The sequence below is a fragment of the Cibotium barometz genome, chromosome 12, assembly GCF_041138505.1.
Source record: "Cibotium barometz isolate CiBa-2024 chromosome 12, ASM4113850v1, whole genome shotgun sequence".
NCBI classification, from domain to species: Eukaryota; Viridiplantae; Streptophyta; class Polypodiopsida; order Cyatheales; family Cibotiaceae; genus Cibotium; species Cibotium barometz.
Genome location: NC_141057.1, coordinates 18,352,466 through 18,496,644, shown reverse-complemented (window position 1 = coordinate 18,496,644; position 144,179 = coordinate 18,352,466). Strand labels below are relative to the sequence as shown.

Below are 144,179 nucleotides of genomic sequence, written 5' to 3'. Positions count from 1 at the left end.
GAGAGATCCCACATGGCTACTCATATCTTCTGGATGATGAGGGGGCCATCATCCAAAATGTGGACGAGAAGAAGGTTTTGGCCCGTATGCATGATTTGACATCCTCGGCCTTTTGCCAGTGTCATGCTCTCCTGGAGGACAAGATAAGGGGAGAAAGGATTATGTGATCTCCACGCTTCACAAGGAGTTTCCTGTACCCTCTGTGGATGACTGTTTCTCATCCTACATGAACAAAAGAATGAGGGATTTCATGAGCCATCGTTGATACGAGGCTCATGATGCTTATAGGGAGGAAAAAGGGAAGCTGGATTAGCTAGACAAAGAAAAGTGGAAGATTATCACGAAGGAGTTTAGACACGAGCCCGAAAAATGGAAGCAACAACTTGATGCGGCAAAAGCGCGCTTAGAGGCGGGCTTCTCTTCTCACCTTGGGAGTGGCAGTTGGGCAAGATTTAACGAGGATTTCGTAAGTATTTTCAACTTGTATGCTAAGTTTTTTTTTATATGGCATAATAAGATGTATTAATATCTTTCTTTGTGTATCTTGTAGTTTGAGTATATTGGGCGTGAGGCCACTCCTCATCGCTCATGAGAGAGGGTATGGTAGGAGGAAAGGCATAAAGTTCCTCGTCACCAAGCTCCTCAATCGTGATGAGGAGGTAATTAGTCTCTTTATCTATGTCTTTCTCTTTATGATGTCGTTGATGTAGTCTCTTGTTCTTCCCATCAAGTCTTAGCATGATTTTGTTTTGTGCAGGGAATATTCTCGGGCCTTGGAAGCCGCTGAAATCACTTCTAATGAAGACAATCATGGAAGAAGATGTGGTGGAGCAAGGGCAAAATATGGGAGATCAGTAAGAGAATTATGCTAGTGCGAGGAAGATTAGTGTTAGCCGAGTCATGCGTTTAGTGTCGGGTCATCTGCTTTATGACTATTTTGTATGCCCAAGTGTATGCCCAAGGGCTTAAACCCTTTCTTTTTTATATCCCAAACTCAATGTAAGTATTGATGATTAATACAATGCTTTTGTGTTTGTCTCCAATAATTGTATTTGTCTCCAATAATTGTATTTTTAATATGTTCGAAATATTTACATGTCCTTAGATGGCTACAGCCATTCTAGGATAATCTGGGCAGTGAGGGAGGATGGTCCCCCCTGGGGCCATCCTCCCTCTCACTGCCCAAAAAAACTCCAGTTAACGGAGTTGGTATTTAGCTCGATATTAGAGTCGATAACAAACTTGGTATAAAATCCAATATTAGAGTTGGAAAAAAGACTCGGTATTAAAGTCGGTATCAGAGTCCGTGGTGTTAGAGTTGGTAATAGACTCGGTATAAAAGTAGATATTCAAGTCGGTGTTTAAGTCAATAAAAAACTCAGTATTAAAGTCGATATTAGAGTCAAAAATGCAGTTTGAATATCGATGCCATTATCGATATTCAATGCCATTATCGATTGTACAATCGATGCCATTATCGATTGTACATCACCGTGGCCGATACTGAGGCTATTACCGACTTCGATGCTATGAATCCTAAAAATTGCTAAGTGTGATATCCTCGATGCTACAGTCAATATCTAGCCGATATGTTGTAGTGTTACTTGAATCTCATGTGGGAAGAATTAGGGTTTTTCATCAAATCTTAAAACATTTCTCATTAATCCTCTTAATCATGCTTGGCTAGATGCATATATGTGATCAATTTATGCATGACCAAAGGATTTCACGAACAATTTTCTCTTCTTGCAATTTTGAGGTTTCTTGAGAAATTAGGGTTTCTTGCATACTTTCATGGGATCTAGGGCATTTTATTCATCAATAAGACTTTCTCTATCCTCTTATGTCATTCTTACATCAAAATCAATAGGGGATTAGGGTTTATTGGAGAAAAAGGGTTTTAGGAAAGTGCCCTAAAATTAGGGTTTGCTTTGGGTTTACATCAAAATCAATAGGGGATTAGGGTTTGCTTTGGATTTCTCTTCAAGATGCATGCATGGACATATGCCCATAGGTCTCATTGATCATGTTATGCATTAATTGCATCAAATAAATTGCATATACCCAAGTGTGGATCATTGAAATAAAATTGTCCTTTTCTTTTGGGGTTTCCTTATGTATTTTGCATTGAATTGTTTGCACATGAAGCAATGGGGATTGAGGACATCAAGGAGCACAATTATATTCTCAAATAACCTCTTACAACATTAACCTTGTATATTGGATAGCCATGGCATGCAACTATAAGTGCCAATTGTAAGTCAATTCATACACATTTTCAAGTTCATGATATACAACTTACACACACTTGTATTCACATTTCAATTCCTAGTAATCAAGTGATATGTGAGGGTACCTCGGCATTTGGAGGAGAGGCTAGGGGGAGTATGTCTTGAATCCACCTTGCCCATGAGTACCTTGGAAAATCGGTCATGTGGAGGATTAGGTACCACTGGTGAAGACATGGCCCTAACTTGTGCCTAGTTTTGACCTCAGGTAGTACGAGGGTGGGAAGAGTCATTTTTCCACATGATACCCTGTTTCTATAAAAATTAGGTTTTTTTTACTGAACCAATTTTGACATCATAGCTGGATAGTATGCTTTTCCCTCATTTCTGGAAAGCTAAAGACTTCAAGAATCCGACTCTGTTTGCTTGGTCAAAGTGGAAAATTACTCAATGGTTGACTTTTCAAAGAAGTCAAAATAGAGAGTACTTGTGCATTGACCTTGGTCAAAGTGATCATACACAAGGGTTCTACATGTCATTGCCACTCTATAGAGGTAAAGAGGTTGTGATTTGGAGTTTGGGAACATATCCAACTTGAATTTGGTCATTTTTCAATGGCATCCAAGTCAGAAGATCAAGGTTACTTTCTCGGGGTTACTTTCAAGAAAGTGGTTAAGCATGAGGGTGGTGTTCCAAAAGCAAGGCAAGATGCAAGCCAATATGCTCAAGAGCATATGCAAAGTAATGTTGACATGCATCAAGGGTCACACATACCACAAGGTTACATTGAGAATCTATGGATTGTGCAATTGATGGAGAAGATGTATCTTGATCAAGAAAACACTATGAGCAAAATGCTAAAGCTTATGGATAGCTTAGGCCAAAAATCTCAAGATGATGCAAGTGGGGAAAAATTCTTTAACTGCTTGGATCAAAGATTTGTAGCCATGAATCAACAATTCCAAAGAGTTAGTGACACCTTTCATGATGGGTTTGTTGAGATTAAGGAAAGGTTCACTAGCTTAAGGAAAGAATTGGGCAAGGAAAAAAAGTCTCTGATGATCCAATGGTTTCTCGAGAATTGGGACCCCAACCTCTTGGATCTACCGTGGGCACTTTGAATGTAAATGCTACACATCTGCCTCAAGTTAGTCCTCACCAACTTGAATCAAGTCATGAGATTCCTAAGATACACCAAGGTGTAACAAGCACATTTGGAATGCCGATGCAACAAGGTGGTTATGGAATGCCACAAGGAGGTTATGGAATACAACATGGTGGTTATGGGATGCCTATGCATGGTCCTATGAATGGGATTTCTTCAATGCAAGGGAGAACTATGGACAAAAGTAAAGGCATTGTTTTGGACATATTCAACCACACATGAGTGGACAACACTTTGATGAGATGGATCATTATCCACACATGAGTGGAAATCACTTTGATGAGATGGATCACCATACACACATGAGTGGACAACACTTTGATGAGATGGGTCATCATTCTTCAAACATGGGTAGTCATCACTTTGATGAAATGGGTCATCATTTTAATGGGATGGAACCTAATCATGGTAGACCTCATCACTTTGGAAATCATGTTAGACCAAGGGAGCATAGACCGCATGCTCATCATCAAGGTGGTGATGAAGATGAGTTTAAGGGAGTGAAGGACAACTTGAATTTTACTAAGTTCAAGGGTGAAGGCTCAACGAATAAGGTGTTTGAAGAATGGATTGACAAGATAGAGATTTACTTTGAACTTAGTCCTCGTAGTGATAGGGCCAAGGTTCTGTTTGCTATCTTACACATCTAGAAGGTTATGCCCATGCATGGTGGTGCACTTGAATGCTTATGGCTATTTGATCACTACTTGGAATGATTTCAACACTACTTGAGATAAGGAGAACCTTTGTTTCAGCCTTCAATAGATCAAGGATGGTGGAGAAATGGGATGGTCTCACTCAAACGGGCAATGTTAAGTACTATGTGCACAAGTTTATGAAGTTTTCACTCCATGTGGAAGTCTTGAGTGAGGAGTAAAAATTGAGGAAATTTATCAAAACAGCTGCAAAACAACATCAAGGTTAATGTGGATGCTCAAAGACCCGACATCATCAAGGATGCCATGCTTCTTGCAAGATCTATGAGGCAAAATATACACATGCTAGTGGATCAAGGCATGGATTTAAGGCTGATATTGGCACTTTAACTTTGGGAAAATTTTCAAGTGGAGTTCACACGGGTCCTCCTAGATTCCCAACCATCTATGGAAGAGGAAATTTCAAATTTGGTAATTCTTTTTCTCAACCTTTACATGGTAGTGGGAAGCAAGTTGATGCAAAAGCATCTAACAAGAGAAAGGTTTTGGGAGAAGATTGTATTAATAACTTAAAGGAAAAGGGTTTATGCTTCAAGTGTGGTGACAAAAGGAACAAGGATCATTGGAAGGTTTGTAAGGCCAAGAAGACAACCCTAAGCATGATTCTCACCAAACCTTACCATGAAGACATTAAGGAGGATGTTGATGAGTATGAGAAGTACTTTGAAGATGCCAACAATGAAGTTAAGGATATAGAGAAGGATGGTGAATTTCCCTTTGATCCAGTGGGATTAAAGGAGGGAGATGTTGACTATGATGATGGGTTACCAATGCCTATGTGTGCTTATCACATGAAAAAGATAATATGGCTACTCTATGCAATATCTCAAGTGATGCCTATGCTGGTTGCAAAGGAGTCAATACATTAAGGTTGAAGGCATGCATTAATGGAAGGGTGGCACATGTTTTAATTGATAGTGGAAGAAAACATAGCTTTATCAACGCCAAATGCATGTACAGTCTCCAAATATAGCCCGTAGCTTTGTCTTTGTGGCATAAGGTTCAAGTGTCTAATGGAGGAAACATGGATTGCACAATGGCATGCAAGGACGTGAGGTTGATTCTCACAAATGATTATACTTACAAGGTTGATTTACTTGCATTGGATATGGGTCCCATTGACATTATTTTGAGATGCGATTGGTTGGCAACTCTTGGGTTGTTTCACATGAATTCACAGCAAGGGTATATGAGTTTTATGCATGGAAACCATGAGGTTACATTGATTGGAACTCATGTGCCAAGTATAAAGATGATCAATGCCACACAACTCAAGAGGAAGCTAAAGAAGATGGGATACATATATGTTTTATAGCTTTGCAGAAAAGAGGAAGGCAATGAACAAAAGGGTGAAGTTATGCATAAAGGTATGAAGGAATTTTTCGAGTATGAGGATGTGTTTCAAATGCCAAAGTTCTTGTCGCACCAAAAACGGAGGTGAATAATGGGATATAGCTTGAACCACATACCAAGCCCATCAATAAGCCAACTTATAGATTGTCAAAAGTGGAGAAGGACGAAGTGGCAAAGAAGGTGTAAGAGCTTATGGAAATGGGATGGGTTACTCCTACCCAATCACCTTTTGCATCACCCATACTCTTGGTCAAGAATAAGGATGACACTTTTCGCATTATAGAGACTTGAATAAATCTACAATCAGGAATAGACTCCCCATTCCACAAATTGATGACTTGCTTGATGAGTTGAAAGGTGCATGTTTCTTCTCCAAGATTGATTTGAGATCGGGTTATCATCAATTGAGAATCAAGGAAGGTTATGAGTACAAAACAACATTTCAGACCGAGAGAAGTCCCTACCAATATTTGGTTATGCCATTTGGGTTGTGCAATGCATCGAAAACATTTCACGATTTAATGAAAAAGGTGCTTAGACCTTTCCTCTACAAATGGGTTCTTGTATTCTTTGATGATATCTTCATATATGGCAAAGGGGAGAAGGATAACTTGATGCATGTAAAGGCTATTTTTGGATGCTTTAAGAGCCAACAAGTTATATGCGAAGAAGAGACAATGTATATTTATGGCACAAAAGGCTGAGTATCTTAGACACATAGTGAGCAAAGAAGGCATTATGGTGGACCCTCAGAAGGTTGAGTGTGTTAAGAATTGGCCCACACCAACAAATACCACTCAATTAAGGGGATTTTTTAGCTTGTAATCATTTTATACGAGGTTTATTACGAGGTATGCTCATATTGATGCACCTCTCACCAACAAGCTTCAGAAAGAGGCTTTCTTTTGGGATGCTATAGCTTCCAAGAGCTCAAGGAGATGCTCACATCAGCCCCTATGCTTGTATGCTTGGACTTCTCAAAGCCATTTGTGGTTCAACCCGATGTATGCTTGGACTTCTTGAAGCCATTTGTGGTTCAACCTGATGTATGTAGAAGAGGAATTGGAGCTGTTTGGTTCTAAGAACATGGAGTGATCGCTTTTGAGAGTCAAAATCTTGATGAGAAGGAAATGGTTATGCATGTCTATGATCAAGAGATGTTGGCAATACTTAAAGCAATAAAGAAGTGGCATCATTACTTGTATGGGAGTCATTCCTTTGTAAAGAGTGATCATAGAGTTCTTCAATACTTCGTGTCTCAACCTAAACTCTCCTCCCAAGCAATGAAGGTGGATGGCTACATTGCAAAATTATGACTTTGAGATCTCGTACATGAAGGGGAATGACAATGTTATGGAGGATGCATTGTCAGGCATATGGGCACATAGATGCATGGCGATATCGAAGGTACATAAAGATTGTATTTTGGATATCCAAGAAGAGTACCTATTGGATGAGGAAGTGGCACCATTGTGGTAGAAATTACAACAAGGATCCCATAATGATTTGCTACATTTTGAACTTCATAATAGACTCGTCTACTACAAAGGCAAAGTCTATCTTATGCCTACATCAAGCTACAAGAAGAGGGTGTTAGAAGAGATGCATTCTTCTCCATTTTTGGGGCACATGGAGCTGTTTAAGACCTTTGAGAAGGTGCAGAAGAGTTTTTATTGGAAGGGAATGTGGAAAGATGTGTATACTTTTGTAATAAGTTGTTTGTATTGTCAACAAAATAAGGATCCCACCATAAGCCGGATGGTTTGCTTCAGCCTTTGCCTATTTCCAATGGAATATGGACACACATATCCATGGATTTCATCACAAGGATTCCTTATACAAGGAGGAGATGGGATAGTATATACATGGTGGCAGACCGCTTTGACAAAAGTGGCGCATTTTATTCCTTCCAAGGTCAAATTTTCAGCATCTATGGTTGCAAAACAGTTTGTGGATCATGTGTTCAAGTTGCATGGAGTGCCACAACAAATTATTAGTGACCAAGATGTGAAGTTTATAAGTTCATTTTGGAGGACATTATTTGAGATCATGGGGACTGTTTTGACACCTAGCACCACCTATCACCCCGAAACTGTGATGGACAAACTGAGAGGATGAACAAGTGAGTGGAAACCTACTTAAGGCACTATTTCCATTATTTGCAAGGTGGTTAGGATGAGTGGTTTCCGCTTGCCGATTTTGCTCATAATAGCATGCATTATAAGAGCATTGACATGTCACATTTTGAGGCACTTTATGGATACAAAGTGAAAATGCCAATGATGGTTCAAAAGCAATAAGTGGTGAATCCTATTGCAAAATAGGAGATGGAAAAGTTGGATGCACTCTTGCAACAATGCAAAGCTAACATGAAGCAAGCTCAAGAAAGGATGAGGCATTATGCTAATGCTCATCGAAGGCCATTGGAGTTCATGGAAGGTGATCAGGTATTCTTGAGGATTCCCAAGACAAGACATGGTTCTCTCAAGGGTATGACAAATACCAAGTTAGCTCATTGCTACTATGGACCATACAAGGTGGTGAGGTGTGTTGCTTATCAATTGACACTTCCATCAACCACAAAGATTCATGATGTGTTTCATGTATCACATCTCAAAGCTTACCTTGGGCCGGAGGTGTCTATGCAAGATTATGCCAGAAACTATTTTGGGTACAAGAGAAAGAGTTCTTCAGAACTGTACATTGGTGTGGTACTTGATCAAATGGCAAGGGCTACCTGTAAAACCTGGAGTTTTTACATAGTTTCCTTTAATACTTTGCACCTTAGTATTTTACCTGAGATTTCAAGCGACAACATTTTGGAGCTTATATATAGATGTAACCATCTTGAATCGTGCATTATACGTAGTTAGAAACTAAAATCTTAGCGTCTCTGCAATTGTGTTCTGTAGATTTGTTTGATTTTTCAAGAGTCTATTTCCTGATATATTGTAATGCTATAATGTTAGATTCTATGTTCTGTGATGGAGATAGATAGTATGTTTTCTTATCTTTGGGATTTGAAATGATGATGATGATGATGTGTGGGGAGTGTTTAAAGCCTATTCTCTGTAATTTCATATTTTTGTATGTAGTATTTGTTTGGGGCTTTGTTTAGCCTCAACACTTTTGGTGATCCTGCTGTTTCGCATGCCTAGGAGCTTTCTCGATGGGAGGGAGACAGGGCTATTGCAATTATGTGCAAGGCTGAAAAGATGGATGAATGGCTCTAGGAATTTAGTAATTGGGTTACCAAGGAGGACGAATATATAGCCTATACAGAAGTATTTCTAAGGGAGTAGTTTCCTCATTTGCCTGTGGATGTGATTGGGCGTATATGGGCAATCGTTTGGAAAACACATAGGAAAAACTTTCTTCTCTTTGGAATAGTGAATGGTCCAAGTGAGGCCCTAAGGTTTGTAGAGAACTGTTATTACCATTAGTTTCATCATAAGTGTTGGTATTGCGAGTGCAAATGTAGATGAGTGAGGAGAAACAACATTTCAGAAGACCTATTCATGGGTATGGCACGTGGTTCAGAATTAGGTTGGGTGAAAGATTATCATCTCTGGCAAAGGATCCAAATGAAGGAATCAATCTACCTAATTCACCTGTAATGGAGGACTTGCATGAAGATGTCATTTCCCCTGAATGTTCAAGAGAGGAGGAAATAGCATCACCAAATGTGCTGAAACTACTAGGAGAGTGGCAAGGCTTCTTGGCACAAGAGAACTTAGTGCTCAATTTCTAAGGGCAAAGATATATTTGGATTTCAATGCATTACCACAATTACCTCCCAAAAGAAGAAGACCACCACCAATGATGCAAGTAAATCCTCCACCGCCTGGTGTCTCAACAAACCCCAAGGTTGGCCCAACAAAATTCAATGGCTCAAAGAAAGCTAATGTTGATAGCCATGTTGATAGTTTGAAACCAGATGGCAGGCTAGTGGTTTTTGGGATGTACCCAGATAAGTGAAGAAGGAACACTTTGCTCCTACATTGGAAGGTCGTGCAGTGGGATGGTTTACTCAATATGGATTATCGCATTTCCCAAACTATAATGCTCTCAAAGAATCTTTCCTTGTGAGGTTGAGGAAGGAGAAAACCCCTCAGGATATCCTCAAGAAGCTTAGAGGACTGAAATAGGGTAAGATAGGGGTGGAAGATTATGCCCAAAAATTCAGAAATTCGTACAACAGGTTATTGGCAAATAAGAGGCCAACTTTTGAACATCTGGGAGACTATTTTTGCAAGCAACTAAGAACAAGACTTCAGAGTTCTATGGTGGTAGGAAGAGACATTCAGAATGCAAATGACTTTAATGACCTGGTGAATACAACACTTAGGGTAGAAAGGAGATTAGGATTGTCTTCAAAAAAGAAGAAGCAGTCAAAAGACTCTGATGAAGAAGATGATGAAGATTCAGATGAAGAAAATAGTAATTCAGAAGATGAGGAAGATAACTCTGATAGCTCAAATGATGAGGATTGGAGTGAGAAGAAAAAGAAAACAAAGAAGAACAAGAGGAATCAAGAAATCAAGAAGAAAGACAATAAGAAAATCAAAACAGTTAAGGAGGATGATTTGGAGAAGAAGATTCTTGGTTGGCAAGATTAAAGTCGTGGGAATGGCACCAGTGGGTAAGGCATCCAGGACATATTGTGAGATCTGCCAAAGGCTAGGTCATATTTCAGTCAATTGTTGGTATAATCCATAGTACAGGGGGAGAGTTCCACCCCACATTGTTCAGATGAATCAGCAAGCAACTTCTCAAGCCAATCACGTTAGAGTTAACTAGAATAGGAGAGCTGCTGGTCCTCTAAGGAGAAATCAAAACCCAAATCAGTATCAACCCATGAATCAGAATCAAAACCCTCAATGGGATAATCAAAATCCTCAGTGGGGAGGTCAACAGAGGAATTTCAATAAAACAACAACAATCAGAATAGAAATATGAAGAACTGTAATTATTGTGGCTTGCCAGGTCATAGGTAGGGTCCAAGCTGGGAGCTTTGGTGTAAGCACAGAAATGAAAGGGAAATTCCAATTGTGAGATACAATGAAAGGAAAGAAGGGAATCAAAATCAATAGAATCAGGCCCCTGCTCAATTGAATGCAGTAATGTTGGAAAAGATTAATGAAGAACCATAAGGACAAGCAAAGCATGAGGAAAGTGACCTGAAAATACATTGGAAGTGTGATTGTACACAATGCATGAAAATTGAAGATGTGCAGGATGTTCAGGATGTGTATTCGATCGCAATTACTAGGTCAAAAAATCAGGGTAGCAAGAACTCCCCTGAAGTTTCAGCTAAGCAGGAGGATCCCATTGAATGGGAAGCTCTGAAGAGAATTAGAACAGGAGTTATAAAGGAGTTGAACAAAGTTCATGGAAGACAAGAGGAGAAACCTGTTACACAGTGTTATCCTCTCAGGATGTGGCTGCATTGCCAATATATCAGAAAAGTGGATTGGAAATGAAGCAAGACTCTACCCCAGATGAAGAAGGCTTATTTGAGGCTTTAATGAAAGCTCAATTACATTTAACTCTAGAAAAAGTTTTAAGCTTGGTGCTAGCATTTAAAGAAAAGCTTATGGCAAAGTGGAAGGTTGAAAATGTGTTAACAGTTCAGAAAGATGATACAAGGGTTCCACCAAAAACATCCCAGGTGGAGGATGTTGATTATAGAGTCCCTGTGCTGGATGTTAAATTTGGAAACTATAACATTAAGCCTTATTGGATGCAGGTTTAGGTGTCAATATCCTTCCAAAATCAATTTGTAAGAAATTAGGAATTTCTAAATTTGATGATGCACCCTTTCAGGTGAAGATGGCAAATCAAAGGAGGGTACAACCTCTCGGAATTGTCAAAGGGCAGAATTTACAAGTTATTGGACTGAGTTTTGTAGTAACTTTTGTTCTCCTGAAACTTGAGGAATTAGAAAATCATTATCCCATGATTCTGGGAAGACCCTGGTTGAGAGCTGCCCCAAAGTGAAACAGGATTGGGGAGCTGATCAGATTAAGGAGAGGCAAGAAGAAGGTAAAATTGGACATGGTTTCCAAGAAGACCATACTTAGGGCTTTCAAGACATTGCTTGTGGAAACAGTCAATATGATACCAAAACTACATGAGGATGAGGAAGAAGAATTTTTGAAGAGCAATCCATCAGTGGTTCCTGTTTTGGAGGTGGATGTTGAGCAGATTGTGCAGCAGTATGTATTTCAGAAGGAGTACCATCCAAGACAAACTCCAATTATGTCAGATCAGGAATTGGATCAAATAATGCATGAAGAAATTGCATCAAATCAGGATGAGGAATAAGTAGAAAATACAAAGGAAGGAATTGAAGCTGTGATACAAGCTGAAAAAGCTTTTAAAAAGCATATGTCAAAGGCATCAAGGGTCAAAGAGGATGATTTGTAGGATTTAAATTTGGGAACACATGAGGATCTAAGAAATGTAAAAATCAGTATACATCTGAAAGGATAGTTTAAGGAAGATCCTCAAAGCCTTTTATTGCAATTAAGGGATATTTTTGCATGGCATTATACAAATATGAAGGGAGTGGATCCAAAATTTTGCACGCACAAGATCAACTTGAAAAAGGATGTTGTACTTATAGTTCAACAAAGATACAAGATGAACCCAAATTTTACCAAACAAGTAAAGGAGAAGATTGGTAAACTTTTGAGAGTAGGCTTTATATATCTTATACATGCAGTTACTTGGTTGTCACCAATTGTGGTGGTTCCTAAAAAGAATGGAAAGATCAGGGTGTGTGTGGATTATAGAAAGCTAAATGCAGCAACCATCACAGATCCTTTTCCACTACCATTTTCTGACACTTTGCTTGATTCAATTGTAGGACATGAGATATACAATATTATTGATGGCTTTAGTGGCCTACAATCAGATTTGATGGCACTTTACTTGACACTTTGCTTGATTCAGTTGTAGGACATGAGATATACAATATTATTGATGGCTTTAGTGGCCTACAATTAGATTTTGATGGCACCTGCAGACATGGATAAGACAGCTTTTGTGATATAGTGGGGAGTCTTTGACCCCAGTAATGTGAAGACATTTGGCCTAAAAAATGCTCCTCTTACATTTTAGAAATAGGTACAGCAAGTGTTTGCACCATTTCTTACAACTTTCATGAGAGTTTTCTGGACGATTTCAGTGTGTTTGGAAAAGTGGTGGATCATATCAACCATTTCTTACAACTTTCATGAGAGTTTTCTGGATGATTTCAGTGTGTTTGGAAAAGTGGTGGATCATATCAACCATCTCAGGATGTTCTTTGAGAAGTGCAGAATGTCACGATTAACATTGAATCCATCCAAGTGTGCATTTGCAGGGTAAGTAGAGGAATTTTGCTGGGATATGTTATTTCAAAGGATGGGATGGAGATTGATTCAAGGAAAGTTCAAGCAATACAAGATGATGTACCACCAAAGAATGTGAAGAAATTGGAAAAATTCACTGGACAAGTCAAGTGGCATAACATGTTTTTGAGATACCTCTCCCATGTTCATCAACCTTTAACAAAGTTAACAAAGAAGAAGGTGGATTTCGTATGGGGAGAAGAACAAGAAAAATCGTTCAGACTACTAAAACAGATATTGGTAGTGGCACCAATGGTGCAGCCTCTTGATTGAAATCTATAATTTCATATTTTTGTTGATGTATCTCACATTGTAGTGGGAGAAGTATTGATGTAGGAGAAAATCAAAGGTTGGTTTAGACCAATACACTATGCAAGTAGAGTGTTGGCCACTGGAGAGCAAAATTATGCAGTAGCATAAAGGGAGGAATTGGGAATGATATATGCGTTAAAGAAGTTTAGAGAGAATCTTCTTGGCAACCCACCCCTACATTGGAAGGATTTGAAGCGTTGTTGGATGCATTTTGGAAGTCCAATGAGGGTCATGAATAGTGAATTAACTTGCTGGAAACTACTGTAAATTCATTGCGGACTGCCCTATACCCTTGGGAATCGGATACATAATGATTGGAAGCTACTTAAGATTCTTATGCCATTATGGGGAAGACATTATGGCTTGTTTTGAGGGCTTATTGAGAAGTTTACAGCCATATACATGTGCTTTTCATATCCCATACATGTTGTGAGCATGAGCTTGAAGTTGACATGAGTCCATTGACTCCACCCATGAGAATTGTAATTGTACATATCAATGGTTTCTAGGATGAAACCTTTTGGGTGGGGATGGTTTGTAACAAAGTGGAATGGTCTCATATGAATAATGGGCCCAAGGCCAATTGACCATGCCCATGGACAACACTTATGATAGTGTGAAAGGGGGGTCATGTATATGTGCCACATACACCATATTTTGGCACCTTTTGATAATCAAGAATACACAAGTTTTTACTCTCTCTTATCTCTCTTAAACTAGGCTAATCCAAGGCATCTAGGATAATCTAGTTGCCACTTTCTTTCACACAATAATGACAACTCTCATATCCACGGTGTCGTGCCACAGCACGTCTATGGCGTGAAACCATGCATGTGACGCCATCAAATACAAGTCCAGATGCATGGGTTAAGTGCCATGATGAGTCATTATATGATGCCTGAGTATATATGTTCATATTGTAGATAAGGTTCAATAAGATGAGCTGAGGCTGAGCCAGGTCTCGAAGCCTTTGACAGTGTGGTGTGAATTGTGGAGGATTTTTTTTTATGCTTATGGAGAATTTCGGAGCTAGCAGATATCTTGTACCTTGATAGGACTGGATTTTGCTTGTGATATTAGCACCGAGACAGAGGATTTTATGGTACATAATGGTTGCGGTCTTGATCGTATGCTTTAGATGGCAAAGTTGTATATGCAGTAAGGATACCGAATGAAGCCTTTTGATGTGGTGTGGGAAACCTTAGCAAGGATAAAGGTTGATTTTTTTTAATATGGTTATTACTTGAAATGTAAATGTGTGGGATGATAGGCGCAGTGGAAAAATTAAAAATGGAAAAAGCTTGATTATAGCTGCAAAAGGTGGTATGGGCCGACGTCCTCGCGGGGAAAGAGAGGAAGTGGCAGGCGGCGCTTATCTAAGGGGCTCTGCAGAAAAAAAACCAGGGAAGAGGGACGTTGCAGGAAACCAGAGAAAAGTGGGGGCGACTTGTGGCGAGGGGTAGCTGCAGGCTCTCGGGTATGACTGGAGCAGCGACGGGCTGCTGAGCTTGGAGGACGCTGACAGCCTGAGGCGCAGCTGTAGACAAAAAGCCAAAGGACAGGCGGGTTTGCGCAGCTGTGGCAGCGAAGAGGAAGGGCAGCCTGGCAAGGGACGGCCTCTCTGCTGAAGTGAAGGCTGACAAGCTGTGTGCCTGGGGGCTCTGGGAAACAGCCGCAGCAGACGATGGGAAAGGGGGGAAAGATGTGGCGCGTGTCTGACAAGCAAAAAAGGGATGAAGGCGCAAGGCTGCTGGTGAAAAGCTGACGGCGACTTGGAGAGGTCACCAGTAGGCTGGTGACTGGAGTAGCTGGTCGAGGTGGCTGGCGAGGGTGATCGAGGCAGTGTAACAGGCGCTGAAGGGAGCCGTTGGGCACGTGAACGGGGTGTGATGCACTGAAGGCCGCTGGAGATGGAGACAGCGGTCCGCTTGCAGCTAAATCTGACTGTTCTGGTCTTGAATGACAATGCTTATGGGATGATCAAATGGAAGCAAAACCATGCAGGCTTTGACAAATTTGGACTTGACTTGTCCAACCCAGACTTGTGGAGTATGCTAGAAGCTATGGAGCTAAAGGGTATCGTGTAACAAAAGCTGACGATTATCTTAAACTCCTACATGAATGCCTCTTTCTATCTCCACCAGGAGTCAAGCTTATTGAGGAGAGCTATGCCGGATGATGGTGTTGTTTGCCTAGACAATGGAATGTACAAGATTTGGTTTGCTCGTTGCTATAAGGCATATGTACCAAACACGCTGCTGCTTGATAATGCATTAGCAACCATGGGAACAGGCTTGATTTATCATCAATAGAGGCAAGAAAATCAGAAATTATACCTTTTGCTTCTGCACTTCGTACATGTGCATGATCCCCTTCTGCGTGAGAGGTGTGACCTCAAGTAGCATAGGCTATTGCATCTTCTGCCAGTGAAGAGCAAAGTAAAGAGGTAGCTGCTGCTGGCGAGCATCGTAAGCAAGGTCGCCTGGTGATATTGGTAGTGGCTGAGCGGCACATGTGGTAGAGGTTGATGGTAAATCTGCGGTTTTGGAAGAACAATTTAGCATGGTTTGGGTCTATGGTCTGTTGTTGCAGACAATCAATGATGTTTATGATGGTGCTTGGCTGACTCAAAGATCTATGTCTTTCAGAGATCAAAGGGCCACAATGTTTTGGTTTTTCTTGGATTTTGGAACCATATGATGATTGGTTTGGTTATGTATACGAGGTGTCTATGTTGGCTTTGATTTTATAGTTTGTTTGATGTTGAGCCTCTGATGCTCTATGATGGCCATGTGTATCTTTCATGTGAATACCATGAGGTGATGTCCCTTGAAGAGCTAACTGTTTTGTTTCCTTGCGGGATTTTGGATGTAACTCTCACAGCCAGACACCCAGTGTGTTCCCAGCTAGACCGCACACGTCACGACAGCTTTGGTGAACCCGACGTGAAACCGCTGGGGTGAGAGTACGTAGAGATGGCTAGCAAAATGGAGCATTTATATGCAGAGATGAAAGAGCTTGAAGAGCGGTTCAGAAAGATTGAAGAAGAAAAGCAAATGCAGGAAGCAGTGGAAATTGCAGTGCAATTGGTATATGACAGGGTCAATATATTTGATGGTTACGATCCAGAAAGCTATCTAAGGTGTTACGAGACAGAGATGAAGAATCAAGGGGTTCCAGAAAACATGATGATTGCATCTTTTGCATACCTTGTAAGTCCTGATTTAAAAGATGAAGTGCTGGAACTAGCAGAGTATCACTCCAAACGATGGAGTGATTTTGCGGATGCACTTGTTTATGCGAGTTCCAGGTATAATGTGAGCTGTGATAGTATTCCAGCAACAATCCGAGCCAATTTAGAAGCTGTTGTTGATGCATGTCTTATGGAGGACAATCAATTGCTATTCAAGGCTGATACAGAGATTGTGGAGGCTGTTTATGCTAAATTGGGACTACAAAAAGCCATTAGTGAGCAACAAGGCCTTCACAGTGCAAAAAGGGATGCTTTGCTACAGCCTCATAAAGATGTAATGGGTGAACTCTGCAAGTATAATCTGTCTTCCTTGTTTGAGGGTGCAGACATACAGGGTCCCATGATCATACCACATGATGTATGTATGCCTATGCTTGAGGAGACACTTGATTCAGAGAGCTTCAGGACAGGTGTTTCGAAGGGTATTCCTCAGGTGTCGTATCATATGTGTGAAGAACAGCAGGAACCAATGCTTCTTGTTGAAAGCATGATTGCAGAGTTTGAAGGTCTAAGACAAGAAGAAGATGCTATCATTACTGCATTCTTATCTGGCTATGATGCTTATAAGCAGGATGATGTACATGAATATGCAGACGGGCCACAAGTATGTGAGATTGATTTAGAGGGGGTGAGTGATATGGGTGATTCCAACAGTGATGTTGCTTCTGAAGCTGGTTGCCAAGGTTCTTTGGATTTGGGTTATTCTGGAATGCTAACAGGGTGTTCCAACAATAAACAGGGTGATGCTATGTCATCAGTGTCAGGGTTACCTTGCAACCACATTTGTGAGCAACAATCTCGAGCTTGGAAGCCTGTTTATGATGATGATTTGGAGAGGGAAATTGAATCTGTCTTTTTGGATCATGCAGGGTTCAATGATATACAGATTCAAGGGTACTTGGGTGAGGGACCCATAGTTCTAAGCCCATCTGCAGACATGTATCAAGAAATACTGGGAGATAACATGCAAGATATGCAAAGTGTGGTCACAGAGCCTCAAGAGGCTGCATATGAGCAACCAAATGGATATAGCTATGGGGGTATGAATGTTCATGATAATCAACATGTGGGATTGCAAGATGATAATGGCTTCAATGCGATTGATCCTGGATTGGATGCAATCTTAGATGATGCATTGGATGATTTCATGGTATATAATAGATCCCCATTAGCTTTGAGCTCTTCTATGCTTGATGCTAGTCAACTGTTGGTTGCAAGTGAGGATGTGCAGGTGTTATGTGAGCTAAATGATTGTGATGAGATTGATTCAGATCTGGAGGCTATTCTTGATGATGCCTTGTTGGACTTTGTATGTGTTGATGCTTTTCCGTCTTTGGATGAGAAGAATGAATGTTTATCAGTGGGTGAGCTGGATCCAAGCACGGTAGATTTGGATGGGATGTTACCAAGTGTGTGTTCCATGCTATTAATGCAGTTGTTACTTGGTGTGGCCATACAATATGTGGTGCAAAGGCTTCAAACATGGCCTGAGGAAATTTTTGAAGCAAATCATTTTGAAGAGCATCCCACTTTGAATGATGAGGGTAATTATGCATATGCAGAGAATCTAAGTGAGGATAGGGCTTCATATGAGCAAAGGATATGGCACATATGCCAAAAGCGATTGGTATTTGATCCAGGTGGGAAAGCAGAATCATTCAGATGTGATTGCTAAGATACAGGACCTGTGTGGCACATACCAGAGGATGTGCAGGTTTAGAGGGGGTGGATGTCGTGCCACAGCACGTCTATGGCGTGAAACCATGCATGTGACGCCATCAAATACAAGTCCAGATGCATGGGTTAAGTGCCATGATGAGTCATTATATGATGCCTGAGTATATATGTTCATATTGTAGATAAGGTTCAATAAGATGAGCTGAGGCTGAGCCAGGTCTCGAAGCCTTTGACAGTGTGGTGTGAATTGTGGAGGATTTTTTTTTATGCTTATGGAGAATTTCGGAGCTAGCAGATATCTTGTACCTTGATAGGACTGGATTTCGCTTGTGATATTAGCACCGAGACAAAGGATTTTATGGTACATAATGGTTGCGGTCTTGATCGTATGCTTTAGATGGCAAAGTTGTATATGCAGTAAGGATACCGAATGAAGCCTTTTGATGTGGTGTGGGAAACCTTAGCAAGGATAAAGGTTGATTTTTTTTAATATGGTTATTACTTGAAATGTAAATGTGTGGGATGATAGGCGCAGTGGAAAAATTAAAAATGGAAAAAGCTTGATTATAGCTGCAAAAGGTGGTATGGGCCGACGTCCTCGCGGGGAAAGAGAGGAAGTGGCAGGCGGCGCTTATCTAAGGGGCTCTGCAGAAAAAAAACCAGGGAAGAGGGATGTTGCAGGAAACCAGAGAAAAGTGGGGGCGACTTGTGGCGAGGGGTAGCTGCAGGCTCTCGGGTATGACTGGAGCAGCGACGGGCTGCTGAGCTTGGAGGACGCTGACAGCCTGAGGCGCAGCTGTAGACAAAAAGCCAAAGGACAGGCGGGTTTGTGCAGCTGTGGCAGCGAAGAGGAAGGGCAGCCTGGCAAGGGACGGCCTCTCTGCTGAAGTGAAGGCTGACAAGCTGTGTGCCTGGGGGCTCTGGGAAACAGCCGCAGCAGACGATGGGAAAGGGGGGAAAGATGTGGCGCGTGTCTGACAAGCAAAAAAGGGATGAAGGCGCAAGGCTGCTGGTGAAAAGCTGACGGCGACTTGGAGAGGACACCAGTAGGCTGGTGACTGGAGTAGCTGGTCGAGGTGGCTGGCGAGGGTGATCGAGGCAGTGTAACAGGCGCTGAAGGGAGCCGTTGGGCACGTGAACGGGGTGTGATGCACTGAAGGCCGCTGGAGATGGAGACAGCGGTCCGCTTGCAGCTAAATCTGACTGTTCTGGTCTTGAATGACAATGCTTATGGGATGATCAAATGGAAGCAAAACCATGCAGGCTTTGACAAATTTGGACTTGACTTGTCCAACCCAGACTTGTGGAGTATGCTAGAAGCTATGGAGCTAAAGGGTATCGTGTAACAAAAGCTGACGATTATCTTAAACTCCTACATGAATGCCTCTTTCTATCTCCACCAGGAGTCAAGCTTATTGAGGAGAGCTATGCCGGATGATGGTGTTGTTTGCCTAGACAATGGAATGTACAAGATTTGGTTTGCTCGTTGCTATAAGGCATATGTACCAAACACGCTGCTGCTTGATAATGCATTAGCAACCATGGGAACAGGCTTGATTTATCATCAATAGAGGCAAGAAAATCAGAAATTATACCTTTTGCTTCTGCACTTCGTACATGTGCATGATCCCCTTCTGCGTGAGAGGTGTGACCTCAAGTAGCATAGGCTATTGCATCTTCTGCCAGTGAAGAGCAAAGTAAAGAGGTAGCTGCTGCTGGCGAGCATCGTAAGCAAGGTCGCCTGGTGATATTGGTAGTGGCTGAGCGGCACATGTGGTAGAGGTTGATGGTAAATCTGCGGTTTTGGAAGAACAATTTAGCATGGTTTGGGTCTATGGTCTGTTGTTGCAGACAATCAATGATGTTTATGATGGTGCTTGGCTGACTCAAAGATCTATGTCTTTCAGAGATCAAAGGGCCACAATGTTTTGGTTTTTCTTGGATTTTGGAACCATATGATGATTGGTTTGGTTATGTATACGAGGTGTCTATGTTGGCTTTGATTTTATAGTTTGTTTGATGTTGAGCCTCTGATGCTCTATGATGGCCATGTGTATCTTTCATGTGAATACCATGAGGTGATGTCCCTTGAAGAGCTAACTGTTTTGTTTCCTTGCGGGATTTTGGATGTAACTCTCACAGCCAGACACCCAGTGTGTTCCCAGCTAGACCGCACACGTCACGACAGCTTTGGTGAACCCGACGTGAAACCGCTGGGGTGAGAGTACGTAGAGATGGCTAGCAAAATGGAGCATTTATATGCAGAGATGAAAGAGCTTGAAGAGCGGTTCAGAAAGATTGAAGAAGAAAAGCAAATGCAGGAAGCAGTGGAAATTGCAGTGCAATTGGTATATGACAGGGTCAATATATTTGATGGTTACGATCCAGAAAGCTATCTAAGGTGTTACGAGACAGAGATGAAGAATCAAGGGGTTCCAGAAAACATGATGATTGCATCTTTTGCATACCTTGTAAGTCCTGATTTAAAAGATGAAGTGCTGGAACTAGCAGAGTATCACTCCAAACGATGGAGTGATTTTGCGGATGCACTTGTTTATGCGAGTTCCAGGTATAATGTGAGCTGTGATAGTATTCCAGCAACAATCCGAGCCAATTTAGAAGCTGTTGTTGATGCATGTCTTATGGAGGACAATCAATTGCTATTCAAGGCTGATACAGAGATTGTGGAGGCTGTTTATGCTAAATTGGGACTACAAAAAGCCATTAGTGAGCAACAAGGCCTTCACAGTGCAAAAAGGGATGCTTTGCTACAGCCTCATAAAGATGTAATGGGTGAACTCTGCAAGTATAATCTGTCTTCCTTGTTTGAGGGTGCAGACATACAGGGTCCCATGATCATACCACATGATGTATGTATGCCTATGCTTGAGGAGACACTTGATTCAGAGAGCTTCAGGACAGGTGTTTCGAAGGGTATTCCTCAGGTGTCGTATCATATGTGTGAAGAACAGCAGGAACCAATGCTTCTTGTTGAAAGCATGATTGCAGAGTTTGAAGGTCTAAGACAAGAAGAAGATGCTATCATTACTGCATTCTTATCTGGCTATGATGCTTATAAGCAGGATGATGTACATGAATATGCAGACGGGCCACAAGTATGTGAGATTGATTTAGAGGGGGTGAGTGATATGGGTGATTCCAACAGTGATGTTGCTTCTGAAGCTGGTTGCCAAGGTTCTTTGGATTTGGGTTATTCTGGAATGCTAACAGGGTGTTCCAACAATAAACAGGGTGATGCTATGTCATCAGTGTCAGGGTTACCTTGCAACCACATTTGTGAGCAACAATCTCGAGCTTGGAAGCCTGTTTATGATGATGATTTGGAGAGGGAAATTGAATCTGTCTTTTTGGATCATGCAGGGTTCAATGATATACAGATTCAAGGGTACTTGGGTGAGGGACCCATAGTTCTAAGCCCATCTGCAGACATGTATCAAGAAATACTGGGAGATAACATGCAAGATATGCAAAGTGTGGTCACAGAGCCTCAAGAGGCTGCATATGAGCAACCAAATGGATATAGCTATGGGGGTATGAATGTTCATGATAATCAACATGTGGGATTGCAAGATGATAATGGCTTCAATGCGATTGATCCTGGATTGGATGCAATCTTAGATGATGCATTGGATGATTTCATGGTATATAATAGATCCCCATTAGCTTTGAGCTCTTCTATGCTTGATGCTAGTCAACTGTTGGTTGCAAGTGAGGATGTGCAGGTGTTATGTGAGCTAAATGATTGTGATGAGATTGATTCAGATCTGGAGGCTATTCTTGATGATGCCTTGTTGGACTTTGTATGTGTTGATGCTTTTCCGTCTTTGGATGAGAAGAATGAATGTTTATCAGTGGGTGAGCTGGATCCAAGCACGGTAGATTTGGATGGGATGTTACCAAGTGTGTGTTCCATGCTATTAATGCAGTTGTTACTTGGTGTGGCCATACAATATGTGGTGCAAAGGCTTCAAACATGGCCTGAGGAAATTTTTGAAGCAAATCATTTTGAAGAGCATCCCACTTTGAATGATGAGGGTAATTATGCATATGCAGAGAATCTAAGTGAGGATAGGGCTTCATATGAGCAAAGGATATGGCACATATGCCAAAAGCGATTGGTATTTGATCCAGGTGGGAAAGCAGAATCATTCAGATGTGATTGCTAAGATACAGGACCTGTGTGGCACATACCAGAGGATGTGCAGGTTTAGAGGGGGTGGATGTCGTGCCACAGCACGTCTATGGCGTGAAACCATGCATGTGACGCCATCAAATACAAGTCCAGATGCATGGGTTAAGTGCCATGATGAGTCATTATATGATGCCTGAGTATATATGTTCATATTGTAGATAAGGTTCAATAAGATGAGCTGAGGCTGAGCCAGGTCTCGAAGCCTTTGACAGTGTGGTGTGAATTGTGGAGGATTTTTTTTTATGCTTATGGAGAATTTCGGAGCTAGCAGATATCTTGTACCTTGATAGGACTGGATTTCGCTTGTGATATTAGCACCGAGACAAAGGATTTTATGGTACATAATGGTTGCGGTCTTGATCGTATGCTTTAGATGGCAAAGTTGTATATGCAGTAAGGATACCGAATGAAGCCTTTTGATGTGGTGTGGGAAACCTTAGCAAGGATAAAGGTTGATTTTTTTTAATATGGTTATTACTTGAAATGTAAATGTGTGGGATGATAGGCGCAGTGGAAAAATTAAAAATGGAAAAAGCTTGATTATAGCTGCAAAAGGTGGTATGGGCCGACGTCCTCGCGGGGAAAGAGAGGAAGTGGCAGGCGGCGCTTATCTAAGGGGCTCTGCAGAAAAAAAACCAGGGAAGAGGGATGTTGCAGGAAACCAGAGAAAAGTGGGGGCGACTTGTGGCGAGGGGTAGCTGCAGGCTCTCGGGTATGACTGGAGCAGCGACGGGCTGCTGAGCTTGGAGGACGCTGACAGCCTGAGGCGCAGCTGTAGACAAAAAGCCAAAGGACAGGCGGGTTTGTGCAGCTGTGGCAGCGAAGAGGAAGGGCAGCCTGGCAAGGGACGGCCTCTCTGCTGAAGTGAAGGCTGACAAGCTGTGTGCCTGGGGGCTCTGGGAAACAGCCGCAGCAGACGATGGGAAAGGGGGGAAAGATGTGGCGCGTGTCTGACAAGCAAAAAAGGGATGAAGGCGCAAGGCTGCTGGTGAAAAGCTGACGGCGACTTGGAGAGGACACCAGTAGGCTGGTGACTGGAGTAGCTGGTCGAGGTGGCTGGCGAGGGTGATCGAGGCAGTGTAACAGGCGCTGAAGGGAGCCGTTGGGCACGTGAACGGGGTGTGATGCACTGAAGGCCGCTGGAGATGGAGACAGCGGTCCGCTTGCAGCTAAATCTGACTGTTCTGGTCTTGAATGACAATGCTTATGGGATGATCAAATGGAAGCAAAACCATGCAGGCTTTGACAAATTTGGACTTGACTTGTCCAACCCAGACTTGTGGAGTATGCTAGAAGCTATGGAGCTAAAGGGTATCGTGTAACAAAAGCTGACGATTATCTTAAACTCCTACATGAATGCCTCTTTCTATCTCCACCAGGAGTCAAGCTTATTGAGGAGAGCTATGCCGGATGATGGTGTTGTTTGCCTAGACAATGGAATGTACAAGATTTGGTTTGCTCGTTGCTATAAGGCATATGTACCAAACACGCTGCTGCTTGATAATGCATTAGCAACCATGGGAACAGGCTTGATTTATCATCAATAGAGGCAAGAAAATCAGAAATTATACCTTTTGCTTCTGCACTTCGTACATGTGCATGATCCCCTTCTGCGTGAGAGGTGTGACCTCAAGTAGCATAGGCTATTGCATCTTCTGCCAGTGAAGAGCAAAGTAAAGAGGTAGCTGCTGCTGGCGAGCATCGTAAGCAAGGTCGCCTGGTGATATTGGTAGTGGCTGAGCGGCACATGTGGTAGAGGTTGATGGTAAATCTGCGGTTTTGGAAGAACAATTTAGCATGGTTTGGGTCTATGGTCTGTTGTTGCAGACAATCAATGATGTTTATGATGGTGCTTGGCTGACTCAAAGATCTATGTCTTTCAGAGATCAAAGGGCCACAATGTTTTGGTTTTTCTTGGATTTTGGAACCATATGATGATTGGTTTGGTTATGTATACGAGGTGTCTATGTTGGCTTTGATTTTATAGTTTGTTTGATGTTGAGCCTCTGATGCTCTATGATGGCCATGTGTATCTTTCATGTGAATACCATGAGGTGATGTCCCTTGAAGAGCTAACTGTTTTGTTTCCTTGCGGGATTTTGGATGTAACTCTCACAGCCAGACACCCAGTGTGTTCCCAGCTAGACCGCACACGTCACGACAACGGGCTCTTCCATATCACGAAGTAGCTTCTAAAACCAAGCTACCTCACAAGCTGCCACATCAACACCCCGATACTCTACCTTTGTACTCGATAAGGCAACTATTGGCTTCTTCTTACTACTCTAACTCACATCAGCACTGCAAAATGATAACATAAAACCACTGGTAGATCTCCTGCCAGCAACACTACCAACCTAATCAGCATCTGTGTACCCATGTAGTAGTTGTATCTCTATACTAGCCTCATAGAAAAGTCCATAATCAACTATGCACTTTATGTACCTGAGAATCTATCTAGCCGCGTCCATGTGTGGCTTCCTAGGGGCCTGCATAAAGTGACTCACAAGTCAAACACCATAACTCAAGTCTGGCCTAGTAATGGTGATGTAGATCAAGCTACCCACTATGCGGCTATATGTAGTGGGGTCCTCCAAAAACTCACCTATATCTTTGAAAAGCTTTGTGTTCTACTCCAATGGCATTAAAATAGGCTTACAGACTATCATACCATACTTGGACAACATATCCAAGCCATATTGCCTCTGCAATAACAAAATACGATGAGGCTCACCACCTCTATGCCCAAGAAATACCGTAGCTCACGCAAATCCTTCATCTCAAACTTTTGCTTGAAAAGCCTCTTGACATCATGTATGTCAACATAGCTATCACCATTGATAATCAAGTCATCCACATAGATGACTAACAGCATGATCCCTCTATCTGTCTTTTTTACATAAGGTGAAAAATCTGCATTGGGTATCTAAAATCCAATGGTAACAAGATACTCCCCAATCTTGTTTGACCATGCTCTGGGTGCATGCTTTAACCTATACAAGGCTTTGCATACCTGCACACAAAATCTAGGTGTGAATCACTCTCATAACCTAGTGACTACATCATGTAAACTTCTTCTTACAAATCAGCATGCAAGAAGGCATTCTTTACATCCATTTTATGTAAAAACCAACCCTTTGTTGCAGCCATCGTAATGACAGCTCTCATGGTTGACATTCTTACAACCGGACTGAATCTCTTCATAGTTAATGCCATGAATCTACACATAGCATTTTGCCCACAATTCTTGCCTTATACATGCTCATCACTGAACCGTCAGTGTTATGCTTGACTTTATACACCCACTTACATCCAATTGCCTTCTTTTCCTTAGGCAAAGGCACTAACTCCCATGTTGCATTTGTATCCAATATTGCCATCTCCTCATTCATGGAATCTTCCCATTTCTTATTTCCAAGTGCCTACTCAAATTTCTTATTTCCAAGTGCCTACTCAAAACAAGTGGGCTCTAATTCTTGTATTGCTTTAACCATGTAAGCATAATGATGGGCTGCATATCCATTATGTCTCAACCTGTCAACAGGGTACCTAACCCTGGTAGACCTATGTACACCTAGATCACTGCCAAGTGTCCTTAAAACAACCCTTATTCTCCTTACTCCAAGAGTAACTGCAAATGGAATGCCAAGCTCCTCATCAAGGCCTTACTCAAAGCCGCTAGAGTCACCATCCACATATGAGTGACCTACTCATAGATTAGGCACAAAAGGTTGATCTACCTTTGCCTTCCCTCTATGTGATACATGTGTACCTACATCTATGTTTGTTAAACCTACCTGACTATGGGCTAAAATTGGATCCACTTCTAGAGGTCTCTCCAGGTCCACCAAGCACCTGTGATTGCTACTCTACATGTCATGCAACATTAGCACTTCTAACATCTACATCTTATGTTACCTTCACTGTTGGTGCATACCAGCTACTCGTCTCATCAAAGACATCTTTGCTTACTTGCACCTTACGAATGATAGAGTTATAACATCTATAACCTTTTGTCTCTATAGCATAACTAATGAAGATACATTTCTTTGCCTTTGGATCCAGCTTTGTTCTTGCTTCATTAGGAACATGCACATATGCAATACACCCAAACACTTTTAAGTGAGACACACCCGGTCTTATGTCTGTAAACGTCTTTTTAGGTGTCATATCATGAACAGCTGGAGTGAGTATCCTGTTCATAATGTACACAACAGTTGCTACTACTTTGCCCAAAAATAATGTGGCATATTCTCTTCAGCCACCATTAAGGCATATTCTCTTCAGCCACCACCATTAAGGCATAATGTGGCATATTCTCTTCAGCCACCATTAAGGCATGTGCCACTTCTATAATGTGCTTGTTTTTTCTTTCTACAACACCATTCTGCTGCTGCAGAGTGTACTTGCATGTAAACTACTTCTTAATTCCCTGCTTCCTCTCAGAAAATCGGTAAACTCATTGAAAACATATTCTTCCCCACCATATGATCTCAGACATTTTATTTGCATGCCTTTTTCCTTCTCGACCAAGGCTTTAAATCTTTGAAAGTGAGCAAACACCTCACTTTTCTCTTTTATGAAGTAAACCAATACTTTCCTATTGTGGTCACCAATGAATGTGGCATAACACCTACAACCTACAATTGTTGCAGTCTTGGTCGGTCCCTATACATCTAATGGCATTGCACTGATATACTTTTCATGTGGGAAAGCATGTTTGGCCTACTTACCAAGCTGTCATGCTTCACATACTTTGTGCATACCATTAACCTTAAACTTTATCAAACCTACAACAACATTTTGGACTTGCATAGACTTCAATCGCTTTACATTGACATGACTAATGCGCTTGTGCCCTATGTTAATATCTGGAATGACATTTGTTCCATTCGCAAACATAGATGCCTTTACTTCATGCATGTTCACATCCAAAGTAAACAACCTGCCATTTCTATTACCCTTTGCATCCAAGAGACACTAATTTTTAAAGTCTTCCACAAATCATTCTTGAGGATTAAACCTCACTTGTAGACCTTGCTTAACCATCTATCCAACAGAAACTAGGTTCTTTGTAATATTTGAAACATGAAGTACACCTACTAAGTACTTCATTTTGGCATTTTACATAGACAACAACACTTTACCAACATGCGCAATCGGATACACAATATCATCACTCGTTGATGGACCCAAGGGATTCAACAATGCCCTTGATCTTTAAAGCATACTCATTTATAGACATGCTTTTATTTTCCATAATATATAGCTCTTGTGTTAGCTGCAATTTTACTACCTTTGTGTTGGTTTGGAACAACTGCACCAAGATCTACCACACAACTGGTAAAGTGTTGGCATCCTTGTATATGTCCTATCATCATGTCTGTGATGCTAATTGAAAGCCAATACATGACTTTCCGTGCACCCTACTTTCAATCCTTGAATGTCTTTATGTATGCTGGAGTGGCATTTTCTTTAGACAACTCAGAAGACTCCTCATTGTCTCCTTCAACATAGTCCCAAAATCCTTTATCCCCATAAGGAAATTGGTCATTCTAAACTTCCAGGCATGAAATTTGTTCTTGTCCAGCTTCTCACTGATAATCTGATTGATTTCATCAGAGATATTTTTCTACAACAATAAGAAAACTACAATAGACAATTTCTTTATGCAACCTGTATAACAGAGCAATATCTTCTGTGACTACTACTACAGCGGTACCTTAGCATAACCTATAGGTCACTAGATCTTACCAAAGTTACATGTACATACACTCAATGTCAAAACAATACATGTGCAAACACTGTATGCACTCCCAAAATGCATTACTACACTGCAATAATCAGATTTTGACCAAAGATAGTTCTCAACTAGAACTTTTCGAAATTATTGAAAATAACTTGTAGTGACAGAACGAAGTGCGAAATGTGCATGAAATGTAAATATAGCCATAAATGTTTTTATTACAAAGTATTGCGTACCACATAGGCACCTCCAAGCCTACAAAGACAGCTCCTCAATCAGAGATGTGCATGAAATGTAAATATAGCCATAAATATTTTTGTTTCTGTAGGAGGCTAATGCAACAAGAGTGCATAAATCCAGAGCTGCTTTCATTGGAAAGAGATAAGAAGACAAAGATGGCTATGTCGCTTCTAGCATAGAACTCTTTCAAACAAATCGAGAATTCACAGCATTCTGTAGGTACTGCCGGAAGATAAAACTTGGGAAGTTATTGAATCAGACCTTCAATTGCTTCCCTCTGCACAAGACAAATTACCCACAATCTCAGAAACCACACGGCTTCTTCATAGCACATCAAGCATCTAGGCGGAGACAGGATAGACTAGAAAAAGAGAAACATACTAACTTAGGTAATTCTCAACTCAAAAACGTGGTTCTGAATTCTACAGTCCTAGGTTCAAGAAGTTGATATCCCTTTAAGTCTCATACTCTACCAGTTCTTTAGTTGTATATGGGCTTTTACCTGGTGAGTTCTTGTGTGAGCTTGTGGTACTAGGCGAACTGGATGGTTGTCGAGCCCAGTTTTGATGAAAGCAAGGGATGGGAGCGTAGAGGGATGACATGAATGTGGGGGAAACAAGGGAAGATAACATTGTAAATGGGAAATCAAATTGATGCAACATATTATGGTAACCCAAAAATTTTGAAAAGAAAAATGCCTCAACCAAAAACTAGGTCCATAAATGAATGTGAGTTGTGACGCTTCAAATGATGCTATGTGTCGATAAATTTGCATCAAAACTGAGTGACACTATGCCTCATTATTAACTTTTGATTTTTTAAAAGAAAATCAAAGCGCACTTCGTCTTTGTAGTGACCCTAGGCTTTAAGACTCTTTTAGTGTCATGGAGGCTCATAGGTGACAATGAAACTCATGATTAATTATAATGAAGAATAGTATAAGTGCTAAACCTAGAGCATTAAGTTAATCACACATGATAGCAAGCAGTTTAACATAACTGCAAATAATCACATCATCATAGAGAGAAAGCAATCATGTTTAATTCATGAGAGAAGGCCTCATAAATAGGTTGAGTATAAAGCATCAAATTTTTCATGTATAATGTTAGCTAGCTCCTCAATCAACTCCTACATTCCCTGTAGTGGTTCCCTTCGATTCTCTCATCAAGAGTCAACATAGGTGGTTCTAGGTAAATATGAGGCTCTTTTAAATTGAATAAAGCCAGGATGGTAAGTGTTTCAAATAACTTTAGACCATTGGTATGGATCTTGGGTGTATTTCCCACAAAATGAATGAGTTAATAATGGTTCAAGATAATCCAAGGTAAGACATCATACTAAGCATGATTTCGTGTAATTTAAAGAAGCACTAAAAACGATCATGCAATTAAGACTCGATGTTGTTAGTAGATCTTAGATATCTCAACACAAAGTATGGCCGTGCTTTCTTGAGACAATGTTGATGCGTTCCTTAAGATGGTCAACTTCTATGTAATGAGTCATGAGGACCAAGGAATATTCTACCATTGTGACTAGGCTATTAGAAATAAGTGTGTTTTAGTGAGGCATTTCATCAAGATTTTCCTTTTGATTTTGAAAACTTTAGAATTTTTTCATGAATGCCAACCACATCATCAATCCCTCATAAGTGAGTTTATGATATCATAGGCTGATTCGTTTGAAGTCTTGTAATTGTAGAATGTATACTACTTTGTAATGAGAAAGAGGATACTCTTTTTGCATTCACAAGTAGCTTTAATTAGGACACATGCATCAATTAGAGTCCTTTGATGGACAACATGGTTTCCTTTTGATGGACACTCTTGCCCTTCAAGTAAGGAGGTGATATGTAATGTTTTTACTTTATAACATTTCAAAAATTGATGATCTTTTTACGTGACACATAAAGGCATGTAAGCATCTTGTAGATCTCACAACTAGGCAATGGGTACCCTTGCCCTTCAAAACCAATGAAATATGGCAAGCTTTTTTTTGTATTCTAGTGTAATTTTTGATAGGCACTTCAAAAAAAATTGCAAATATTTTGAGACAAAAATGCTGAAAAACGGGCATGACACGCTCATCGAAAAGCAACTATGCTCAATGCAAAAGGGAAAAGGGAGGTGAACCTATTGATGAGCCTTACAAACAATTAAGGACGATAAGTCTGTCTTGGTTTTTTTTTCTTGGAGCGAATGAAGTAATCCCCCCATGGACCTTCCTCATATGGGACGCTGTAATCTCACCTTTCTTTAATATATTTTCCTGTTTTTACTAAAAAGTAATCCCTTTTTTTTCTAATTGTGCACTACGGATGTTGAATTGTTGATAATGGAGGCACGCGGTGTGGTCCTCTAGCGTGTAAAAGATATTGAAAAAGGGGGTACGAGAGTATGAATGGTGGTACTGTGGGTGGAAAGTGGAAAGTGAAGGGGGTGGAAAAAGCATTTAAAAAAAAAGGAAAAAAAAAAGCTTCAGGTTTGTTTGGATGCAGTACTGCGCCCACATGGCGTAGGACGATTATACAAAGAATTTCAATTGAGAAATGGGATGGTGGATGCAATTTCCAAGTTAATTTGTTAAAAAAAAAAAAGTTAACGAGGTCCTTGAGGAGTATATTTGGCTTGCCTTGTAATTAGTCGTCTGATCGTTGTTCGACCTGGCTCGTTGTGAGGTTTCTTCAGGTGGAGGTAGACTGGCCGGCTGAACCTGTGAGCCTTCCTTTGGATATAATTTCTCCCATCACAACTTACAAAGAATGGCCGGCGCAATTGTTCACGCTGCAGCTGAAGATGCCCAAGCGGAGCAAGCTGCACAAGAGAGCGGTCACGCGGAGACCACACCCCACGACCACGACCACGACCACGATGGTTGCCTGGACCTGCTGCAGCAGCCCTCGCTCCGTAAGATTGATGTCCCTGCCCCTCCCGCTGGTGTCCCTCGTGGCAAGATCCAGATCAGACGAATCCAGAACACCACCAGCCGCCAGGTCACCTTCTGCAAGCGTCGGAATGGGCTCCTCAAGAAAGCCTACGAGCTTTCTGTTCTTTGCGATGCGGAAATCGGCCTCATCATCTTCTCCACCACCGGCAAACTCTTCGAGTTCGCAAGCTACAGGTACGATTCCTACAAATTGAAGCAAACTTCTCATATATTCAACAAGGCGTCTCACTGCCCTGGTGGGACGGGCTTGTAGAACAAAAACCTTCAAATTTCTTTTTTTTTCTTTATAAATAATTCCCCAATTTCCAGATCAAGGTTTTCCACTTTTTAAGAGTTTTCTTTTTGCGTTCAATATATATGTGTTTTTATATATTATATATCTAAATTTATGCCTATACATATACTTATGTACGCACATACATGCATATGTACATACATGCGTATTTATGTATACGGTAAGGATACCAAATCCACCAACCCTCAAAGGAGGAAGATCAAGAGGGATTTTCATTTGAAAGAGGGTGGCAAGGAAAACAAACTAATCATTAGCTAGCTTGGGTTTTCATTTGAAGAGGGTGACCAAGGAAAACTCATTCTTCTTGTAAGGATGATCACAATTTGAAACCTTACCTTCACAAAATCATTAAAAAAGAGGCCAATTTTATCACCTTCTTCGTTGTAGTCATTGTTGTTACCCATGTAAGGATCTTCCATTGGAGTATCTCCCTATTTATCTAGAGGCCTAGCTCTATAGGCCCAACTCTAGAGTTGGTTCTAAAGACCTCTTTATTATTATCCATGTAGATAGGTATCTTCCTATTTATCTAAAGGCATGACGATAAATGTTGAAAAAATCGTTAATAGTATAGTTAGAAACGTCTTGGCAAAACATGTTATTATAAGTTGTGTACTACATTGATGGTGCAAGACCAAAGAGTATGCAAAGGAGCAAAGAAGAGATGCATTGCCACAAGGAGGTGTGCTACACATCCTTGTTCAGCAAGTTAAATTATAGAATAATGGCCATGGAAAGCTCATGAATGCTTCACCTTTATGAGACCATTATTTATACCAATGGCTCTTAAATTTTAGAATAGAAGGACATGTCTACTTGGCAAGGACACCAAAGTAGCCAAAGGGTTGTCAAATAAATAGGAGCATTAAATGTCAATATCAAGTTATAAGTCTTGTGACTTGAAGTTATAGAGTATTGTAATAGCTTCTAGCCAAAGCTAACTAGTCTCTATGCGTTGATCCAATTAACCCAGTCGACTACTAAAGACTTGGTAAGATAATATGAAACTTCAAGAGATTATAACTTTAAGGCTATCCAAACCATAAAATGAGAAAGAATGTACATAAAGGGTATTTATATATGTTGGAGAAACCTCGAAATCCACATATATGTTTTCTTTTTAACATTCATGATATATGGAGTTTTTTAAGGTAAAAATTTCCTTTTCTTCCTCGTTCTAGCTTCCTTGAGTCTTAATAGCATCCACGGATAAACAAAACACATATCTTTAAAATAATCTTCATTGTGTTTATCTAAAAAACTCTTGATCAATTTGGTTTTCATTGTTTGAATACTAATTTTGCATTAATTTTGTCTTGGGGAATAAAAAAGAAATGGTGTTTGTAAGGTTATGTTTTATCTGTGGAAGTGGAAAATAGTGTTTACTCAAGTCACTTTCATTATTGTTTGTCCTCATTTATGGCCATTTCCATTGATATAAGGATTACTTCCATTGCTATGTCCTCATCAAATGCATTATGGGTCTCCATAACCTTTGTAGCTCTATGGTGTCTTTCTATATCATTATTTACTTCTTTGTATTAAGAAATCAAATCATGATAAACTAAACATTTTTGAATCTCAATTCATAGAAATGAATAATACTTCTCTTGAAAGCTTCTCTATAGATCGTCTACAACATCACATGTCTTCTTTCTTATCGAGTTTTTATACCAGAAGTTAATAATTTATTGTGATTAAAGAAATAACCTCTTTTGTAAAAGAAGGTATTAATTTATTGTGATTAATTCTCTATAGATCGCCTACGACATCACATCTTCTTCTTTATCCAGTTTTTGTAGAAGAAGTTATTAATTTATTGTGATTAACGAAATAAAAAAAATATCAAAGAGATTTATTACCACATTAACCTAGTTTCTAAGGATGCACAATTTTTTGGGATTCATTGTGATAAGTGGGCTTCATTGGTGGATACTAGGATGGTCCATTCTTGCATAATTTAGCTATCATGTATATGTCATGCTAACGCCAAGTTATTTTGTATGGGGTTAACATCTCAATGCTAGCTACTTCTTCTTTTACTGATTCACTCTTTTCTCATTCTTTATACAAGCGTTTCTCACCATAGGAGAACTATAAAACTAGTACTCATTGCTCACTTCAAGATATTCAAGGATGGATTGACCTAAGTTATAGTCGAGTGTGTGCAATGTGTCATTGGCTCATGTGAACGCATGTGCTAGTGCCATGTGTCATTGTCTTCTTCTATAGATAATGAATCTATTCCTTTTATTATTTCTTTTGCTATGTAAGTGGTTCCTTATGTTTAGATTTTTTCCTTTCACTTAAGCTATATACAATGAGTGCCTCCATTCGGTCTCACACATAGCTTCTCTCAACTTTCGATGCTTAGTGCTTTCTAATGTTTAGGTTTGTTCCTTGCACTCAAGGTATACACAATGGGAGGGTTTTCTCTCCCATTGGCTCTAATAAAATTTATCTCTTCTTTTTGAATTACTCCTACTCACTCAAAGTTCTTCTATCTTAGTATATAATCTCCACTCATTTCCATGGCTTCATTTCTTTCTTTTTTTTGGGACCAAATATATATATATATCACAAGATAATTATATCAAAATAAATCCCTGATGCCATCTATTTATTCCTAGTTTCCACATCTCTATTCTTGATTGTTTAGCAACTTGCATAGCAAATTCCATGTCTCATCTTTATTTACAAAAGAAGATTTCTCCCAAGATATTTTATAATCCAGCAAAACACAAGCCTGCATTAAAGCCTTTGTGGTGCATCCTCTTGGAGTCTTCTTTTCCAACACATCTCCTTTGCCTGACCAAATCTTTATAGTGGGTCTAGTCTCTATTGGATTTTCTATAAAAGCCACAATAGTGTATTTCATATGCTTCTCTTTCAAGTACCATTGTCTAGTCTTGGGACCAAACATTAGCTGTTTAGGCTTCACATCCAATGATACCTACAATCATAATACCTCCAGGCTAGTTTTCCTAGTATGCCAAAGGGTTTTCCAGGCAGATCAGCAGTCACTTCATGCCACTCTGAACTCTCTAAATCAACAGTTCAAGACCATCAATTTTTATGTTGTTTACACAGATTACATATCTACACATACATATATATACATTTATACATTAGACCTGTAACATCCAGTATTTTTTGAAACACCACACAATTCTTAGAAGTCTATATTTCCCACAGGCAGGAGGCCCTGATGATGGTAAAAAGAACTTCTATTCCCTCATCAACAATAAACCATTTACCTAGTAGCCAATCCCCCCATTGTGTTTGAATTTCCAATCCATGTGGTACCCATTTCATTAATTTTTTCCATGCACCTTTGATGGTTGGGTAACTCCAAAAAGCATGCTTACCATCATCTAAAGCAGATTTACATCTAGGACAACAACCACTAGTTATGTTCTTCTGTGTTAGCTTTGCTTCAATAGGTAGAGCCCATGTGTAAACTCTCCATAAAAACACGTAGAATTTAACACGAATTTGACTCTCCCATAGTTGTTTCCACCTCCTTTTCTAGCAGTCTGAGCTCCAACTTACTTTCCATATTCTATTGCAATATTCGACATTCCAATCCTCTCTCGTTAGCATTGCATACAGGACCCTAGTTGAGACATTCACCAATTTAATCCCATTAATCCAAGCCCAATCTTTGATCCAATAGAACTCATCAAAAGAAATAGAGACCCAACCCTCTTGAATCAGAGTCAACACTTGTTCCATTAAGTCTCTTTCTCTTGTAGTCATATTCTTGTTGCAATTGTTCTAACTCTTTTCAGCACACTTCAGTCACATCTCAACAATCAACTAGTTTTGTCAATCCCCTGTTATTCAACCTCTTAGTAGAGAGAGTATCTAGAAGACCCAATGGTGGGTGAAACCTGTGAGACCACCATAAGTTCAAAGTGAGTAATGAGTTTCTTGATGCCCTATATTTTCCATCCCAATTCATTAGCCTCAAAATCTCTTTCCAGTTACTACACATCCTCTTACACAGGGAAGAAGTTGTAACCTTTAAAGGGGCATAAGAGAACAGTTTATCTTTCCAGCTCATATCTAGCCAGCTACCTTTATGTAAGACCAAGGAAGCGTCTACCAGTTCTCTTGTCATGATAGTTCATGTTTCAACCTGAATAAGACATTTTGAAAGAAGTTTAGTCATCCTTGCCATGGTCAGAGTAGGTAAGATCACAATGCCCATCCCCCCTTCACTACTTGGCATGTCTAATTTATCCCAAGCCAACCAAGCTAAAGCTTTAAAATTACCATTGTCATTTCTCCACAAAAGGTCCCTTATAGGGCTCAGGATCCTTTTCACCGACTTTTGCTAAATTCTAACACTGGGCATAAAAACATTACATACGCATTCAACACTGTATTGCAAATGACTGCTTTGTCATGGAAGGCATTCTGACTCCTTCCCACTTTTTCATCTTTATTAAGAATCTATCCAAAGCTCAATTAACTAGTTGTTTATTTGTGACTTTAACCCTAATTGAAACCCCCAGGTGTCTTACAATCTATTCTCTTTTAACAACCTCACAATCCCATCTTTGCAAGTCAAAAGCATTATCTTCAACCAGGCCAATGATCCTAGATTGTTGTAAATTACATCTGGAGCTAGATGCCTCTATAAAATCTTGAATAATGCTTAAAGCCTATCTCAAGTTCTCATTGTCAGCTTTCAAAAATAGTAAAGAGTCATTAGCAAAACATCCGATTATTAACTACTCACTGTATCTTGGTTTTAAGCCAGTAATAATACCTCATGAGCATGCATTTTCTAGGGCCACATTTAACGGGTCTGAAGCAATAGCAAACAGAAGATGGACCAAGGGACAAACCTGCCTAACAAATCTATTAATGGGAAAACCTCCAACCACTCTTCCATTCAATAGAACCTTAGAGAAGCTTTCCCTAGTGAGAGTATATATATATGAGGCCATTCTGGGTCAAAATTTTGGGTCCAAATCGTAACTTCTCCATCACTCTAGCCACAAAAGAACAATGAGTTCTATCATAGGTTTTTTTCCAAATCTAGCTGAAACATAACACATTTTTGTTGAGTCTTCTAAGCAATATCTTTTCCTTTTCATAGTAGAAAAAATATTATCATAAATTAACCTTCCCTTAATAAACCCACATTGCTCTTAGACATTACCTTTTGTATCATCTAGGTGATTTTGATAACAATGACCTTAGCTAATATTTTATATATCACTGTTAGCAAAGCGATTGGTCTCCAATGCCCAAACTTGTTGCAAAGAAACTTGTTTAGGTATCAGTTTCACCAGGCCTTCCTTGAAGTCTTTATCCAAATCTTCAGTCTTAAAAGCCCTGTTGCATGCTTCCCACACAATCTCCTTTAGGGAAGGCTAGAATGATATAAAAAAACTCAATTGTCAGCCCATCTCAGCCAGGGGCCTTATCTCTTCCCAATTTCAAAAGTGTCATCCAACACTTATCAATATCCAATTCTCTCAAGCTAAATAGCTTTATCAGGCTCCACTTGTTCTCAAGCCAATTAGATTTATTAAGCTCCACACTATCATTAATCAACTCAATCAGCTTGTTCTTAGCTTGAACTCTCCTAGTAGATTGGTCTTCATCAAGACTTAGGATAGAGCCAAGAAACTTATCTTATACATGTCTCTCTAGCACACGCGACTTGACTTAGACTCTTGTATGTGTCTCTCTAGTACACGCGACTTGACTTAGGCTCTTATGCATCTCTCTAGCACATGTGACTTGGACTGAAAGCAAGTGTGAGATAACGGGACTCATAGCTCTCTAGTGTTGAGAACTAGGTGAATTCACATGTCATAGGAATAATTTTGTATTGTTTATAAAACTTTGCAGTTGTCGATGACTCAGGATAGGATTATGGTGATGATATGTAGGTGCTAGGGTTCTTCAAAACTGTATCTAAATCATATCTTCAAATGTTACATGATAGTGCTCACAGGTATTATAACTGATAATAGTCAAAGGTGATACGATCCATGTGGATGTCTTCATTGAGATAAAAAATGAAGGGGTTTTTTCATGCGATTGGTAGATCAACATGATAGTGAGGCTAAGAAAGTACTTTGTTGCAATAAATCCGAGTTTGGTATATCTTTCTATAAGAGTAAAGAGGACTATGTGTTGGTTGGAAGCGAGGGAAGTTGTAAATTATTAAGAGACTAAGGTTATGTAAAAGGGGAAGAGAAGGGTGTGTGTGTGAAGGGACTTATTGTCCACTAGCTCATCTATTTAAAGGTGGAGCTAGAAGGCTTTTTAGTATGGAGCAAGAAGCCTAGTTGTATGTGAGCAATTTAATAAGCAAGATATTTTCTTGTATTTTGTGTCTCTCTCCTCCACATAGTTGATCTAGCATGAGCACCACGAATTTTAACATGGTATCTAGAGCTTGGCAAGAGTAGGTCACTTTTGTGGTGTAGAATAGGTCAATTTTCTTATCTTTTTCCTTGTGGAGCTAAACCTCCTGGTAGTGGAGGCCCTCCAGCAACTTGTGGAGGCAAGAACTCGTGGAATGTTCAACTAAGAACTTGTAGAGGAGTCCCGGGTGCACACATTCGTACAGCCAATTAGCCAAATTATCTTCTCTTCGTCGGCATTCCAACTGGTTCAACTCGACGCTGTAGCTGATGCCGTCCAACAATACGCCGTGTATATGCGATTGTAGGGCTGCATTGGCTTAGGGATTTTGAAGCCCATAGCCTTAGGAGTCTACAACTTAAATTTAAGCCCTAATGGTCGCTCGACGCAGTTGCTACAGGAGAAAAACCAGGACTCTCCTCTTGAAATCCATTGAAGCTCACCATTAAAGCTTCAAAATCAAGTTTTTTCTTGCTCTAATTTTCACTTCTTTGCTCTAATCACCTAAGTGCTCTTGTGAGGGGTTGTTGCTGATCCAAATTTTTTTTTTGAAGCGGTGGCCATACACCATAAGGTATTCATGAGCCTCATTCTCATCAAGTTCCATCATCAACATCATCTTCAAGTGCACAAAGCTTTTCAAAGTGTGCTTATAAGCACTAATAGTGTTGCTTAACACTAATAGTGGTCATAACCACTAAAGGAGGAGATCTTTAACACTAAGGAGACTCTTCTTCATCAACATTGGAGGTCGAGCACACACCATAAGTGCCACATTATAAGTCTTCATTGTTAACCCGCTTCTATGCTTACCTTGGCAACACTATTAGTGCTTATAAGCACACTTTGAAAAGTTGAGCAAAATCAGTGGTTTAAAGTTGGGCACATGTGCACTACGTGCTCATCTTTAATGTTTTTAATCAACAAAATCAACAAAATCAGTTTTTTTTAGTGGTTTAAAGTTGGGTACATGTACACTACGTGCTCATCTTTAATGTTTTTGTGTATCACCCTTGAGGCTCTTGTTTGTAAGAGGCATAGGCTTGTCATAAGCCATATGCTCTCATTTTTCAAGCCCAAGGCATGTTATTCCGCTACATATTCAACATTTTCATCTTCTAAGATGAGTTGTAAGGTTGAGCATAGCATAACTAAGTGCTCTACCTTGTTGTTTGTCATGTTTTTAAGCATCTCTTGGCATTGTCTTTGTAAGAGGCATAGGCAACATTATGAGCCATGCCCTCACCTTCTTGAGCCAAGAATGATGTACCTTATTGATTTGATTATTTACCGCAACCACTTACTCACTTTCATTAAGCTTGTACCTTCAAACCCTAATGGGTATCATGTAACCAACATGCACAAAAGCTTTTGTTGTAATTAAGGAGTAGACATTGCCCTTGACCAATCTATAAGGCAAGTGGTAAGACCCTTCCTTTTCCTTTCCCATATAAAGCTACCTCATAACCATTACTCTAAGGAATTTCCTCATTGCCCATGGAGGAGGTATGGTATGCAGAAAAGCATCAAGCATGCTGAAGGAACATCTATGTGCAAACCACGTAAGCAAGGGTGAGAGCCTTGTTTTGATCATTGTGTGAGAATAATCAAGGTGGAAAGCATGTGGAAGCAATGGCGTGTATGTCTAAAGCATGCCAACTACAAGAGGTCAAGAAAGCACAAAGAGTGGGGTGCACCATCATTAAGGTGTACATCTTCATTGTCGACATCAACTAAAGACTTAGATGGCTTCATTGTATTAGCCTCTAAGGATCTAGGAACATAGTTGTAAGTCCTAGATAACCACACCACCATTCTTGTAAGCCTAATGTTATAAAGGCAATCTTTTTCGTATGTCCAATACCACCTATTCCAAACACTTTCATAGTTGGTATTGAGGGGGGTATTAAGAGACTAAGGTTATGTAAAAGGGGAAGAGAAGGGTGTGTGTGTGAAGGGACTTAAGGTCCACTAGCTCATCCATTTAAAGGTGGAGCTAGAAGGCATTGTCAAAAAAGATACATTTTTCACTATTCTCTTTCTCCTTTGGTACATATGGATGGATAATTGATATGCTTCACTGAAGAGACCTTTGGATCTTGAGCTTTATATGAGTTGTAGGAGATGCTGACCAGTGAAGTTTTAAAATTCCAAGTAAAGTATATAGTGGTGAATTTCCTGAATCAAGATAATGGTATGTTATTTGTGTCTCTAAGAGTCTTAGTGTCCACATCCATACTGAATTGTTTTGCAATTATCTTTCAGAGAAGTCTACTAATTCCTTTAATGCATTTGGTACTGTAAGTTCATGAATTTCTTCATCATTTGAGAGTACATCTAACTTCATAACCACGCACGAAAATTCAACACTATAGGATGTAGGTTGTGGGTTTTCAGTAAATTTTGTGGATTTTTCAAGAATATATTTGTTAACATCACCTTGCTAACATGGGAAAATTTTGTGGATTTTTCAAGAATATATTTGTTAACATAACCTTGCTAACATGGGGGAACAATACATACATAGCCATGGAGTACACTTGTACACATGAGCATGAGCATGGAGTAGGAGGCATGGATTGAGAACAACATGAAAGATACAAGCATAACAACATAACATCATAGTGTATTCCTTATCCATGTATCACCTATTGTGTGTATAAGAATCATGTTCGTATAATAGTCATAGTCATGTCATGTTATATCATATCATATCATATCCAATTTTCATACAAGAGGGGCTTTATATAGCCATTTAACCATGTGACTCTTGGGATATCTATGTAACTGTTGGGCTACCCATGTGACTATTGGGCTCCCATAACCTCCACAAGATCTTAACATATCTCTAGCTCTCTTGTAAACCACTTCTAGATATGACAATTTGTAATAACCAAATCCCACAACTCATTAGCCTAAGCTAATTTTACTAATGCCATGAGGTATTCACACCCAAGATAATGCCAATAATGTGAGGGGGTGTACACACCCGTCAATACCTCTCTTCTCCTTTGTTTAGTTGGGAGTGTACTATCTCTTCTAAATGCCAAGTACATCATGAAAATTTGTGAATAAGTGGCTTGCATAAGGTACAATGCAAGTCATTTCAAGCTATATAATATATCATGTAGAATCACAAAAATTGATGGTAGACCAAGGAGATTGTTGGAAGATGATTTTTACCAATCTGATGAAGAGTTCACAAGTATATAGTGATGAACAATCTCGTCCATGAACACTCAAGTGTGCTAACATTTGTGTTGATGTAGCCACCTTATTTTGCTCCATGTATCCAAGAAGTTAGCTTTATCTTTGGAAGTCCACAAAGTGAGTCCTCCCTTAGGTCTTGAATTTACAACATCCAACAAGTAATTGCATTGTATAAATACATCATTTTCTTATGCTTTTAATATTTCCATTTTAGTTCATTTTGTTCCTTTTCCTTAGAGGGGATCTTAGTGAAATTTTTACTTGTACCTCATGTCTTCTCACTTATGCTTTTAATATTTCCATTTTAGTTCATTTTGTTCCTTTTCCTTAGAGGGGATCTTGGTGAACCTTTTACTTGTACCTCATGTCTTCTCACTAGGTCTTACAAACGTCTCGTCAGGTATCTCACTGAGCTTTTCCCTTCGACTTTCATGCCTCTTTATCTGAGACTTATAAGTGACTCAGTAGGGATCTTTAGCTGCGCTTTCTCTGGTTCTCATGTCTTCTCACTAGGTCTTACAGGCGACTCGATAGTATCCTCAGGATAAGACTCTTTCCCTAGCCCTCATGTCTTGTTTTTTGAGTATTAATATCGGTTGAGACCTCACTAGGCTTTCTTCGGTCCTCAGTGGGTCTTATAAGCGACTTGGTAGTATCCCAGCTAAGCGTCTCCTTCATCCTCGAGACCTCGCTAGGCTTTCTTCGTTCTTCAGTGGGTCTTACAAGCGACTTGGTAGTATCCCAGCTAAGCGTCTCCTTGATCCTCGGTTGGCAGCTTGTCGGGCTTCCTCTGGATCTCATGTCTTCTCACTCACTAGGTCTTACAGACATCTCGGTAGTATCCTAGCTAAGTGTGTCCTCAACATGATCGAGAACTCGTTGGGATTCCTCTAGACTTCATGCCTTCTCACTACTGGGACTTATAGGCATCTCAGTAGTATCCCAGCTAAGCGTCTCGCTGACTCTCTCATGCTTCATTCTTTCAATATTATTATCATTTTTTCATTGATACCATATTTTAAGACAATACTTTAAAAATTTACCAAGTATTTACCATTCAAGCTCATTAGATCATCCACCTCGAGTTTCCCATGATGGTGAAGGATACTTTTCACGTACTCCATGTAGTTGGCATAGATGAGGTGGACTATCGAAGCCAACATGTCATATGTGTGCTTCTTTTTATTTTCATTTTGTGTTTGATTTGATCTAAGCCCTTGCACCTAGTGTACCACACTAGCACAAGACCAAGTGTGCTCCCAATAAGTAGAGCTTGGTGCAATGCCAAGGTTCTTGTTGTTCACACACAAGGTTGCTTGATCTTAACTTTGGTGTTAATTTAAAAGAAAACCTCTTGATTATGTGTATTTTCCGTGCATGGAAAGGCATTATTCCAAGGTGTCTAAGAAATCATGATAGTTGTATCATCCTCATTGGCATGAGGGTCATCATGGAGTAGCCCATGTGCATCATCGGCCATGGCTACATCTACATTAAAGAGCACATCATCATTATCCTCAACACGAGGAATAGCATGAAGTAGCCCATGTGCATCATTGGCCATGGCTACATAAAAAATAATTACGTTCTCAATAAGACGAGGGGGATAGTTTTTTTAAGAATTATTACACCATGGAAATAAATCAAATGCTCATGTAATGAGGACAAACTATGTCAAAGAGTAGTGATCTGCAAATTCTATTGGAGTTTATTCAAATACTTTTTGGATTATGCAATTCAATTTTTTTTATTTTTCTTAAATTTACGTTGATAATTAGCAAGCCATAGCTCTGAGTGTAGTAAACCCATCAGGCTTCTTCACATCATTGAACATGGGAGACTTTAACTCTCTTCTCAAAGGGCTTAAAGAGACTACTCAGCTAGATCAATGTACTCGATAGTGAGGAGATGGGCATAAATGTAGGGCACATCGTCATAGTGTATGACAGTCACACAAGAGGATGATAGCATATCGCAAAGGTGTGTAAGTGTGCGTGCTGCTAGTTACAACATTATGTCAGGGTAAAACTCGTGGTTTAAGTGACCAACGCGAGGACTGGTATGAATGAATTGACAGAGAAGATACTGAGGGGTTCTTCGGTTCCAATGGAGATAAATTCGCAAAGCTGTGTGAGAGCGCGTCAATTTGTCGCTCCTCTTCACAATCTGTTGCTCTCCATCCGGACAAGATTTTCTTAATCTTGCTGCTTTGATGAGGGCTAGATGATGGGAGAAGATCATCCAAGCTTGCTCCAAGCTTTCTAAGGAGCCCATGGAGGGCACTGCTGGCAGAGGACAGGTTACACTACAGGCTACCATTGTTCTGACTACATCATTATGGTCATCACACTACTGAGAGGTGCGAGTCTCTCTCGATCACCACCACCACCATGTTGCTCTTTATTCTTGCCCTTGTCTCCTAATAGAGTGGGAGATAGTGGGGGGCGATGGACTGTAGTCGGTTGTAGGTGAGGTGGGAAATGGAGAGGGCACCTGATGTAGCAAGGTGTCCAATGGAAGGCTTGCTCCGTGTAGACATAAGGGGAGAAATCCCTCCCATGTAGGAGCCACAGTGCCTAGTCTTTCAACAACGATCACATTCATTGACTCTCCAAAACCCTAGAAGTAGTAGCAGACCTCTCTTCTGTGATTCCTCTCTCTCTCTCTCTCTAGAGGACCTACGTGGACAAAGTCGTTCTAAAGAAATGGAGTTTTGTTTCATCGTTAGCATCATTATCATTACAATCATTATCATTAGCATGCATGCAGCCTATTATCATAGAGGACCTACGTGGACAAAGTCGTTCTAAAGAAATGGAGTTTTGTTTCATCATTATAATCATTATCATTAGCATGCAGCTTTACAATCATTATCATTAGCATGCAGCTGATCATCATAGACATCCTCTCTCTCCATACAAAAAACAATATTAAACCATAAAATTAAGAAGAGTCCTCACTCTCTTATCAATCTTATACTTTTTCGTGTTCTCTCTTACACACTCTATGATCAAAATAATATCGATATCTTTTTCTTTCTCATGATTCTAGTACTCAATATGATCTAGAAATCTAGAAAGAATCATGCATGCTACAATCATCTTCGGTCATTAGATTCTTGTATTTGCGAGAGGAAATATAAGAAATTAGCTCATAATTTAAGGTAAGATAGTGTGGTTCATTAAAAAGTAGAGAAGTTAACTTATATACAAATGGATAAGATTAGTAATGGATGTTTTGCACTTTCTCTATTTGTCGAAAATGCACTTATATCTTTAATTATCTCTCTACTCTTTATAAAATAGAGACATTGAAGCATATATAAATGGATATGATCAGTGATGGATGTTTCACACTTATTATATATCCAAAACACACTCATATCTTAATCTAGCACTCTCCTCTTTATTCTTTATAAAGTAAAAGTCAATATTAGATAATTTGGAAAAAATCTCATATTTTGGGAATCAATTACTCCATATAGTTTTGGCTATATCTTAAACATACCAACTCCAAATTTATCGGAGATCATAGATTTAGATTCTACTCTTCAAGATCTTTCTAATGATATGTCACATGGGGGGGTTTTGACAAACTGTTAGACAAGTTCACCATGATTCCATTTTTCAAACGAGAATGGGAATTTTTCCAAATTATCTAATATAGTGTTGTAATTATCTCGAGGGACATTATCGCGTGTATCCTAGTGTCATTACACGGGCTTATAATATTGCAATTTACTTTATAATCAATGGATAATGCCAAATAATCTTCTCATCATAAAGCCTAGTTCCAACTATTTATCATAGGGATTTTTTTTGTTAAAGTAAATGCTTGATCCATATTATTGTGAAATGTGAACACATATTAGTAACTTGACCCTTAATGTGATAGACTCCATAAGATTACCCACATTTGACTTCAAAATTAGTCCAAATGTTCACCATATCCTAGGAAAATACCTTTACCACTTGGGATATGATGTCATTGGTTCAACTTCTAACCTATTTTAGTAAATTATTAACTCTATTTAGTTCTGGGATGTAATATTTGTATCTTTTTTAAATCGTCTAGTTAATCATACAGTCATATGTATTATAGTGGGTCTTATAAATTGATTTAATCAATCTTACCTAGAAAGGTTTGATCTCAATTCAAGCCTTTCACTCTAAGAAAATTCTTATAATGCATTATGTCACATGTTTCCTTCACAAGTAATTGTATATGATTGATTTCAATGGAAGAATGAGTATACTTTGACTACATTCAAATAAACATATTTAACCAATATTACCTATAAAAGTTAAATTTCAATTTAAGTCTTACACTCTAATCAAATTCCTATAATGCATGATGTCATAAATGAGTTGTGTATGATTTACTTCAATGAAATAATGATTATACTTTGACTATATTCAAAGGATTATATTTGACTACATTCAAATGAGAATACCCTGATGTAGCAAGGGTAAATTACATTAGTATATCATAATAAGTAACAATTGATATCCTTTTCTTCACACATACTCTCCACTAGGGATATCATTTACTTTGAAGCATCCACTTAAAAATTTTCAAATTACATGTATTTTTCTCATTTTTGTATGATAAATTTTAATTCAATCTTTAGATCCCCAATTATATGTATTTTAAGGATAAATTTCAATTCAATCATTAGATCCGAAATTCATTATCATGCATTTATCATGTGTATCACCTTACATTAGTAATCATTTTTTCAAATAAACTAATACACTTGTGTGCATGGCCACATCACACACTTTGAATAGTTAACCAAATGACTTGGTTGTATTTCAAATTTGAATTTGTATGCTATATGGCAATAATGTTGTAGACCTTTACTTAAATTATATGGAAATAATATTATAGACATTTACTTGAATTATTTTGAGGTTAAAAAAATAGTCAACTAACTTAAGATGGAATTTATTTCAAAATAAAACTATTTACACTCAAGTAATAATATATTTTAAAAATTCTCTCTTGTAAATCAAAACATATCAATATAATCAAGATAATCAAAACATCTTGATAGTGAAATATTGTTTTGCATGTACATAGCAATTGGATAAAAACATTCGGCGGTGGGATATAATTGGTTAAGATTTTCTAGGAAGCCAGTCCACTCTAGAATATTTCATTATTGTTTGTAGCTACGATTTTGGATTTTTCTCGCTTGCAATTCTCAAAAATTGGGATAAAACACTATAAATAGGACCTTGGGCTCATGGATAGGACCTTTTGTCATTTTACTAATCTTGGACATTCTGTTGTATCTTTGGCTCCTACTATGGAGATGGCCATCTATGGTCAAGGCTCATGCTAGCTTTCAATCCATGCTCTTGGTGAGAGGTTAATACACTTATGCCATTGAGATCTTTCTCTTTGCTACATACACATATGGATTCTCTCTTTTCATCTTTGGTTATGATGCTTGGAAATGCTAATTTCATGTGTAATGGATGCTAGAATTCATCTTTCATGTGTTTAATTTCATCTTTAAATCTAGATCCATTCCATTTGGTATCACAGCCTTGATTTTGATCCACTTTCAAGGTTTTTGGTGCATGAGATTGGTATTTCTTGATGGATTTGTGAAATTTTTGGGTTTCTTGATGTTTTTGGGCTTAATTTTGATTAATTTTTGATTAATCTTGTGGGAATAGTGGAGTTGAGGCTTGCTTTCTTGGATTTTTAAGTGATTTTGGGAAGATTTATTCAATTTGGATCAAATTTTAGAACGGGTAGATCAAAATTACGAAAAATTTGAATTAATCACTTTGTTAATGATGATTATGAAATTGTGCTTCTTCCTCAATCTTTCCATCACCATTGATCCTAAATCTTGCACCGTTTGATTCAATTTCTTGGGGCTTTGATAGAGCTTGATGAGAGGATGAGAATGAATGCCACATTATGGAAAAAATATTTGAAATTTTCACACATTTTCTTTCTCTCTTTCTCATCTTCTTAGCAAACCCTCGATCCCATACATTAAGCCTTGCTTCTCACCATAGCCATAATTTCTTGGCATCTTGATCCCTCTTCATCAACATTTCTTCTTCGCATCTCTTCCTCACCGCTCTTTCTTGTCCATCTTCAGTCATCGTGTGCAGAAATCTGACGAGATGGAGACTCAGTAGTTCCCAAGTGGTCGTTCATGTCCATCATGCGCAGAACTCTAACGAGACGCTGTGAATGTTAGAGCTTCTAGTCTAATCTTGCTGTGAAGGTGAAAACGGCCACTCTACACAGCGATGATGGTTGAGAGCGCACTTCCAGCCCAATCGTGTTGTGAATGTGTGAGCTTCTAGTCCAATCTTGCTATGAAGGCGAAAATGGACACTCTACACAGTGATGACAGCTGAGAGCGTAACAAAGAAGAAAAGGATAAAATCGTGTCAGCATGTAGGCATGCTGACACGGTCATTCTTGTTGATGATGAGAAGAACTACACAGGGATGAGATGGATAAAATCGTGTCAACATGTAGGCATGTAGGCGGTCATTCTTGTTGATGATGAGAAGAACTACACAGGGATGAGATGGATATGAAGTGAACTTGGACATTCTTGATGATAATCTTGGCTATGGAAATCTTTCAAAATAGAGAATAAATTCTTCAAAAATAGAGGCATTCAAGCAATTTTCTTCATCAAGATCAATCAATGGTGGCTCTAAACACTCTTTGGTAAGTGGATATTCAACATTTGGTGAGTGGATATTCAACATTTTTCATGAATCAAAGCTTCCATTGTAATCAAGGACAAGTTTGGGAATCCCATTTTTAATCCATTTGTGGAAAGCCCTAAATTATAGAAGTTAGGTTTCCTACATGCTTAATTAGCTCATTCGTATCGTCTACATGCCAAAAATGGGAGTACATAGCAAACTATTTGCTCTCACTTGTCATTAAGCCACATGTGGGATGCCTTTTTGGAGAGTTTGATGATCAAGGCAAGCATTCATGTCCTTATGATGAATCTATGGCTTACCATTCTCCATTGGGATGCCATTGATCATTAAGAGAAGGAAATCTTTATCAAATGAATGGTATTATGCATGCACATGAATGCAATGGATATGATTCTATGCATTGGAAGAGTTATGGAATCCATGAATGAGATATTGGTACCAATTTTGCATTGATATGACACATATTCTTATATCTTTGAGCATTGCAAAGGGTATTGGATGCCATTGAGCCACTTATAGCCATCTCAATGCTACGAGGAGTCACATGGAGTATGGGCGTGCACATGAGATTAAGGATTGAGCTATTGATCTTGCTTACCCTCACATGCTATTGTTGTGGTGATTGGAGTTGAGTGGTTTTGTTGGATGGAGGGAAGATTCTTGGGATCTGATTGAAAAGCATGAGCCCATGCTCTTTGGTTTTAATGAATGAGTTGTAAAAAGGACATGAGTCATGCCATGTGATTGTAAGTAATCTTCCTTGCTTTTACATTCAAGCAAAGCACACTACCACATCACAATTGTTCTCACAACTTTCCATTTCTAGCATCTAGTATGTTGTGAGGTACCTCGGGCATGGGAGAAGAAGCTCGAGGGGAGCATGGCTTGAATCCACCGTGCCGTGATTACCATGGGAAAGCGGTACAGTGGAGGATTAGGTACTTGGAGGTAAAGACATGGCCCCAACTTGTGCCTAGAATCGGACTAGGTAGTACGAGGGTGGGAAGAGCTTGGCTAGGAGATTAGCAAGCTTCGACGTGCTTCATCAAAGACATTGGTACATGTATTGCAGTGATCCACTTGGGTTATGCATGGATTTGATGCCTATTAGATGAGTCAAACATTGGGGCAAGATGTTATGCAGTTTATGCAAGATGCCAATGAGTATTGATGCTGGAAATTTCATGCTTATGAGATTAAGATTTGGCTCCTAATACAAAGGAGCTTATGTCAATTTTTTTTCAAAATCCTATGCATGGTTGGAGTTATGAGCATTGGTGAGCACATCCTATGAGCTTTTGGATGCCAATGGAGTATTGGTTTCTTGAACAAGTGAATTGGGGCAAGCGGGAAGCGATTGGTCACTAAGAAGGACACTTGGACAAGATTTTGCAGAATTTTCAAAACCCTAATTCAATCAAAATCCTTTAGGACTGAATTAAAGGTGATTACACAAGCTCTTAGTACTTCCTTAGACCTACCCAAGAAGCCCTTAACCTTTGAAATCCGATATTCTTTTAGGATAAAAATTAGGGTTTTACTAGGACTGATAAACCCTAATTCAGTCACATGGGGTTGATGGTCTCAATGATCTATGCTAGTAGAACTCATCAAGGGCTTCGATTTTGAGCAAGAAAGTTTTAAATTCCGATTTCTCTAGCTCAAGATATGGCCAAAATACGATTTCAGCCTATAACCATGAGAACCCTAAAACAGAGAGATATAGCCTATCTCATTTATCTATATCAAGTGCATAGACATATAGTATCCTTTAGCCCAGTTCCATAAAGCCAAAAATCATCAAAATTTGATACCGTTTGCTTCTCCAAAGTGTTAAGGAAAAATTACAGCTTGGAACCATGGATTCGGATTGCAGTATTGAAGACGCCTATTCATGTGATGATGAGGAATATGATAACGATGCTTCATGTAGTGTTGAAAAATACATAAGTGATCAAGATCCATCACATGAAGAAGGTCATGTATTATTGAAATTGGATCCATATGAAGCGGCGTTTCCAAGGGATTACTATGATGATGTGGGAAACTATGGTTGTAACTTTGATGGTGGTTATGTTTCATCCAATGTGGATATGGTTATGTCTCACCTAATGATAGATATTATGATGGCTATGTCTCATCCAATGGCAGTTATCTTTTACTAAATGAGGGATATGTTTCATCCAATGATAATCAAGATACATGTAATGATAGGCAAAGTGACACCTATGGTGATTTTTGCAAGCGATTGTGATTCTTTTATGGGTGAAGAGCATGCTTTTCAAGATGAATTTTGCCATGTATGGTATGAAGACAAATATGGAAATGTTGTTACTCATGAGCAATATAGGAAGATGAATGCTTGTCAAGGTGAAGGCATCTATTATGGACAACATGTACATCCTTATGCTTATGAGTATGCACATTATGATGTCTATGAGGATCCTTCACAAAGTGGTTATGATGTCTATGAGGAGTCTTCACAAAGTGGTTATGCTTTTGAAGAGGAAACCAATGGCCAAGAAGATGAAGAAGAAGAGGATGCTTTTGAAGAGGAGACTAATGGCCAAGAAGAGGAAGAATATGCTTTTGAAGAAGAGCCTTCTCTCTATCATTTGGACCTACAAGAGGCCAATCCTTTATTCTCTCCATCTACTTCTTCTCCTCTTTCATACCCTTTACTCCTCAACCGGGCACTCTTCAACTTCATCAACTTTTTCATTCCCTCTCATGCTTCTACAACCAATCTTGTTTGGACACAAGGCAATTGTAATGCAAGGATAAGCATGCTCAAGGAGTGGCAAAAGATGCATGAAGATATGCAAGGGCTTCATCAAGAGTTCCAAGGAACATTTGATGGTATAAGAAGATTACCATTAAGGGATGTTGCTTCTTTTGATCTTTCTTCTTCATTTATGAAGGATGGGAAATCTTCTTGTTTGCAATGCCAAATGGAAATAATAGAACTTCCATGTAGGAAAGTGCGGCTTAACTTGGGAGAAGAAGGGGATGGAATACCTTCCTTGGTGTACATGAATTGAATTGCAAAATGGAAAAGAGAGGGTTTCCATTTACTCCCGCATTTGGGCTTTGCATGGACATGGACATTGAAGATCTTTTGAAGGTTGCTGTAAAGTCCCTAGTCAAAGAAGAGTGTGCTGTAATTTTTGGACAAATTGGTACATGTGGTTTTATTAGTTATTATCTTGGTAATTTTGCTATGATATCATGGTTAGATAGTTTCCATCATGTACCAAGAAAAATTCCATGCATCATGGAAACAGCCTTTTGTGATGTTATATGGACCGATATGGCTGACTGCATGCTTATTATGCAAGCTGAAAATTTACAGCTCTTGTGTTGGGAAGATAATGGAGTTCTTTCCTGCTCTATGAGCAAGTTTGATACTTGGCCAAATGGATTAATGAATTGGGATGCTTGTGGACAGCTTGTATGCAAGAATGAAAAGTCTTTTTCACTTTATGGATGGTGTTCTCTTGCATATTTTTAGAATAAGGATGGTGTTCTCTTGCATATTTTTAGAATAAGGATGCATCTATGTCATGCGGTGTTGATTCATTCGTGGATCTTAAGCATGAAGGAAGGATGATGCTTCCTATGATTTTAAAAGATACATGTACTCCTAAGTTGGAAGAGGAAAGTGATTATGACAGGGATTATTTTGATGCCTACACCACTTGGAAAGATGATGGATTGGAAATCAATTGCATAAAGGGAGCTATGTCATATGAAAGCTTCTCTTTTGTTGATGTTATGGACTTATGCTCATATTGGTTAGGCATGGGAATAAACTTCTACATAGAGCAATGGGAAGTAGCATCTATGTACTCTCATTCATCGTTGCATGATCCTGAAGTTTTCTATTTCGGAGATTTGGATTTGGAGCCACATGGGGATTTCCAAACATCATTACTTATGAAGGATGCATTTTTCATGGATATTTGTGATGCTCATGTGGAAGTATTTTGTTTTGATGGGCAGTATTTTGATCATACATGTCCTTTGATGGATTATCCACTTGGTGATATGCTTTTTGGGGAGATAATTTCCTACTATGTTTTTGTGGATCATCATGTTGACATGCCTTATGATCCGGAAGGACTCCTATGGGTAGATGATGCAGTTTTGAAGCTCACATGGACACTTATGGATTGTACGGCTATGTGTGGGCATGATGTTTTGCATTTGGGGGACCATGGTCTTATTCTTCCATGTGATGTTGTTATGGTTATCCACATGAGGCATACTTGGGATCCAGGTGGCATTTATGATATTTTACCATGTCTCATTCCATATGGTCCGAGTACTCTATTGGTTTTCATGATAATGAACATATGGATCACATTACCATTTGATCCAGGATGTTACATCATTCTTGGATCACTCTTGTCATGGCGCTTACCTACCTCTCCTATGATCGTATTGTTGTATTTAGGTTTCGAGGACAAAACCTTTGTGGGAAGGGATGATTTGTCATGAACCTATAGCATACATGTAAATGCGCCCATGGGTAAAACACTATAAATAGGGCTTTGGGCTCATGGATAGGACCTTTTGTCATTTTACTAATCTTGGACATTCCATTGTACCTTTGGCTCCTACTATATGGAGATGGCCATTTATGGTCAAGGCTCATGGCTAGCTTTCAAGCCATCCTCTTGGTGAGAGGTTAACACACTTAGGCCATTGTGTATCTTTCTCTTTGCTACATACACATATGGATTCTCTCTTGTTCATCTTTGGCTATGATGCTTGGAAATGCTAATTTCATGTGTAATGGATGCTAGAATTCATCTTTCATGTGTTTGATTTCATCTTTAACTCTAGATCCATTCTAGAAGTATATCCTTGTCATACTACTATGTATATGGTAAGAGGTCTTATGCAATATATCTTTATGTAAATGTATAGAGATCTCATGCATTAGATAGAGAACTCTATGCATTTGGTAAAAGGCCTTATGCGAAGGTATATAGCTTCTATGTACTTGATAAGAGTTCTTTATGCATTTTTGTTAGAGCTCTACCTTATGCATGGACATAAAACAGAGATCTAATACCTTATGCAAAAGGATCTAGAGAGATAATTATATTTCATCGTCATTATAAACACAGTTGACAACACGAATACAGGTTCAAGATATGGTCGTGTTATAGTCATGTTTATAACCTCCTTTATAAAACTAGATGCATTTAATAACATTTATAACTATATTTGAGGCACGTTTATAATATTATAATTATAAAAAATATGAGAGATTAATATCACCCATTTTGTTGTAATTTACTTAATTACATTGAAGTACAATACATTACTTGGAGTGTACTTTAATTACATTAAAGTATACATTATTAGGAGGAGGAATACATTAAGAAGATAAAGAATTTTTAGCATTTGGAAGTATAGAAATACATTGCATTTAATATTAAAAATATCAAATGGAGATTTATGATAAATATGAAATATATAAAAAGAGGAATCGTATCCTTGACTATCTTTATAAAAAAAACTATTATAGAGTGCTCTATTCATCATTATCATCATCATTATCCTTCATCCTATCATTATCCTTCATCCTATACAAATAGAAAAACAAAATCACATACAGAATGACAATTGTAACAAAGAGATTTTAGGTTTACACGTGCTGGGAGATGTGCTTAGGCACATGGGGCTTAGGGGCATTTACACATGGTGTTAGGATATGAGGATCTTGGACTATAAAAGGTAATAGTCTTAGGACTATTATAATCCTTTTATATCTTTTATGGCCTTTGACCATTATGATCTTGGATATCTTTAGTTATCTTTAGATTTCTCCCTAGTAATCCAAGCTAATCAAGGTTCATCTAAGTTAAGCTAAACTAATGTAAGGCTAGTCTATACTGATCCAAGCTAATTTAGGTATACCTTTCTTTTAGTGGTATTAAAGCTCTTGTTTTAGATCTTGATATTTTGATTAGAGAGTGATTTTAGTATTTAATTCATTTTTAGATTAGTATTTTTACATAGTTTTGAGATTATTCTATTTGCGGATAGTCACCAGAAATGTTTCGCGGTTTTTGACGTTTTGGGACAAAACACTTTGTCTTTCAATTAAGAAACACGGAGGTTTCATAGTTTTTTCTATACAAATACAATAAAATGATTTAGAACTCGTAGTTTGTAGAATTATTTGTAGCTCTACCTAGTGCTAGCTAGACACTTAAAATATGATAAAAGCTTTAGACAATTATGGTCATAAGCAATTGTGAGAAAGTGGGGATTTATGAGAAATTGGGCAATTGATAATTTAGGGAATTGGAAATATTAAAAAATTTGTGAGAAATTGGGGGAGAGGAGGAGGAGGAGGAGAAGAAGAAGAAGTAGAAGAGGTGATTACAGATCGCGTGCGAGAGAGAGAGAGAGAGAGAGAGAGAGAGAGAGAGAGAGAGAGAGAGAGAGAGAAATTGGGAGAGAGGAAGAGGAGGAGGAGAAGAATAAGAAGAAGTAGAAGAGGTGATTGCAGATCGCGTGCAAGAGAGAGAGAGAGAGAGAGAGAGGAGGGATGTTTGGGTTGCAGGTCGCGCGCAGAGAGAGAGAGAGAGTGTGTGTGAAAGTCAAACATAAAAAAAAACACTTAGAAATTTAAAAAAATAAAGATAATTTATTTTTCTTAGAAACAAAAAAAAAATCTCTGTTTCTAAAACTCCAGAAATGTGTTTCTATGTGACTATGGCTTATACTACGAAGCTGTAATCTTAATAGTTGTGTTAACAGAGGCTGTAAAAGAAAAACTTGTCAAGAGTATAATGAGAGAAATGAACACAATCGACGAAAATAACTCTTTTGAACTAAAAATAAATTTCTTTATGCATCTTTCCATGCATAAATCCCTCTCAATATTTGTCAGAGGTGTCTGAATAGATTGTAAGATGTCCATTTGTGGGGAGACGTAATTTTGTTAGAGGCATTTTTCCTTGATCTTCTTGACCGCTTCTGTCTATATGCTAGTCCATTTGGACTTGTGAGTCAACAACTTTTGGAGAGGTTGTCGATCTTTGGAGAGGTTGAGGGGTAGATCCAAGAGACGTAGTTGAGACATCCAAGGAACCTTTGTGTAACTTTGACGTTCAAAAACTTTTCGAAAAAACTGCAGATCTTCTGTATAACATGTTCTTGGAGCATTATCTGTTCCAAATAGATTGTTACTCCTTTAAAAAAGATATCTTCTGAAGGAACATGTGAAGCTTTGATTCAGAAATCACAAATCCAGATTTTTAAAGTTCATTGAAGAGTTGTTCCAGTAGATGCTGAAGATGCTCTTTGAGATATTTTGAGAAAATTAAAATGTCATCGATGTAAGGAGCTACAAACTTCTCGAATTGCCTCAAGACCAAGTCGATGTATCTTTGGATTTTTGAGAGTGTATTCTTTAATCCGAACGACATCACTTTCCATTGAAATTTTTCTTGTGGAACTACAAACTTTGTTTTGTGTTTTTCTCTCGGCAATCCTGATTTGATGAAAATTAGATTTCATTTCCAGCCATCGAGAGAACCATTTAGTAGCAGAGATTGACCTTATCAGATCATCCTTGTTAAGGATATGATAGCTTTTATATGTCAGATGCTCGTTCAGCTTCTTGTAGTCTATCACCATTTTCTTTTTTCTTCTTTTGATTTCATTATGACTGTTGACAAAGAAAGCAAGAGAGGACCAGTCCGAATCTGCTTCTTTGATTAATCCTCTAGATAGCATTTCTTGGATAAGGCTCTTGTATTCTTTAAGATCATCAGGATTCATTCTGGGGTGAGAGGCTTTGGTCGGAGTGGCTTCTTTTTTAAGTGGTAACTTGACTTAAATTTTTTGTCTCTCCCATCTAGCAAGGGGGTCCTCTGAGCAAAGGGTTAGATACTTTTTATGCATAGCATTGATTTCTACAGCATACCTTTGCCTTTCAATGTTGAAGCACGCTTCTGTAGAATCCTTTTTGTTCGGTAGCTCGACTACCTTCTTGATAGGATTGCTTGTAAGGGCAGCGGCTCTTTTTATCTTCAGATCTTCATAATGTCTCTTTTTAATCTTGATTTTGCAGATGTTCCTTTTGGGAAACACTCCATACATTCCGAAGATGTGCAAAAAGTTGGTGCTGATTAGGATATCACTGTCATGATTCTGATGGACATATAATCTGATGGGAACTGCTAGATTGTTGATCACGATGTCCGTGTGACAAATGTCTATGTGATTATCCTTTTAGTGCCATTTTCATAAGTGACATCTATTCTGCATTTGTTCATCCTTTTAGGTCGAATGCGTCCTGGCTTAATTAAGCTTATTGTGGTGCGAGTTTTGATGAACATGTCGAGGGGGAGGAAAGGACATTGACTGTTAGTGATCTCTGTTCTGATCCTTCTTCCCATAATTATTTGATCGAGAGAGCTACTGACCATCTTGATATTGCTCTCGAAGGAATTGACCAGTGCTTCTGTGCATTGTATTTGTAGTAACTCCATTTTGGCCAGTGCTCACTATTCTTTTCTAGTAGAAAGTCGAGATCTTCTTGTTATCTGGCAAGTGTCTTTATGTACTTTTTAAGTTCTTCTTTCAGCTACATAGTATTCTAGACAAATGATTAATTATCCATTATGGCCTGGTTATAGTAGTAGGTCACTTGTGTCAGTTCTTCTAATTGTTCCTCTAATTTTGTTTTAAGTTTTGTGACTTCTTCCGTGTTGCTTTGGAATTTTCCTTTCGCCTTTACTATTGGCAATCTTGGTGGAGATTCATCTCTGCTCCAAGAAAATCCCTTGGTTATCCTTGCTACTTGCTATAGGGTGAGATGATTCTTCTTCTTTTTTGAACGTTCCTTTTCCTCTGAGTCCTCTGATTGTGGCAATAGTTCTTTAAGATGTTTGTACTGTTGTTTTGAAGATCCGTTGTTGTAGAGGACTTCTTCTTCTTCATTGTACTCGGGTGTTTCCCAATGGTGGTTATTATTATTTTCACCATGGTTGCGCTGAGGGTGTCCACCAATGCTTCCCTGCCGCTAGTACTCCTTTTGCTTCCAATGTCTATCAGTGCTTCCGTGTTAATGCTCGATTTGCTTTCATTTTTGCTTTTCAAAACCGAGAAACTAAGTTTTAGTTTTGAAAGCATTGATTCTGACAGACTTTACTAGTTCTTCTCCGAAGTCACAGGAGGATTCTTCTTCTGTAGATGACAATTGTTGAAATGTCAAGCTCGTATACAGCTGGAGGATAGCACATGGGTGCTGACAGAGTGACAGTATGGTAGATGGATATTGTGTGGTGTGTTTATGACCGCGTCCAGCTGGTCATGTGTGGTGTGGACATTACATTAGGTTTACTTTGTAGTGTGGACATAACACTATGTTGTGTTCTCCTTTGTGTGTGTGAGAGAGATGATGACTATGGCTTCTCTCCTTCTTTATGATTGATGGATATGGATTAGGGTTTGCTTCTCTTGTGTGTGCTCTCTCCTGCTTCTGTTTTCTATCATGGTATCAGAGCCTAGAGCTCATTAGTTGTGTTGTGAGAGTGAGTGAGAGAAGAGGGAAGAAGAAAAAAAAGCTGTGAAGGAAGCCATTGAAGCTTGGAGCAAAGGAGAAGCTGTGGAGCACACATCGGCATCAGATCTGAGAGCTAAGGACCATTGGTAAGTGTAGCAAGACCCCCTCTGTGGATTGCAGGTATCAAGAGCAAGTGTAAGAGAAGATTAAAGGTGCAAAAGAAAGCAAAAAATTTCTGTTTTGAAGCTTTCATGGAAAGCTTGTGAATGAATGTACTTTGGCACATGTATTTTGGGAAATGCAAGCAAAGAAGTGAAGGTCTCATGTATTTGGAAGGGCACATGTACTGGCAACTCAGGAGCAAATCATTCATGCAAAAAAAATTGATGCATTACAAGTGATGTGTGAAGGAAAAATTCTGGTTTTGTGAACTCCTGCAAAACAGAGAACATATGCCTGGTGGAGGATCGAATGTGGAAGATTGAAGCAAAATTGAGTCAAACCCTTCATACCCATGATATATAAGGTCATTGCTAAGAGACCTATCAACTCATTGGTGATTTCCCCTCTCTCCTAGAGCTCCAGGAGCAGGCGGCGTGTTTTCTTGCAGATTTTGGACAGTTTTCATCATCTACACTCATATTTGATAATTACAAGGTCTTTACAAGAGGTTGAAGTCACTTGGAGCTTAGCAAATACTTGTTTGGAGCTGACATTAACATTTGGGAAGCTTACTTGAAGAATTTGGAGCTCATTCAACTCAATAACCAGTCATTAGCAAAATTACAGAACTGTGTTGCAGAAACAGAGCTTCACTAATGCAAGCATTAATCTCTGCCTGTTGAGAATTGGACTAATTCCTTTGGTACAAGCAAGGACCAAGGTGTTGCTAAACTTTTGAATCAAAAAGTTTTGAATTTGGATAAGATTCGAAGGAGATAGAGCACTTTTAGTGAGAGGTGGTACCTGACAGATGCAGAAAAAAGCAAACCAGGGAGCTACAAAAATTGGTGGTTCTCATTCACCTTGACGAATTTGATTTGACTGGTTACTGGCGAGAAAAAAACCAGAAATTTTTTTGTGAAGGAGTATCATTTGGTTTCAACTTTGATCGAGTATACATTGTTGATGCATCATTGTGGGATGTTAATGCACACAATTTGCAAGCATTTGATGTGATTTGGAGAGATTTGAAGCTTTACAGGTCCGGCATACAACTTGTCAAAGGGGTACATCTACTATATTTTTGCAACAATGGGAGATGGTCCGATACAGATTGTTGGAGAGAAGCTTGACAGAACTAACTTTCAAGTGTGGAAGTTTCGAATGAAGAGTTTTTTGAAAGGCAAAGGTTTATGGAGTCTCGTCTTGGCGGAGGAAGACCCGGAGCCATACCTACCTCCTCAACCAAATAATGCTCAGTTTACTGGCTCACAAGCAATGGGTAGAGCGGTCTTCGAAAGTGTTGCATTATTTTTCCATATGTGTAACAGATGCCTTGCTTATTCACATCCAAGATGCAGATACACCGAAAGAAGCATGGGGTATACTGTGCCGAATGTATGAGACAGACACTGGTGCAAGGAAGATACAACTAAAGCAACAGATTCACAGTGTAACACGAAGGAATAGGAGTATACATGAGTATGTTCAGGAAATCAAGGGTTATGCAGATTCCTTGTCATCAATCCATGTCCCAATGGATGATGATGATTTGGTTGCTCTCACATTGCGTGGTTTAGGCAAAGAATACAAATCTTTTGATACTTCCATCTCAGTAAGGTTGGGAGGAATGCCAGACTTTAATGAGCTTGTGTCATTGCTCATTGTGGAAGAATTCAAGCTTGGCCTTGGTGGTATGAGTGTTACAGGTAGTGCATCCTCCTCAAGCAATGATGAGCATGCAAGGAATCAGGCTTTTTACTCATCTAGAGGCTTTCGAGGCAAGGGGAAATTTACCCCTCGAGGACGTGGAGGACGTGGTTGGAATGACAGGTCTACTCAACCACAATCAAATCAAAATTTTCAGAATTCACAGTCATCATTTGGATCACGTGGAGGTCGTGGATTTCAATCCCATAGGGGGAGATTTGGAACAGGTGCTCGTGGTAGAGGACGATGGCAAGGTCCTCAACAAAATTTGAATGGGATTGAATGTCACTATTGTGGCAAACTTGGACATATGGCAAAAGATTGTTACAAAAAGCAGAATGATGTGGGGAATGGAAGACCACAACATGGAAATTATGCATCTACTAGCAACAATGATGGGAGTTCAAATCATCTTTTTGCAATGAAGCACATTATGGGGACAATGGATTCTCAGGATGCTGGAGATGAGTCATGGTATATGGATTCAGGTGCCTCAAACCACATGACATGTCATGGTGAGTGGTTTGAGAAGATGCAACCATTGGGTACAAATGGTTATGTGGTCACACGAGATGATACTCAGCATCTTATAACACATGTTGGCAGTGTGCCTTTGAAGACACATGATGGTATCGTGATGATAGTCATTTATGTTGATGATTTGATTATCACAGGTGATTGTGGGAAAGGCATTTATGAGGTTAAGGCCTCTTTATGCAAAGAGTTTGATATGAAAGACCTTGGTGATTTAAGGTTCTTTCTTGGCATTGAGGTGATTAGAACAAGTAAGGGTATATGGTTGGTGCAAAGGCAATATGCACTTGACATGCTGGCAAAGTGTGGTATGACAGCATGCAAACCAATGTTGACACCATTAGAGCAAAACATGAAGCTTAGGGCTGATTTGGGTGATGAGCTTGATGATATCACCATGTACAGAAAAATGGTTGGTAGCCTTATCTACATGACCATTACGAGGCCAGATCTCAGCTATGCAGTTGGTTTGGTAAGTCAATTTATGCAGAGTCCTCGTAAACCTCACTTGGATGCTGTGAGACGTATTTTGAGATACGTCAAAACTACCGTGCATTATGGTCTTTTCTATGAAGCAGGAAAAGACATGCATGTCTATGGATATACAGATGCAGATTGGGCCGGTAGTGCATATGACAGGAGGTCTACCAGTGGCTATGTTTTCAGCCTTGGTAGTGGAGCTATGAGTTGGAGCAGTAAAAAGCAACCTACAGTTGCTTTATCTACCACAGAGGCAGAGTATCGTGGAGCAGCCATAGCTGCATGTGAGGCTATGTGGTTGAAGAAGTTGCTAGATGATGTCAGGTTACAGAGTGATATGAGAGTTGTCATTCATTGTGACAACATGAGTAGTATTCAGCTTGCTAGCAACCCAGTTTATCATGCCAGGACCAAACATATTGAGGTCCACTATCACTTCATCAGAGAGAAAGTGCTAGATGGGCATGTTGATTTGACATATGTGCAGATAGATGAGCAGGTTGCAGATATCTTTACCAAAGCACTTGGTAAGGATAAGTTCGAGTATTTCCGTACTAGATTGGGAGTCCTAGAGATGGACATGTCGAGCTTGAGGGGGAGTGTTGAAATGTCAAGCTCGTATACAGCTGGAGGATAGCACATGGGTGCTGACAGAGTGACAGTATGGTAGATAGATATCGTGTGGTGTGTTTATGACCGCGTCCAGCTGGTCATGTGTGCTGTGGACATTACATTAGGTTTACTTTGTAGTGCGGACATAACACTATGTTGTGTTCTCCTTTGTGTGTGTGAGAAAGATGATGACTATGGCTTCTCTCCTTCTTTATGATTGATGGATATGGATTAGGGTTTGCTTCTCTTGTGTGTGCTCTCTCTTGCTTCTGTTTTTTATCAACAATGGAGGACTTGGTTCTTCTTTTGAGCCTGAGAAGTCCATGAGGATGTCCACGGAGACATCTCCAGCAAGTTTTGAATATATTTGAATCAATTCATACTCTGTATTTTCTACGAGGAGAGCCTTTACTTTCCTTTTACTTGTCTTAGGATAATCTTTGGCATAGTGGCCTTTCTTGCCAACAGAGAAAGCATGTATCCCCTGTATTTACTGATTTCTTTTTGAAGACTGTTCTGAATGGTTTTCTTTTGAAAAACCTTTTGTGTTCTCTGGAGGCTTTGTGTTTTGCCTTATCTTACAAGAGTAACTTTTGGTTCCAAGGTTGTATCCATAGTTTCTAGATTTATTCCAGGTATCACAAAGCTTAACTGGAAGGTTTTCTCTTTCATTATAACTCTCCATTATTTTTTATTCCCTTTTATCTCTGCACATTTGTGCAAAGTGAGGTGCACTTCTTCAAATGTCATGTTCTGAAGCTGCTCAAGACCTCTCTTACCTGCTTCATCTTCTGTGGTTCGAAGATCTTTAACAAACTTTTCTGATAACTCCTTTGGATAAGAGCTTATGTAAAAGGCTTGGTCAAGGGTTCATTCAATAGCTTCCCTTGGTAGATCAAGTGTTAAATATTATCCCAATATTCATTGATTCTTGTTACATCACAACACTTCATTCTCTAGAACTGATTTTTATAATGTTCCTTCTCATCAATTGCTTCTCCAAAAAATTGCTTAAGTAGAAGATTTTCAAGAGGCTATCCCTTTTCCCATCTCTATGTTTTGTGTTTCTATAGGAAGATGGTACCACCATGTTCTAACATTTCTTTCAAAAAAGGTGAGTAGGGTGAGCATCACTTGATTTGGATCTTTCTGATCGATGGAGGTTTTTCTGAAGAAGTATGTAGTCATTCTGTCAACAAGTACTGATCTGGCTTGTTGCTTTGTAAGGCCATCTAGGTTTATTGATTGCAGTTCTCCTTTGTTTAGTAGCTTCGCTCTGCTAATGGCTCTCCTTTCTCAAAGGGAACTATTTTCATATTGACCTTTTCATTGTTGGTCTTGATGAGTTCCACTTTTGCAAGCCGTCTGTTGTAATTAAAGACCCAATGTGAAGAATTTTCCTTTTTCCATATCTTCATTATCTATTACCCATGCAACTGGGAGCTCTTCTTGTGATATTATTTATGTCTTCTTCAGGGAGATTTTTCCATTTGTTCCTTCATGAAAGATGCATTCTCTACATCCAATATTAGCTTTTGATAAATTGATTGAAGAAGGGGCTTCTTACAACATGAATGTTGTAGGTTTTGTGTTTTCTTCCACACATTTTGGGGCTTCGTCATTATCTGAATTTGCAGACGATTCTTCAACTTTTTAAGAGCTCTGGCCTTCCAATTCTCTCGTCTCATTAATGCTTGTTGCTTTCCTTGATTATCAGAGCTGTCTGGTATCAGAGCTCCGACATTCCGATCCCATCATCATTAATCCTTATTACTTTTCTTGATTATCATAGCTTTTTAATTTCTCTCTAAACGTCCTTATTATAGTCTCTGGTATTGATCACCATTCGCCCATCTGTATTGCAGTAATAGAGTATGTATCTCTCGTAGTCTAAGGTGCTACTTTTCTTGAAGCCTATTCCATTGTCATTAAGTCGCTAAGCAGAGCCAGGGGGAACTGCGTCAAACATTAAGGCATTCAGACCTTGAGGCATTGCAAGAAGTTTGCAAGCAACGATTGAGCACAACAAACTTCTCTCTTACCTTGATCAATGGTAATGTTATCTCTCTCACAAGGTCTATCTCTAAGAGGTGTAGAATTGTTTCAAGCAATATGGTAACCTCTTTTTCACTTTCTATCTTAGACGATGCTACATATCCTAAGTGGAGCATTCCCGAGATTTGCCCAGAAGCCTTGTATAATCTAGATAGAAAGTTCAAACTCAAGTCTTCTACCTAATTCTCCATTTATGAGACTACTGGTGACATACGATTTTGTTCTATCAAAACTCATTACTTCTGTCCATTAGACAGAGAAGATGATCTCAAGAATGCCTTAGAACTAGGATACAACTATGTACATCTAGGCATCATCTGTATAGGCACCTCTCCATTATATAGAAAGGGTATGCCCGTTAGGCTTCTAGTTTCTCTTATGGACACAAGAGTTAAAGATATGCAGAAGCCTATAATTGTTGCTTGGTACACTCTCCTCTCTAAAGGACCCTCATTCTCTAGAGTTTGTCTAGAATATCTTCTATCCCTCATAGATCCTTACTATCTTAAAGCCCTTGCAATCATGGTAACCCTTGACACAGAAGACTTCATGAATTTCACATAAACTGTGTCTTCACAGTGAAGAATGTGAAATAGATATGTGAATACTAGAATGCCTGCTAAAGCATATAGCAAAGAAGAAGAAGAAGAAGATTGGATACATGACCATCCGTCAAGATGCAGATCAAAGCATGAGAGTATTCATGAAGCTAGACAAAAGATCTAGGAGTACTATGCCCATGGTCACAAGGTAAATAGATCTGAAGATTCCAAAGGAATGGACCTTCGACACAGAGAAGCTAGCCAAAGAACTCCCTCATCCAGTGAGGTTACAGATCAGAGAAGAAGTCCCTGAAGCTTCAACCAGCAAGTCTCTTTGTGTATCTACAAATGTCAAACCTAGGTCAAAAGAAGAAAAGTTGAGGCATCTTGAAGATTTTTTCCAAAAACTAGGGACAATGAGGCTTGATCTTTGTGATCACTCCCAAAACATCACCAATGGAGATACAGAGCTTTTCACAGCTTGTGGATGCGTGGTGGTTAGAGCAAAAGATAGAGTATCTATGATGAGTACACCTTCTGGTAGACAACAAGGTGACACTGAAAATCTATTCCCTAGTCTAGATGTCACCATAGTCACTGATTGACCAAGAAAGCATGAAGCAAGGATACGTACGGGTATGTGCACTATATGGAGACCAATAAGCCAATCAAGGAGTAAACACAGGTCTCTATTTCAAATTGGCACTCCAAGGCTCTTTCTGCAACAATAAATGAAAGGGCAATACAGAACATGCAAGCTATCATGCAACCAAATGAAAGACTGAGCCAAATCGAGTCAAGAATGCTTTTCAACCACATCAAAGTGAAGAATTGCAAAAAACTTGGCAAGGTTGAATAGGATCCTTAAAGAGAAATATACTCAGCAAACATACGAGCCATCTTTGCCATACTATCTTACAGGGGAAGATGACATTTGGCAACGAAAGGCCAGCATCAAAGCTGCAGAAGAAAAATGGGAGATTGTTATGGATATGTTCCAAAAGATGAAGCTTTCTAGGAGGATCAACAAACCCCAAAAGATCGATCAGGCCATAATATCAAGTTTGAACCCAAAGCTTGACTTTGAAATAGTTGAAGTGCCTATAGATTCAGATGATGAAGAAGCCCTGGAATGTGTGGAAGCAGACACAAAACCTGCAACATTCATGTTGCGAGAAGCCTCTTCTTTCATCAATTTCTCAGAAGTTGATATTGGATGAAGAGAATGCATCTCTCATGAAGGCACAAATGGTAGAAAGCTCCCTACAGAAGACCTAAATAATATCATAAGAAGAGTTCTCTACATCCAGAATGAGCAACCTTTTTTCCGAGTTGCATGGGTAATAGATGATGAAGATATGGGAGAAGAAAAAGCCTTCACATTCAGTTGGGAAGAGAAAATCGACGACCCTGAAAGGGTCTTTGACTACAACCAGACGGCTTGCAAAAGCAAAACTCATCAGGAAGAAACAATGGAAAGGTCAATATGGAAGTAGTTTCCTTTGAGAAAGGAGAGCCATCAGCAGCGAAGCTACTAAACAAAGCAAAACTGCAATCAATAAAGCTAGATGGCCTTACAAAAAGTAGCAAGCCAGAGCATTTCTTGACAAAATGATTGCATACTTCTTTAGAAAAACCTCCATTGATCATAAAGATCCAAATGAGGTGATGCTCACTCTACTCACCTTCTTTGAAGAAAATTTGAGAGCATGGTGGTACCAGCTTGCTATAGAAATACAAACCATAGAGATGGGAAAGGGATAGCTTCTCTTGAAAAGCTTCTACTTGCACAATTTTTTGGAGAAGCAGTTGATGAGAAGGAACATTATAAAAAACAATTTTGGAGAATAAAGTATTGTGATCTAACAAGAATTAATAAATATTGGGATAATATTCAACACTTGCTCTACCAAGGGCAGTTATGGAATGATCCCTCGTCCAAGCACTTTTACATAAGATCTTATCCAAAGGAGTTATGAGAAAAGGTTGTTAAAGATCTTTAACCCACAGAAGATGAAGCAGGTAATAGAGGTCTTGTCACATAGGCTGTAACGCCTGCGAACGGCAAACTACTGGATGGCCATGTCCGGGGTTGAGTGGGAGAGGATGCCCATGTGGAGTCATGGGCAGCCAGGCTAGTGTGGACGGCAGGCCACACACTATATAGCCTGGGGGATGAGGGGCAATCCTCATTCTTCCTCTATGGCTGGGTGGTGAGCCAGAGGCCGTCCCCTCCTGTGGTAACGCCTAGCGGCGTTATAGGTATCTAACACTGGTATTAGAGCGTCGGTTCGATTGGGTCATTAGGGTCCGCACGTGACCGGGGGACTGGAGCCCACTCAATGGTTTTCAACCATTCATCTCCTCATCCTTATCTCCACGATGGAGTGTGTGGAGGGAGGCGGCCATTTTTGAAGGGAAGAATTCTCTCTCTCTCTCTCTCTCTCTCTCTCTCCCCGTCACACACAGCAAGCAAAACGCAGGTAAGCAATTTTTGTTTTGTTTTTTTTCTCTGCGTTGAAATTGTCTGCGAAAGAATTCGTTGAAGCTTGTGTGTGGGGGGGGCGGACACCAGCCCCACTGTCTGCGAAGCAAATTTCGTTGGGTAAAGAACGGAAGTCGCCTAGTGCAACGTTCTCTACTATGTGTTGTGTAGAGAGTAGGGCGAAGAGCACAAATGTGTGCCATTGTGTGCGCCACCCGTCTGTGACGAAACTGCCGTTGTGTAGAGGGGGGCGAAGACCTGCTGGCAGAGCACAAACTCGCTTTATCACTCCTCTTTGCCTGTGAGACCCAGCCTGCATGGCTAGCCAGGCCATACCCGGCCTGCGTGGCCAACCAGGCCAGTCATGGTATTTCTAGTTGTGTATTTCTAGTTTATTGCATGGTTACATTGCAAGTAAATAAAAATGTCTGCCCGTCCCAGTGTGTCCCCACCCACTAGTCCGGTAGGTTTTTCAGGACTTCTCTCCTCGGTCGTCGCGGGCCTTACCCCAACCGAGTTGGCTGGCCGTAGACGCCAGGCCGTCTCCCATTCGGAGGGGCGCTCTTCGGGCACGTCTCCCATTTGGAGGGGCGCTCTCCGGGCACGTCTCGTGACCCACAGGCACCTTCCACGTCTCGTGACCCTGCCCTTAACCTTGGCATGCCCGTAGAGGCCGCCGACCTGGCTGACCCCACTCCGGCCGATGAGCTGGATTATATGGACACTCACGTCGCCGAGGGGGACGATGACCTCTTGGCAGACCCCAACTTTGACTAGTACCTTACTGACCCTGCCGACATCCTCACGGAGACGGAGCGCTCTAGTGGGATGTTTAGATATGTTAACACGCAATTGACGACCTTACAGAGGGTCTAGGATGACGTTGTCACGTTGCTGTAGGGCATCTCCACATGCCTAGACGTGTTGTCCGCTATTTCGACATCTTCTCCTCTTCCTCGTGATAGACGCCCACCTGCGACACGCGTCAGCGCAGCCTCACCCGTGGTCCCGGGAGGACAGGCCGCAGTGCCTGTGAGGTCGCCCATAGAGGCAGCCTTGGTGTTACTTAAAGATTTTAAGTTGCCTAGTTTTGGCGGCGAGGAACGAGAGCGTAACAAGGATTCTGTTAATATGTTCTTAGCAAAATGGTCGGACATTCATGAGCTGCGTAAGCAGCCTAGTCATGTGCAGCCCGTAGTAGAGGCTAGTTTCTTATTGTTTGGCAAGGCATACAAGTGGTGGATGAGTCTTACCACTTGGGCAGCTTTCGAAACAATGTTTCGAAAGGAGTTTTTGCTAGGCAAGGAAAAAGAGAGAAGTTGGGATGCATGGGACAAGTTCTCGATAGAACACAAGATCCTCACCCAGTACATCTCTGACTACAGAGAGCTCATACTCAAGTTGAAGGGAATCGATGCATTCCAAACATTGAGGGGCTTCAAACGAGGCCTAACAAATGATTATCTTGAGTATGTAGAGCCCTTGCAGCCTAAGGACCTCTCTCAAGCCATCAAGTATGCACAAATCTATGATGACATCAAGCGTCGTGGTGCGCGAGATGGGGCAGGGAGATCATTGGATTAAAAGAAAAAAAAAAGGAGTCGGGGTTTAAAAGAAAGGGTTTTCGTAGTGAAAAAACAGGGGAGAGGACGGAGGGGAGTCAGGGGGTCGTTGGTCAAAAAACCAAGACCCTAAAAAAAAAAATGAAGTTCTGAAACCCACAAAAAGGAGCAGTACTTGCAAGCACAAAAGGAAAATCGTTGCTTCAACTGCAATGAAGTGGGGCACAACAAGGCTGATTGCCCAAAGTTAAAAGCAAGCACTAGGCAAGGTGCCTCAGAGCGATGGTAAATCCTCTAGGTAGTTGCACACGGTGCAGACGCTACCTCTCAGTGCCGGAGAGTTCAGAGAGGTTACGGTGAGTCATTGTGACGAGCGTCACGCTTGTTCAGTGACACCAGCTACTATGTGGCAGCATAGTGTTGGTCCGCATGACATGGTGCGCATGTATGGTACCATAGGTGGCCGTAGAGTCACTATCTTTATAGACGATGGGGCTAGCCATAACTTTTTGAACTATTCATTGGTTAAGAAGTTGAAATTAAAAGAGACCGCAAGTGATCATGAGTATACCGTTGGTTTGGCCAATGGTTATGATAAAAAGGTATGGAATACCGTGGTCTTGGGAGTCCCTTTGATCATGCAGGATTATGAGGCCGTGCTTGACTTCCAGGTCATGCATTTGGCTAGAGCAGATGTTTACTTAGGCAGGGAGTGGCTGTATAGCCTCGGTCCTAGCCTAGTTCGGAGTTATTTACACAACACATTACAGTTTGAGTTTGGGGGTAATATCATCACCCTACAGGGAGACCGTAGTGTCCCCTTTTCACCACTTATATCATCGCTCAAGTTATGCCACGCGGTCCGCAGCGGCCAGGTAGCAGAAGTATACGCTTGTTACCCTCTTGTAATTTCTATTTTTGTAGCTGAAACTGAAAGTAATGTTTGCATAGACAAACATGGAAAACAAAGCCTTGGAAGAGACCCACTGTTTTCTGAAAACCCTGTTTGGCATGCATGTGATGATGAAACAACAAAGTCCAAGGTAAAAGAGACTCTAAAAACAAAGTACGTAGATGCTTTGAAAAGTTTATTGCAGGAATTTCAAGATGTCTTTCCTACAAAGCTTCCAGATGATTTAGAACCATCAAGGGAAGTAGACCATGGCATCGAAGATATGCCTCAGTCCAATCCAATAAGCAAGCCTGCTTATAGGTTGAGCCACTCCGAGGCACAGGAGGTGGAAAAGTAGTTGACCGAATACTTAGAGAAAGGGTTTACTCGCCCTAGTTCGAGCTCTTGGGCATCACCGATTCTTCTCGTAAAGAAGAAAGATGGTTCTATGCGCATGTGCATAGATTATCGGGCTCTTAATCAAGTCACAATTAAGAATAAGTACCCTATGCCACGTATGGACAAGTTGTTTGATCAACTCTATGGGTCGAAATATTTCTCTAAGATAGACCTGAGATCTGGGTATCATTAGGTTAGAATTAAGGTCGAGGATGTTGTGAAGATAGCATTCAGGACACGATTCGGTCCCTTTGAGTTTTTGGTTATGCCGTTTGGGCTAACCAATGCTCCAACAACTTTTATGACGCTGATGGACAGTGTTTTACGTCCATACTTAGGAAAATTCGTAGTAGTTTTCCTAGATGATATTCTTGTGTACAGCAAAACGCATAAAGAACACTTGGCACATTTGCGATTAGTGTTCCAGTTATTGCGACAACACAAGCTATTTGCGAAGGAGAGCAAATGTGATTTTTTTGAAAGAGAAATTCACTATTTGGACCACATTATATCCGCCCATGGTACACGGATGGAACTTGAGAAAGTGGAAACTATTCTCAAGTGGCTAGCCCGAAAAATCTCGAAGAACTGCAGATTTTTCTTGGCATGTCGGGGTTTTACCGACAGTATGTAAAGGACTACGCGAAGATCGCAGTCCCGTTAAACGGATCAATTGCGCACAAAAACAAAGAATATATGTTGAAAGGGAGACCAACAAAAGAAGCTTCGAAAAACTTAAGGTAGCCATAATAGCTGCACCTGTTTTGACTATAGTTGACCCTACTGAGCCGTTTGTCTTGGAGACAGACGTTAGTGGTGAGGCCATTGGAGCCGTGCTTTTGCAAAGGGGACGCCCTATTGCATTTGAGAGCAAAAATTAGATAGGGCTCAGTGTAACTACTCGGCTTACGAGTGGGAGTTACTGGCCATCGTACATGCACTTAAAAAGTGGAGACACTATTTATATAGTGCCACTTTTGAAGTACGTACGGATCACGAAAGTCTAACATGGCTTTCGAGTCAAAACAAGTTGAAAGGTCGGAAAGCTCGATGGGCGGAGCTCCTACAGGAGTTTGACCTTCAGATTCGCTACCAAAGGGGTAAATATAATGTTGTGGCAGATGCGCTTAGCTGCATGCCACAAATTAATGAGTTAAGCTTTACGATTTTCAAGAATGAGTTCTTGGAATCACTCCGTGGCTTGTGTGAGCATGATCCTGTCTTTACAGAGGTTTGGCGCGCTGTACGCGTACGCACTTTGTCACAGCCACGCCCACCTTACTCGCCGGCACATAATGCTAGTTTGGAGAGACTGGTCGTAGGTGCGGCGGGTAGCGAGGCGAGAGTTAGTCCGGAGAGGCTAGCCGAGTCTTTGGGGTATAGTTTTCAGCCGGAGAGCTCAGACGTAGGCCCTTAATCACCTTTGTTTTTCGACACGGTTTCAAAGGATGATGCTAAACTTCGTCAGGGGGAGAAGTATGCTAACTACTCCATTGACGACGGGTACTTACTCTACAAGGGTAGGGTGTGTGTACCAACTATTGGTGACTTTCGAGCATGCATTCTTAGAGAAAGTCACGATAGTCCAAGTGCTGGTCATCCCGGGATACAAAAGACCTATGCACTAGTCAATAACGACAATTTTATTGGCCTAGTTTGTTCAAGGACGTCCACACTTATGTGCGGCAATGCAATAAGTGTCAGGTCAATAAGCATGAAAGGCTAAAGGTTGGGGGCTTGCTCCATCCTTTATCCTCAAGAAAAATGGGAAAGCATTTCCATGGATTTCATCATCGATTTACCCACGACAAGTGGAGGGAATGACTCGGTCTAGGTGGTGGTGGATAGGTTAACCAAGATGGCAAAATTTATTGCCACCAAGAAAACGGTAAAAATGCCAAAGTTGGCAAAACTCTTTATTGAACATCTCTACAAGCTATATGGCTTGCCCGCAGATATAGTGTCAGATAGAGATAGAAAGTTCAATAGCCACTTTTGTAGGGAAGTCTTCAAAAAGCTGGATACTACTCTGAGTATGAGTACGGCGGACCATCCGGAGTCTGATGGTCAAACAGAAAGGGTTAACCAAATACTCGAGGATATGTTGCATTCTTATGTAAGTAAGAAGCAATCAAATTGGGAAGAATATTTGCCCATATTGGAGTTTGCTTATAACAACTCCAAGCATTCAGTGATTTACACCATTCATATTAATGTATGGATTCCAATCGATATCTCCAATGGCTGTAGGCCTAGAAAAGGAGCAGATTCAATCTGTCAAGGATTTCCTTGAAGATATGAATAATATGCTCAAAGCTGCACGTGGGAGCATTCGTAGCGCTCAGGATCGCGCTAAAACTTATGCGGATAAAGGACGTAGAAAGGTGACCTTTGCAGAAGGTGACTTTGTATTCCTCAAGGTTCCTGTGCAGTCAAAAACCATGAAAATGGGAAAGTGTGATAAACTTTCTCCAAGATATTGTGATCCTTTTAAAATCCTTAAGAAGATTGGGGACGTAGCATATAAACTTGAGTTACCGAAGAGTTCTCAAGTCCATCCTGTTTTCCATGTCAGTAAACTGAAGAAATCAGTTCACGGGTTAGAGAACGCAGTTTCTCCAGAGATTTTGGTGGACTTGATAGAGTCACCAAAGATACCACATGAACCTGAAAAGATTCTACAATATCATGACAGACAAACCCGACATAAAGTGTACCAGGAGGTACTTGTTAAATGGACAGATAGGGATGAGGAGGTAGCTACCTGGGAACGCTGTAGTGCAATTTCCAAAAGGTTTCCCTAGTTTGTTTTCGAGGACGAAAACTCTTCTTAAGGGGGGGTAAATGTCACGTAGGCTGTAACGCCTGACCGACGGCAGACCGGATGGCCATGTCCGAGGTTCAGTGGGAGAGGACGCCCATGCAGAGTCATGGGTAGCTAGGCTAGTGTGGACGGCAGGCCACACACTATATAGCCCGGGGGATGAGGGGAAATCCTCATTCTTTCTCTATGGTTGGGTGGTCAGCGAGAGGCCGTCCCCTCCTGTGGTAACGCCCGTAGCGGCGTTACAGGTATCTAACAGGTCTTGAGGAGCTTCAAAACATGACATTTGGAGAACTGCATAAGCACATCCTTCTCACTCTCCAATAAATGTGCAGAGATAAAAGGGCATCAACAATGATGAAGAGTTATATTGAAAGAGCAAACCTTCAAGTTAAGCCTTGAGATACCTGGAATAAATCTAGAAACTATGGATGAAATTTTGGAACATAAAGTTGCTCTTGTAAGAAGTCAGATAAGGCAAAACATAAAGCTTCCAAAGGACACAAAAGGTTTCTCAAAAGAAAACCATTTAGAAGAGTCTTCAAAAAGAAAGCAGTAAACACAGGGGATGCATCCTTTCTCTATGGCAAGAAAGGTCACTATGTCAAAGATTGTCCTAAGGAAAGTAAAGGCTCTCCTTGCAAAAAATGCAGATTATGAATTGATTCAAATAGATTCAGAACTTTCTAGAGAGATCTCCGTGGATGTCCTCATGGACTTCTCAGGCTTAGAAGAAGAATCAAGTCCTTCATCATCGTTTACAGAAGAAGAATCCTTCTGTAACTTTGGAGAAGAACTAGTGAAGTCTGTTAGAATTAACACTTTCAGAACTAAACCTTAGTTTTCAGGTTCTGAAAAGCAAAAATGGAAGAAAATCGAGCATCAACAAGGAAGCACTAGTGCACATTGACTAGTGCACATTGGTGGAAGCAAAAGGAGTACCAGCAGGAAAGCACTGGTAGACACCCTCAACGCAAGCATGGTGGAAATAATAATAACTGCCACTGGAAAACACCTGACTACAATGAAGATGAGTTTCTCTATAACAACAAATTTCAAAACAGCAGTACAAACAGCTTGAATAACTACTGTGATAATCAGAGGACTCAGATGAAGAGGAACAATCTAAAAAGAAGAAGAAGAATCTCACCCTACAACAAGTAGTGGAAATAATCAAGGGATGTTTTTGGAATAGAGATGAATCTCCACCCAAACTTCTAGTCAAGGGATTTTTTTGGAATAGAGATGAATCTCCACCCAAACTTCTAGTCAAGGTGAAATATGGACTCTCATTTTTGTCCCTTTAGGATTTCCACACCTTCTCTCTCTCAACGCAAGCATGGTGGAAAGAATAATAACCGTCACTGGGAAACACCCGACTACAATGAAGAAGAATTCCTCTACAACAACGGATATTTAAAGCAGGAGTACAAACACCTTGAATATTTACTGCGACAATCAAAGGACTCAGAGGAAGAGGAACGTTCTAAAAAGAAGAAGAATCATCTCACTCTATAGCAAGTAGCAGAAATAATCAAGGAATTTTCTTGGAACAGAGATGAATCTCCACCCAGACTTCCAGTAAAGGCAAAATATGGACTCTCATTTTTGCCCCTTAAGGATTTCCACACCTTCTCTCTCTAGAGAAATTGGCTCATGGTGGTGAAAATTTTGCAAATCAACTTAAAAGTGAGCACAGTTTGGACATTTGGAATCTACTCTTCAAGATCTTTTCAATGATATATAGCATGATAAGCAATTTTGAATATTCACATTATCACCAATTTGGGTTGAATATTCAAAATTATTTATCATGCTATATATCATTGGAAAGGTCTCAAAGAGTAGATTCCAAATAAGATGTCAACTGTCTACTAGAAAAGAATGGTGAGCTTTTGGCCAAAATGGAGTTACTACAAATACAATGCACAAAAGCACTAGCCAATTCCTTCGAGACAAGGATCAAGATGGTCAGTAGCTCTCGCGATCAAATAATTATGGGAAGAAGGATCAAAATAGAGATCACTAACAATCAATATGCTTTCCTACCCCTCGACATGTTCATCGACATTGGCGCCACAATAAGGCCTAATCAAGCCAGGGCTCATTCAACCCAAAAGGATGAACAAATGTAGAATAGATGTCACTTATGCAAATGTCACTAAGGGGCTAATCATAGAGATATTTGTCACGGACATCCTAATCAACAATCTAGTAGTTCCCATCAGATTGTATGTCCATGAGAACCATGACTGTGATATCCTAATCGGCACCGACTTTTGCACACCTTCGAAATGTATACAATGTATCCGGAAAGAAAAATCTTTAAAATCCACATTAAAAAGGAACATTATGAAGATCCAAAGATAAAAGGATTAGTTGCGCTTATAAGCAGTCCTATCAAGAAGTAATCGAGCTACCGAACAAAGAGAATTCTACATAGACATTCTTCAACACTGAAAGGCAAAGGTATGGTGCAGAAATGGATACTATGCATAAAAAGTATCTAACCCTTTGCTTCGAGGATCCCCTTGCAAGATGGGAAATACCAAAATTTGAAGTCGAGCTACCACTTAAAGAAGGAGCCACTCTGACCAAAGCCTCTCACCTCGAAATGAATCCTGATGATCTTGAAGAATGCAAGCGTCTTATCCAAGAAATGCTACCTAAAGGATTACTTGAAGAAGTAGATTCAGACTGGTCCTCTCTTTCTTTCTTTGTCAACAATCGTAATGAAATCAAAAGAGGAAAAAAAAGCATGGTGATAGACTACAAGAAGCTGACCAGCATCTGACAGATAAAAGGTATCCTATCCTTTACAAGGATGATCTGATCAAGTCATTCTCTATTGCTAAATGGTTCTCTCAGTTGGACATGAAGTTTGGTTTTCATCAAATCAGGATTGCCGAGAAAGACAAACAGAAAACGGCCTTTGTAGTCTCACAAGGAAAATTTAAATGGAAAGTGATGCCATTCGGATTAAAGAATGCACCCTCAGAATTCCAAAGATGTATCGACTCCGTCTTCAGTAAATTTAGGAAGTTTGCAGCTCCTTACATCGACGATATTTTAATTTTTTCAAAATGTTTCAAAGAGCATCTTGAGCATCTCTAACAAGTCTTCAATGAACTTCAGAAATTTGGATTTGTGATTTTTTGAAACAAAGTTTCATATGTTTCTTTAGAAGATAAATTTTTTAGGAGTAACAATCTATTTGGGACAGATGATGCTCCAAGAACATGTTATACAAAAGATATGTAGTTTTCTCGAAAGGTTTTTGGATGTCAAGGTTGCACAAATGTTTCTTGGATGTCATAACTATGTCTATTGGATCTATCTCCTCAACCTCTCCAAAGATCAGCAACCTCTCCAAAAGTTCTTGACTCACAAGTCCGAATGGACTAGCAAACAAATAGAAGCAATCAAGAAGATCAATGAAAAATGCCTCTCTCGTCCAAAGATGCATCTCCCTAGAGGTGGACATCTTACAATCTATTTAAACGCCTCTAACAAATATTGGGGGTGGAATTTTCACAGAATCAAAGGATGGGAAGGAAGAAATTTGCAGATATGTTGCAAGAAGATTTCATGATGCAAAACTAAATTACCCTTCCATCCATAAGGAAATTCTATCCGTAAAAAATTGTTTTGAGAATTTTCAACTGTCTATTCTTTCCTTGGAATTCACACTAAAAATAGGTCTCAATGATTTCATGGGATTTCTCTCTTCAAAAAATGTGCAAAAAATTGGGAATGGTCAACTTCTTTGGTGGGAGGGATGATTAGCTTGCTGGAAGTTCAAATGTGAACATGTCAAAGGCACAAATAATTGTGTTGTTGACTTGCTGACTTACAAAGGGTCAGTAGGATCATTATATGCACATTGCTCTCTAAAATTGATGTAACGTAGCGCATGTGGCTTGGGTGAGCGGTTGCATCTTTTTGTCAACCATATAAAAATTCTATCTATCGGGCTTGTCGATAGAGTAGGCTACAAGTTACAATAGAGCTATCTACCGGGCATGTCGGTAGCATATACCTCACTTCGAAAGGTACACTTTTTGGACTACACCCATATGTGCACATAAAGGTAGTGCACTTGTAAAGATTCTCTTTACAAATAGTACATGTCTTGATCCGCAAGGCATCCGGCTTGAACCTCAAGGCGTCTTACTTGAATGACAAGACATTGGGCTTGGGCTTCAAGGCATCAAGCTTGGATATCAAGGTATGCTTGGGTATAAATAAGCACCCTCACAAAGAGAGAAGGACGCCTTAAGATATTCTTTCTCTAGTTTGTGAGACTTTCTTAGCCATCATCTCCCTTCACTCTCTTGTACATGGAGTTGCAAGTTTTTTCACTCTCAGTCGAGCGTTTTTCTTGCCATCATAGTATATGATTATTGAGTGTTAACAATCCTAAAATGGGATTGATCATGGTGATAGATGTTGAAATGTAGAGAGAAAGAGACGAGACAAGAGACACATCATGTACGCTCCCAAAGACTGATTCATATTGAGGGCAAGATACATATATATAGGTGAGACCAAGTTAGGTAGAGTGAGCCATATATAGAGCTCCAACACCCCCACTCAAACAAGGGTCTCTAGCTATGGATGAAAAAACCCTTGGGGAGTACAAGGGAAAAACCCAAGCCCCTATACAAATGTGAAAATATGAACTAGAAGTAATGATGTGAAAGTGCATTGTGCATCTATGTACAAATATACAAAAGGACCAAGAGGTCATAGTGAGCAATTGTGGAATGTGCAAAGTGCATGGTGTCTAGAAGATTACAACGATATATGTACAAAGCTACCATAAGAGTAAAGAGCCTAATCTAGAAAGAGTGAGCCCGAGGCAACTCCAAGCTCTGAGCGCAAGAGAATGAAGCGTGACTCATTGAGACCTTTGGTAAGAATATCTGCAATCATCTGGTCACTTGGACAATGTTCAATCATGATAGTGCCTTTGCGTACTTCGTATCGAACATAATGGTAATGCACAGCAATATGTTTTGACTTGTTATGTTGGACATAGTCTTCTGCAAGACTAATAGCACTCTGATTATCACACCGCAAGGGTGTACTAGAAAGAGGAGAATGGCTGATATCTGTCAACACTTGTCGAAGCCAAATGAGTTCACGAGCTTCAAGTGATGCCGCAACATATTCAGATTCGGTTGTAGAAACTGCAACACAACGTTGTTTCTTGCTGGTCCAAGAAATAAGACAACCATTAATGAAGAAACAATTGCCACTAGTAGATCGCATAGATAAATGTGAGCTGGCCCAATCTGCATCTATGTAACCCAAAAGAGAAAGAGATGGAATGGAGTCGGATGTGAATTGTCGTTGATAAACCAAACCATAATCTATAGTGCCTTTCAAGTATTTCAACACGCGCTTTGCTGAAGACCAATGCTTAAGAGAAGGACATGCAAGGTGTTGCCCGAGATAGTTAGCAATAAACAAAATGTCTGGACGAGTGTTCAAACCAACAACTTGAAGACATCCAACCAAATTAGCATATGGTTGATTTGTAACAAGCTGGCCACCATCATCAGAAGTGTTTTTCATGGAACTCGCAAGACAAGGAGTAGTTGCTGAATGTGCAGATTCCAAACCAAACTTCTTAATAGTATCTTCAATAAACTTTGACTGTCGAAGTAATAAAATACCTTTACTGCGATCCCTTTGAATCTGAATGCCAAGACACGAGTGAAGCTCTCCAAGATCCAAATGCCGAAGATAACAACTGCTTACTTTGGTGTAGAAATCCCAAATCATTGGAAACAAGGATTGTATCATCCACATAAAGGGCAAGGATTACAAAACTACCATTTTGGTGTTTGGTAAATAAGTTGGGATCAGAAGAGCAAGAGAGAAAACCATGGGAGGTAAGAAAAAGATCAAACTTGATGTACCAGGCCCGTGAAGCTTGTTTAAGACCATATAAAGCCCTATGAAGACGAGCAACAAGATCTTCCTTCCCTGCAATAACAAATCCTTCTGGCTGCTCCATGTAAATTTCTTCATTTAAATCTCCATTCATAAAAGCTGTGCGCACGTCCATCTGATGAATTTCTAAGTCAAATTGAATAGCAAATGCCAATAAAACCCGAATACTAGTAATGCGAACAACTGGTGAAAAGGTTTCGTGATAATCAACGCCAGCAACTTGAGAATAACCTTTGGCAACTAAACGTGCCTTGAATTTGTCAAAGGATCCATCTGCTTTAAATTTTGTCTTATATACCCACTTACACTTAATGGCAGTACGGCCAGGAGGTAGCTCAGTGAGTATCCATGTACCTTTAGAGATAAGAGAATCATACTCTGCTTCCATAGCCTCTTGCCATTGATCCTTTTGTGGAGAACATATAGCATCACTGTACGTGGCTGGATCTTCAGAAGTAGAGAAAACATTAGCCTCAAAATCTTCATCATAAACATGACAAGAACCATGCTCAAAATCAATAGGCAGATCAATAAAAATGTCAACATCATCAATGACAGCATTCGGAATCAATGGTTGTGAAGAGGAAAGTTACTCTTTAGATGGTTGTGAAGAGGAAATTTGGTCTATAGAAGAAGATTCATCATCACACAAGAATGGAAAAGCTTGAAGCAAAGATTTAGTATCATCAGAATCATCCATGGACCATGTACCGCCCATAAGCTGTTCATTGAAAATAGCATCATGATTCACAAGCACTTTCTTGGAGGACGGGTCATAGAATTTGTAGCCTTTGGAAGTGTCAGAATACCCAATAAAAATAACTTTAAGGCCAGGAGCATCAAGCTTTGCTCGTGTTTCTTTAGGAACATGAATGTAAGCAATACATCCAAAGGTTCGAAAATGAGATACAGAAGGAATTTCACCTGTCCATGCTGTGATGGGTGTGCTCACAAAGACACTTGATGAAGACGAAACCTGTGTGCTCACACAAAGAACCTGTTTTGCTGTTTTACAGATGCAGTTTGCCTGAACTGTCATAACTTTTGACTCACAACTCCGTTTGACAAACTTTTTTGATAGGATTCACCAGCACAATACAATCTACGCACCTGCACAAACTTTTTTTTGGTTTTAAGGACGCAATTAAGAAACAACTCTAATTACAACAAGTTAAGCTATAAAATCATGTAGACAACACATAATCAAAGAACAATCTTGTAAGACATGAAATTATAATCATGAATTTAACAAGAAGACATAGATGCTTCCCTCATAGATGCTCTGATACCATGTTGAAATGTAGAGAGAAAGAGACGAGACAAGAGACACATCATGTACGCTCCCCCAAAGACTGATTCATATTGAGGACAAGATACATATATATAGGTGAGACCAAGTTAGGTAGAGTGAGCCATATATAGAGCTCCAACAATAGATAATGATTAAGCAACATAATTAAGGTAGATTAAACCACACTAAAAACTCTATGAGAGAGAGAGAGAGAGAATGCACACTCAACAATAGCTCTATTATATTGCATATCACAATGAACCATACAATGATATAGGTCCTCTAGCCTTATCCCACTTTACATCATCATCCATGTGGCACTCCCTTTTCCACTCTTTTGGTTAACACTCACACACCATTCAATATTACATGTGGCATTCTTATCTTGCCACAATATCTTGCACCTCTAGGGTGCTTTTTCACATACACACAACACCACGATTACATCTTTTCAACACTCCCTCTTAATCGAGGTGTTCCCCACAACTCACCCATCACCCATCACTCATATCAATGTAGCATTGCACAACTGCAATCGATACCTCTCAACACTCCTCAATGATACTTTGGAGTGTCCATCAATCATGTGTGCACGTGTCTACCATCTGTTGAAATTACAGCAATGTGATGAGCTATGGTGGATCAAATACTAGAATCAACATCATTAACAAAGTGATAAGTAAATAACTAAGATGTGATTAGTGAGTAATTAACAAATAGCTTAATGTAGGCATGGATATTCAAAAACCAACAAATTCTCATTAGGCTAATGCCTCAATTTAAAGAGTTTACATCCAAGCATCTAATCCCACTGATTTCTCCTTAATTCACTCTACCTCTTTTGCTTGATTCTCTCCACCTCTTCACTTTTCCCTGAATATCTCCACACTTCCTAAATCTTCTCATGCTACCCTTTATTCTCTCCCAGTAGATTCTTCTCACCTTTTCACAAGTTCTCTCACATTTAGAGATTCTCTTTTACAGCCTCTAACCAAGGGCTTGTTCCCGCACACACCCTATTCACTTGTATATTTCAACACCTCCTCTCAAGTGAATAGTCCTAGACCACCTAGATCCTATACCAAGTTTCTCTCTTACTTGATAGTCCGCGACCACTATCTAGCACACCTCCCCTCAAGTTAACTTAGCATACCTAGACCCTGTACCAAGTTTCTCTCTTACTTGATAGTCCACGACCAGTGCCTCAAGTCCCTAAACTCATAGTCCTTGACACTCTCTCTTTATGTGTCCAAGGCTACTACAAGTGCCCGTGACCTTGACTAAAGTGGTCACACATACATCTACCACGTGGCCTACATCATGGGTGGCTCTCAGAGGTGGTTTTACTTTGTTGGGGCAGGTTACATTAGGTTGTGGGGTTTCTCTCTCTTTCTCTCTAAGAGATTTTCACATGGCTCCTCACTCTTTGGAGCTTCACATCTTCTCTTGTCTTCAATCTTCTTCTCGTGTGGCAGCTTCTCTTCATGCATCCATGTCTTCCTCTTCTTTCAGTCTTCTTGTGACAGCTTCTCTTCTCATGTCCATGTCTTCCCTCAATGCTTCCTTTAGATCTTCTTCTCGGTGTGGATCCTCTTCTTGGAAAGAGATATTCTTCTTCTTCCATTGCTGGGACCATGAGCTTGTCTGTCTCAGGTCTTCTTGCTTCATGTGAGCAACATGTTTAAACGTTTTGTTGACAGTGCTTTTGGGCTTTTGATGTTTATCTTGTGTCATTATGCAATGCAAACCCAAATTTATGTGGGAGGTCTTACCTCTTGCCTTATTCAGGACAAGAGCAATGTTTGATCCCATTTTTACACTGATGTAATGTGCCCAATACATAATGCATATAGTATTCATTCTTATGCACATTCCCAAATGCAACTATGGCTATGAATAATCTTGAATTTGAGTGAGATTTACAGGCATTAACCAAGGGTTAAATGCAAAATGATGATTATCACAATTTTATCAGCACAATTTTACCAGAAATTACATTAAATCAAGGGTAACCAATTTGTACGGGATGGTTGGAGTATCAAACCAACTCCGAATTGAAATCTAAAGTTATAGGGATCTATATCAGATACTTAATGGTTAATTTGAACCCTTAATTGCACCAAAATAGAGTGATTAGCATTGATTAATCATTGATTAACAAATTAATCCTTTGTTTTGTGTGCAAAAAACAAAGTATGCAGGGAGTCCAGATCTGGTGCCTTAAACTTTAAATGAGCTCAAATGCTTTCAAGGCCATCAATAGCAATCAATATAGTAGAGGATTAAGTCAATAAACAGAAGATTTGATGAAATATTGAATGCTTAATCTCTATTTTACCAAAGTCACCTGTAGATTTGATGAAGAGCTTGGATCTCACTGTAGACTTAATCAAATTGAATTCTAACTTCACCAGCTTGTAGAGCATGCTTGAAAACGCCTGGAGCTATGAGGAATTAGAGCAATTTGATTTCATGAAGTAGAAAATGTAGATTTTCTCCAAAAAAATGGTGCCTGCTAAAATCGTAATTTCTCCTTCGTCCGGCGACGGCAGTTTGCACTTTTGTTTTGACTGGCTCGAGCTCCTATGGGTTGGCTATGTATGGCTAGAAGGGTTTGGCCTAATGTTGAGTGTGCAAGGAGCTAGAGCTCCTCCACCAGCTGGGGGTACAGAGGCTAGTTGAAAAAAGAGGAAAAAATTATATTTTTTTACTAATCTTAATTAGCAAAATGATTAGCAAGATAATCAGCTCACAAATTGATGGATTCTAGGCTTGGCTCTGATACCATGTTGAAATTATAGCAATGTGATGAGCTATTGTGGATCAAATACTAGAATCAACATCATGTGATTAGCAAATAATTAAGATGTGATTAGTGAGTAATTAACAAATAGCTTAATGTAGGCATGGATCATCAAAAACCAACAAATTCTTATTAGGCCAATGCCTCAATTTATAGAGTTTACATCCAAGTATCTAATCCCAGAGATTTCTCCTTGATTCACTCCATCTCTTTTGCTTGATTCTCTCCACCTCTTTACTTTTCCCTGAATATCTCCACACTTCCTAAATCTTCTCATGCTACCCTTTATTCTCTCCCAGTAGATTCTTCTTGCCTTTTCACAAGTTCTCTCACATTTAGAGATTCTCTTTTACAGCCTCTAACCAAGGGCCTATTCCTGCACACACTCTATTCACTTGTATATTTCAACACCTCCCCTCAAGTGAATACTCCTAGAACACCTAGACCCTATACCAAGTTTCTCTCTTACTTGATAGTCCGGGACCACTGTCTAGCACACCTCCCCTCAAGTTAACTTAGCATACCTAGACCCTGTACCAAGTTTCTCTCTTACTTGATAGTCCGCGACCAGTGCCTCAAGTCCTTAAACTCATAGTCCTTGACACTCTCTCTCTCTATGTGTCCAAGGCTACTACAAGTGCCCGTGACCTTGACTAAAGTGCTCACACATACATCTACTACATGGCCTACATAATCGGTGGCTCTCAAAGGTGGTTTTACTTTGTTGGGGCAGGTTACATTAGGTTGTTGGGTTTCTCTCTCTTTCTCTCTAAGAGATTTTCACATGGCTCCTCACTCTTTGGAGCCTCACATCTTCTCTTGTCTTCAGTCTTCTTCTCGTGGGCAGCTTCTCTTCATGCATCCATGTCTTCCTCTTCTTTCAGTCTTCTTGTGGTAGCTTCTCTTCTCGTGTCCATGTCTTCCTTCAATGCTTCCTTTAGATCTTCTTCTCGGTGTGGATCTCGGGGGGTTCACCTTTAAAAAATGTTGCATATCACGTGCGTTCAAGAGGTAATAAAAAACCCCCTCTACTTACATGTCACACGCTAATAAAATGACCCCTCTTTCTTAAGAAACTTACTCCTTTTTTTTTAAAATTGGATAAAAAAGCCCCTCCTGTATATGTAAACCTGTAACTTTTTGGAATTTAAATACCCCTCTTAGATGAACTGACGTGCTACACTTACATACTTTTAGGTGAACCCCCCGGGGTGTGGATCCTCTTCTTGGAAAGAGATGTTCTTCTTCTTCCATTGCTGGGGCCATGAGCTTGTCTGTCAGGTCTTCTTACTCCATGTGAGCAACATGTTTAAACATTTTGTTGACAGTGCTTTTGGGATTTTGATGTTTATCTTGTGTCATTATGCAATGCAAACCCAAATTTATGCGGGAGGTCTTACCTCTTGCCTTATTCTGGACAAGGACAATGTACACTGATGTAATGTGCCCAATACATAATGCATATAGCATTTATTCTTATGCACATTTCCAAATGCAACTCTGGCTATAAATAATCTTGAATTTGAGTGAGATTTATAGGCATTAACCAAGGGTTAAATGCAAAATGATGATTATCACAATTTTATCAGCACAATTTTACCAGAAATTACATTAAATCAAGGGTAATGAATTTGTACGGAATGGTTGGAGTATCAAATCGACTCCGAATTGAAATCTAAAGTTATAGGGATCTGTATCAAATACCTAATGGTTAATTTGAACCCTTAATTGCACCAAAATATAGTGATTAGCATTGATTAGCAATTTAATCCTTTGTTTTGTGTGCAAAAAACAAAGTATGCGGGGAGTCCAAATCTGGTGGCTTAAACTTCAAATGAGCTCAAATCCTTTCAGGGCCATCAATAGCAATCAGTCTAGTAGAGGATTAAGCCAATAAACATAAGATTTGACGAAATATTGAATTCTTAATCTCTATTTTACCAAAGTCACCTGTAAATTTGATGAAGAGCTTGGATCTCACTATATACTTAATCAAATTGAATTTTGACTTCACCAGTTTATAGATCATGCTTGAAAACCCCTGGATCTCTGAGGAATCAGAGCAATTTGATTTCATGAAGTAGAAAATGCATTTTCTCCAAAAAAATGATGTTTGCTAAAATCATGATTTCTCCTTCGTCCGAATGGCGATTTGCACTTCTGTTTCGATTGGCTCGAGCTCCTATGGATTGGCTATGTTTGGCTAGAAGGGTTTGGCTTAATGTTGAGTGTGCAAGGAGCTAGAGCTCCTCCACCAGCTGGGGGTACAGAGGCTAGTTGAAAAAAGAGGAAAATTTTATAATTTTTTACTAATCCTAATTAGCAAAATGATTAGAAAGATAATGAGCTCACAAATTGATGGATTCTAGGCTTGGCTCTGATACCATGTTGAAATTATAGCAATGTGATGAGCTATGGTGCATCAAATACTAGAATCAACATCATTAACAAAGTGATTAGCAAATAATTAAGATGTGATTAGTGAGTAATTAATAAATAGCTTAATGTAGGCATGGATAATCAAAAACCAACAAATTCTCATTAGGCCAATGCCTCAATTTATAGAGTTTACATCCAAGCATCTAATCCCACTGATTTCTCCTTGATTCACTCCATCTCTTTTGCTTGATTCTCTCCACCTCTTCACTTTTCCCTGAATATCTCCACCTCTGAAAAGGTGAGAAGAATCTACTGGGAGAGAATAAAGGGTAGCATGAGAAGATTTAGGAAGTGTATTCTCATTAGGCCAATGCCTCAATTTATAGAGTTTACATCCAAGCATCTAATCCCACTGATTTCTCCTTGATTCACTCCATCTCTTTTGCTTGATTCTCTCCACCTCTTCACTTTTCCCTGAATATCTCCACACTTCCTAAATCTTCTCATGCTACCCTTTATTCTCTCCCAGTAGATTCTTCTCACCTTTTCACAGGTTCTCTCACATTTAAAGATTCTCTTTTACAGCCTCTAACCAAGGGCTTATTCTCGCACACACCCTATTCACTTGTATATTTTAACCCCTACTTTGACACCTAGTCCATTTTGAGCCGACTCGCTCACAGCGGAACCACTAAGTTCGATTTGAACGTAGAAGTTTGGGTGGGAACCAACCCATGCGCATGCACCTCACACGTGCATCGCTCATGCACACATCATCAATAACCATTTTGAGCTTCTAGGTGAGCTTGGGCAGGGAACCCTCATACCAATGGGTGAATACACATCTCGTTTTGAGCACGTTGTCGTGACGTGTGCGGTACAGCCAGGAAAGTACGAAACTTCTAGCTGTGAGAGTGAATGTCAAATCCAACAAGGAATTTCACGCACAAGATTTCCCAAGGAGTATTGAACATCATTATATCCAATGACAAATACATGTGTCAACTTACCTCAATACATCCTTGAATTCATCCAGATGATTGCACGGAATTGCATGAAATCCTTTGAACCATTCACATGTGTGCATAACAAAGCTTTCCAAATTTTCGAATATACATGTGATCAGTTACATCCATTACATCCAGTGCCCTTTAAACCGTTATTTCGAGATGTTCTTTACCACCTGAAAACCTGCCTTAATGTCCTAACATCTCACAAGCAAAATATAGCATTTGGCATAGCTTTGACATACTCATAATTTCCAAAATCCATATGAGAAGAAAGTAAGGCCAATTACCCTCAACCTCAATGCATTTTTCACAATTCTCCGAGCTCCAAATTCCTTAGCTTTTCCCCCAAAATCCTTCTATTCATTTCCAAGCTTCTTTTGATATATAGGTTAAACGATTCTCTCATTTTGTATGGAATGAGAGTAACTTTTAAAGAAAATAAATTTACAAAACACTTATCTGCGATTTACAAACGTGGATCTCATTATTTGCTTCACCAACCAAGGCTACACGCCGATTACGCGAAGGTGAAAAATCTGGAGCAGCATCGCTGTGTGTTGTTCTTCTAAAATGGATTTTTCCAGAATTATATCATTATGTAGTACTAGAATTACTCTCTAATTCTAGCACCTACAAAGCATAAGCAGTTAATATATTCAAAGGATTAAATGCTCTGGTCGAATTGACGCTGAACTTCAACGCTGCATAAATCCCCTCCACTCTCTGCAATCGCCGTCTCTCTCCGGTCGTTTTTCCTCTTTCCCGCGGCGATCTCGGTGCCCCTACCCGCCACCTTCTGCCAGCTGTACATACCATTAAAAAAGCTGCGCTCCACGCTTTCTAGAAAAGTCCCAAAGTGCTTTGTTAACCTTAGCACTAAGGTTACAAAGTATAACCTTAGCATTAAGGTTAAAGTCCTCAATGCACCTATTATTTTCCTTTTTTCCTTTGCTATGGAGTGTTGACCATATATATATATATATATATATATATATAATCAAACTCCTTTTCACCTTTACACCATAACCTTTCTAAAGGTTTTTCTCACGCCTTAGCTCCATTTAGCATCCTTATTGTGCATATGATTTTGCCATTTAAAACATACGATCAAGATCCCGACCAATATGCACCATTAAGTTCTCTGTCTCAGTGCTAATGTCACAAGCAAAATCCAGTCCTATCAAGGCACAAGATATCTGCTAGCTCCAAAATTCTCCATAAGCATAAAAAAAATCCTCCACAATTCACACCACACTGTCAAAGGCTTCAAAACCTGGCTCAGCCTCAGCTCATCTTATTGAACCTTATCTACAATATGAACATATATACTCAGGCATCATATAATGACTCGTCATGGCACATAACCTCATGCATCTGGATGTGTATTTGACGGCCTCACATGCACGGTTTCATATCATAGACGTGCCATGGCACGACATCCACCCCCTCTAAACCTGCACATCCTCTGGTATGTGCCAAATCATCATCAAGGTCCACATATAGCTGAATGTCGTCTTCATCTTCAGTAGTTTCAGGAAGATTATCTTCTTCCTCTTCAATCATATCCATACTACCATTGTCAAACCTCTCATCCTGAATCTCTTGTGAATCAAAAGGATCACCATCATGCCTTCTTTTAAATATCTTGACTCTTTTGCCAGCCACAAGATTCTTTACTTCTGTTCCATCAAGTTCACACAGAGTATACGTAGCATTCCCATGCACATGCTTAACAATGTAAGGGCCAAACCATCTTTTTGCAAATTTTCTTTGAACAGTGAATTGGTTGTCAAGGCTACTATCATACATTAGAACCCAATCACCTTCTTCAATAGGTTTTGGCCGGAGTCTGTGTCTACTATCAAATCTTTCTTTATTTTTCAGCCTCACATCTTTCAAGCGAGCTTTAGCAAGCTCTACATCTTCAGGCCTCCTCTCTAACTGTCTTATTCGCAATGCAAGGAGGTCATCTCTGCTCAATCCTTCCACCCAGGGCAATACATTCCAAGTTAGAATTACTTCTTCAACTGGCATCACTGGCTTCTGACCATACATTAATTCTGCAGGCATGTATCCTGTCACTGAGCTATGAGTTGTACGGTCAGCCCACAAGGCATATGGCAGCAGCTTTGGCCACTCTCTCATCCTTTCTCTGCATGCCTTAGCCAAAGCTTTAATGATTGGAGGATGTCCTCGTTCACTTTTCCCATTGCCCTCAGGATTGTAAGCACATGTTAGAGACAGTTTGATACCAATTCTAGAGAAGAATTCCTTTGCTTCTCCAACATCTAGCTCACCTCTATCAGCTGTTATTTTCCCAACACAACCATATCGGCAGATCACATCTTCCAAGAGAAATTTGCATACTGTTTCCGTACTCTTTGTTCTAAGAGCACGCCCTTCTACCTGGTTTGTCAAATCTTCTCTTGCAAGTGCTATATACCGCATCTGCCAAATTCCCAAAGGCATTGTAACTAGATCCACTACCCATTTGTAGTGCATGGCAGGTGGGTAGGTTGGTTGCAAGCCATCACGATGCCTCACATTTGAGTACATTTGGCATACTATGCATGTTTCCACATATTGGGAAATATCCTTGTACATTCCTCTCCACCAATATTTTTCCTTTATTTTGGTAAAGGTGGCCCACACACTTCTATGCCCAGCCCAGAGACTCTCATGGAATTCTTTCACAAGCTTTCCTTGAGTCTCTTTATCACATATGACTCTCTGTGGCATAGCATTTCTCTGTTTAGGATGCTTCCAGAGATATCCATCCTTTAGAAAGTAACCATATGCTTTTCTGCGGATCCTCTTAAATTCTGAGTCAGACCAATTTTCTTGCCTTGTTAGAGTGCTCAAATATTGACCAATAAGCAACCAATCTCCTTCATATATTTCCTCAATAAAAGACTCAAGTGCATTTAATAGGCAAATATGATCCCCCTTTGCATATGCTGTAGTATAGAACTTTGTACCCACATCATCAATGTCACTAATCATCTCTTCCTCATCTTCATACCTGGCTCGTGATAGCATATCTGCAACTGGATTATCTTTTCCCGCAATATGCTCAAACTCAGGATTTAGTGACTTGATATAAGCAATCCACCTAAGCATAGCAATATCTGGAGTGGTACAACTTGCTATCATCCCAAGAAGTGGCAAGCAATCAGTCTCCACAAGTACAGATGCCCCAATAAGATATTCTTTTTCACATTTTAGAGCAGTGACTATCCCCCATAATTCTCTCTTGATCTGTGGATACTTTCGCTGCCGAAAGCTTAATACCTTTGCTCCAAATCTAATTACATACCTATGATCACCCTCATCATCTTGCCCTACTGCCCATCCTATCCCAGTAGGACTAGTATCAACTGTAACAATCACAGGCCTGCCACACTCATAATCTGCCTTTCTCAAAATGGGTGATGATTGGAGCAAATATTTCAGCTTCCGCATAGCTTTAATATGTACTGCACTCCACAAAAATTTTTGATTTTTCCTCAAAAGCTGATAAAGAGGATCTGCTACATGTGCATAATGTGGGATCCAAATAACATAAAAGACGCATGCTCCAAGAAATCTCCTCAGCTCTGTAACATTAATGCATATTTCCTTCATTCTTTGTATTGCATCTATCTTGGCTGGACAAGGACGGCGTCCACTAGTACTACAAAGATGTCCCACTATTAGCACTTCACCAACCCCAAACACTGATTTTTGCCCAGATAAAGTAAGATTCACTTCTTCAAGCCTGGATAGAATCATGTCACAATCCTTTATATGATCTGCCACAAACTTGCGGCACCCTTTTGAATCCAAATTCCCATCTTTGTCTTTCTCATCACAGCCCTTTATTGGCACATCATCCAAAAATGGCATAGTTTTTTGTGGTATGAAGTCCCGTAAGACTTTATTCATTCCATTCATCATATGTGCCACTGAGTTAGTGGCTCCCTGTGGTAAGGTACACATCCTTACTAATCCCAAAGGAGTTCTCATTGTGGTCAAGTCCCTGCTTTGTATATCCAGCTGGAACTGATCATATCCCGAATACAGATCACCCATAGAGTATATAGCTTTCCCTGCAAATGCTTCTGCAAACTCATCCACAATTGGACCTGCTCCCACATTCCTAATTGTGACTTTGTTTACAGGTTGCATGTCTTGAATAAAGCGCAATGTCCCATTTTTCTTTGGTACAGTAAACCATCTGTTGGAATATGGGGCACATGAAGGCTCCAAGATTCCCATCCTGATCTTTTCCTTTAGTAATTCCATCAACTTTGGCAAGAGAGCCTTTGGTACTGGAATTGGCCGCAGGTTCCAGGGTACATGTGGAACAGTAAAGATCACCGTTGGTGCTGTTACACTTGGATCAACACATCCTATCTCATGCGGCTGAAAGGCAAAAGCTTTCCCATGTTTTACAAGCATCTCCTCAAAGCATTCCCTTTCAACTGGCAACAGAAAATCCTTCTCACCAATCTTCAGCTCTTTCAGAGTTTCTTGAGTAAATTTATGCCCAATTTTCTTCGGATCTCTAAGATTTGGCTGCATAGAAGCTTCATCTATCTTCTCCTTGCTTCCTGGTGGCAAGGGCAAGGCAACTGGTTTCACCTTCTTTGCAACCGTTTTGTACTTTGTATCCACATGAGCATCCATCTCACAATTCATGTTTTTACATTCCACCCCCTCAAATTCCTGGATTATATCATACATCTCCACGGATGACACCTTTATCATTTCATTTCCACCCTGTAAGCATGCTCTTCCCATATCAAAAAGCACATCCATAGTATCTATAAATGACACCTCATCAAGCACCCCTGAAATAAACTCATTCTTCTCCAAAAGACCACACTGCTCAAAACTTTTTTGTTCATTTTGTATATGTTTTTGCATGCCATGCTTTAAATCCTTGCTTTTTACAAAAACCAGTGACCCATAGCTGGAGAATCCCTGAAAATTTGCTGTAAAACTATTTACATTGATTGAGTCCTGCGAGAACTCATTTCCCCTTGTACCATTGGAATCCCGCTTTACAATGGCACCTGGCCAAAATCCCTCATCTCCCTGTAATTCATAAACTCTCTGTTTATCTTTGGGAGTGACTGTGCCCGAAGAGATTCACAATTCCTTTCATGATTAATGCAAACTGTCAAAAACTGAACAGCCTTTTTGCCATCTTTACTCCTTATTCTTGCATATGCTGATCCATCATCCAAAACTTTTGTTTCCATCCTTACAGCTGTAATGTAGGGTTGCCCAAGAATGAGGGGATACGATGACATCTCCTGAACAAAAAAATTCTGATCATCCTTCACATCCCCTATAGTTACCCTTACATTTGGACATGCTGCATAAAGCTCTCCAGATGAATTATTAGCTGCTTTAATCATCCACCCATGATCCACATCCATTGGCCACTTACATTTGTTGTAGAGATTTTTAGCCATAAGATTTATTTCAGACCCATGATCAATTAGAGCGACATACGGCTCTTCCAAATCACCTATCTTGACAAGGGTTTCAGTGGTTGCTCTTGCCCAATGACTCCTGGAGTAATGACTCTTTGTAAGAACTTCTTTTTCATCATCCTCTTCCACAAAGCGCACTTGTCGTGCCCCATCAGCAGAGTGATTACATTCTACCACATTTTCTCTCTCTTCTTTTTTCTGTACCTGTACACCATGAGTCTTGGAAGTGCTTGCTTCCTCTTGTGATGGAATAGATTCAATTATGGACTGCCTTTTTCTTCGTATAATATCAATTATCTCATCATGAAATTCTTTCTTTGCAATCCCCAAGACTTCCCCTAGTGTGAATTCCACCCTGCTGTTTAGAATTCTCTCTTCAAGCACCTTTTTGAGATCTGTTGCAACTTCAATATCAGATTGAAGCTTGTAGAGTGGACTTTTCCCTTTACCCTTCTCCTTCATTTTTGCTGGCACTTCTTCCATTGAAACATCATGTGGAGGTCTGCTATGCTGTGGAGGCATATGTGATGGCCCAGGATCCTTCTTTTCACTTCCACGTGTAACTCTTTTTGATGGCCCTCCTTCCTCATTTTCCCTTTTACGTTTCTCCTCTACCTGTGCCTCATTATTTTGACATTTGGCAATATAGGCATGAATGGATAAAGAATCCACAGGCTCCTCCCAGCCAGTCTCAAGACGTATACAATCACCTGCCTCATGCAAAGCTTGCTTTGACACTTTCTTTGATGCAATTAATTCCATTGTTGACGGCCAAAAATTCTCATTCTCATAATCCTCATCATTCTCAAATTCCTGCTTTTGTTGACCAACTTTTAATCCATAGGTTGCTGCCTCAACCATAGAAATGGCATGACTAGCAGCCATATCCTCTACCAGCTTTTTCATCCCTCCTTTTCCAAAGTTTGTACTCAGCGGAAGACCAGTCTCTGTAAGATGGATTTTCCCATCTTTGAAGAACACAAGTTGATTTTTAAGAGCTTCTTTATAGCTGGTACAATCCTTCTTTGCATGCTCTGGGTCATCACACCATATGCATCTATATGTAAACCCTTCTTTGCTTTGAGGCCTTTGCATAGAAGCCTGCCCCAATGGTAGACCTTTTTCTTCGATCCTGGACATCTTCAATTTTAAATCACGCATACCCTTGATAAGCTCATCCATCGGCCCATCTATCTTAGGAATTGTGGCAGCTGGCTTGGATAAATTCTCAGGGGTAACAGCAGCTATGGGGGTTGCAGAGCCCATCACCATTTTATCCCTCCTCCGCTGCCGCTTTGCTAACATAGTGACTGCATCCTCAACATCATTCCAATCACTCTTTAATCCTTGCTCTGTATTTTTATCCTCAAGGAGGATTTCCAATTTCTCCTGGAGATCTTTCCCAGCTGCCTGCAAGAAGAGCTCTGTCTTTTCTCTGTCCAAAGTTGCACGCTCTATTCTTGACAACTGGGCATAACGCTTCTCAAACTCCCTTAGCAATTCTGTGGCAGAAATTCCCATTTTAGGTTTTGTGACCCATTCCAAAAAAGTTCGTTTGGTCACTCGCTCAGAATCCTCCATGAAGTATTCATCCTTTAAAGCAAGTTTGAATTCTTCCCAATTTCTGCCACCCTGTGCTGTCTGCAATCCTTTTATGCGCTCTCTTATTTCAGGAACGCATACCAACTCAAAACTTCGAACCATATCCTCCTCGGTCACCCTGTTTAACTCCATCTCCTTTATATAATTGCGCAGATACTTTGTAATGTCCTTCCCATCAAATTGATCCACCTTTTTCACAATTGATTGTAAGGCTTTGGTCGTGGAAATCTGTCCCCTCTCAGCAGCTTGTTGCTGTTGCATGTACATGGAAAACATTTGGAACATCTGCATAACTCCGGGGTCAAAATGAACCCCCTGGCCCTCAGAATTCTCAGCCATAGCTTCCCTGTATATTTCACCACACTCTCACCCCAGCAGTTTCACGTCGGGTTCACCAAAAAGCTGTCGTGACGTGTGCGGTACAGCCAGGAAAGTACGAAACTTCTAGCTGTGAGAGTGAATGTCAAATCCAACAAGGAATTTCACGCACAAGATTTCCCAAGGAGTATTGAACATCATTATATCCAATGACAAATACATGTGTCAACTTACCTCAATACATCCTTGAATTCATCCAGATGATTGCACGGAATTGCATGAAATCCTTTGAACCATTCACATGTGTGCATAACAAAGCTTTCCAAATTTTCGAATATACATGTGATCAGTTACATCCATTACATCCAGTGCCCTTTAAACCGTTATTTCGAGATGTTCTTTACCACCTGAAAACCTGCCTTAATGTCCTAACATCTCACAAGCAAAATATAGCATTTGGCATAGCTTTGACATACTCATAATTTCCAAAATCCATATGAGAAGAAAGTAAGGCCAATTACCCTCAACCTCAATGCATTTTTCACAATTCTCCGAGCTCCAAATTCCTTAGCTTTTCCCCCAAAATCCTTCTATTCATTTCCAAGCTTCTTTTGATATATAGGTTAAACGATTCTCTCATTTTGTATGGAATGAGAGTAACTTTTAAAGAAAATAAATTTACAAAACACTTATCTGCGATTTACAAACGTGGATCTCATTATTTGCTTCACCAACCAAGGCTACACGCCGATTACGCGAAGGTGAAAAATCTGGAGCAGCATCGCTGTGTGTTGTTCTTCTAAAATGGATTTTTCCAGAATTATATCATTATGTAGTACTAGAATTACTCTCTAATTCTAGCACCTACAAAGCATAAGCAGTTAATATATTCAAAGGATTAAATGCTCTGGTCGAATTGACGCTGAACTTCAACGCTGCATAAATCCCCTCCACTCTCTGCAATCGCCGTCTCTCTCCGGTCGTTTTTCCTCTTTCCCGCGGTGATCTCGGTGCCCCTACCCGCCACCTTCTGCCAGCTGTACATACCATTAAAAAAGCTGCGCTCCACGCTTTCTAGAAAAGTCCCAAAGTGCTTTGTTAACCTTAGCACTAAGGTTACAAAGTATAACCTTAGCATTAAGGTTAAAGTCCTCAATGCACCTATTATTTCCCTTTTTTCCTTTGTTATGGAGTGTTGACCATATATATATATATATATATATATATAATCAAACTCCTTTTCACCTTTACACCATAACCTTTCTAAAGGTTTTTCTCACGCCTTAGCTCCATTTAGCATCCTTATTGTGCATATGATTTTGCCATTTAAAACATACGATCAAGATCCCGACCAATATGCACCATTAAGTTCTCTGTCTCAGTGCTAATGTCACAAGCAAAATCCAGTCCTATCAAGGCACAAGATATCTGCTAGCTCCAAAATTCTCCATAAGCATAAAAAAAATCCTCCACAATTCACACCACACTGTCAAAGGCTTCAAAACCTGGCTCAGCCTCAGCTCATCTTATTGAACCTTATCTACAATATGAACATATATACTCAGGCATCATATAATGACTCGTCATGGCACATAACCTCATGCATCTGGATGTGTATTTGACGGCCTCACATGCACGGTTTCATATCATAGACGTGCCATGGCACGACAACGTAGGCTTGGGTATGGTTATCCATCATCATTTATGGGTAAAAAACTACAAAGCCTTTTGGCCAAAGCCAGCGAGCAGTGAACCCATATGCGGATGAGTGATCTCCATATGTGAGAATCAAAATCTAAGGGATAAAGAACCTTAGATTTTTTAAGAGAAATTTAAAGTTTGTTCTCTGAAATGCCTTGTCCACTGCACGCATTGAATGTAGTGCAGCTAACGCTCTCCAATTTGTCTGTCTTCAGCTTTGGTAGTAATTTGCACCTTGGGCCCTCGCATCACGAGGTCACCGTCTCCCTTGCTTTCTCTGAACAAAGCTTTAATCAAGCTCTCATGGCGGCCTAATACACAGCCCTCTCCACTGTGTCTCTTGTCCATAGCACAGCCTTAATTCGGATCGTTGCCTCTCTTCTCTAGTGTTCACTTTCACCTACATGACCTCCTCTATCAAGTGTTGTTTCGAACAACCGACTTCCTCAGTATGGGAATCCTTGTGCAGAATTGGAGTCTCAGAATCTTTGAAAGATTTTGCAGTCAAGGTCGACTGCAAGCACTCTAGCTAGTGCCTCATTGCTGTCTCCTTGTGGCTTTACATGTGCCCTTATAACAACTATGCCTTACTCTGCGAAGTAGCCATGCTTTGGCTGACTCCTCTCAACATGTCAACTTCTTTGACCATGATCTCGTTGGAGATAGCTAGGTGTTCACAACAGCCATTCTCCGTCATACAGCTTCCATGGCTCTTTAACATCACCCCTCTGGTTCTTCTTCCATTCTTTCAAACGTGAGATTTCTTTTAATTCAATGACATTCAATCCATTGGAATACTCTTACTCGCTTTCAAACATGAGATTTCTTTTAATTCAATGACATTCAATCCATTGGAATACTCTTACTCGCTTTCTATCTATCAAGTGGTCCTTAGCTACCAAGCATTTTGTTTGGAGCCATATCTACTGGCAAATATTTCCTTAAGTTACATCCTTGATGAGGGTGCAACAACCGTCAATATGACCTCGTCAAGCTCCACATTGAGTTCTAATATCCATGTCTCCTTAACCTCCAAGTTGAGGTTTTCCACATAGCCATTAATATGGCCTCTATGAGCTCCAAGATGTGTATGCTTCATCCCCACGCACCATTTTCAAGGGTGCTTCTTCAAAGCAATTTCTCATAAGAATCAAGGTGCATAAACATGTGGAAATTGCCAAGGGTTCCATCCCCTTCTTTGCTCTCTTCATTGAACAAACATCCACAAGTGCATCCTCTTCTTGATGCACACACATGTGAACTCCATTGAGTTCACCATCTCACTTGCCATCATCTTGACAAGCATGCACCTCCACACAAGATTCATGGGATACACAAATCCCATACATAGCAACCCTTCATAGAGCAAACACAAAACTTTGAGGCAAAACTTCACAAAACCAACCTTCTTAAGGCATAATCAGCAGCATATCTTCTCCTGGTAGCTTCTCCTTGACGATGATGAAGACTCCATAGCCTTCATAATGCTGAAATCTCCATTTTCAACTTCCTTAATGATGAGCAAGCTCTCCATGTTGCAAAACTCCCATTTGCAACTCTCTTGGGCAGCTTCTATTCAACCTCCTTGTTGCAAATCTCCTCTCAAATCCTCACCAATGCAAATCCAAATGATAATATGAGTGTGCATAAATTTTTTTCCATAATAAACTAAAAATAATGCTTAATCATATGAACACATAAACAAGAAATCTATACATAAATATTCACCATGACCAAGAGCCCACCCAAGCTCTGATACCATGTTAACAATCTAAAAATGAGATTGATCATGGTGAAGGACAATGATTAAGCAACATAATTAAGGTGGATTAAACCACACTAAAAACTCCATGAGAGAGAGAGAGAGAATGCACACTCAACACAATAGCTCTATTCTATTGCATATCACAACAATGAACCATACAATGATATAGGCCCTCTAGCCTTATCCCACTTTACACCATCATCCATGTGGCACTCCCTTTTCCACTCTTTTGGTTAACACTCACACACCATTCAATATTACATGTGGCATTCTTATCTTGCCACAATATCTTGCACCTCTAGGGTGCTTTCCCACATGCACACAACACCACGATTACATCTTTCAACATTGAGATCATTATGTTCATTTCTCTCATTATACTCTTGACAAGTTTTTCTTTTACAGTCTCTTAACACAACTGTTAAGATTACCGCTTGGTATAAGCCCAAGTTAACCTCTCGTATCCGCAAATAGCTTTCTAAGAAGCAGATGGGTTAATTTTTCTCAGTTGGGATGATTCCTATGGTCACTTATTTGAGTGTCCTACCTTCTTGAGTAGTCGTGATCATATTATTAGAGATGTATATCACATTAACATAAGCATAGATGATGATGATGATGATGTATCTCATATGCATATACATGATGATGTACCACACACATGATATTGATGTATCACACATATGTGCACATGATACATATGATATAGTGATGTGTACGTGTTGACATGGACACATGCACATCATGATGTATGTAATGGTGTTGTACTTGAGTTAAATCATGTGGGTATAATCTCGAGAGCAGGGATGTCATTAGTACATTGAGCATCCTAGATGATGATACATCCAATATGTGTATCTACCTCTCTAGAGATCGTAATGATGAGGACCAATTAGAAGATCTTGATTATTCATCTATTGCACATGACGTTAGAGATACTCCCCCGATACTCCATAGGATACCTATGCATATATGATGGACCATGGGGGGTTTAGTGTTAGTATACACTCAATGCTTGCCTCTTAGCATCTATCTCACTTTGATGAATAATGTACATTTGATAGGTCTCCATTATGAGGAGTATCCATGGTGCATATGTCTTTAGTGGGAACCCCGGCTTAGACACTGATGGGGTCATTATTGTGACCATTGATGATGGTTAGGAGATGGTCAAGGGTTCAAGCGTTAGCTGGCGACGGTATGAGGAATATTTTCTAGGATATTTCCTCGGATACTAGGGCCATCATTAGTGGGCAGTGGTCGGTGGGCGGCGTTTTGGATATGCGGGCAGTGACCGTGTCTATGCAGTGTAACTGCCCTTATTGTACATGCGTCTACCACACTGCCTACAGTACTATATATAGACATGGTTGCCATGAGCTAAGGCATCCAATGCTTGTGAGTATCCACCCCCTTCTACACCTCGTACATACTCCATCTAGAGTCTGTCTAGATCGCCATCTAAGCTCTACTTGAGAGCGCATGGGTGGACATCACCATCACTTGTATCTCTTTGGTTGAATCAGAATTTTCAATTCTCTCCATTGTGTATCTATTGCATTGTTTATTACAAGTGCCTTGTCTTGCTTTATCTTTCCATTGGGTCTTATATTCTTATATTTAGGCTTGAGGTTCTCATGTTAGATATGTTGGGTTTTTCCTCTAGCATGTGGGGATATCTAGGATTTGACCACTACTCGTAGTTTTCATAGTGTTCTTAGCAGCATTCATTTGGGTAAAGCTCATGGCTTTGAGCAATCAGGTATAGTTTATGAGAGGGTAGTGATGATTTCATTTAGGTGAGACCTCGTGAGCATGGCATGAGTATGCATGCAGATCACATGGATTATATTTTGAGAGCTTTGCATTTGATTTAGGCATTTTCATAAATCTAGTGATTATGGAGGACCATTAATAGAGGCATAACATACTTGTGATGATACATTAGTTTTTGGTCCAAGCCTTGACAACTTAGATTATAAGGAATTCTGTTGTGATGCTCGTGGATGCTTATGCATGGATGTGGATTCAATTTATTGGGAGCATTCACTTTTGGGCATACAAAAAATCATCTTGAGAGACGTTTGTGTATTGAGGCATGTCATCATGACACATTCATCTTCAATTTTTGTGGATATCTAAACCTTGTTCTTGGTGGCATCTCTCATGGATTTTTATTTGATCTAGTTTTTCTTGGTGACCATCTTTCAACGGTGGGCCGATGTCTCTCCATATTTGATCCAGGTGTCCGTCATTGCATGCTCTTAACCTGGGCTAATATGACTTACCCTTTTGATCCAAGCGGAATGATATTTATGGCTATGATCATATGAGTCCTTGGTTTCACATTCAACCCTCGAGGACATATTGTTAGCTTTATCATCAACATTCTGTTGCATTCCTTTCCATTTGATCCATAGGAGTCATGTTCCCTTGATGATGGCATTGACATTCAGCTTTGAATATGATATATCTGGCTTTTGTGTATAGCCTTTGTATATGTATTTTGTGCACAACCACCTTTCGATTTTGAGGATGAAATCATTGTAGGAGGGGATGGTTTGTAACAAAGAAATTCTAGGCTTGCACATACACATGGGGGATGGGCGTAGGTCCACGGGACATAGGGACATTTACACCTATGTGTTGTTAGGGTATGAGGGCTTTGGGACTATAAAAGGCATCACCCCTAGGACTATTGTAACCCTTTTACGACCATTTTGATCTTTGATATCTTTTTAGATGTATTTAGCTTCCTCTCTAATACATGTTAATCTTGGTTAAGGTAGGCTCATTCATGCTAATCTAGGTGTATCTTCCTTTTAAAAATTGTTCAAAATAATAAAAGATAAATATCTAAAGAAATATTAAATTCAAACTCAATTGGAGATTTGACTATTGCCTCCTTTTAAAGAAGCTCCATTACTATGTTTCTTTCCCATTATATTTTTATTTTTTTGGCGAGCAAATATCTTGTGCTTTCTAGAAAAATAAATTAATAATCTTTAGTAATTCTTACACAAGGTTAGAAGATGAATCAGAACCGATGTGAGAATACTTATAAAGTTTGTGCAAAGGCTAACTTTCTTACATGAACCATAGTGTGAGGGACTTATTGTTAACAAATGTGATAATACTTACAAATTTTTCACAAAAGTTGGCTCTCTTTCCTAAACCATAATGTGAGGGGCTTATTATATCCAATTTCCACCGAGTTGTTATCCTTTATTGTATATGACCTCATAGGCCCTATATATATCCAATCCTTGTTTGAGTAACAGTTAGGTTAAGGGTTACCATACTTTATCCATCTACCATATGGTAGATCTTCTATTGGAGAGATAAATAGCACTGTGTATAAAGTAAGAGGCCTTATGCAAATGTATAGAGATCTCATTAATTTAATAGAGCACTCTATGCATTTGGTAAAAGGCCTTATGTAAATGTATATAGCTTTACACATTTGATAGTTCTTTATGCATTTGTGTCAAGTCTCTACCTTATGCATGGAGCTCAAATAGAGCTCTATGCAAAAATCTCAGATCCCTTATGCAAAACGATCTGGAGAGTGGAAAATTTGTATTTCACCGTTATAAACATAGTTGCGGACATGACTATAGGTTCTCAATTGCGTTGCATTATAGCCATGTTTATGATATCCTTTATAACTACATATGTAGAATCACATTTATAGCCATATTTGAGCTTCATTCATAATCTTACAAATTTTTAAAAAAACATAATGGTAGATTACTATCACCCATTTTGTTTTAATTTATTTTTATTACATTAAAGTAAACATTATTAAGAGTTATGATACATTAAGAAGATAAAGAATTCATAACATTTAGGATTTTATAAAGATAATGCATTTAATATCCAAAATATCAAATGTAGACTTATGAGATAAATATGTTATATATAAAAAAAGGAATCAGATCCTTAACTATCTAAACAAAAAATTACCTATTCTAGAGTACTCTATTCATCGTCGTCATCATCATCATCATCATGATTTTCATGCTCCTCATCTTCATTATCATATATAAATATAAAAGAAAAATCACATAGAGAGCTATAATTTTGTTAGAAAATATATAAAAAAATGAAGAAATATTAAACTCAAACTTTTGTTGGCGATTCACTTGGTCTTTCTAGAGAAATAAATTAATCATATTTAGTAATTCTTACATAAGTTTAAAACATGAATCAAAACCAATGTGATAATTATACTTACAAATTTTACAAAAAAAGTTAACTTTCTCACTTGAACCATGGTGTGAGGGACTTATCATAACAAATGTGATAATACTTACAGATTTTACTTAAAGTAGGCTTTCTCACTTGATTTACCATATAGTGTGAGGGTCTTATCGTAACCAATTTGCATTGAGTTACTTTCCTTTGTTGTATAAGGCCTCCTGGGTTGTATATATATATTGTATATATATATACCCACTCCTTATTTAAGCAATTAAGGGTCACCATACTTTACCCATCGCCATATGGTAGACCTCCTATTTGAGAGATGAAGAGAAATATGTATAAGGCAAGAGGTCTTATATAAACGCATATAGATATTTATACAAATGTATAGAGATGTCATGAATTTTGTAGAGTGCTCTATGCATTTGGTAAGAGGGCTTATGCAAATGCATATAGCTTTTATGCATTCGATAGAGTCCTTTATGCAGTTGTGTTACGTCTCTACCTTATGCATGGAGCTCAAAGAGATCTCTACACAAAAAGATAGATTCCTTATATGCAAAAGGATCTAGAGAGTGAAGAACTTATATTTCACTGTTATAAACATAGTTGACAACACAACTAAAGGTTCACAATTGGGCCGAATTATAGCCATGTTTATAATGTCCTTTATAACTACACGTATATAATTTCATTTATGACCGTATTTGAGCCGCGTTTATAATCTCAAAAACTATAATAAAAACATAATGGGATATTAGTATCACCCATTTTCTTCTAATTTATTTTAATATCATTAAAGTACACATTATTAAGAGTAAGAATACATTAAGAAGATAAAGAATTCATAACATTTAGGAGACATTACGTTTAATATCCAAAATACCAAATATAGCTTTATGATAAATATGATATATATAGAAAGATAAATCTTATCCTCAACTATCTAACTGAAAAACATCTATTCAAGAGTGCTCTATTTATCATCACTATCATCATCATCATCATCATCATGCTCCTCATTTTCATCGTCTTATAAAAATAGGAAAAAACAATCACATAAAGAACTATAATTTTGTTAGAAAAGATAAAAGATAATATGAAGAAATATTAAAGTGAATCTCAATAGGACATTAACTATAGCCTCCTTTTGTAGAAGCTCCATTTTTGTGTTTCTTTCTCATTAAATCTTTGATAATAACTATATTTTTCTTTTGTTGGCGAGAAATTATCTTGTGCTTTCTATTAAAATAAATTAATCAAGAAATTCTTACAAACATTTAAAAGATGAATCAAAACCAACAGTGTGATAATACTTACAAATTTTGCATGAAAGCTGACTTTCTCACTTGAACCATAGCGTGAGGGGCTTATTGTAACAAATGTGATGATAGTTAGAAGTTTTTCGCAAAAGTTAGCTTTCTCACCTAAATCATAGTGCTAGGGGATTTTCATAACCAATTTGCACCAAGTTTCTATCCTTGTTTGTATATGGGCTCTATATTATATCCACTCCTTGTTTGAGTAATGGCTAGGTTAAGGGTCACCATACTTTACCTATCGTTGTATGGTAGACCTCCTATTGGAGAGATGAAGAGCACTATGTATAAGATAAGAGGCCTTATGTAAATGCATATAGATCTTTATATAAATATATAGAGATCCCATATAGATATTTATATAATTATATAGAGATCTCATGTATTTGATAAAGCACTCTATGTAAATGTATATAGACCTTTATGTAAATGTATGCAGATCCCATGCATTTCATAGAGAACTCTATGCATTTGATGTATATGCAAATATATATAGATCTTTATGGAACTGTAGAGAGATATCATTCTTTTGATAGAGCACTCTTTGCACTTGGTAGGAGGCCTTATGCAAATGTATATAGCTTTTATGCATTTGATAGAGTCCTTTATGCATTCGTAAATCAAAGCTCTACCTTATACATGGAGTTCAAAGAGAGCTCTACGTAAAAGATTAGATCCCTTATGAAAATGAATAAAGCTATAATGCGTTTGGTAGATCCATATGCGAATTCATAGATCTCTAATACATTTACTAGAGCATTCTACTCCCATACAACCCAGGAGTGTGGCACCACAAGAAAAAAGCTTTGGATTTAGAGCTTGCTGTAAGAGAATGGAGAGGGATAATAGAGGCCATGCTGTGTGGATGGAAGACCTATAGATCAAATAAACATGAGTGATATGAAAATAAACATGCATAAAAGAGCTCTATTCATAAGGTATAGCTCTCTACACATATATGGGGATCATAGGGATTCCTATACATGCATAGGGCTCTTTGCATAGAGAACTTTATGCAGTATGCATAGAGCTGATAGGGATTCTGATACATGAATAGGACTCTTTTCATAGAGAACCTTATGTATTTACATGAATTGTGCTCAAATATATCCTTATGCATGCTCTATAACACTCTCTACATGCATAGAGCTCATACAAAACCCTTTACATGCATAGACAGAAGTGTATACATACATAGAGCTAGAGAGTCCTATGTATACATAGAGCTGATAGAGATCCTTATGCATGACTAGAGCTCAATGAATTTACAGAAGGGCTGTAACTTATGCATAGAGCTCAAAGAGATATCTCTATGTAAGGTAAAAAACCTTATACAAATTCATAGAGCTCTCATGCATTTGGCCTTCTAAGCATTTTCATAAGGGCAGATCCAACTTATTCATGATAAAAAACAGAAGCAGGATGTAACACACACAAGAGAAGCAAACCCTAATCCATAATCATCAACCATAAAGAAGGAGAGAAGCCATAGTCACGATCTCTCTCACACACACAAAGGAGAACACAACATAGTGTTATGTCCACACTACAAAGTAAACCTAATGTAATGTCCACACACACAATGACCAGCTGGACACGCGGTCATTTATGTCTCACACATGTTCCTACCTAATCTGCCAGCACATAGCATAGCTGGCTCACACTGACATCGAGCTTGAATCTCAACAGCCCCTCTCAAGCTCATGATGTACTGCCGATGAAGATGTAGATGAGCTTGGGATATCAACACTCTCAACACTCCCCCTCAAGCTCATCCCATGTACTCCCAACATAGTCCGGAAGTACTCAAACTTCTCCCTGCTAAGTGGCTTCGTGAAGATATCAGCCACCTGCTCATCAGTCTTCACATAGTGAAGATCAACTGTACCATCCAGCACCTTTTCTCTGACAAAGTGATAATGGACCTCTATGTGTTTGGTCCTCGCATGAAATACTGGATTCTTTGCCAACTGCATACTGCTCATGTTGTCACAATGTATGACAACTTTGCCATCAAGAGGCTCACATAAATCTGCCAAGAGACTCTTTAACCATATAGCCTCACAAGTAGCAATGGCAGCACCCCTGTACTCAGCCTCTGTACTGGATAAAGCAACTGTAGGTTGCTTTTTGCTACTCCAACTCACCACAGCACTGCCAAGTGTAAAAGCATATCCACTAGTAGACCTCCTGTCATATGCGCTACCTGCCCAATCAGCATCTGTGTAGCCATGTATGTCCAAGCTTTTACCACTCTCATAGAATAAACCATAATGTGCTGTGGTTTTCACATATCTCATGATGCGTCTCACTGCATCCAAATGTGGTTTCCTGGGGCTCTGCATAAACTGACTGACTAGCCCCACTGCATAACTCAAATCTGGGCGTGTGATAGTCATGTATATGAGACTACCAACCATCTTCCTGTACATGGAAGGATCATCCAATTCCTCGCCATAATCAGCCCTCAATTTCACATTTTGCTCCAATGGTGTACTCATAGGCTTACACCCTGTCATGCCATACTTTGCCAACATATCCAAGGCATATTGGCGCTGTACTAACCAAGTACCTCCATGATCTTTCACCACTTCAATGCCAAGGAAGTATCTCAACTCACCAAGATCTTTCATGTCAAATTGCCCACTCAAAGCTTTCTTGACATGCATCACATCTGCACTATGATCACCTGTAATAATCAAGTCATCCACATAGATGACTAGTAAAACAATCCCATGCTGTGTCTTCTTCACATACAGTGAAGAATCTGCTGTAGAAGTCTGAAAACCAAGTGAGATAAGATATCTGCTCATCTTATCACTCCAAGCACGAGGTGCTTGCTTTAGACCATACAATGCCTTTTTCAACCTGCATACGTGAGTGGGATATCTAGGGTGTACATACCCTTCTGGCTGTGCCATGTATACTTCCTCTTGTAGATCTCCATTCAGAAATGCATTCTTGACATCCATCTGATGCATTTCCCAGCCATTAGCTGCAGCCATAGCAATGACTGCTCTCACTGTGCCCATCTTAGCCACTGGGCTAAACGTCTCATCATAATCCAATCCATGGGTCTGTGCATATCCCTTTGCTACCAATCTTGCTTTATGTCTTTCAATAGAACCATCAGATTTGCACTTCACTTTGTAGACCCATTTACATCCAATAACATTTTTGTCCTTTGGTAGGGCAACCAAATCCCATGTATCATTATGGACCAATGCGTCCATCTCCACATCCATTGCTTTTTCCCATACATGCTCTCCAACAGCCTCTGTGTAGCATGTAGGTTCCACATGCTTTACCATAGATGTCATATATGCATAGTGCATAGCAAAATCTCTGTATGTCAACCTGTCAACAGGATATCTGACCCTCTGGGATCTCCGCAATGCATGCGGGTCACTCTGTACACCTGTAACTCGAGCATGTGGTGGCACATATCTGTCCTGCCTAACACCAGGTGTGCGTACAACAGGTATCCCTAGCTCCTCATCCAAACTCTCTGAGCTAGAGGACTCATAACCTGTGATCCCAATTCCCTCGACTTTCTTCTTGCCTTTATCCATAGCACTACTCCCAGTGCTCACACTCTCATGTCTCAGACGTCCTGACCATGGACGTACACTGCTACTACTCTCAGCTTCTGCTGCTGGCCCAGACATAGTAGTAGAACTAGAACTTGCTTGTGATGGCAAGTTCACAGGCACATTCGCCTCAAGTGTGTCAATGACTCCCTCATCTTTGGCTTTATACCAACTAGCAAGCTCATCGAATACAACATCTCGTGAGATGACTACTTGTCTAGTTTGAGGGTTATAGCATTTGTAAGCTTTGCGATCCTGTGCATATCCAACAAATACACATTTCTCTGCCTTAGGATCCAATTTCCGTCTTCTTTCATCAGGCACATGAACATAAGCTACACATCCAAAGACTTTCAGATGTCCAATATCTGGCCTGTAACCTGTAAGCCGCATCTCAGGCGTGCTTCCATGAATGGCTGCTGTAGGTGATTTGTTCAGGATATACACTGCAGTAGCACATGCTTCTGCCCAATAGTAATCTGGCATGCTCTTTTCATTGAGCATTGCCCTTGCCACTTCACATATGACTCGATTCTTTCTCTCAGCCACACCATTCTGCTGAGGTGTATACCTGCATGTCAATTGTCTCCTTATTCCATGCTTCCTCAAGAAATGCTCAAAGGCCTTTGAGGTGTATTCACCACCTCCATCTGTTCTCAGACACTTAATCCAACAGCCATACTGCTTTTCTGCAAAAGCTTTGAAATCCATGAATTTTTCCAATACTTCACTCTTCTCCCTGAGAAAGTATATCCATGTCATCCTGCTAAAGTCATCAATGAATGTAACATAGTATAAACTGCCTTTGATAGATGGGTTTTGTGCAGGACCCCATACATCACTATGTACGATCTCAAGTGGCCTGTTACTCATATTTCCTTCTCTAGGAAATCTCAATCTTGCCTGCTTCCCAAACTGACAGGCTTCACAAACATGCATATGTCCATCATATTTGAACCTAGGCAATCCATTGACTATGCCTCTTGTTTGCATGTTCTTTAATCTCTGTATATTTACATGTCCAATCCTCTTGTGCCACATGTCAATATCCTGTACCACATTCCTGCTCTTTGAGAACATGGCTGATTTTAGCTCAGGAATTCCAGCATCCAGCTTAAACAGTCTTCCTTCTTTCTTGCCTTTAGCAATCACTCTACATCCATGTTTAAAGTCTTCAACGAAGCATCCATGCTCATTGAATCTAACCTGTAATCCCTGTTCTACCATTTGACCAACTGAGGCCAAGCTTTTAGTGATCGAAGGCACATACAGCACATCTGACATAGACTTTGTCTGACCATTATGCATGACCAATGGTACACTTCCAACATGTGTAATGACATGCTGGGTATCATCACCTGTTTCCACATAGCCCTTCACATCCATTGGCTTCATGTGCTCAAACCATTCTCCATGACATGTCATATGGTTTGATGCTCCTGAGTCCATGTACCATGTATCATCATTCTCAGCATTTGTTGTCATAGAACCCACAACATGCTTCATGGCAAACAAATGATTTGCAGCTCCATCATTGCTACTTGATGCATAGTTGCCACCATGTTGTGCATAGTTTCCACCATAATGACCACCACGTTGTGCTCTTCCCCCTCTCAAATCATTCTGTTTGCGAAAGCAATCTCTCGCCATATGACCATATTTGCCACAATAATGGCATTCCACATCTTGCATAGAATTTTGTTGGCCTTGCCAACGTCCTCGTCCACGGGGGTTACCTCTGCCTCGCTGAGGTGCATAACCACGACCACCTCGAGCACCATATGAAAGCTGAAAATTCTGCTGTGGAGGCCTATCCTGCCATCCACGACCATTACCACCACGTCCACGTGATGCGAATCTCCCCCTGCCTCGAAAGCCTCTAGATGAGTAAAAAGCTTGATTTCTTGCATGTTCATCATTGCTTGACGAGGATGCACCACCTGTAACACTCATACCACCAAGGCCAAGCTTCAATTCTTCCACAATGAGCAATGACACAAGCTCATTAAAGTCTGGCATTCCTCCCAACCTTACTGAGATGGAAGTGTCAAAAGATTTGTATTCTTTGCCTAAACCACGCAACGTGAGTGCAACCAAATCATCATCATCCATTGGGGCATGGATTGATGACAAGGAATCAGCATAACCCTTGATTTCCTGAACATACTCATGTATACTCCGATTCCTTCGTGTTACACTGTGAATCTGTTGCTTTAGTTGTATCTTCCTGGCACCAGTGTCTGTCTCATACATTCTGCACAAGATACCCCATGCTTCTTTCGGTGTATCTGCATCTTGGATGTGAATAAGCAAGGCATCTGTTACACATATTGAAAAATAATGCAACACCTTCGAGGACCGCTCTGCCCATTGCTTGTGAGCCAGTAACTGAGCATTATTTGGTTGAGGAGGTAGGTATGGCTCCGGGTCTTCCTCCGAGACAAGACTCCACAACCCTTTGCCTTTCAAAAAACTCTTCATTCGAAACTTCCATACTTGAAAGTTAGTGCGATCAAGCTTCTCTCCAACAATCTGTATCGGACCATCTCCCATTGTTGCAAAAAAATAGAGTAGATGTACCCTTTCGATCACACTGTACGAAGTACCTGTAATGCTCCAAATCTCTTCAAATCACATCAAATGCTTGCAAATTGTGTGCATTAACATCCCACAATGGTTCACCAACAATGTACACTCGATCAAAGTTGAAATCAAATGAAACTCCTTCACAAAAAATTTTCTGGTTTTTTTTCTCGCCAGTAAATTCTCGCCAGTAACCAGTCAAGATTATGCTCTAAATCCTTCAAATCTTGTCCAAATGCAATGATTCAACTTGCAATGGCTTCCCAACACATTGCTCCAACATATCCTAGAAGGGTTTGATCCAATTCTTCAAGGGGAATGAGAACCATCAATTTCTGTAACCTCTGGTTTGAATTTTTCTGCACCTGTCAGGTACCACCTCTCACTAAAAATGCTCTATCTCCTTCAAATCTTCTCCAAATCCAAAACTTTTTGATTCAAAAGTTTAGCAACTCATAGGACTCTACTTGTACCAGAGGAATTTGGCCAATTTGATATAGGCAAAGATTAATGCCTTGATTAAAAATGCTCTGTTTCTGGACAGAATTTCTGTAAACCTGCACACCTCTGATAAATCACTTCAATGAGCTCCAAATCCATGAAATGAGCTGCAACCAAGAATCACAAGTCATTAGCAATGTCTTTGCTAAACTCCCCAAGCTTTAAAGCATTCAATTTGGTGTCCAAATGAGTGAATTAGGATGAAATCTTTGAAAACTGTCCAGAATTCTGCATCTTCATGCACCGCCTGCTCCAGAGGGCTGTAGAGAGAGGGGAAATCACAATTGAATAGATAGGCCTCTTAGCAATGACCTAATCTACCTTGGGTATGAAGGGTTTAGCTCAATTTTGCCTCTAGCTCCTGCAATTGATCCTCCACGGGGGGTATGTTTTCTGTTTTTGTGAAAAACCAGAAATTTTTGCATAAACTCACTTTCACTTGATTTTGCTCAAATCTGTATGCATCAATCTGCTTCAAGATCCTGTATGTTGTTTGTGTCCACTTTGTTAATACATTTCCAAGTCCAAATACATGTGCCTTTGTGTATACATTTGCCAAGAGTATACATTCACTTCAAGCTTTCCATGAAAGCTTAGAGAAAAAACCAGAATTTTTCCTTTGCTTTGTGCCCTTCAATCTTCACTTAACTTGCTCTTTGGTACCTGCAATCCGCAGAGTGGGTCTTGCTACACTCACCAATGGTCCTTAGCTCTCAGATCTGATGCCGGTGTGTGCTCCACAGCTTTTCCTTTGCTCCAAGCTCCAATGGCTTCCTTCACAGCTTTTTCTTCTTCTTCTCTCTTCTCTCACTCACTCACACAACTCAGCTAATGAGCTCTTGGCTCTGATACCATGATAAAAAACAGAAGCAGGATGTAACACACACAAGAGAAGCAAACCCTAATCCATAATCATCAACCATAAAGAAGGAGAGAAGCCATAGTCACAATCTCTCTCACACACACAAAGGAGAACACAACATAGTGTTATGTCCACACTACAAAGTAAACCTAATGTAATGTCCACACACACAATGACCAGCTGGACACGCGGTCATTTATGTCTCACACATGTTCCTACCTAATCTGCCAGCACATAGCATAGCTGGCTCACACTGACATCGAGCTTGAATCTCAACAATTCATAGAGCTCAAAGAGATCTTGATGGATTAGGTAAGAGCCCTTATACAAATGCAAGAGTGCGGATGCATTTTATAGATCCCTTATACAAATGCTAGAGTTCTTATGCATTTTATAGAGCCCTTTATGTATATTTTTTATTAGGTGCAAGCCCTTATACAAATGTATGGATTTATCATATATTTGGTAGAGCTCTCTATACATGCATAGAGCTCATAGAGAGCCCTATATATGCATAGAGAGCACTCTATGTATATACAAAAGCTCTAACCATAAGGTAGAGAACTCTATGTATGCATAGAGTGTATGTATGTGTGTGTGTGTGTGTGTGTGTGTGTGTGTGAGAGAGAGAGAGAGAGAGAGAGAGAGCGTGCTTAAATTTAAGATAACAATTTCATTTTGGCAGGATGGAAAAGATTCTTGAAAGATATCGAATGTGCTCAAGGATAAAGAGTGGAAATCTTGTAGAATCAAATATGGAGGTACGCAATGATATTTATACATAGTTATTGCATAATTTTTGAGTTTTTAACTATAATGTGCGCACATTATATTAGAAAACTAAAAACTATTATTTTTTGATATAGAGCTCATTTTTTAATATCTTATCTATGGATACACTTAAATATTTTATATCTATGGCTACACTTTAGTCTTGTATATTTATATCAATGTAGAATTAGAGGAAGGAGTTTATTATGATCACATATTCTATATATAAAAGGATAATCAATGGTAAAAGTTATATTTCTAGACAACATGTGTTTTGTTTTTGCGTGACTTTATGTAAGCCACTTTTCCGTCTTACGACCTTGAATGGGAATGTATTTTTTGTAAGATAGTATTAGAATAGATAAAGAGACCTTACCTTGTGCTTAATGTCAAATTGGAAAGTCTAAGGACTTTGTATACATACTTACTTGGGACTAGTAATAGATGAAAGACCGGTTTTAAGTTTGTTCGTCAACTAATCACTTATATATATATCATTTTTGATAATAAGTAGTAGACAATCATTTTCTTACAATAGAATAGTAATTAAATGCTTGTGAGATCACTTACTCTTTCTTGCTTGTACGTTATTGAATATTTCTTCTTGATTGATGCATGCTAGATAGGTTTGTTTGTGGAAAGATTTCCTCTTGCATTGGCTTCTTCTTCTTTCCCCACTTTGTATGATGCATATGGTAAAAAAACTTGGTAATTTCTCTGGATTGTTTTGTTCTCACATGCATCTCTATAGAGAGGAAAATTAAGCCTCATTGAGAATCGTTATATATGGGATTAGACATTGACACTTACAAGTGTTAAGACCGTCCCTTTACATTCATCATGACATCTAATTCAAGTCTTTAAGTTGAGAAGTTTGATGGACATAATTTTCATACATGGAAAGTGAAGGCGAAGTTTCTACTCCTAAGAGAGCGATTATGGGGAATAGTTAATGGTGATGTCATAAATATCCAGACACTAGAGAAGGTAAAGTATCATGGATAAAAAGATGAGAAGGATCTAGCTATCATTGCACTTGGTTTAGATGATCATTACATCCATCATGTTACTAGTGCAACAAGCTCTCTAGATGCGTGGAATAGCTCTTTGCTACATAAGGTTAAAACTCCAAGATAAGCTTTAACTTTTAGTTCTATGAGTTATAAATGAAAGTTGAAGAACCTTGTACATGTAATTTGAACAAAATGAAGAGACTAATGGCTAAACTTTTTTCCATTAAAGAACTTGTTAGTGAGATGACGATGCTATTGTCATACTTCTTAAAAGAACCTATCATTGATGGCGATACTATTGCCATACTTCTCAAAAGAATGGCCGAGGAGTTTGATAACATAGCCACATTGAAGAATATTCCAAAGCCAACTCTGAAAGGAGTGGAGATTTTTCTACTTGAGGAGGACAAGAAAATTAAAGGAAAGCTCAATATTGGAGGATATATGGACAAAAGAGAATTCTACACCAGTAGTAACAAAGGTCTAAGAGGAGCATCAAATAGAGCCAAAGGTTAAAAAAACATAACTACTATGGTAAAAATAATCATGAAAAAAAAAACACTGCTACTTTGAAAAGAAATGTAACTTTTGTGGAAAGATGAACCATGAAGAGAAAGACTACATATTTAAGAAGAGAGCATCTTCAACACATCTTGTGAGAAAAGAAGAAGAAGAAGCAAACAAAAATGATGAAGAAAACCTCATCCAAGATGATTGGGTTTTTTTTTAAAGGGTCTAAAAAAAGCAAAGCCACTCAACAAAACTCTCTACTCTCTTGTAATCTCCATATAGGCTAATTTGGTGAGACCAAAGTCATAATATTTTGGTAAATCCAAACATGTAGAAGAAAATCATGTATAAGGTAAGGTGGAGAAAATCAATTTCACATAATATTTTGGTAAATCCAAACATGTAGAAGAAAATCATGTATAAGGTAAGGTGGAGAAAATCAATTTCACATAAAAAAATGTAAGTAAAGCACGCAAGCTCAAACGAAGGGGTTTTTAAATTCAAAATTTTAAGGTAAATTCATAGAAATATATTTACGGAAGGGGTTTTTTATCAAATTTGAAAAACAAAACCCAAGTCCATAAAGAAAAAGGAAAAAAGGAGTTATTTTATTCATGAAAAATTCACAGATAATGGGGTTTTTTAAATACCCTTGAATGAACGTGATACATAGGGTTTCTTAGTAGTGCACTTCTCCTGAGAATCAATATCATGTACTTGTTAAATTTACACATGTCTATAAGTGTTGGATAATCGTTTGAGGGAGAGTTTTGTAAATATCAAATGACGATCTAGAGTTTGCAAAGGTTCAAAGGTTAGGAATCCAAGGTTTCACTAAGTTACATTCACCTCATTAAAAAAGGGTAGCTACCTTTTGGCCTAGATTTAAGGAGATGATTAAGGTGACAATGGTAGGTATTTGAAATTGATTCTCCACTTGTAGAACTCATGGATGCTCCTCTAATGGCTATGCAATTATGACTACAAAAGTTTACTTTGGTTGAATATACCTATTACTTGTATCATAACACTAATCTTATTATCTTTAGTTTAAGCTCTATTACTTAGTATACATGCAATATTGATTCATTATGTTCAACCACCATTATTATCCACCACCCTAAGCCTCCTAATCCACAAGCTAAAACTCACAAGTCCAATAGCATAGTTGAGGTATAGTCTAGTAATATTCATGTAGATCAAGCTAACCTCTATGATGTCCTTGTACATAGTGGGATCCTTGAAAAACTCATCTATATCTATGAAAATATTTGTGTTCTACTCTAATGGCACCAAAATAGTTTTAAATCCTATCATATAATATGTCCAAGCTATGCTGCTTTTGTAGCAACAAGATTCCATGAGATGATCTCACCATCTGTAATCACCATCTGTATACCCAAGAAATACCGTAGCTCACCCAAATCCTTTATCTCAAACTTTTGCTTCAAAATTATCTTGACATCATGCATGTCACCATCACTATCACTAGCAATAATAAAGGGATCCACATAAATGACTAATAGAATGATTTCTCTATTTATATTTTTCACATAAAGTGAAAAAATAGCATTCAACATTTGAAATCCAATGGTACCAAGAAACTCTTTGATCTTGTTTAACCATGCTTTGGGTCCCTATTTCATGTATTACAAGCATTTGTGTAACTTGCACACAAAATTTGGGTGTGCATTGTTGCATCATGTATAGTTCTTCATGTAAGTCACCATCATGCAGGAAAGCATTCTTTGCATCCATCTTATGTACAGACCAACCTATTGATAGCTCTCACATGGTTGTCATTCTTGCAATTGGGTTGAATGTCTCCTCATAGTCAATGCCATAGGTCTGTGCACACTGACCCTTGGCAACAAATCTTCTCTTAATCCTGCTCATTGATCCATCCAAGTTATGCTTGACCTAATACACCCACTTACATTCAATTTACTTCTTTTATTTAAGAAAATACACTAACTTGCATGTTACATTTACATCCAGTGTTACCATGTCCTTATCCATGGTAACTCTAACTTTTCTTTTTATGGTCAACAAATTCTTGCTCAAAACAAGTAGGATCTAGTTATTCTTGTACTACTTCAATTATGTAGCATAATGATGGGTTGTATATCCATCATATCTCAACATGTGAATAGAGTATCTAACCCTGTAGGCTTTCGTGCATCCTAAGTAATGACAAGTATCCTCAAACTAGTTTTAATTCTCCTTACCCTAGGAGTAATCATTGATGGAATGCCAAGCTTGTCACCAAGGCTTTACTCGAAGCCACTAGAGTCACCATCCATACATACTTGACTTGTTAACACATCAGGCATAAAAGGTTGATCTACCTTTTTCTTTCCTCCTCGACATGATACATGTCTATCTACATCTATCCTCAACCTTCTAGAACATGGACTAATATTGAATCCATTGCTAGAGGATTCTCTAGGTCCACTAAGCATCTATGAGATTGCTATTCTATATGTGGGGTAGCATCATTACCTCTTACGTCTGTGTCTTTAATTTCCTTCAGTGGTGCATACCAACTACTCATCTCATCAAAGACAACATCTTTTCTTACTTGCATATTATGAGTGGTAAGGTTATAACATCCATAATTTGTCTACTCCAAAGAATAAAAAATGAACATGCAGAACTCTATCTTTGGATCAAACTTTATTCTCACTTCATCGAGAAAATGCACATATGTAATATATCTAAACATTTTTATTAACACATTTGGTTTTATATCATGTTCATAATGTAGATAAAATTTTTTGTGCTATTGCTTTAACCTAAAAATAATCGAGCATATTCTTTTCAGACATCAAGGTTCAAGCCACTTCTGTAATGTGCGTATTTTTTCTTTTTGCCTTGTGAAGTGTACTTGCATATTTAAGTAGTCTCTTGATTCCTTTATTCTCAAGAAATCACTTAGCCCATTGGAAAATACTCTTTTCTACCATCCAATCTTAGGCATTGGATTTGCATACCTTTTCCTTTCTCAACCAAGGCTTTAAATCTCTAAAAGTGAGCAAACAACTTTAACAAGACGGTATGAATTTGTTTGTACTCCTTGCCAAGACCATTCAAGGTCACTCTATTGCACCATATCATCATCATCTGATAGTGATCCAATAGAAGCAAGGGCATCTAAAAGCCTGCTAAACTTCACCAAGCAAGGGCATCTAAAAGCCTGCTAAACTTCACCAAGTAATCATCTATTCATACCTTCCCTCCTGTAACATTATGCAGCTCTTTTTTTAGCTGCATCTTCACCAAGGTGTTCCAAGACTCCTTAGGCATTTTTGCATCCTATATATGCACAATCATAGAATCTATCACCTTGATAGACAAGCAATACACCACCTTTTTAGATCTTTCATGCCATGCTTTATATGCCCGACTTACTAAAGAGGTGGGATTTTCTTCATCAATCTTTAGTTGCTTTTTACCATCTATGATGAGACCTTCCATTATACGTTTTCCATAAGGAAATTGATCATCCTAAATTTCCATGCTTGGAAATTATTACTGTCTAGCTTCTCACTCACAATCTATGGCAAGCTATCAAACATCTTTACTTGTAGTATTTAAGCACTTTTTAACAATTTCTTCACTTTTAGTAACCTATAAACTCTGATAGTCACTCACTGAGGTATTGGAAACTTGTTATAATGTCATTGTGTGTGAACTAGTCACATACAGATACATTCATCAACACTTGTAAGTCTTAGACTCTCTACATATATTGTTTTTAACTATATCTCTGTTGCAACTTTACACCAAACCAAAAATCAAGCATATTTAAGCACTTTTTAACAATTTCTTCACTTTTAGTAACCTATAAACTCTGATAGTCACTCACTGAGGTATTGGAAACTTGTTATAATGTCATTGTGTGTGAACTAGTCACATACAGATACATTCATCAACACTTGTAAGTCTTAGATTCTCTACATATATTGTTTTTAACTATATCTCTGTTGCAACTTTACACCAAACTAAAAATCAAGCATATATAGTCAAAATCAATACTTAATAAAAATTCTTGCAAAGCCAAAACGGGATCCAAAACGTGTCCAAATTGCATCAAAAAGCACAAAGTTAATTGCACACAGTAGGATTTTCTTTATTTACCAAGGAGAATGCCTCAATCTAAGACACTAGCTTCCCTCTCTGCATGTATCTCTAGCAGCTACCAAAGGTATTGCTCTAAAATCAAAGAGAGAAAGAGAGAAATACCCTTACATGTGAGTTACATGTGTACAGCTTCCTTTCTTGCCTTGTCCTTACCTCTCGCTTGTCTCCTTAGCTCTCACATAAACCAAACCTCTGATACCATAAGGAGAATGCAAGGGACAAGGAGAGCTTGAGTTCCTTGCAAGTAAACACACGCATACTCAAGATAGAGGGAGACACAAGAGAAAGATGGATAATTTAATTTTCTTCTATCGTTTTCTCTTCTCTACAACCATAAACTAACAAGATAAGAGTATATACTATAAGAGAAATTACTCTCCTATTGTAACATAAAATTGTCTGTGCATAGTGTGAACCCAACTATATGAACTAGTACTATAACTATGCTATAGTAATCCAAAGGTTGGTTGACTCTTAGAGGATGTAGTGGCATCATGTACTTCTTTTGTGGCTTTGCACAACATTGGCACTCGTCACATCCTTTCACAAATAGTGTACAATCTTTGAAGAGTGTGGGCCACCAATACCGAGATTAGAGTATTTGTCTTGTCATCATAACATTGCATGTGAAGTGTCCACCAACTACCCCTTGGTGTGCTTTCTTGATGATGTATAAGTATTTATCCTCCCTCAAGTAGCATCTTAAGTTATCCTCACCATGTCTATAAAGAGTTCTAGCAATTAAATGGTAAGGTTTTGCTTCTTTAAGGAACTTCGGGGCTAGATCTTTCTTTACCTTTTTTTCCTCTCGAAAACCATTAACTAGAAAGTTAATGATTCTCTCACTCCATTTTGGAATAGCCTCAATGCTGGAATTTCTTTAGAGCATAAACCATTTCTAATTCCCAGTGGTGGTGTAATTGATTTCCTTCTCATCTATTTTTTGACTTTAAAACTAATAGGATAGTCCAATTTGTATTCCCCTAGCTATGTTAGGACGTATCCAATTGCAAAATTAGAGGCATCAATGTGTACATGAAAGATGAGGTCCCAATTAGGTGTTTGCGAGATTGGAGCACTAGCCAAGGATTGCTTCAATGCATCATAAGCATGTTCACTCCTCGGTCCATATAAATACAATCAATATCTTGTACAAAGGATGAGCTATTTTTGCATAGAAAATAATAAATTGATGGTAGTAGCCAACATGGACCATGAATCTCTGGACTCCCTTATAGTTAGTTTATGGGGGTAATTCCAAGATGACCTTGATTTTACTCTCATCAATGAAAATCCTATCTTTGGACACTATATATCCAAGAATAATTCCGTGTTTCACCCAAAATTGGCATTGGCATTTGCAAGGGTTTAAGTATATGCGATAAAATTGACACCTTTCAAACACCCTTAGCCTTCTTGTCTGCAATGCGTTCGAGTACATGTTCTGAATATGGCAAGGGATAGTGATCTCTATGCGTGGCCTTTCTTGAGATCAACACACACTCTAAGTTTTCCTTTCTTTTTGGGCATAACCACAATAGGTGAGACCCATTTTGAGTATTCAATCTCATAGATGAATCCAAACACAATGAGTTTATTAATCTCTTTCTTAATAATGCTTGCATATTTGGGATTCATTGGATAGGGTCGCTGTTGGATTGGTTTAGCATGGGTACCATGGGGATGGTGTGTTGTACCACCTCTATAGGAACTCCCTTCATATCATGGTATGTCCATGCAAAGAAATCCCTATAATCCTTGAGGAGAGCTACAAGTTCAGGCTCCTTGGTCTTTTTGAAGTCCTTGGCTATGTCGACAGGCTTAGGATCTTCTCCTTGTTCGGCCTTGTCTACTTTCTTGACCTCTAGAGGCTCGTCTCATAGGCTTCTCTAGTGTCACTTGTGGGGTTACAATTGGCATTATCAAACACTAACTTGTGTTCCCTTCTAGTGTAAGGGATTGCGGCCATATGTATCCAATTTACATCATTCTCATGTAGAGCATTCTCACTGTTAGGTGAAACCCATGTAGATCCTTTGGTTCCCCAACTATTGATTGTTGCCATATGTATACAATTTAGATCATCCTCATGCACAATAGCTTGTTTATCAACATCCTTGTGGGATAGATCAGTCTCTTCTCTACAAGTATAGCAGTATTGCAATGGGGCTGAATAACTGCAAGCTTGGTCTGTTGGCAAACTCCAAAAGAGTCTCTGTTGATGTGTGATACTCCAAATCATTTGTGGGAAGACGTTGATCAAAGATTTGCAAGCCTAGCTCTTTGCTTGAGGTAGACGCAATGTTATTATCTAAAAAGAGACTATCACGCACTACTTGTGCAGTTCTAGATTGGGACTCATTCTTGGCATACTAGGTTCTTTGGGTTGCTAATCGTTTTTGTGCTACTTGTATAGTCTCTTCTTCCTTTGCTTTGGCATCTTGGATTAGTGCGTCTACTCCCTCCACTTGTTCTAATGTCCTACCATCAGGCATAAGAACTTGTGTAGGGGTGGTTTGATAGTCACAAGTGCAACATGAGCTGTACATGGATAGGGATATTAATGTGAGAGCTCCTTGTTTGTAACAATAAGAGTACACCATGTGTCTCTCTCAAGTTTACCTCAACTCCTTCATCATGTGTTCTGTATGTAGTAAGATTTGGTTCAGAGGTAACAGTTGAGGTCGAACCTATGAGGTAGCTAGTTACATTGTAAAAAATACTGGTAGTTAGCTTGACTGGTGAGGCTTGGTTAGGGTTCTCACGTCTTGGAACTGGTAGGTGGCTTGACTGGTGAGGCTTGGTTAGAGTTCTCACTTCTTGGAACTCGGGATCCTTCCATTGAGTCAAAATCTGACAACGTATCACTGGTCCCTAGTGTAGGTCCTTTGTACAATGCTAAACTAGGTTCTGATCGAAAGTCCTAAGCCTAGTGTAGGCTAGTACACACCTAGCTCGATAGATGCGCTATCGTCTAAATAGGTCTCTAATACACATCCAGAACATAGTTGCATGTGAATATGGAGTGTTGGAAGTTACTACAGATGTCTCGCACAAGTTTGGGAGTTTTTGAAAAAAAAAAATCTTTAAAAGAAAAGTTCAAAAAATTTGATTCTCTGAAGTTTTTCCAAAACATGTGTTTGGTGTTTCTTAACTCATCTAGCTTGAAAAAAAGCATGCTTTTTTTTCAGGTCAGTCAAGTGTTCTAGGCACGTTGGCTCCTTTTTTTTTTTTCCTCGAACCTTTTCTCTTTTCTCTTTTTCCTTTTATCTTTTATCTTTTTTTTCCCTTTTTTCTTTTTTACTTTTTACGTTTTGGGTTTACAATTTTTTATTTTTGGTTTACATATACCCGTCAGAAAAGAGTATTTCCAAAATCTTTGACTTGGACTTGCAAGCATTAGATGCGTCTAGCCACTCAAAACTTACCCAAAAGTGGGTATTGCTAGACTTTTGCACTTTTTGAGAAAGTGGCTTAAAATCCTACACTAATTAAATGCATGGAGCCAATCAAGTCTAATATCTAGTGGCCCAATATAGCATTAATTACACTAATGCAAAAATGCAGAAAACTTGCAAATTACAAAATTTAATCCATCTTGCAAATCCTCTCTAAATTTCCTTTTGAATCCCAATTTCTTCATATGTAAGGAGCCTAGATTGGGGTAAACCCTATGCCGGAAAATCGAATGTGAGGTGTGTTTAAGCTAATTCTTTCAATTTCATGTTCAATTGATTGATTTTTCCTTTTTGAAATTGAAAAATATAGAAAATGCAAAAAATAAAAAATTGAACTTGTAAATGATAAGTTGGAGTATAGTTATCCTAAATGCATAAATTTCAAAACTCCTTGAAAATGCAAAACATATGGAAATTGAAAAACATGTAGAAAATGAAAAACATAGAAAAATTACAAAACATGCAGAAATTGGAGAGATTGAACATAAATTCGTGAAGGTTTCAATAGCAATGTAACAAAATGGATAGATTTTGAGCATTTTGTTTCTACCATTCTTGAAAAAAATAGAAATCAGAAATCAACCATACGTACATGCATTCAAAATGCATTGTGGCTATGTGGTGGGGCTATTCCTCGGCAGCAGGCGGCACCACTTATGGAAAGCCCTTGCACTATAGAAAGAGTGCAAAGACAAACCAATGTAGTGGGGCTTTGCCCAACCACACTCAAGAGCATAAAATAGCTCAAATGAGAAGCCAATATGCATGACCTAGATCATAGTTGCATGGGCAAGGTGTGTCACTAACCTCATGAATACTTGTGCTTAGATTCTCAGAGGAGACGATGTTACCACGAGCCACACTCCCAAGCTCCACTCCATCGTTGCCGCACTGCAGCATGCGGTAAGTAAGAGCCGTGGCCTGTGGCCTACAATAGTAAATACAATAAAGTGTGTAGTGAACAATCACAATACTATAAGTACAAAAATGTCTAGGCTAGACTCTAGTCCTGTGACTCCTCCTCCTTAGAGGAATCACTAGGGGAAGGAATGCCCTCGCTAGAGGTACTCACATCATCACTAGCCAACCTAAAACTTCCATTACTAAGAACATTGTCCTCGTCCATTTCCATGACCCAGAATTACCGGAAGGTTTCTCGCCCGTGGTGGTATATGAGGCAAAAGCCTCATGTTTTTCCATTCATGTTGCATCCAGAACTCATTGCTAAAGAGAGAGAGAGAGAGGGGGAGAGAGAGAGAGAGAGAGAGAGCCTAGGAAGTAGATATAGAGAGCTTGAGAGTGGGGGGAAGGAGAGGGAGGGAGAGCCTAGGCAGTAGGCCTTAGAGAGCTTGAGAGAGAGAGAGAGAGAGAGGCTAGGTAGTAGACATAGAGACGTTGAGAGAGGGGGGGAGAGATGGAGGGAGAGCCTAGGTAGTAGGCCTTAGAGAACTTGAGAGAGAGAGAGAGAGAGGAAAGAGAGAGACGGGGTCCAAGTAGGTTGCCTTGTTGCCTTGGCGGAACGCAATAGGCAACAGCTGGCAAAAACAACATGGCAACATAGAGCGAATGCAAAGAAAAACCGCAAAAAATTTCTTTTTTATCGTATCGTACCGGCCAAGTACGAAATAAAATGAAACGCTACGAAATACAGGGGCACAACTGTCATGGAAAAAAAACATCCCCGATCTCGTATCATATGCCTGTTCCATTTCGTACCGGTTTTTACATACCTCTGTTGCGGTACGCGTCTCCCATACAACTAAGCATAGAGGTGAAACTATCTCGTTGGAAGGGTTGTTGCTACTTATAAGAAGTGACAAACCAACTCACCAAGAGTTCACAAAGAGGCTGAAACTAGCTAGCTAGAATAGTTGCTTACAAGAAGTGTAGACACATCATCATTGAACACACCAACATGTTAGGATCAAGCAATAACAAAAGATCTCGTAGTTGCTTACAAGAAGTGTAGACACATCATCACTGAACACACCAACATGTTAGGATCAAGCAATAACAAAAGATCTAGTTGCCTCATAAAAAGTATAGAAATAATTTTCCCTTTAACCTAGATAATTAGCATACCGTTTTAAAAGTATGTGTCCCTAACATTACTTAGGTTAAAGATGATATAAAAGTAAAGGCCCAATCTTGTGGTGCTTCTTATTGGGTAGGGCCCTACTATGTATGGCCTCACTAAGCTCTTTCCTTGGTTTCCTTTTAGGTCTCACATCTCAAGGCCACCCTAACCTCACACTTTTTTGATGATAAGTTTATTGTCTTTCAAAACTCTGTGAGGTTTATGAAAACTATCAACTCGAGAAAAGTAAAAACAACACTTCATAAATAATTTAGATAACATGCAAAAACATATGATTTTTAAAGAATAAGAATATCGTTTGAATTTCAAGCATCTAAATATTCTCTTGATAATCTTTCTTGATCCAATGAAAATGAATATATGCTTGAATGTGAGGTTTATCCATCTTACTTCATCGTTTGAGTAACTCAAAGGAGGATGCCGTATGACAAAAGAACAAGAAAAAAAGGTTCAAATAGGAAAAGCCTCAACATCTCATTGGGACTTTAAAGCTCTTGGATGAGTGAGCTCCTTACCTAATGATATATTTGGGGGGTTGAGGTTGGCACCCACCTAGAGAAAGTTACACCCCCTATGGCCTTGGTTTTCAACAATCACATTTTCGAACCTTGACCGGCAATGTGCAGACCTCATGATAGTAGAATAAAATTCTAGACATGAATTTTAGTAGAAGCCACAGGTGGTGGTGGAGTGGCTAGAGCATGGGAGAATCAGATGGAGGTCCTCATACTAGTAAGGTCTAACTGCACATAGTTTTGACTATGCTTGTGGTGTCTAAAAAAAGTATTAGTATGTGTGAAGTTTCATGTCATTGAAGAGAAGGTTTTTTTGAATGTCTTTTTTTGGGGTAGATTCTCACCCCTACCGAGAAAAAGCATTTCTCGGAATGAGATTTTTTTTTCTTTTCACACTAACGTTTGGAAGGCCATTCATGGTGCTACGTTAAGAGGTAAGACAACTAATTAATAATGTTGTGTTGTTAGTATTGGAGACATGAGGCTACCCGAATGAAGAACCAACTAGAGTTCCTAGAAGAAATGCACAGGTAAAAACATCTTTCCTGCATTTATGCGAAGTATGGCCTCAAATGTTGGTACGCATTCCATAGTAGCTTGTGTAGTATCCAAGGATTTGACGTAGGTGTACACTGTGAATACTGTCACACACACAGTGAAATTGAAGCAAATATTGTCTCTTCAATATCTTAAATTTTGTCTCTTTTATTTTGGTTTTTACAGAAATATGTCAGGTGAGAATCTAGAAAGATTGCAAATTAGGGACTTGCGAAAACTTGAAAGCAAACTTCAAACTGGTATATCTCGAGTGAGAGAAAGAAAGGTAGTTGTTGTGAATATACTTCAATTATACAAGTAATGGATTGGATATTATTACGCTAAAACTAGATATAACATTTGCTTTGTAACCTGGATAGACACAATTGCTCATGCAGCAAGTCGAAGATTTGCGTACAAAGGTACGTGTTTCAAGCGAATTTTCTAAGGAGGTTAAAAGCAGTATGTTGGGTTCATCATTTGATTTTCCAAACATAATGAAGAGTTTATGTGGGTTTTCGATTGCTTTTCCTCTGCAGGAGAACTTGCTGTTAGCAGAGAACGAGTCACTAAGATCGAAGGTGATCAAAATCCATAACATCCACTATACACACACACACACACACACACACACACACACACACAGATGATTTTACCTTGTTGGTTAATCATATATACACCCAAACTCGCTTAGTCGTAGTGATTCCAGTTGACTGAAGTTTAATTAGTTTTTGACATAATCGTCGTCGTCAAAGTTGGCCGAGTTATGTGCATGTCAACAAGCGCCAGGTGGATCTACAGCAACAGGCCCTAGTGACATTGAAGATCTGGTGAGTAGCAAGCCGGCGTCCCCAAGGTCACAGGAATCAAGCATGGATGTTGCTGAAACCACCCTTCAGCTTGGTTACTCTCCTAGATAAGCACGTGATCGGCGATGGGCACGCATAATGCACGTGGCGTACTCCTAGAAACTTCTGGAAAAAAGATATGGTGACGCAGTAATTAAGAAGATCCGGGCTCATGTTTCTCAAGGATGTATTTTACAAACTCATGAGTGTGTAATTAGCATTACGCTTGGCATTCCTGTTAGACTAGATCTCACCATACTATATATGTTTCTGTACCAAACTTTTGGAGTTTGAATGTTGGAAGATGCAATCAATCTAAGTTTGTGATTTCAATGGTGGTGGTGGGTAGTGTAAGCGTTGCAGCTGCCTCGGTGCCCCCAACGTTAGCACAAGGCGTACATTGGTGAAACATACAACATGCATGGTTTGAAGACGAGAGCGGTAAGAACTACGTCAAGGAAATACTTCAAGTGGAGAAAGATCTGTTAACCAGAACTGGGCAGGCAGCTCTTGGAATTCTTTTACAGCGGAAACCCGACAGGAGGAACCCTAAATCAACAGGTGAAAGCAGGAAAATCCAACCTGATTTCTTAGGCGAAACCAAAACCCTATGTTACAAAGCCTTTTAATCTTGCAGAGGTCAGTCGCCTTTTCCACACACGACTCAACTAGAGGGATACGTAGATGCGTTTGAAATGAAATTGATATTATTAACAGCAGTAGAGTAATTAAAGGGACACGCTAGACAGTTGAGAGGCAAATATTGCAAAATCCTTGGTAGAGCTGCTTGAGTAGAGATATGACATTGTGGCTGGAGGCAGCAACTATAGGAAGAGCTGCCTGCCATAAAAAAGCACTAGGAAGTTGGTGAGTAGAGAACATTGGCGGGGATGCAACTACGTTCACCGACTCTGCCAAAAGTAGCGAACCTAGATTTTCCTTGGTTACACCATTCGTTCAGATGAGCTCACACAACTACAATAAATGTGTATCCAATGCATTGCCCAGACAGAGGGACTGAACCTTGAAGCATTAGGGTTAGGGTCTCTTAGTGCGGAGCAGTACTGTGGCTCCCCCGCCGTCGGTTACTTCTAGTCGTGCTCTTGAGTGCCGGTGCCGCCTAATAGAGTTAGATACAACCCCTATGGTAAGCATGCCAACATCACTCACTGCGAGGTTAGAGCTAGAGCAAAAGGCTGCACACTTGGCCTCAATATATGTAGAGAATTTGCCAGTGACAGATTTGTCATCATGCACTAGAGTGAATGAGGCATCCCCTACATCACAAGTAATGGCATCTTTTCTAGGGCAAAACATCTCGTTGCTATTGCTTTCCTATGTTGACACCTTGTCCATTGGCCCTGAGGACTCTCCTTCAGGAAGGAGTGGCTGTAGACCTCAGAACTACGAATGCAAGCCAATCTTATGAACCATAGTCCTCAATCATCATGAAGGTGTTCACTACTAGGGTTTCTCTCCCCATTGACAAAGTCTACCTCGAGTTCAAGAAAGCTGCTAACCGCGGTGCCCATCTGTGCTTCATGAGATGCATACCCTCGGAGGAAGACTCTAAAAGATGGTTTGCAGTGGCTCTTCAAGGCAAAGCTGCCTTTTTTGCTTTTACTTTGCAAGCAAGGGTTTCTTCTAGGTCTTGGTGGAATTACCTCCTCAAAGAGATGATATTTGAGGAAGGGTTTCTTCTAGGTCTTTAGTTACAAACGAAGCCTGGTTCATCTCATTCCCTAGTATCTGGCCTTCAAGCTGGAGCATGTGCCGTAAAACAAATGCTCGGTATGGATTAGCTTCTCCAACCTCTAATACTACCTATGTGTAGAAGTGTACCCATAGTGGCTGGCATTCTTGGCAAGGTCCTATATGCTCCTTCGTTGGAGTTTAATGAAGACCAAGGGCCTCAACCATGGCAATGCTACATACTCTAGGATAGGCAAAATGATACTCTGGACATCCTCTTTCTATCGACCTCATAAGGTATTGAATTCAATCTTTCAGCTCGGGGGGTGCACTACTAGGAAACCCTATGTATCACGTGCGTTCAAGGGGTATTTAAAAAACCCCTTAGCTGTGAATTTTTCCCCCTTAGCTGTGAATTTTTCATGAATAAAATGATTTTTTTTAATGGACTTACGGGTTTTTTTTTCAAAATCGATTTAAAAAACCCCTTCTCTAAATGTATATATGTAAATTTACCTTAAATTTTTTAATTAAAAAATCCCTTCATTTGAACTCACGTGGTATACCTACATATTTTAGGTAAACCTCCTTAGTCTTTCAATCAAATTTGGGACCTCGAATTCTTGCTAGAAGTGTCAGCAATCAGGACACTTTGCCAGAGATTGTGTCCCTAATAAGGCTGCACTTCTAGCTCTGGTGGGTACATCGAAGCCCTTTCTTGCAGGTGTTGTCTCCCAAAGCCATTCAGAAATGCCCTCTACTGCCACATAACCTCTCGGGAGGTTTACCTCTAAGAAATTTTATGTACCACATGCGTTCACGGGGTATTTAAAAAATGCCTTACATTTACATACTTTTATGAATAAAATGATCCTTTTTTTTCATAAACTCAAAGTTTTTTTAAAATTGGTTTAAAAAATCCCTGATGTAGTAATTTTGTAACGTTTTTGAATTAATATACCCTTCGTGATGTGCTTACTTGCTACACTTACATATTTTTAGGTGAACCCCTGAGCATAACCTATCACCTTACCTGTCACATAGGCAATAACTGCAAAATCCTCATGAAAGAGAGAGCATGAAGCCAATCGAGAGAAGGGCTCTATTTCAAGACGTAAGCTCACACTCACCCATACCCCACTTCAACCTAATGACACAAATATTCCCACCCAAGGCTAAGGTAAAGGATCCCTTTAAAAGGTAGCTTGAGCCGCCAAAGGACAAGCGCTCATTCTAGGGAACAAGTATAAGGCTCTGGTAGCTCTTGACTCCATTAATCTGGATATGCCTTAGGATACCATTAATATTAGTTTATATGCCCCTTCATACCAAGATGAAGGTTCTTTCCTAGAACATCAGAGGGCTATGTATTGCTAGAAAGAGAAGAGAGGTTGTATCTCTATTTGATAAATGGCAAGCTAGTTTTTTATGTTTGCAGGAGCTCAAAACCAGAGCAGATAGCCCTCTCAATCTTGAGAAGAGTGGAACTTCTTTCTTCATTAATGCACCACGTAATCGGTCTGGAGGAACAATTATCTTGCTTAAGGTCAGGTGGAGATGCATGTAACATTACAATGAGGAAAACTGTCATGCCCTTATCCTTAAGGAAAGTAACTCATCTGTCATTCTAACTATTTGCTTAGTATATGCTCCTAACAACTCTGTTGAAAAGTGGCTCTCTAGGATCACTTGAGTTTGATCTTAGAGGAGAAGGATACTATCCTTGTGGGGATTAATTAAACAATTTCAATTTATCTACAAAAGTGAAAAAGTCATTATATTGCATTATATTTTCTGTCCCCAAAAAATTACATCACTTGATTGAGTGGATTTTACAAAAACTAATAAGAAAACTAATTAAGTTAAATCGTCTTCATCTTCAAGATCATCCTCACCATAATCTTCCTCTGCACCACCACCACCATCATGTGCACCACCATCTTCTTTAGCATCATTTTCTTGCATTTAATAATGAAACAATGCAGAAATGTTAGTGCTAGAGGTAAAATAATATAGGAGTTGAGACTTAGGTGATAATTGAAATTCAAGTTCAAAGACTGGACTACTCACAAAGTCATGGTGTTCTCGAGCGTGTTGGATATCGACATCAGTGATGACCACTCTCGATTGTTTTAGCCACTCCCAAGTCTCGATTTCACTGTGATGCTTATGATACCTAGTCTCCCAAGCATTTGGGATGTGCCCTACTACCCTTTCCTACAACAAATTACAACATGCTTAAGATATGAAATTCATGAGGAAAAATGAACTAAACTTAGTGATGCATAAGAAAGAAGAAATTTACATATCATGCGAGTCAAGTTGTGTTTCCTTCGGAACCACAAGTCATTGACTTGCATACGCAACCTTTTGCTCAAGGTATTGAGTATCCTCCATAGTTCCTTATGTATTATGCTTTAAAGCTTTATGCATACATCTTTATGCACAAGATTAATACATAAAGTCTTACGCACAAGCTTTATGCATGAAGCTTTAAGGTTGTGCAGATGTCTTTATGCACAAGCTTAATGCATAAAGCTTTACGCACAAGCTTTATGTATGAAGATTTATGCAAAATTTTTATGCATAAACCTAGATGTATAAATCTTTATGCATATGGCTTTATGCAAAAGATTAATTCACAAAGCTTGTGAATATAAAGCCTTGTGCACAAGCTTTATGCATAAAAGTATAATTCTTTAATTCTTAGTTATGTATAAATCTAGATGCATTAAGCTTTAAACCCTCAAACCTTATGCATAAAGCATTATGCACAAGCTTAATGCACAAAGCTTGTGAATATAAAGTTGTATGCACAAGCTTTATGCATAAAGACTTATGAATAAAAATATAATGCTTAAATTATTATATATTTATGCATAAAGCCATAATTCATAAGCCTTATCCTTTATGTATAATGAAAAAAAATGCTCCCAAGAACCCACCAAGGGTGCACCATGCAAAACGTTCCAACCTAATTCATCGCATAGAAGTTTGTCTCTTGAGCCAAAAAAAAAGTAGTTGCATTAACTAATTAGAACCAACACTTTTAGCCTCTTTAGGTCAACCTTTAGAATATCTCTTGAGCACAAACTTCCTAGTTGAATCATTGCCTAGAAGGGTCTTAACTCTTGAGACAAATTTGCATTCTTAAATAGAGGGCTTTGCTCTTTTGTCTGGTTTAAAACTATTCAAATGCATTAAAGTTTTGGCTCAAAAGCCAAAACTTCAATTTTTTGAAAGTTTGTGAAAAGTTTTCGCTCAAGAGCTAAATCTTAAAGGAAATAGTATAGCTTCAACATCCCAGGAGGCATAGAATTCCAAGATTTTAAAAGTATTGGGTCAAGAGCCAAATGTCATAAGAATTATTATAGCTTAAAGTCCTAGATTCTAGAGCTAAGAAATCCATTGCCTAGATTCAAGAAGCAATAATTATGTTCCAAGATCTACAACTCGGGGGCTATAAAGTTCTCTTGAGCCAAATCTTTCCAAATATTTGAGTGCATTGAATTTTTTACTCAAATTCGAAACTTCTTAAAGCATACAAGTGTTAACTCATTAGCCAACGTAGTAGTTTTTCTCTTGTGTAAGGACTTCTAAGATTTGGAAAGTTTTGGATTCTTAAGAGCCAAAACGTCTAGGCAAAAATATAGCTAAAAGGTCTTTACAAAAATGTTTTAGCCCACTGGTTTTGGCTTAAAAGTCTCGTCTCAAAAACCAAAACTCTTAATCTTGGTCACAACAACCGAGGCTTAATCCCATAATTGGGAGATTTGGTATAAAACTTGTATAGGCATTAAATTTTTGGCCCAAAAGGTAAGATAGATCACGTGGGAAATCTGTGGTTCAAGAGATTTTGGCTTCCTGAACTTGGTTCAAAACATTTGGCTCAGTAGCTATAGATATCAAGCCATAAATTGTTGGCTTACAGTCGTGAAACTTTGGCTCTTGGTCAAAGACCTTTCTAACTTCATCGTCGCCCACCACTACTATGTTGTTTTGCTATGAAGCTAGATGGTTGCAAGATGAGGGTATTGGGTGGTTGCAAGATACCAACTAATGCCACACCAGTAGGTTCGGGTTTCAAGTCACGATCCATGTCACTAGTACATGTCACCGCCAACACCTCGTTATCTCGATCGAGATATGTAGGCCACTTGGATCCATGTCAATGCCACAATGGATCCTGTTTGGATGTACATTCAATAACCTTGTGCTTTAAGAACATGCTTTGGGACCCAATGAGTAACAATCTGAGGCTTAGGCTTGGAAAAGATATGCTTTTTAGGAGGTTTAGAAACTAGGCTAGATGGTACAAGTTTGTACGCATCTTTGGGTAGCCAAATTGACAATTCCTTCTTGCCTGGCCTTCTTTGAGCAGTGACTAGAGCAGTTGGAACATGCCAGCGATGGCCCTCATTTGAGGACTCATCGATTATCCACATCATTTGTCTTGGAGCTTGAAGAGCAGATGTTGAAAGTGGGTTGTGTAAGGTAGAACTACCACCCTTTTGACATGATAAAACTCGTGGAGCAACACATCCCAAGATGCAATAAGAATCAATTTGCAATTTGTATTGTCTATTCTTCTAATCTAATGAACAATTGGTAGCACTTAACCATGATCGACCAAGAATAACCTCTACCACTGCCTTGAACTTACTAGCCACATAAAAGGGAACTGACATCTGGTGATCCTGAATGGACATCATAATGACACATTTTCCCTCTATAGGGTTATCTTCACCTGAGAAGCTTTGTAAGTCAATAGGATTGTGCACAATAGTTGTTTTTCCCAAGGCTACCCATGTGTCAAATGAGAGAACATTATAATCTGCACCAGAGTCAATTAAGGCAGAGACAAAGTAGGTAGTCTCATGAAGATGAAGACACACGTGAATATTGAAAGGATCGACATATTGTTCATCAGTAGCCAACTGTAAGGTCAACACAGAAGCCTTGCGACGCTCCTTGGCTTTTGCAACTCTAGATTTACCTTCTTCTTGAGCCTGACGTTTAAGTAGGTCATTTAAGTAGGTCATGTGCTTCTTTCCGTGTGTGGGCAGCATGTATTTGTTGAAGCATGGCTTCAGTTAATGGTTCATTGTATTTCTTGAGACAACTTCCATTAATGAAGTTAGGCATTTGCTCACCTTCTAGTGTCTCTAAACGCACTCCACCACTAGGAGTAAGCGCATTAATCACAAACAGTCCTAGGCCACGTTTCTTGAGCTTTCGCTTATGCTTCTTAAGTGTGTACAAGAGCACAAGGTCCCCTTTTTTGAATCGGCCAGTTGTTACATTTCGATCATACCATTGCTTTTATCTCCTCTTCTCGGCTTACATCCCCATTATCGCCAATAAGCGGGTCTTATCAAGCTCTTCCAATTCATCAATGCGTTGAGAAAGCTCATGACCAGTCCAGTCCAATTGTTTAGCAACTTGTAGAGTAGGTACAAGAAATTCAATGGGAAGAATTGCATCTAGCCCAAAAGCAAGCTCAAATGGGGTTGTGTCCACAGATATTTTTTAGGCTGTTCTATAGGCCCAAAGAACTGAGTGCAACTTTTGCTCCCAATCAGTCCTATGTCCCTCAACAATCTTTGTGAGTGCTGTGCAGAGAATCTTGTTAGTACTCTCAGCTTGACCATTGGTCTGGGTATGATAAGGTGAACGCTTGTGAATTACCATAAATTCTTGAAGTAAAAACTCTATGACCTCATTCACAAAGTGCACACCTTGATCACTAACGATTTCAATAGGTAAGCCATAGCGTGTAAACACGTACTCATACAAGAACTTGGCTGTGGTTTTGGGTCTCCACCCATTTGCGACTATAATATATTCGGCATGCGTGTGACGAGCTGGAGGTTTAATGGGACCAACAAAATCAATACCGCATTTGGCAAAAGCACATGTGCTTAACATAGGCGGCAATGGCATATTGTCCTTTGTGATGGGAGGTTTTGGGTCCCAATCGCAAGTGCATATTTTTTTATTTTTTTTTCAAAAAAATCTAAAAAATTTCAAGTTGGCTCAAACTTTGCCAGAACCCATTTTAAACCCCCTAGAACACATTAGGCCAAAAACATAGCGTATTTTTCAGGATCGAAAATCGCCTAAAATTTACCAGTTTCTCATACTGAACTCACTATGGGAAAATGGTTATGGGACCAAAATTTTGGACGATGGGTGTTTTCTAACTTCTCTCAAAAAGTTAGACAACCTCCCAGTTTTTTGCGCCAGAAAATGAAAAATTTTCCAGACTTTATTTGGTGCGGTGGCGGTCTTTATGGTGCGGTGTGTGGGTCTCACCGCGCGGTGCACTGTTCACGCACAACCGCCTTCTTTTATTATTATTATTTTTTTCTCTCTTGAAGTGCGTGTGCAGTGAACTTAATGCGTGTGCAGCTGTGAGATTTGTAGCTAATTCAATGCATGTGTAGGGAACTTAATGCGTGTGTAGCTCTGTGAGATTTGCAGCAAATTCGAAATGTTCAATCTTCATGTGTGTGTACAGATTTCAGTTTCTCTACAGGTGCAGGTTTAATAGAGAACTAAAATGCACAAAATTAAAGATGCAGAAAACTAAGCTAAGAATAAAAAATAAAATGAACATGCAAAAATTTAAAACTGTAAAAATTAACCTTAGACAGCAAAAATTATCCTCTAAACAGAATGACAAAAATGCAGATCAGGCCTCTCTCTTTTGCACACAAATTGAAATTGGCAGGTTTAGCGCCTACCTCCAATCCTTCCTGTGTGTTGAATCCTTGTTCTGGCCTCTAGGGAGAGGCATAGCTAGCCAATCGCACTCAAATTGCAAGACAATAAAGAGAATTTAACAAAAGATTAGTCTTAAAAAAGTACCAAAATTAGTCCCAAAGCCTACTCTCCTATCCAATGATTTTGCAACCGATTGGAGCTTAACAAGGAGTGGTAGTGTGTGTATGGTGCTCAACTAATGTAGGCACTCGTTCCCCAGCAGCGGCGCCATTGAAGAGCGGTTCTCTCTACCATGCAATATAGTACTCATAGAGTACTACCGATCAACAAATGTGTTGAGAAACACAATGTCAATCCTAGGACTCGACCCGATTAGTGCATGAAGGCTTATCCCTTGCGGGAGGGCTCACATACATGAACCACCACTTGACGATTCAACCATTCAACACCTCAATCAATCTCTCAATCCCTTAAACCCACTACACTAATCAAGAGAACAAGCAATGCATGGCAATCTCTTAATCCCATTCAAACATTGATTAAATCTTAGCTTTCCCTAATGCCAGCAAACCCATAAGCGTGCATCTACTAACCCACAAGCTTAAGCAAGCATAGAATGTAACATTCACAAACCCAAAAGCTCATAGAGAGAGTCTATCCATGAATAACTCATTGCCAATGAAGTGGGCAAGAACTTGCATCAATGGAGACTACACACACACACACACTACAAGCATGCATACACAAGAGAAAGAAAGAAGAATTCAACTAATCAAAGATTAATCTACTTCAATGATGCTAAAAGAGATTAAGAGAAAGAAGTGGAGCTATACTCATTGGAGCTTGATGCTCATTAGAGAGAGTTAGAGAGTTGCCATAGCTTGAGAGCTCAAGGGCTTCACTCAATAGCAATTGTGTGATATACATACTTGAGGAGGTTTCTTTTTGAGAAGTGGAGGCCAAATTCTACTTGGTTGATTGATTAAATTTAGAATTTGCTTAGAAATTGTGTGATATACATACTTGAGGAGGTTTCTATATGATTGTTGAAGCAATTACGCATTATGGAGCTAATTATGAGCTGATTAAACAGGCTATCTAGAGTGATTAGTGAAATAGAGGGTGATTAATAAGCTAATTACTCTCTCAACTTAAATAATTGGTCTAATTCCTTTTACACGGAGTTATTAGACATCATTGCTAAGCTAATGAATGCGTGGTCTCTCAATTTGGACAAGAATCAAAGGAATTAGAGCACTTTTATTATTGTTTTTTCTTGGTTTTATTGGTTTTTCTCAAAACAGAGAAGGGGATTTGATAAATTTGGTATGTACATAAAAACTAATAGGAAATTACTTACCTTGGTTTCTCATCATAAATAGTGGCCAATTTTTCTCATTGATGGACAAACATCTCAAGTAGGAGGTATGTGTAGCTTCACATCACTTACAGTGCAAGTGACACTCTTATGGATTATTGTGATTCTAGGAAATCAATTTCTAGATATTGTTTTTTGCTTAGTTTTGGTGATTTCTCTTCGATGAGAAAGAGACAGTCTCTAGTGGTGCTTTCTTCTACAGAAGCTAAGTATAAAATAGCTTGTTTATGAAGCAGTATGGCTGAGAAGGATTCGATTGAATATGGGAGTTCATATTAATGGGGCTACATTCTAACAATGTGACAACTAGAGTTACATGGATATTTCCAAGAATCGTGTGTTTCATACTCAAACAAAGAACATTAAGATTCAATATCATTATGTGCTAGAGCTGATTGAGAATGAGATAGTGGAGCTAGAGTACCATTCTATATGGACCAAAATTGCACCAACACCTTAAGCAAGGCTCTAGGCTAAAAAACAAGGAGCTACCCTATGGTCAAAGTAGATATGGGTAAGTTCTGCGGGCGGTGCCCGTGGTGGTGGGGCCCACGCTGGCCGCCCGCCGTCACCCCGGGGGGGTCAAAATTTTTTTTTGACAAAAATGTCCGGCCTTGCCCCGTGACCATGGGGGCGTGTTCCGTTCGTTGATTAGACGCCTGGATAGTTACTATTTTAGGTCGGAAGTTCGCAGATTAAAGGCTTAAAAGCTTAATTAAATCCATTCCGGGTACCCGTTTTTAGTTCAAAAAAACTATTTTAGGCGTAAAATTACGCGTAGATTCTAAATTTGGATTCAAAATTACAAATTTCTGAGCAAAAATGGCTCATTTTTCAAAAATAGAAGTTTTCTGATCGTAAAAATGACAAACTAAGTTATATTTTTCAACTCTGAAGCAAGTACATTGTTATTTACAATGGGTATGTTATATTTTTCAACTCTGAAGCAAGTACATTGTGATTTACAATGGGTATGTTACAAGCATTAACACTACAATTGAAACTCTTTGGTAGATCAGTGTTTGAATGGTCTCACTTTTACTAATGTGGTTCCTTCTGCCTTTACAGGATTGTGTTCTTTTTCAGATGATCTTAACTATATTGTTTTTGATAGGGATTGTAATGATGGATATGAGTGTATAAAGTTAGAAGTTTCTAAATTTCATTATTCTATGCCCAGATACCTCCTGATATACTTGGCGAGATACATGTCCACCATGCATTGACCCTGATAGTACTCAACCTAAACATCGCGAGGGTTATAGTGCTCCTCCTTTTCAAACTCATTCTAGGTACTTTTATGCTCCCTTAAGTGAAATTTGATGTGGGCATCACTTTGTCACTTTATTCTATCAACAGCATCATCCATTTCCACATTGTCAAGAGTGTGCACGACTTGTATTAGGGGAAGCTTCACACATTTGTTGGCTATGCCGCTCTTACTTTCGACGATATTGCATGGGCTTAATAAAACAAATTGTGGGAATTAAGCCCCAACGCCATAACCTTCTTGATGTGAGAGTACCAGACCGAGGACCAAATCAACGTAGATTACCTGAGGAGGTTCAAGCATAACAATGGAGGGATACATGCATAAATGACTTGCAACCACCTATCTTGCAAGCCCTTCTTCCCCCAGCCTCAACATGTCAATTTTGGATCACTATGAGAAACTACATTGAGCAATTCCAAAATCGGCATTGTTTGGTTAACCTTCCCATAGAAACAATGCCATATTTTAGCAAGGAAGCACTCCTTCCTCTACCACCTTCTCCAGAGATTGGCTTTTGTACAGGGTTGTCCTTGCATCCTGAAGTGATTGATACCATCTTCCCAGCAGAAGTGGACATGGATCCACTGCCAGTGCAAGGATAAGCTCATCAACTCCACAATAAGATCAACAAGCTAGGGCACTTTTCTCCCACTGGGTTTTTCCCCTCGGCTATATTCGGTGATTGGCACCAATAACAAATTTTATTCTTTTCTTTTCTTGTTTGTTAATAAGACATTTTGCAGAGATCTCAGCTAAACAAGAGCATACAAACACGCTCCAATAGTCCACCTACCGTGCACACAAATTAGGAAGGGGGGAGACATGCAACGCCTACAAAGAGCAAAAGAAGCAAGCATCAAGACAAATGCACCACATCAATGAGCACTACAATAGGGTATTCAAATCATAATCTTTTGTTATTTATGTGCTTTTCACTTTTACATATATTGTTTGCATGTTCACACACAGTTGGCTGGTTTAAGTTATAAATTAGTTGTTACTATGTGGCGAGTGATCTCTAGATGCTTAGAGGACTTAGTAGAAGGTATTTCTATTTGAAGATGGTGTAAGACATATACCAACAAGGTATGCCATGTTCTTATGCTCTAGAAGTATATTAGTTATCCCTAGTGGTAGGTACCTCTTAGGTATGGACTAGGTGCTACGATAAACAAAAATCTATGAAACACATGCCCTAGAAATATATGGAAGTGACTTGAGACATGATGTGTCTACGGCCATGTGAGATGCTTGGTAGGACCTTGGGTTGTTTTAGCACCTTGGGGCCGATGCCTTGGTTTCCATGGGGTGAATACTGACATCTAAAAGATTAAGAAGAGACCTACAAGGACTCTATCACCTTGATAGGTGCTGGTAGGACTCTTGGGTACATTTTGGGCCCTCGAGACCGATGCCCTCATCCTCATGGGATACTCCTTATGTCAAAAAGAAAGAAAAGGGTCTCTTGCCCTTGAGATACTTAGCGGCCTTTAGATTCTCTTGGCGGAGGTCTCTTGGCCATTGCTTATGGAACCTTCCTCTTTATCAAGCTAAAAATAATAATCCTCTTTAATCTTTTGCTCTTTGAAAGAAAGGTCCAATCACCATGGCTTATATTTAGGAGTAGGGTTGCCACTTAGGAAATAACTAAAACACTTGTAGGCAATTGGGACTACGGTCATAACCTACGGTGTACAAGCATACTTGCCTTTGCATAGAACTATCTACCACTTAGTCTCACTTTGACTAGTCTTTACTCGCTTCTTTTAGCACTCTTTAAAACTCTAATCGGCCTTTCACTTGCATGCTCACGTGTGAGATTGTCATTGCTGTTATTTTTTTCAATAAAAGGCTTTACTTGTCTTCCATTGTTTTTTGTAGCTTTTGTTTCTACCACGCCCAAGGACGTGTGCGATTTAGAAAGGGGGGAATGTTCCACGGGAACACGGATTATGGAAGGAGGCCGGAAGCAATTAATGCGAGAAAGCGGGATTGTAGCAATGGGAACATAAAGACGCATATAATTTTTCCATATTTTTTTGCCGAAGTGCAATGTAGATCATTTAAGGCCAATGTGGGTTCTAAATGAGAGTTCTAAGTGTATTAAGCAAGGCTCACTTATGGGGTTGTCCGCCGATGTGTGAAAGAGGCCTAGGGCTAGGGTTAGTGACGTCTCTATAAAAGAGATGTTAGCTAAAGAAAGGGGACGTTTTTTGGCCATTCTCATAAGCTATTGAATGAAGCTCTTGAGCTCTCAAGCTATGGCAACTCTCTAACTCTCTCTAATGAGCATCAAGCTCCAATGAGTATAGCTCCACTTCTTTCTCTTAATCTGTTTTAGCATCATTGAAGTAGATTAATCTATGATTAGTTGAATGCTTCTTTCGTTCTCTTGTGTACGCATGCTTGTAGTGTGTGTGTGTGTAGTCTCCATTGATGCAAGCTCTTGCCCACTTCATTGGCACAATGAGTAATTCATGGATAGACTCTCTCTATGAGCTTGTGGATTTGTGAATGTTACATTCTATGCTTGCTTAAGCTTGTGGGTTAGTAGATGCACGCTTGTGGGTTAGTAGATGCACGCTTATGGGTTTGCTGGCATTAGGGAAAGCTAAGATTCTATGCTTGCTTAAGCTTGTGGGTTAGTAGATGCACGCTTATGGGTTTGCTGGCATTAGGGAAAGCTAAGATTCAATCAATGTTTGAATGGGATTAAGAGATTGCCATGCATTGCTTGTTCTCTTGATTAGTGTAGTGGATTTAAGGGATTGAGAGATTGATTGAGGTGTTGAATGGTTGAATCGTCAAGTGGTGGTTCGTGTATGTGAGCTCTCCCACAGGGATAAGCCTTCATGCACTAATCGGTGGTCGAGTCCTCAGATTGACATTATTTTTCTCATCAACACATTTGTTGATCGGTAGTACTCTATGAGCACTATATTGCATGGTAGAGAGAACCGCACTTCAATGGTGGCTAGGATATGGTTAGGGATTGAATCAATACTTGGGGCCCGTGGCAGCAGTCCTAACACAACTGATGCAATGCCATGGGTTCAATATTAGTGGGTGGTGGTCCATAGGCCAGATAGCTACATTTTGGGGCTAGTGATTACCGTGTCTATATAGCAAAACTACCCGTATTGTATACATGTCTTCCACACCACACCTACAGCACTATATATTGACATATTTATCACAAGCTAAGGTATCCGATGCATATGAGTGTCCACACCCCCTCTTCACTTAGTACATCCTCCATCCAAAGTCTATCTAGATGGCCATATAAGCTCTATTTGGGAGTGCACATGACAAAACCATCATATTATACCTATCTAAAAAAATTAAATTCTCTCCTTTCTCTATTTATTGCATTGTCTTATGTTGTTTGTTTTTCTGTCTATCTTTCCAATGTGCTATATTCTTGTAATTTCATCTAAAGAATCTTGGATAAGAACAATTGATTCATCCTTCCCTAACCTCTTTGTTTGTTGTTTTTAGAGGTAGAAGTCAATAACTAAACAATTATGTTATCTATTTTCAATTCATGAATTTTGAATCAACTTAATACATTTAGTGGAGCCACAATTTTGACTAAACACATTTATTGAGGACACTATTCATCATGACTATATGCTTATCTAGTGAGAAGGATTGTTGGAGATTAGTAGATTTTGATTCTTCTCCACTTGACTTGTAAGGGTAATCCTTGATGAGGTGATCTACTCTACACTCTTTATAATTCAAGCGGGTATCCTCGTTGGTGGATGACGTACAATGTCACACGTGAGTCTAATGGAGGGGGTTTTGGAAGGAGGCATTGAAGTGCATACATTTGTAGGTAGCCCCCTATTAACTTTCTCTATCAAGGAGGGGGATGGGGAGGGGTGGTATATGTAGTGCTCACATGCCTAAAAAGGGTGCAACATAAAGAATTCTCACAAGGTCACCCATCCTAGTACTTTTTTGACCCAAGCACACTTAATTGTAAAGTACTGATGGGATCTAGTGTATCTGCATTTATAAAATCTAAGCTAGACTATCATATGTCTTGGCCCTTAGAGGGTTTGCATAATCACAAATATGTATCTATGTGTGTGCATGTATGTGTTTATATGCATATACATATGAATTTCCAAGAGTTTATTTGTGAGGATAGAGAAAGAGAGAGAGAGAGAGAGAGAGAGAAAGAGAGAGAGAGAGGTGATGAAACTAGGTTATCTTATCCTGGTTACATATGATGACCACCTATACGATGATGCAGAGTGTGTTATGTCAGCTAGTTACACACATAAAATTACTTGCATAATGATGGATAAAGGCCAAATTTGAATGTAAAAGCAAACATAAGTTAGAGCTATCCATGTGAAACACATAAAATTACTTGCATAATGATGGATAAAGGCCAAATTTGAATGTAAAAGCAAACATAAGTTAGAGCTATCCATGTGAAACACACCTCGTGGAGCCCATATGTGGAAAACAAACATAAGTTGATGCTAGCTATGTGAAACAACTCTTAGACTTCAATAAAGGTCTAAGTAATTTCATTAATGAAGGTAAATTTAAATGGTGCATGGACAAGGTGGTTGGACTCACATTTTTAATGGAGCTAATTTTATTTTGATAAGTGCTAGAAGGATGGCAACTCAAGTGAAGTTTAAGTGGAACCATGCTAGATTTAAGCTTAATAGAATTGTCATTTTCAGGATTAGATTTTCTTCTCAAAAGGGATGGTTCTATTAAAATTTATTCTATTGTCTCCACAAAAGTTGGGTTTAGAAGTCAATTGAAACTCTGTTATTTATAAGGATAGAGATGAAGGCAACCGAAGGTGACATAAGCACCAAGCTTGCTAGAACCTAGCCACAACATAGGCATAAGCAGTAGAGTAGCACAAATTTGAGAAGGACCCCACTACATTAAGTCATTCCCATGCCATCAATGCTTCCAAGGGAAGACCATTCCATCTAACTACTTACAACCAATTGAACTAGAGGCGTGAGAGGTTTGTTTTTTAGTGTGCATGGAAATCTCACTCTCTTAAACTTATGTTTCTTTGAAAAAACATGGATGCTTAAGTCTTCATATGGCATGGCCTTTATAGGGTTTATAATCACAAATGTGTATTTATATGCATGTGTGTATGCATGTCTAAGAGTGTGTATGATGAGAGACAGAGACAAACAGAGAAATAGAGAGAGGTGATGCGACTAGGTGGTCTTATCCTAGTTACATATGATGACCATTTGTACAACATAACATAGAGTATTACATGAGCTAGTTACACACATCACATGGGTGGGACCCATCATGATCACCCATAAGGGTTGGAACATGCAAGATCTGTTGGTGGAAAATTGGAAAAAGCACTTGCAAGGTTAACCTTCATGAGGCCACCCAATTAATGGACATGAATACACTCATAAATCATTGGTGGGTAGGGACAATGTCACGTCTTCCATTAGATCATCTTCCCACATCATCTAAGCGGCCATAGGGCAATAGTCTTGCTTTCTCTAAGTAGAAACGTGTAAATCTACAGCTCCCATTGTGCAGTAGTGAGAGTTTTGAGATCGGCTAAACCCAACGAAACATGGGAAGGTACCTGTCTTCACCCCCATCATGGTGGTGCTACCCCTAGTAATGGTGGTGCCATGCATGGCCTTGAAGCAATAGTGTTCGCCTTGTGGTGGTTCCATGTGTGGCCTTGAAGCAATAGTGTTGGTGTATTGGTAATGGTAGTTTGAAATATCTAGTGAGTGGGGTGGATGTCAAAACCATGAGGCTAACATTTTTGCTAATGATGATGCCTTTAATGAAAAACTCCCCTAGAGAGAGAACACAAGTATTAACATGACTAACACTTTCCATCTCACCTTAGCATGCTACCTACAACCAAGGCTACCCCAAGCTTGTCTCACCAATATTCCCTACATCCATGTGGTGGATTGGTCTTGAAACATAGCTCTTTCCCTCGCACGCCAACTTCAAGGTGTATCTTGGAACATCCACACCTTTTCACCTAGGAGAAACTTAACCAAACTTGGGTAGTACAAGGAGGTAGGGGAGAGGGACATGTTAGCCACTTATAGAATTTTAGGTTAACATGGTTTTACTCAACATACCTATTGTAATGCACTCGCAAATATTACGTACTTAAACAAGCACTTATCGTTTGTAAGACAACACTAGAATATATAAAGTGAGCACTTATCGCTTGTAAGACAAAACTAGAATATATAAAGCGAGCACTTATCGCTTCTAAGACAAAACTAGAATATATAAAGTGTCCTTATCAAATGCATAATGCCAAATAAGGAAAGTTGATGAAAATCTTGTTTGGGGCTTTTGGTTACACGGTGATAAGATTTTTATATTTGGTATATGTTAGATGGCTTCAAAAGATTTGCATACTATCTTGTAGATGATCAGAGTTTGGTGCCTATGGTTCATTTGGTTGACTAGAAAGAGAGCTATGTGTTATCAACACATAGCTTTTAGAGCTAGTCTTCCTTGGATTATAATAAATCATCAAATACTAATGGATTGTATGATTTTAGAGTTAATGAGTGATTGAAAAAGATCCATTGCTTATAATATTTTACTTGTTGTGAGATCTTCTTTTCCCTCTTCTTGCTTACATGTTTGATGGATTCTTGCTAGATAAGATAAGCTTTATAGGTTTTGTGCCTACATTAGCTTCCCACCTTTTTTTAAGAGAGAACTATGACAACGTACCATCTTATCACAATTCTAGGGACTTGCCTAGGACCTAGCTCTATTCATTCCTCCATTTCAACCTATTGGGATCACCAAATATTATTTCGAGTTGATTAGGAGGTCACACTCCAAAAAGCATAAGATTTTGGAGCTTGGAACCTTGGGTGCATTACTTTTGTTTCTTTTTATTCTTCTTTAAAGTTTTGGACATTCTATTTTCATGTCTTAGAAGGAGGAAACCCTAGTTTATTAGTGTTTTGCATGATTTTGAAGCCTAGAAGACTGATATTTTTTAGCATATACGTTGAGAAAATAAATAGCTTAGTAATTATGATTAGGAGCCATCTACTCCAAAACCATAAGGATTAAGCTTCATTAGTGGTGGAGTAGAGTGAAATAGTTAATCTTTGTCCATACATTTTGTTATTTTTCATATTTTTTCATAGATTATTTAAATGCTCTATTTGAATTGGTAAATTAGAAGCATGCAAAGCCACAAAAATTGGATAATTTTTTTACATAACCAGCATTAAATAAGATTAGGTCCCTTAAACATCTTTCATCAAGTTTGAAAACCCTCAAAAAACTAAAAAAACCAAGACAAACAAGCCCTTGAGTTGGAGACTTGAGCCCACAATCGTACAAAGAAGGTCATGGGTCACATGTGTGAGTTAATACACGTGAGCTTGAAGACATGAGTTTTGATCTTAGACATGTAAGCCGTGAGTTTGGATATGTGATCCATGACTCTACAGACAACCAGACATGAGTTGTGAGTCTAAAGACAAGAGTCAACGAGACGTGAGTCTAGAGGCAGGTATACCTAATATGGTACCAGCCAATTATTACTTTCTTAAAGACTAGTAAGGACATACCTACTCATGCCTTTTAAGGATTTTCCTATCATAAAATATGTACTAGATCTAATTTCCAAGTAAAATTCTTATCCTTTGTAATTATTGGGATATTGAAGTACCCAAATAATTACACATCAACTCCTAGTCAAGGATTTAATATTTACGTGATCACACAAAATTTTATATTTTTAACAAATGTTAATAACATGCTAACATGATTGAAATCTTAATAGACTATATTAATGACAAACATTTTTGCCTAGAGCACATTCTCCAGCTCAAAATTCAATGTCAAGTACCTTGATTGGAGTGCATATAGTCTAATAGTAAGAACAAAATCATGATGGGTGAGCCTAGAGCAAGATTTCAAGTGGTGAAAAATCAGTAATGTTAATATTATTGTGAATTGACATTACTAATGGGTTTGGAGAATGTTATCAATAAACATTAATAATTTATTAACATTTACGTGATCATTTATGTGAAATCATTGCTCCTAGTACATGAAATTATGTGCCCTCAGTAAGCCTAGTTCATAAGAGGAAAGTATATAAACTTAGTTCATACAAAAAGGATATGATCCTTTAGATGTGAGCTTGCAGTAGACATGAGTCTACAAATATGAGCTTGGAGATGTGAAACAAGATATGTAAACCTAAAGATGCACGTGTAGACATGTAAATATATATACGTGAGCTTGGATAGGTTAGTGAAGAGCGATTCTCTCTACCATGCAATATAGTACTCATAGAGTTCTACCGATCAACAAATGTGTTGAGAAACACAATGTCAATCCGAGGACTCGACCCGATTAGTGCATGAAGGCTTATCCCTTGCGGGAGAGCTCACATACACGAACCACCACTTGACGATTCAACCATTCAAACACCTCAATCAATCTTTCAATCCCTTGAACCCACTACACTAATCAAGAGAACAAGCAATGCATGGCTCTTAATCCCATTCAAACATTGATTCAATCTTAGCTTTCCCTAATGTAAGCAAATCTATAAGCGTGCATCTACTAACCCACAAGCTTAAGCAAGCATAGAATGTAACATTCACAAACCCACAAGCTCATAGAGAGAGTCTATGAGCTTAAGCAAGCAAAAAATGTAAAATTCACAAACCCACAAGCTCATAGCGTCTATCCATGAATAGCTCATTGCCAATGAAGTGGGCAAGAGCTTGCACTAATGGAGACTACACACACACACACTACAAGCATGCATACACAAGAGAAAGAAAGAAGCATTCAACTAATCATAGATTAATCTACTTCAATGATGCTAAAAGAGATTAAGAGAAAGAAGTGGAGCTTTACTCATTGATTAATGCAGCTTGGTGCTCATTAGAGTACAATAGAAAGAGTTAGAGAGTTGCCATAGCTTGAGAGCTCAAGAGCTTCACTCAATAGCTTATGAGAATGGCCAAAAAGTCCTCTTTCTTTAGCTAACATCTCTTTTATAGAGATGTCACTAACCCTAGGTCTCTTTCACACATGGGCGGACAACCCAATAAGTGAGCCTTGCTTAATACACTTAGAACTCTCATTTAGAACCCACATTTGTTGGAGCTCTATATATGGCTCACTCTACCTAACTTGGTCTCACCTATATATATGTATCTTGTCCTCAATATGAATCAGTCTTTAGGAGCGTACATGATGTGTCTCTTGTCTCGTCTCTTTCTCTCTACATTTCAACATGGTATCAGAGCATCTATAAGGGAAGCATCTATGTCTTCTTGTTAAATTCATGATTATAATTTCATGTCTTACAAGATTGTTCTTTGATTATGTGTTGTCTACATGATTTTATAGCTTAACTTGTTGTAATTAGAGTTGTTTCTTAATCGCGTCCTTAAAACCAAAACCTATTGTGCTGGTGAATCCTATCAAAAAACATATTGGTGCGTAGATTGTATTGTGCTGGTGAATCCTATCAAAAAAGTTTGTCAAACGGAGTTGTGAGTCAAAAGTTATGACAGTTCAGGCAAACTGCATCTGTAAAACAGCAAAACAGGTTCTTCGTGCGAGCACACAGGTTTCGTCTTCATCAAGTGTCTTTGTGAGCACACAGGTTTCGTCTTCGTCAAGCGTTTTTAGCAACCCGCCCAAATCTAGCTTCTTCGTCAAGCGTTTTTAGCAAACCGCCAAATCTAGCTTTTTCGTCAAGCGTCTACCAATGAATCTTGCGTCCCACGTCTCGGATTTTGCTATTTTTAGCAAAGCGACCAATCTAGCTTTTTCATCCAGCGTCTACCAATGAATCTTGCGTCCCACGTCTCGCTATTTTGAGGACTCTTTTCTTATTGACGTCTCTTATCTCTTGTAGTCGTCCTTGTCTATGGTGTGCAGATTTTGTGATTTTATCTTATACGTCTTCTCACAGATAGATATGGCTATGACTGTTCTCGTCAATGGTTTTCCTTCTGGCCAACATTCTATTCCTTCTTTTCAAGGCCAAGGGTTTCCCGGTTGGAAAGCAAAGATGCTGTTAATTCTTGAAGGCGATGAGCTCTCAGATGTTGTTATTGGCAATTCTCTGTGTCCGACTCAGCCTATTATTCCGAATTCTGACAACATTCTTATCACGGAAGGCCCTGTTTTTGATGC

General features: G+C 39.3%; 1 protein-coding gene across 6 annotated transcripts; it reads left to right on the top strand.

The window, feature by feature from the left end:
• The first annotated feature begins 30,778 nt into the window (after window positions 1–30,778).
• Window positions 30,779–123,249, top strand: LOC147633149 (MADS-box transcription factor 23-like). Of its 6 annotated transcripts, none has more exons than XM_086806170.1 (7): window positions 30,779–31,417; window positions 109,709–109,784; window positions 122,000–122,061; window positions 122,255–122,354; window positions 122,449–122,490; window positions 122,608–122,649; window positions 122,824–123,249. In XM_086806170.1, the coding sequence occupies exons 1-7, from the start codon at window positions 31,059–31,061 to the stop codon at window positions 122,986–122,988; spliced, it is 846 nt and encodes a 281-aa protein (XP_086662296.1). In that variant the 5' UTR covers window positions 30,779–31,058; the 3' UTR covers window positions 122,989–123,249. The 6 variants fall into 6 exon arrangements, with proteins under 6 accessions (XP_086662296.1, XP_086662299.1, XP_086662300.1 ...); XM_086806173.1 differs by having other exon boundaries at window positions 122,778–122,837; XM_086806174.1 differs by lacking the exon at window positions 122,824–123,249 and adding an exon at window positions 122,797–122,823.
• The last annotated feature ends 20,930 nt before the right edge of the window (window positions 123,250–144,179 follow it).

Excerpts from the sequence above, each read along its gene's own strand:
- LOC147633149 (XM_086806170.1), top strand. The coding sequence starts at position 31,059 with ATGGCCGGCGCAATTGTTCACGCTGCAGCTGAAGATGCCCAAGCGGAG. Across the intron at positions 122,062-122,254 it reads TTCCTAGAAGAAATGCACAG|AAATATGTCAGGTGAGAATC; the intron begins GTAAAAACATCT and ends TGGTTTTTACAG. Across the intron at positions 122,355-122,448 it reads CTCGAGTGAGAGAAAGAAAG|ACACAATTGCTCATGCAGCA; the intron begins GTAGTTGTTGTG and ends TAACCTGGATAG.